This window comes from Camellia sinensis, chromosome 9 (assembly GCF_055761805.1).
Source record: "Camellia sinensis isolate YWXY chromosome 9, ASM5576180v1, whole genome shotgun sequence".
NCBI classification, from domain to species: Eukaryota; Viridiplantae; Streptophyta; class Magnoliopsida; order Ericales; family Theaceae; genus Camellia; species Camellia sinensis.
The window spans coordinates 8936092-9080270 of record NC_138969.1 but is presented as its reverse complement, the minus strand read 5'-3'; positions in this window follow the sequence as shown (position 1 = coordinate 9080270).

The following is a 144179-nucleotide window of genomic DNA, read 5'->3' as shown; positions in this document are numbered from 1 at the left end:
GCCGAAGGTCCATTCCGAGAGGAAGACACCTCTTTAACGATAGGAATGTTCACATTCCATCTTTAATCCTTGTTAATTACAATTGAATAAAATAGGTGTGTCACTGTCAACAATGATAAATATATAAAATATAATTATTTATAGCAAAATAATTGATAGTTCTAAATTATGTGCTCTAAAATTCAAAACTTTGAGCCCCACTATGATGGTGTTTGGGAAGTGAGTTTTTATGTAGATTTTAGTAGATGTAGGTTTTTATGAGATAAAAAATTTTTGGTGTTTGGGAAGATAGTTGGGTTTTTATGTGGTTGGATGTGATGTTTGTGAGAGAAAAAGTGAAATGATTATGGGGTTGGATGTGATATTTTGTTTGGATGTGTTTTTTTTGGTTTTGCAAAACTTCTGTCTTTTAGTGGAAAAAATGAGAAAAAAATTTGGGAACCAACTTCCCAAACACCACCTATGTGATGTGATGATTTGGCACTTTTTTTTTTTTTTTACATTGCCACATTAGTAGAGCTCTGATTACAGACCTACTATTAGAGCTCTCAATCACTATTCTTATTTCTATGTTTATGAAACCTTAAAAACTGTAAATTTAAATTCAACTGTAAAAAAATATAAAAATATTGGATGAATCTAGAAAATAATTAATATAGTATGCATGATTTAGATTGAATGGGGGTACGAGTGTTTATGGACCGATTTGGTTTGGTTTGGTTTGGTTATGTGGTAAATTAAGAACCAAACCAATTTTTACGGTTTTAAAAATTTAGAAATAAACAAAACTACGAAATTTTTAGAATTGAACTAGAACCAAATTGTAAAAAATATGGCTCAGGTCCAATTTCTTTTGAACAAGGTTAAGTTCCAATTTGGTTTCACGGTTCTAAACTAGAAAATTCATTATTATTTTTAAATTATTCAGTTTAATAAAAATTAATTTTACCTATACAAGCATTTCAAAAATTTCATTAACATACTTCAAAATTTTGAAGTATTGTCAAAACTATTTTTTATAAAATGAGTAAAGACAAAACAAATACTCTATGTTAATTACTATAAAAATGTAAATTTTCAATAATATAAGTATAAAAATGATATAAATAGTGAAAAAATATATACTTATATTTTTGTATATAGAGAGAGTATTTTATAAATAGGATGTATAAAAAGAACATCCACGTCATAATGAAATTGAGGCTTGAAGAAGTTAATGAGAAGAGGATTGAGTAGCTTGTAGAACACTCGATACTTATTAAAATTAACAAAAACATGTAGTAGCTTAGTTTGTTTTTTTTTTTTATTCTTTTGAGTTTTAATCTGCGAATTGAATTGTCCCTGAAAAAATTGGACCAAATCATACAATTTGAATTGGCTTGGATCAGTTTACAATTAAACTAGTTTTTTTGAACACTCCTAAATGAGGCTCTAAAAGGGATAGATTGAATATATACCTAACATTTGGCATAATTTACACAAAACATCTTCTTTCAGGCTTGAATCCACGACCTCAAGATGGACTGGCCCACTACTAAATGGTAAGATTATTCAACATCATATATGGATTAAGGTACTTTTTATTTTGATTAACATTCATGTTTAAAATCATTTAGATACTTTCTTGTATATTTGGAGTAGCTAATAGCTAACACAATTTGACTGTTTGGGATGCGGGTTGGCTTTTTGACTTTTTAACTTTTTGGTCATTTTAACCCGAGGTTAAAAAGCCTCATTTGGGATAGACTTTTTGGCTTTTTTGATTTTTGTAAAATTAAAAATAAAATGATTAGAGATTGAATGTGATATTTTGTCTTATTGGGCTAAAAAATCTATTTGTCTTATTATAGCTAAAATAGCCAAAAAGCCTACCATGCCAAACAGGCTCTAAATGTGGCTCTAAAGGCGATAGATTGAATACATACCTAACATTTGGCATAATTTATACAAAATACCTTCTTTTAGGTTTGAATCCACTACCTCAAGATGACTGTCCAACTACTAAATGGTAAGATTATTCAACATCATATATGGATTAAGGTACTCTTTATTTTGATCAACAGTCATGTTTAAGATCATTTAGATACTTTCTTCTATATTTGGAGTAACTAGCAATAGCTGACACAATTAGTTTTTGAGTTGCAAATTTTCTCTGAAAATGCTACAAATAATGAAAATGCATCTTGAATTTTATGTCGAAAACTGAGTGTATTAAAGTTAGTGGCCACACCTACAAAGAATGTAGTCCATTAATTTACTTTTTTGGGTAATTTTCTAGGCAATTTTTGTGAGTTTATGGTATTGTTGATTTTTCTACTTCTACAGCTTACAGGTGGTTAATTCCTTTTAATGTTTATGTGGCTGCCAAATCACATTGTCAGGCATAGTTGTTGCATCAATTCTTCAAGTTTTACTATCTTCCAACTTTGGAAATGGTTAGTTGTTTCATTCTGGATATCTTTAAAATTGTGTGCGACATATGTCATTGTTTTTATTATTTATTTATTTATTTGTTTGTTTGTTTTTGTGTGCAATATATACATTGTATACCCTCTCTTTCTGTCAACTATGCTTGTTTTTATTTATTTTTGGATGATAAATTACACTTTTCACTCTCTAATTTTTATTCGAATCTTAATTTAAATTCTCATCTTTTAATTGCAATAATTAAATCTTCTAACTTTTAACTCTAGTTTCAATATACTCCTCAGTGGTTAGGAAATGCTTACATAATGGCTATCTGAGAATTTTTTAAGAATATGAAAGGAACAAAATTATGAAATAAAATTATACTTTTTACATTCACTTTTTACTTAAATTCCCCTTTAATCCTTCATAATTCATCTTTCACTAAATTTAAAAAAAAAAAAAAAAGATTAACTTTTATAAGGGAACTACAAATAAAATAACTTGAATAAAGTCAACGACGTCCCTAATCTATCTATATATATATATATATATTATATAAGGAAAACGGTCTTTTTAGTGAGGAGTCTTGTGAGAGTTTCAATATCTCATATTAATTTTCTTGATTTTTTTAATTTTAAATAATTACTTTTATTTGATAATCCCACATCAGAAAAAGAAGTTTTAGGTTTTTGTTCTTGGCAATCTCGTTTGACAAAACTCCTTTCAATTATAATTTTATTTGATCTTTTATTTAAGTAAGGCTATGAGTATTTAGATATGAATCCAACCTGAATTGTACCTATGCAGAGGAGTCACTACTAGAAAAAGGGGCGTTGGACACGGAACAATTTGTGACGGTTTAAGTGCCATCGCAAAAAGAAAGCTTTTGCGACGGCAGTTAATGACGTCGCAAAATTATTATTTTTTCGACGGAAAAACTAAGCCCGTGGCAAAAAGTAAGGTTATATGCGACGGTACGTTAAACGTTGCAAAATTTTTCTGGCCTTATTTTTATTTTTTGCGACGCTCTTTTGGCAATCCGTCGCAAAAGTTTATTTTTTGCTCATTCATTTGCGACGGGCCTTAACGTCGTTGCAAATGGTAATTCCTAAATTCGCGCCAAACCCCCCTTCCACTCTCCCCCTTTCCCTAATCTCACTGCTCTCTCCCTCCCTCTCACCCAGTCGTCACTCTATCTCTCTTTGGCCACCATTGAAGCTTAAGCTTTGAGCTTCAACCGAGTAAGATCAGTTGGTTTTTGGCATTATCGACTTGAAATAGAGATAGATCAGTTGATTTTCCGCATCAACCGCTACATAGAAGACGAAGAGAAAGGAAGGGACGAGAGACTCAGCGAAGAATAACACTTCCTCCCTTAAATCAGGTTTGGAGATTGAAACTAGGGTTTTAATTCGGGGATCTCAGAGGAAAAAAAATCATTGGGGATTTCAATTGAAAAGGTAGGGTTTTGATTAAGAACTAACAAAATTAGTTTTTTATGTTGTGGAATTGGGGTTTTTTTTTTTTTTTGCTTCAATGTGAGTTGGTAAAAGTTGAAATCTTTGAATCTTGTGAAATTGGTTTTGTTTTTGTTCCTCATTTTTAATTTTTCTTCCTTGTTCTACTTTTGAAGGAAACATGGTTTTGGTTTTGTTCATTTTTGCTAGTTTTTTTCGTTTATTATTTGATTTTTTTATTGTTCTTTCTTTTGATTTTTCCCCTCATTTTTGGTTTTTTCTTGTTCAACTTTTGAAGGGAAAATGGTTTTGCTTTTGTTCATTTTTGTTACTAGTTTTTTTTTTTTTTCAATTATTATTTGATTTTTTGATGGTTTTCTTTTGAATTTTTCCCTTTTTTTGTTCGTTCTTGTTTTTTCGTTTTTGTTTCTAGTTTTTTTCCCCCCTCCCAAGAAGTAAATTAGCAAGTATTAAGTGGAAGTTTGGTTTGATTTTGTGTTCTCTTTTGATCCCTTCTTTCCTTTTGTCCTCCATCATATCTTCTCTCTAAAATCCTAAATTGCTTTCATTTTTTTTTTGCTGGTTTTTTTATTTTATTTATATAAACCCGAGATTTATGAAGAAGCTTATGAGGCATCTGATGTGTATCCTTTTGTAGTTTTAATTTGTTATTTTTTCCTAAGAGAAAGTGTAGAGTTGGGTTCAATACTATGTGTATCTCTGTTTCTTTTTTTTATTTTTTGTTATTTTCTTTCATGAAATGGATAGTTTTGGGGGGAATTAACAGTTTAGTGTATATTTGTAAAAACAATTTCAAATTATTGATAAACTTTACAAATTTTACTAATTGAAATGACTTTTCCATGAGTTAGTAATTTCTTCGGGGAAAAAACACTGATTTATTAGTTCCCCTATTTTTTTTATTTATTGTTATCCCTCAACTCCCCTCTCTAATACTTATGAAGGCGTCTTCAATCATGGAGATAGAGTATGTGTTGCAGTTTCCACAATACCATGGGGATCATTGCCCCTAAAAGAGCCTGCGTTTGGGAGGGGATGTATCACTTCAGATCCCTAAGATATCATATACGTTTTTTAAATTCAAATGTCTCCAGTGTTTTTAGAATTCTATGCTTGTGTTGTTTGATTTGCAGGTAGAACCTATAAAAATTAAAGTAAAAATAAAAAAGAGAGAATTTTTCTAGAAATCTTAGTTCTTGTCACGTCCTCAAAATAAACCCATATAACTCAATCATTCATGATATCCATAGTCATAGGAAAATAAAATATATTCATCCATCAGAGTATTCTTTACAAAAAGTATTACATGTTGACAACAAAAGTAAATGCCCTACGGGCTTACAAACTTTCCAAGTCAACACTTGGTTTTCACAAAAGAGAGTTCTAACTCTTAACATATTAAGCCCTTGGCTTGAATTACATGTAATACAAAAGATAACCACAAAAATAAGCCTTCAGCTTCTAAACCTCCCAATCTACATCCTTGGAGGCGGCATATCACCTGAACCTGAAAATGATGTCCCATATAGGGTGAGCCAAAGCCCAGTAGAGATACGCTAAACATAATATGAGAAATAACTAAAACATTAGCATTTGACAAATGTTTAACTCATAAAAATCAACTCACATCTCTTCCATAACCAATCTATAGTCACAACCACATTTCAATCCCTTTCCGTTTCATTATCCAAATCAGCTCATAGATATGGTTCATTGTTTATCCGAACAGTTCAAAATGAGATTACCACTCATACAATCAACACTTCAATCATAATCAATTTAAAATGAGACTACAACTCATTTTATTAATACTTTAAAAATTCAATTCATCTACGTTATGCAAACGTAATTAAGATTTCGGGACTTTCACCCTGGACACTCCGGCCAACTTAGTTATCAATGGAGTCCATTCCCTATCTCCTCCCAGACAGGTTTGGAAGTACATCCCCTATCTCCTCCCAAACAAGATACATATGCAATGTATTTAAACGCTTATCATATACAATGATCAATTTAAAACTCATATACAATGTGTTAATCCAACTGTTATATTCAATGACATATTTCAATTGATTAGTTTCAATTTGCCTAATCATCACGCAATTCTACAACAATCATGGCTACCCTCCACCGATAGCCCAAAATAGTTATTTCTAAACAGATAATTAAATTTATCAAACAGGTAAATTAATACATTTTCATAGGTGAGTGATTAATCAATCCAAATACACCATTCAACCTCATAATTTCCCAATTTCATGATTTCCAACTCAATTTCATATTTCCACAAACTATCAAATTAATTATACAAATTAATTATTTAAGTTCAATTAGGGCATTTTTCCCCTTTTCTCAACTTTAACCCTAAGGCTCGATTTCATCAATCTAACAACAATGACCCCATTTTCCAAGGTCTCACACACACATGGCACTCAGCAATGGAAAACCCCTCTTTATATATAACAAATCAAACCCTAACTTTCCAAGATTTCCGTAACTTCACCATTTATACAAAATAACTAAAATTTATGTTAAAACTCATAACAAGGAGTAGTTTATCCCTACCTCAAAGTGGAAGCTCAAGAAGATGAAGAGTAAAATTGAAAGATGCTCCAAACCCACAACTTTTCGGATCAAAATGGAGCCCACGCGAAGCTCTACCTTTCTTACAAAGAGACAAGAATAGAAGACCACTAGAACTGGGTGTATTTGTAGAGAGAGAGTGTGTATATATAGAGAGAGAGAGAGAGAGAGAGAGAGAGAGTCAGATCTAGGGTTTTGAGGGAAAAAGGGGATGAAAAGTTGAAGAAGAAACACGTTGCTACAACTGATATACTCGAGGCTTGCTCGATCGAAGAAGTGGTCGCTCGAGCGACCAGACACAACGAACACCTCTCTCGAGCGCAAGAAGCCTCGCTCGAGCACATAATTCAAAGTTTCAGGTCTGCAACTCAGACGCACGCTTGAGCGCAAGAGTTCTCGCTCGAGCAAAGGAACATGAAACATAGAGCTCGCTCGCTCGCTCGAGGGAAGGAAAGCTCGATTGAGCAAAGATTACCAACCTTCAGATCCAATTTGGACGCAGACACACGCTCGAACGCAAAAGTGCTCGCTCGAGCCAAGAGACACATCAAAGAAAGCTCGCTTGAGTGCAAGAACTTTCGCTCGAGCGAAAAAGCAAAACCCAAGGCTCGCTCGAGTGTAAAAAGCCTCGCTCGAGCGAAGATGCCAATTTTTGGGCAACAACCATTCGTTTCAACTCACAACTAACCTGTTCCAAACTTACCCAACACATCCCAAAACTCAAATGCAAGGAATTAAAGGATGGAAACAAGATATAGACAACAACCAACCACTACGGAACTTAAGTCCAGAACACAACATATAACGGGGAAATTCGGGATCGGGAAAATCGGGATCGCTATAACCTCCCCCCTTAAAGAATTTTGTCCCCGAAATTAGATATATAAGTTTCAAAATCTTGATTATTTCAATTCTCTACATGTTTACAATATAGCCTTTATCAACATGATCCACTACCAATCATTCCGTCTCTTCACAAGGGAACAAATCACAATATAATTCAACATGCACTATCAACATGCATTCTATTGAAATTCAACAACTTCAACACAAATAACTCATATTTTTCCAAAACACATTCAACGTTCTTTTCAAGTTTGTACTTTCTCCGACATTTAAGCAACATATACTATGCTCTTACTAATTTAAAACATACATAATGTTCATATTTAACTTGCATTTCCGAAATACATCCGACATTTACAATACCTTCATAACAAATAGTTCCCAACATATACAATGTTAAATTAAGTTCATTTCTTTGCAACATATGCAACATTTTCCATACTTCCAAAATTAGAAGCATATACAATGTTCTTAGAGTTCATTACAAAACAAAATTATCGATATGAGCTCAAACATCCACAAATAGGTCCGAATATTTCTCTCGGACCTCCAATTCACGTTCCCAAGTGGCTTCCTCAACCTCGTGATATTTCCATAAGACCTTGAACAAGGGAATCGTCTTGCTTCGCAAGACTTGATCCCATCTATCCAAGACCCTCACCGGTCTCTCCTCATATGAAGCATCCTCGTCTACCTCTAAGTCGGTCCAATCCAATACATGAGATGGATCCGACTCGTATTTTCTAAACATACTAACATGAAATACATCATGCACTCCGAACAACTGTGGCGGTAAGGCTAAACGGTATGCAACCTCCCCAATTTGCTCAAGGATCTCAAAAGGGCCAATGAACCGAGGGGACAACTTCCCACTCTTCCCAAACCTCATCAAACCCTGCCTAGGTGATATTTTCAGAAAGACATGATTACCCGCCTCAAATGACAAAGGTCTCATCCTACGGTCGGCATAACTCTTTTGTCAACTCTGGGCTATAACTAGTCTCTTACGAATAAGTTCAACTTTGTCCGTCGTTTCTCGCACCAACTCCGGGCCCAACAAAGGTGCATCACCCACCTCGGCCCAACATATTGGGGATTTACACGGTCGTCCATACAAGGCCTCAAACGGTGCCATGCCAATACTCGCTTGAAAACTATTATTGTAGGCAAACTCCACCAAGGGTAAGTGCCTCTCCCACGACCCCTTGAAGTCAAGGACACACCCTCGAAGCATATCCTCAAGGATCTGAATGGTACGCTCGGACTGCCCATCAGTTTGAGAATGGTAAGCGGTGCTAAAGGTCAATTTAGTGCCCAAGGCACTCTGCAAACTCTGCCACAACCTAGCAGTAAAACGTGGATCTCTATCTGAGACAATCGACACTGGGACCCCGAGCAACCTCACTAGGTCCCGAATATATAACTTAGCAAGATGATCTACTGAATCTCTTACGCGCATAGGAATAAAGTGCGCCGACTTAGTCAATCGGTCCACTACAACCCAAATGGCATCACTACCCCATTGAGTCCTCGGATGACCTACAACGAAGTCCATTATGACATGCTCCCATTTCCACTCGGCTATAGGCAAGGGTTGCAACAAACCCGCTGGCCTCTGATGCTCGACGTTCACTTGCTGACAAGTAAGGCACTTAGATACAAAAACTGCCACATCTTTCTTCATACCCCTCCACCAAAACTGGCGACTCAGATTGTGATACGTCTTTGTGCCTCCTGGATGCACCGCAAGGCGTGAATGATGAAACTCTCGGACTACTTCCTCTCGACAAGACTCCGGCACAAACAAGCGGTCTCGGTACCTCACACTTAGGTCAGGATACGCGGTCAAACCCTTCTCTACCTTCCCACTGGAGATCTTCTCCCGGAGTGATTCTACCTCAACGACACCTCTCTGCGCCTCTAACACTCGATTCACAAGCGTAGGTTGTGCAACTACAGAAAGCAAGGCTGTAGACTCAACAGACTCACCCAGAAGCAAATCGAACTCTCTAAGAGCACCCAACATCTCCCATTCCCGGATAGCGATACAAGCTACATCACTAATGGATTTCCTACTTAGGGCATCGGCCACCACATTGGCTTTTCCTGGATGGTAATGCAACTCGAAGTCATAATATTCTATAAACTCCATCCATCTCCTCTGCCTCAAATTCAAGTCCTTCTGTGTAAATAGATACTTCAGACTCTTATGATCCGAGAACACCTCGAATCTCTCACCATAAAGGTAGTGCCTCCAAATCTTCAAGGCAAATATGACAGCTGCTAACTCTAGGTCATGTGTAGGATAGTTCTTCTCATGTGTTTTCAATTGACGTGAACCATAGGCCATTACTTTCCCCTTTTGCATCAATTCACAACCCAAACCCTCTCGTGAGGCATCACAGTACATTGCATAACCCAAACCCCTCTCCGGAATAATCAAAACTGGAGCGGTGGTAAGCCTAACTTTAAGCTCTTGGAACGACTTCTCACAAGTCCCACTCCATACAAACTTGACACCTTTCCGCGTCAATCTAGTCAACGGCGAAGCTAGTCTGGAGAAATCCTTTACAAACCGACGATAATAACCGGCCAATCCCAGAAAATTACAGATCTCAAAGACGCTCTTAGGTTGTGCCTAATCCTGCGCTGCCTCTATCTTGGATGAATCTACAGTCACCCCTTCTCTAGATACCACGTGGCCTAAGAATTTAACCTCTCTTAGCCAGAACTCACACTTCCCAAACTTAGTATACAACTTATGGGCTCTAAGCAACTTAAGCACCACTCGCAAGTGTTCCTCGTGCTCCTCCTCAGAAGGTGAATAAATCAGAATGTTGTCCACGAAAACGACCACGAAGCGATCTAAGAACTCTCGGAAGATCCGGTTCATCAAGTCCATAAACACAGTCGATGCATTGGTGAGCCCAAAAGGCATCACCATAAACTCGTAGTGGCCATACTGCATAAGGAATGTTGTCTTTGGGATGTCTTCCTCCCTGACCCTCAACTGATGGTAACCCGATCTCAAGTCTATCTCAGAGAAACAACGAGATCCTTTCAACTGATCAAACAGATCATCTATACGAGGCATAGGGTACTTGTTCTTAACCGTAGCCCGGTTCAGTTTTTGGTAATCAATACAAAGTCTCAAAGCCCCATTTTTCTTTTTAGCAAAGAGAGCCGATGCTCCCCAAGGCAAAGTGCTAGGGCGAATAAAACCCTTATCTAGCAATTCTTGGAGTTGAATCTTCAACTCACTAAACTCGGTTGGGGCAAAACGATACGATGCCATAGAAATTGGTGCCGTGCCAGGCACTAAGTCAATAAAGAATTCAATCTCTCGACGGGGTGGTAAACTAACAAGATCCTCGGGAAAGATGTTCGAGTACTCACAAACCACTCTGGGCAACTCAGTCCCAGCCTTATCACACTCACTACTCATATAGCTAGCGAGGAGACAACTAAGCTCGCTCCGCCCTCGCGGATCATACACCGGTGGTAAGACTCTACCAACCCGATCTCCTAAGAAATGAAAACAATCCCCGCTCAAGGTACATACAGTAACCCTCTGGCGGTAACAGTCGATAATAGCCTGGTATGATGATAGCCAGTCCATACCCAAAATCACATAAAAACCCGACATATCCATCAATACAAAAGAAAAGAGAAGCTGATGATTAGCGACCTCTATATCACAACCCTGACACCCTTGTTTCAAAATCAACTCACCCCCAATAGGTGATACCACACAAATATGAGATGCTAACTGTGCCAACTCCAACCCCAAAACAGATGCAAATGCAGCAGATATAAAGGAATGGGATGCACTCGTATCAATCAACACATTAGCAACCGAGTTGCAAAAAAAAAGGTACCTCTCACAACAAACGGAGCCGGTACAAGATCCTGCGCTGTAACAGCATACACGCACCGAGAAGGCCTCTGATCTACCTACTCACCCCTCGGAGCATAAGACTGCTGCACAGACTGAGCCGAAGAGGCTCCCTGATTGGCTCTCGAGGCCTGAACTGGCTGAGCTGGCTGATGACTCTGTGTTTACCTCGAACCAGATGCACCAGATGTGCCACTTAACTGGAGGCAAAACCTTTTCAGGTGCCCCGCCTGACTGCACTAATAACAAGAGAGCGGCTGGCCTCTGCCCTGACTCTGGCTCTGAGGACAAGCCGAAGATGAAGTTGCTATCTACCCTCCTCCCCTCTGCGGGTAAGCTGGAGACTTATGGCCCAGCTGACCACATTTGTAACAAGTAACGTCTCCCTGACTGCCTCTTCCAGAACTTGAACTCGGTATTGGAAAGGTAGATCTAGAATATGCCCCTCCGGGACTGCTAAGGGTTAGGTCCCCTCTACCTCTTACCGTCCCCCTAACCTTCCTGACTCTTCTTAGAGCCCTTCATCCTCTCCTCCTCCGCCTGCATAATGGTCTCAAGATGGGCTGCAGCCTGCACAAGGCGCCCATACTCCCTAGTCATGGACCCGGCCACTCGAAACATGAGTCCAGTCCTCAATTTCTTCTCAAACTCCAAGCACCTACGCTCTTCGGTTGCCACAAACTCTAGTGCAAACCTCAATAAACTGGTAAAGGTGGCCTAAAACTTTGCCACTGGTGTATTCAGCTGCTTAAGATAACAGAACTGGTCTCTCAATTTCTCCCTAACAGTAGGAGGGAAGAACTTCTCCTGAAAGGCATCAACGAAAGCCTCCCACGTCCCTCCAATGCACCCTCGCACAAACTTCCACCACTGAGCCGCGTCTCCCTTCAACTGGAAGGACACCAAGGTCACTCGCAAACCTCCATCTTCGATGCCAAGCATCTCAAACGTTTTCGTCATCTGTTCAAGCCACTCATCAGCCTTCAGTAGCTCCTTTGGATCACCCAAAAATTCGTCCGAATTCGACCGGAAAAACTCCCTCTTTAGAAAAGACGGCCCTACCTCAGCTACGTGGGCCTGGACTTGATTCTCAGCCCTGAGAATGTCCATGGATTCCCTCAATGCTCCCACCATCTCGCGGGCTAAGGCGCCCATGGCCTGTAGACCCACTGGCTCGGCCACGCTAGCCTGATCAACTCCCTCCTCCTGTGCCAGAATGCCATCCGGTATAGGCATCTCCTGCCTCCTAGGCCTACCACGTTTACTACCACGTCCTCGTGCTAACATCCTAATAAAGGTAACAAAAGGATTAGCACATTCACAAATGTGCCGAAGCTATTTCACTCGCGTCCTAAAACGTTGGACAAATGTAATTCACTCCACATAAGCACTTAATCACATAAACACTTACGAATTTCATTTCCGGATAATGACCGTCCCGTGGCGCCGCTAGAGTTCCAGTTAGAAACGACAGTGATCAAATGCCTTTCTATAGACATCCCATTTTTGACCATCCTCAAGACTTGGACGTCATCGTTTGAACACTCGATGATCATCCATGCTCGTGTTCGTTTTGAGTTCCCGAAGGTCTCGGCTGCGCGCCTTGCCTTAGGATCTCTCAACTTGTTTGTTTTGTGCTTGGTTGTGAACCAAGGACTTGTGTTTTTGCTTCTGAGGGAAGAGGGTGGCTTGTTGGCCATCCCCTCAACCCATCGGCCAAGGCCTTGTGCCATCGGCCTTGTTTTCTTGCTATCGGTCATAAGTGTTGGCCGATTGGCACTCTTTTTGGTCGATCGGCCATATTTCTTGGCCGAGACCTTTTCATCTGCTTTTTGCAGATATTTTATGCCAACTGTGACAGCTGGTGGGCATAATTCTCAACCTCCATACACGTGTATGGAGGGATTGCGTCAAGACTCAAGCTTGTTCAACAAGCTTGAGAATTGAAATTCTATAAGAAGGGAGGCCCCTCTCCCTTTCCAGAGGTTCTGAAAATTAGAGATAGAAGTTCTATATCTCTCTCTCTATATATTTTACCTCTCCCTCTCCATTTGCCCTTGTTTGTGCTCAAAACTGTAAATTCTTTACACTATTGCACACAAACACGTACTAGAACACCATCCTTTTGTTGCTGAGGTACTGAGGAGTTGGTTTTAGTGTTTTTGGGTTGGTTTAAGCTTAGAAAAGCTGCTGGAGTTGTGTTCTTGAAGTGGTCTTCAAGGGTGAGAAACTACCTTTTAATTCCTTGTTTTGGCTTAAGCTTTTAGACCTACTTGCATGCTGATTTAAGCTTAACTTTCTACTGTAAAAAGTTCTAATTTTTCATAGTTGTGATGTTTGTTTAAGGTCACTTTTGTGTTGGGGGTAATCTACCCCCTCTTAGGCCTTGTTTGGCCTTGCTTTGAGCCATCCCTTTTGGTTCTTGTTCTATCATTTGCATGACCTTTCTACCACTAAAATCCAGAGGATTTTTAGTGGTGGAAAGGTAGTTTTGGAATCTTGAATAGGAGAGGGTCATCCCCTCTCCTTGTGTCTTGTATGCTAGTATAAATGGCTCATAATGGTAGCATGTTTGCTTAGCTTGTTTTGGCTCCATTCCAGCAAGTATATGGTGTTATTTTTCCACGCTATACCTCTGTCTAAGGTTGGTTTAATAGCCTCTTGCATGCACCATGTACTTGTATTGCAATCCTCTTTATTGCCTTAACATACATCTTGTGTTTGGATCATCATTCTTGCATGTTTTGGCTCAACTCAAAGAAGCTTTTAGCCTTGTTTACCACACTTAAGCTCTGATTTGTGTTGTCTTGGTCATGCATGCCATGCTTTGTATAGCCATAGTGCATTCTAGCTTGTTAGCTTTGAGTGTCCAAGTCATTAGCTTGCATTACTTGGACCATTCTCCTGATTTGGCATCATTTGTAATGATATTTCAGTGCATGCTTCATGGTCATACACTTGTGCTTATCACTCTTTTAATGCCTAGGAGAGTTGGTGTTTTATGCCTTAAGAGTGGATCATTGTGCATGCCTCTATGCTTAGGCCTTTAGGATGCCATCTCAGTGGGTTTTTGGGCTTATTTTGACATGCCATAACTCTAATTTTTATTGGTTAAGTCATGCCGTGTTTGGTTTTAATAGGTGTAGTGTAACACCCCCTTGTTAGCCTTGCATGCCTCATGCTTTTGGTCTTTTGTTCTAGCTTGTGTTGGCTAGGTTCAAGCATGCTTTTGGTCTTGTATTGACCTACCTTGGGACTGTTTTGGTTGCCCTTGGCCCTTTGGGGCTTGCTTTGTATGGCCATGGTTTAAGTCCCTTCACTAGTTTCAAGCTTTGAGCTTTCTTGCATGCTATGCTTGTGTTATTTGTGATTTGGCATCATTCCTAACATCATTTCAGAGCATGTAGTGTTGTCACACTTGCATGCTTTTCACTCTTTAAGTGCTCTTGAGAGTTGTCCTCTTTATGCCTTATTTCTTGGGCCAATTGGCATGCATGCTTGTCTTGCATTTCATGTCATCAATTCATCATTTTGGCCACTGATTTGGGCATGATTGAGGCCTGTCCATTTTGGTTAAGTCCATCTTTGCATGTTGTTGCATGCTTGTTCCATTTTGTTGTTATTGCATGCTTGGTACATTGCATGTTTGCATGTTTAGGTTGCATGGCATTTTGTATGCTTGTTGCATTGCATGATTTTGTATGCTTGTTGCATTACATTGTGTGTGCATGCCTTGCCTCTTGATCAAACATGATAGAGGTTAAGGTCCCTTATGTGTTTTTGTGAATTTCATTCACATTGAATTGTGCGACTCGGCCTCTTTGGCCATCATGCATCAAAATGCGTGATTGATGGTTCGAGAGTCGAGCAGTACACTCCTTTGAGCTTTGAACATGATAAGGGGTGTAGTTGCACAACATTTTCTTGCAAATGTATTGCCATGTCTCTGTGTGTACTTTGTTGCAGCAAAAGGAGCAGTTTGGAGGAAGAGATGGCTGATCGGCTATCTGGTGTGCCGATCTGCTAACAATATTTGGCCGATGGACTCAAAAGTGGTCGATGACCCATATACCTTGGCCGATGACCATACCATTTGGCTGATGGCCTCTCAGCATGTCCATGAGGTGGATCAGAAGTGTTTCAGAAGTTGACACAGTTTTCAGAAGTCTAAAATAGTACAAACAGAGGCAACATGAGGCATGGCAACGAATTTCTGAGCAAAGCCAACCAAGCATGCATCTCTTCCTCGCCTGCGAGGCCATTTCAGTATTCATGATTAGTTAGTGTAATTTAATCATTTAATTGGTTTTGTAATATTCATTTAGCTTAGTGTAGCTATTTGTTTCAATTTGGATTGTAATAATTAATTAGCTTGTTAGTTAATTAGTTTTGGTGTTGTAATAATTAGTCTAATTAGATTATTAGATTAGTTAGAATAGCTAGCTTGTATTATTCATTCGGACCCTCCGTCGAGAGGGAAAATTTTGTAATAAGTGTGCGTGAGTGTGTGAATGTCTTCCAACCCCATGTCTTTCTCCTTTTTACTTAACTGCTTACGATGGTTAGTTCTAGGTCATATTTCAATTAGCATTCCTATGCGTACATGTTTGCATCCATTCATCTGTCTTCCATGCACCGGGCTCGGCGCATCATACTAACTGCATTGCATTTTAAATACATTTACTTGAATACGTGTTCAACAGCATATTATCAAGTTGCATCCCACATGCCATCTTAGAATAGCCGAGCCTATTTTAGTTGCATTTTTGCATGTGTTGCATTAGACATCTTAACATAAACTAGGATCATGCATGATTTCTAACTAGTTATTGTTTTGGCTCGGAGTACACTGTAAGTGTTTATGCTTTAGCATCTTGCATGAGTGTGATTGCATATTGCCATGATAGCATGCTTGCCATGAGGCTAACTGCTTAACTGTTTAACTGCCTGAATGCCACTGGGTGAAGGTTGGATTACTTGAATTGGAACAATTCATCAAAATGTGTGTTTTAAGCCCACTTGAGAGTGGCAAATCACCATGTTTTCTAAGCCCACTTGAGGGTGGCAAATCCACGTCTTAGCCTACTTGCGAGTAGCACCTTCAAACCATTTGCAAACAAACATGAGATGTTTTATTCTAACTTAGGCGATCTAGTCTATACTTGTATGATGTGCGCATCACGTAGTAAGCTAGCTAATAAACTGGAATAAGAACATATGTGTTTTCAAAAACAAAATATCATGTTAGTAAAGGTCGATCTTTGATCGGGCGAGTGGCAGTGCTCATTGCATGACTTTCTCCTCTAGTACCCAAGTTCCCGAGCCGAGGCAACTTTGGTGATGACGGACACGTGGCCTTAGGCACGAGTCAGGATTTCATAAATTTCTCAAAACAAAAACATTTAGGTGGCGCCTCTGTATTTGGTAAAGCAGTCCATGTTTGACACTTCTTTATTAAAATCTGTTTTCCAAAACGATTTGCCGGATTTGGACTTTTTGGTGATTTATCGGTCTTGCATTGCACTTTGCGAGATTAGATTCAGAAACGTGACATTGAGTTCGAACTGTAGTATGCTAATGAACAAAACGGATTTTCGCGCCACTTTGCAGCGCAGAGCCGGGACGTTCGGGCACGTCTACAGTTTTTGGCAACTCTGCTGGGGATTTAGAGAACTTGACTTGAACTTATGATATCTTGTTTTGATTACACTTATGTGTCTCTTTGCATTGCATTTGCATTGGTACGCCTAGGACACTGTGTTTGCCGTATGCTATTCCTGAACGGTTTGCCGGAGGCCCGCTTTGAGAAGCTTGCCATAAGAATGACCGATTGTGGGCTCTGCCACGACGAGAACACAAACCCCGGTTTTTACCGGGACACCCTTTTTGACCATTCGACCTAGTGCATATAGGAATCCATAGTGACTATTCCAAGTTAGGACAGGTTGCTTACCCGATTATAGGTTGTTTGAAACCGCTGCGTGCGTAGTGAAACCCTAGCTCCTGATAATAGGGCAGGGAAACCCTACCCCTCCGTAGGGGTGTTTTGGCTCTCACTTGCTTGTTATGTGCTTTTAGAGTTGGCCTCTACAGGAATGCACGTATCAGTTTGCAAGTCTGGGTATCAGGCCTGCAGGCGTCAGTGTTTTGGGAATCAGTTTTACCTGCTGGTATCAGATTCAGATTCAGGGCAGTGGTTTGGAAACAGTGATCAGTGGTTGAGAACAATTCTTTCAGCTTGAGTTTGCCAAACTCTGTGTTGTCTTTATTTAAGCTGTTATGCTGTCCGTTTTTCTGTTCATTGTTTCCTTATTATGCTTTATTTATCTTTTTGCAATGTAGTTTAGCACCATTGCATCCGACCAAGCAGATATTCCCCGAGCACTCTGGGTTAGAGGTCGAAGACTTCTTCGATCTGAGGATCTGACAGACGGACAAGCAGTGTTCCTTTCTTTACCCCCGATTACCAGACGGAGGTCAAAAAGGCGTAGTGTATCGGTACAGCGGTCACCAGATGAGTGGTTTGTGGACGAGCCCCGAACGCCCCGGGAGGAATCCCGTCTCATTCATTTTGGGCTTACCACAGTTCGGACTCAAATGTCACGGTTCTGAATCTAATCTCACAATGTGCGATGTGAGACCGATAAATCACCAAAGAGTACAAATCCGACAAATCATTTTGGAAAACTGACTTTTATAAAGAAGTGTCAAACATGGACTGCTTTTCCAGATACAGAGTCGCCACCTAAATATTTTATTTTGAGAAAATTTAGGAAACCCTGACTCATGCCTAAGGCCACGTGTCCGTTATCACCAAAGTTGCCTCAGCTCGGGAACTTGGGTACGATTTGGGAAGGTCATTTAATGAGCACCCCCGCTCACCCGATCAAAGATGGGGCTGTACTAAACATGATATCTTGTTTTTGAAAACACATGTGTTCTTATTCCGATTAATTAGCTAGAATTACTCTGTGATGCGCACAACACACAAGTATAGACCAGATTGCCTAATTTGGAAGAAAGCATTGTATATCCGTTTGTTTGGAAAATGGTTTGAAGTTTGCTACTCGCAAGTAGGCTAAAATGCGGATTTTAATGAATTGTCCCAATTCAAGTAATCCAACCTTCACCCATAGGCATTCAGGCAGTTAATCACGTAAGCAAATAGCCTCATGGCATCATTAGCACACATGCAGTATGCTAAAACGTAAACACTCACAGTGTACTCTGAGCCAAAACAAAGAACTAGTTAGAAATCAATGCATGATCCTAGTTCATGTCAAAATAGCTAATGCAATACATGCAAAAATGCAATTAAGATAGGCTCGGCTATCCTAAGAATGTCATGTGAGATGCAACTTGGTACATGTATTCAAATTGGAATTGAAATAAAATACAGTTAGTATGATACGCCGAGCCTAGTGCATGCAAAACAGATGAATGGATGCACACATGCAAAGCATAAGGTATGCTAAATGAAATATGCCCTAAAACTAACCATCGTAAGCGGTTAAGTAAAAGGGAGAAAGAAATGGGGGTTTGGAAGACATGCATCAGACACACGCACGCTTATTACAACAATGTGCCCTCTCGAAGGAAGGACCGAATAAGAAGCTAACTAGCTAATCTAAGCTAATTAAACTAATTATTACACAACAAATTAATTAACTAATCGTAGTTAACTAATTATTACAAAACAAATTGAAATAGCTAAACTCATTAACTATTAAAGGTACAGACCAAAGAAAAACCTAGCTATCTAAGCATGGAAGCTAAGGAAATCAATAAAAGCAGGAGCCTCAGAGGTAGAGGAATGCATGCATGTCCGGTCGCCTCGTTCGGAAATCCAATGCGATGCCCCGATTTGCCTATGTTTTCATTTGTTCTCAGAAACTTGTACCAAGTTCCAGAAAGCTGAAAATCCACCTTGGGAACCCTGTGGGAGGGTGGCCGACCACTTTTGGTCCCTAGAAACACCTGCCGACCACTTTTGGTTGTTGAAAAACCAGAAAAGTGGTCGGCCAGCTATTTTTTCTGGCTGGCCGGCCAGTTGTTGCTGCTGAATCCCAGTTTGCTGCAACAGAGAGCAAGAAAGGGCATGGCAATGTATTTGCAAGATTTGTGTACATAACCATCCTCCCTATCATGTGATGAACTCAAGGGGGTGTGGTTCTCGACCCTCGGGCCACCAATCGCGCATTTCCATGCATGATGGCCGAGAGGCGAAGTTGCACAATTTAATATGAAAATGAATGCACAAGTAAACACATAAAGCCTAAAAGTCTATCATGTATGATCAAGAGCGTCGGCGATCGGGAATTAAGGCACGTTTCATCACTTTAAGTATGAAATGTACCTCGTTTCCCGTGTTTGGACTAACACCTATTCTAAACACAATGCAACGAAGCATGGCATACACAATGCGACTCAAACATGCAAGTATGCAATACGACTTAAGCATGCAAACATGCAATGCAATATGAACAACCTAACAAGGCTAATGGCATGCATAATGCGAAAGCGTGTAACAACTAGCATACACAACGCTAAATGATAATAACTAGATGGCATACTCAATGCAAGGCATTCGTAAGGTTCTAAGCATAATGTAATGCATGGATGCACAATGCAATGCAACAAGGGCAACTTATGTAATATACCAAGCATGGCATGCTCAATGTAATATACATGGTATACTCAATGGACTTAAACTAAAAGGGGTAGACCTCAGTCATGCCCAAATCAGTGGCCATTCATGATGAAATGAAGGCACATAAAGCAAGGCATGCGTGCACAATGCATTGGCCATCAAAGAGGCCAAAGAGCACAACTCTAAAGAGTGCTCGATAAGTGACAAAAGTGGAAGTGTAACAACACTAAGTGCACTGAAATGAAGCAAGAAATGATGCCAAATCATTCAGACAACATAAGTAAAGCATGCTAGGGTCCGAAGGCATGAAAGCTAGCAAAGAGCAACACAAAGGAAGCATGCAATACATGGCACAAATGCATGAACTAAGCATGGACAAAGCTCAAGTAGGTCACAACAAGGACCAAAACATACTGAGATGAGGGCTCGAAGACCTAGGCATGCAAGCATATGAGCTAAGGCCATAATAAGGCAACAATGCACAACACTTAAAGACATTCAAAGCATGAATGAAGTGGGAACAAAAGCATGCTATAAGCTCTGAAATGTCATGTTAGATGATGCCAAATCATGCACACGACACAAATGAAGCATGTAATGGTGCTCAAAGCTTGAAGCAAGCAAGGGCACTTGTACTACAACTATACAAAACATGAAACATGTGACCAAGGTGGCCCAAAACAGTCCTAGTACATGTTAGAATGAGTCTAAAACATGCATGGAAGGAAGCCAAAACATGCTAGTATGAAGGGCATGAAGCATGGTGAATGCAAGACAAATAAGGTGGATTACACTACACCTATTAAGACCAAGCATGGAATGACTTAAGCAATAAAAATTAGAGTTATATCATGGCAAAATAACCCCAAATAAACACTGAAATGGTGGCTCGCAAGCAAAGGCATGAAGGCATACGCAATGGTTCATGTTAAGACATAAAGGGGGAAACCCTCCAACGCATTGAATGAGTGATAAATGCAAGTGCATGGCCATAAAACATGGATTGAAATCACATAACAAGTGATGCCAAATCATTCAAATAAGCCAAGTCGAGCATGCTAGTGGACTTGGTGTACAAAGCTAACAAGCTAGATTGAACTATAGCTATACAAAGCAAGTCATGCATGGCCAATACAACCAAAATCAGAGCTAGCAAAAGCTTCATGAAGTTAAGCCAAAAGCATGCTAGCATGACATGTCACAACATGATGCATGTTAGGCTATTTTATGGAAATGAACTGCAAGTGCAAGGAGCATGCAAAGGCTAACCAAACCAAACCTAAACAGAGGTATGACATGGTGAAACAAGCCCAGGAACATTCTGAAATGGACACAACATAGGCTAGAAATACATGCTGCTTCATGAAGCATACAAAGCTCGTGTGTGTGATTTACGCTACAAGTGTATTAACTATGCATGGAGTGACCAAAGAAAGCAAAAACAGTGGTATGCCACAACAAAATAACCACAAATACATGCTAAGAACAAGCTAACACAAGCTTAGTAAAGGTGCTCAAACATGGGGCATATTAAGGCATATAAAGAAGACACAGGGAGAGGGGATGACCCTCTCCTTCTTAGCACCTTAAAACACCATCCCCACCACTAAAATCTAGAGGGATTTCAGTGGTGAGAAGGCCAATACAAGGTGGTCCCGAAGCTCACAAAAAAGGCTAAAAAACAAGGCCAAATAAGGCCTAAGAGGGGGTAAACAACCCCAAACACAAAAGTGACCTTAAACAAACTTTTTAATCATGCAAAAATAGAACTTTTATCAGTTATGAGCTAAGCTTAAAACAACATTTAAGATAGGCTAAAAGCTTAAGCAAGAAAGGGGGATTTAAAGGTCAAAAGCTCACCCTTGAAGACCCTCTTTATAACTGCAACTCCAGCAGGTTTTTCAAGCTCAAGGCAACCCAAGAACACCAAAATCAGCCCCTAAGCATCTCAGTAGCAAAATGATGGTGTTTGAGTGTGTGTTTGTGTGTTAAAGTAAGACAAATCTACACTTTTGAACACAAAAATGAAGAACAAGAGTCATATAGAGACAAAGCTATATGTAACTCTCTTAGGGAAAAATTCTGAACCTGGACGAGGGAGGAGGAGCCTCCCTCTTATAGAAGAGGAAAGCCAAAGCTTCTTTGAGAAGCTAAGCTTGAATGCCATCCCTCCATACACGTGTATGGAGGATGGCTCAAATGCTCTCCAACTGTGCCAGCTGTCCTAAAATATCTCCAAAAAGGTGCCAAAAAGCAACCGACCACTTGAAGTGGTCAGCCTGCTAGTAAAAGTGGTCGGCCAACCACTTTAGGTGGTCAACCAAAGCAAAAACTGGTCGGCCATAGGTGGGAGAGGTCAACACACTAAATGCAAGGTGGTGGTGTGGTGGTCGACCAGAAAAGATGGTCCAAAGACCAAGAAAACCAGTTATCTGACAAGAAAACTAGCTGAAAAAAGGAAAAGTGGTCGGCCAGGAGAAATACTGGTCTCCCACCCTTGTACCACCTTCCAAATAAGGAAAGCAAGGTTTGTACCAAAAACAAACCAAAGCGGATGCAAGACAAGAAATCGGGAGGCGAAACACGCGGCCAAAAGCCCCGAAAACTAGCTGACGAGCACCAAAAGTAGCATGCAATCACAAAAGTGGTCTCCCGGACCACAGTGTTCCTCTAGGCAGAGGCAACAAGGTGTGGTTCAAAAACCACGCCAAACGGAGAATGTTAAGCGGTCCCGAGACAAGGCATGCGGCCAAAGGCTCCAAAAATCGGAAGCTAGTCTTCAAAGGGGAAAAGTGGCCTACGACCACGAAAAGTAGTCTACGACCACAGAGGGATGGTCTACAAGACCACTCCCTCCCTCCGGGAAGGGAAAACAAGACTTGGTCCGCAAACCGAGCCAAAGTGCAAAGAGTTCCGAGGCCGGGAGGCAAGGCTCTCAGCCAAAACTCCGAAACCTTAGAACGAGCATAACATGCACCATCACCGAGCACTCCATCGATGACGTCTGAGTCTTAAGGTCGGTCAAAAATGGGATGTCTACATGGTCCACCCCACCAACGAACAGTCAGGCTGAGGTCTCAGTTTCTATTGCAGGGACAGATATACCGGTTGTTCAGATAGACCAACATATATGGCAGGTATAGAGGAGATGATGCTTCAGCTCCAGGAGAGTATGAAAGCCATTCAGCAGGATGCTGCCCGTCAAGAAAAATTTGCCTCACGCCAGGCCGAGGTTATGGCCCAACAAGCAGAGTTGATTGTTAGACTTCAGCAATAACAACCACCACAGCAAGCCGGAGCATCTGCTTCGCACCCAGCTCATCACCCACCAAGAATTACAATACTTGGGGAGACAGCACACGTCCAGGACAATACGGACGTTCCAACAGGGCTAGCTCCGCCCCCGATCTTACCCCAGCTATCCAAAGCACAGACTAACCTGGGAGATACACCATTTGAGTTCGAGGTGGATCCGACAGCCCTAAAAATGAGCAAGCTAGAAAAGCTGTTCAAGAAGTCTCAGGGTATGAAATCCATCCCAGATATTGAGGATGGGTACACCGACTCAGCCGTGACTCTGCCAGACCGGTTTAAAATGCCGCACATAGAGCATTTCGACGGGTCTGGGATCCTATGGTGCATTTGCGGCTATTCTCGGACGTACTAAGGTCGATGGGCCTCTCCAGATTGCAGAAGCTTTCTCTGTTTGGCCGGACCCTGTTAGGTGTAGCGGCTATTTTGGTATGCAAAACTGGAGGACTCTGTCAAGAGGAACTGGGAGGAAATGGCCGAGGCCTTTGTAGCTCAATACTCCTACAATACACAGATCGAGATCACAACTCGTGATCTCGAGACAACTAGGCAAGAGCCGAAGGAGAGCTTCTCCGATTTTGTGACCCGGTGGAGGGCTAAAGCCTCGATGATGACCATTAGGCCGGTTGACAAAGACCAAATATGGATGGTTGTGCGCAACCTCCAGCCCAAACTCATGCAGAAGATGATCGTCCTCCCCCTTCCCACCTTTGGAGATCTACATGAGATAGGGGTGCAGATCAAGGATGCCATGAAATAGGGCCTCATTGATCATGAGAGAGAGCAGCCCAAAAGGGTATTCAACCGCAGTACGAATGTAGGCACAAGCAGTGCTGCAGCTGCCAGAGCTTCAGATGTGAGTATGGTCACCACCACCACCACCACCCTAAGAACCCTTACAGCTACACGATTCACCGGTGCATCCGGAAGTAGCTCACAAACAACCAAGTTTTCACCCCGAGGCCAAAGAACCTTTACCCCACTATACATGTCTTTGTCCAAGGCTTTGGGGGTTTGATCAGGAAAGGGCACTTGAAAGCCCTAGAGCCGCGGCCATTGCCAGAAAAACTTCCCCCCTCCCATAACCCAGTGAAGTACTGTGCTTTTCACCAACAGCATGGTCATGGCACCGACCAGTCCTATAGATTTCGTCACGAGATTCAGGATCTCGTTGACAATAGGGTGATCGTGCCTCTAGAGAAACCGAATGTCACAACCAACCCTCTCCCACCACATAACCAAGCTCCACCTCCTAAACGTATCAATCTGATCCAAACTGGGGTTGTGTCGTACGACCCTAGCATATATATCACCCCTTCCCACCTACCTAAGTTGGAGGTGTTCATTCTAGACAGCATTGACTTGTGCATGTTGGACATTTCCCAAACCCAACCAAAAACGGTGGTGGTGGCTATCGAAGATAGAATTGGGTCGATTGTGGAGGCAGATGAGAATGATTATATAGTGCCTGAGGGGTCTGTGAGCTTCATGTACAACCCAAGCGGTTACATCACACCAGCAGGCCAGGCTAGGCCGAATGTGGAATTGCCAGTGGGGGCAGAGATTTGTGTAGTTTGGGAGAATGGACCTAATCAGGGGCTAGATGACCTAGCGAATCTGGAAGAGGATATTGCAAACCTTCAGTTCTTCAACGAACAGGATCTGGGGGACGTGACTGTCAACTGGTTTAATCTGGAAGGGTCAGCGGAAGCTACTTGGTGGCTCAGCGACGAGCCAAATGTTGTTGAACAACCTCAGCCAGAACAGAGTCCGTCAAGGACGAGGACATCAGCTGTGGCCGGAAGGGTTGGGAATCAGTTTGCACCGCCTGGGTGCACAAGTGTTAAGAATTTTGCTCGGGATTAGGGCAGTTTGGGTATAGAAGATACTGAGCAGTAGGTTGCACTGAAGCAGTTCGAGCGGGAAAGGAACGAAGAGTCTGAGAGGGCTAGAAAAGCCAAAGCCCCTGCGGGGACAGAACGTGCTGTGTGCACAAGAATGGAACGTGTTGTGAGCACAGGAATACAAGGTGGTGCGGGCACTAGAATAGTTGTAACAGAGCCGGATAGGTGTCTGCCGGTCGCCGATGGCATGTGGTGGGAAGATGGCGACCTATGTCTCGCCCACACCGATGAAGACTGGGGGCAAAGCCAGCCGGATGATACCTGGTATGTTGGTGAAGTTGACCACATGACTAGGAGTGGACGGTATTTCAAGCCCTTGCACTTAGATCAACCAGAGGCGTCCGGAAAGGACAAAGAGGCAGAGAAGCAGAAAGATAAGCTGCTCGAGGAGGAGACTGTGCTGAAACAGCTTAGAAAGATACAAGCAGACATCTTCATCTGGGGACTGCTTATGGCCTCAAGAGTACACAGACAAGCTGTCCTTTTTTCCATGGACAAGGCCAAACTTTCAATAGATACCACGCTTGAGCAGCTGGTAGGACTGGTCTTTCCGGGAGGAGCTTCCCCGACGTTGACCTTCACTGACAAGGAGCTGCCGCCTGAGGGCGCAAACCATAACAAGCCTCTCTACATCTCTGTCAAGTGTAAAGAAAAATTGATACCGGTAGTTCTTGTCAATACGGGATCCATCATTAACGTGTGCCCGTCGAGGACGACATATGCAATCGGGTTGAAGCCCGCGGACTTTGTGCCAACCGCCTAGGTGATAAGGGCATATGACAATACTAGCAGAGAGCTGATGGGGACTGTACAGATTCGGACTCAGGCTAGTCCAGGACAGTAGGATATTGACTTTCATGTCTTGGACGTTTCCGCAACCTTTAATCTACTCGTAGGGCGGCCGTGGCTGCACCAGGTGAAGGCGGTCTCTTCCACCTGGCATTAAACATTGAAATACCCCCACGGGAAGGGGGTGGCTATTGTTTTTGGGAATTCTTCAATCCATCCGCCGCCAGAAATGTCTACACCGGTTCTGGAAATCGAGCATGGCACGGAGGATGTGTTCCTGTAAGAATTTACCCTAGCCAAGGCCCGGGTCGTACAGAACATTTTGGCTGTTGATGAGGGGTTATAAGTCAGCGCACAGTCAGTGTACCTCATGAACAAGCTCCAGCATATCCCTGGGATGGGACTAGGAAAATGTAGCTGGAAGGGCATTACAGTATCGGCCGAAGTGCCACACAACCCGCATACCTTTGGTTTAGGTTATCTGCCTACCAAAGAGGACTGGGTAAGGAAAGGCAAAGAGATGGCCGGAAGAGCCAGAGCCAAACAGATCGGAAAGCATTATGAGTTGATGCATCGGCCTATCCAGGGCACCCTGAACGGACGCTTCGTCCGGGAGGGGGGCGACTTTCCATTCTGCGGTTTCCCAGAGCCATGGCTAAATGCAGAAAAGAGGCGCCTGTTGGGATTTGAGATATTCTTTGACTTGCAGTTGTTCGGGGATGATGTTGCTGAAGAGCAGATTGACCCATCAACTTAGGCTAAGCAATGTAAGGAAGAGAATTCCGAGAGCACCGAGATTGAAATGGGGGTAGCACTGGCTTGTCTACTTTCAGATCCTCTGATCGTACATGAGTGCTTAGGGGATAACTCAGTGTCCATGATTGGGAATGAAACGGCTGCGAGCCCATCTTCAAGCATTCTGGTTGCGTCCATCGCATATTCCTTCGTCTGGCAGCACGATGAGGGATTTTTATCGAGCAGCATTGGGTCAGGTAGTGAGCCAGAATCTGATTCCACCGAGTCTGTGCAGTTGGAATCAAGTTCCAGCTCATCTGAGTCTGAGTCTGGTATTCCTGGGGGTTACAACCCAGATGCCACAGTCCTGTCTAGGTCGTCTTTTTCTTTTTCCTTTGAGTCTATTGTAACAGATGAATCAGGAGAATTGGAAGTGATTAATGAGAATGAAATGGTTGTGGCCTTCGAGTATTTTTCCGTGCCCTTGATTTATTGCATTAATTCAGACTTTCAAAATTTCAATGAAGACGACGAGGAAGAAATTCCTCTAGTTTTGAAACATTTGCTTGATCATGAGCAGGAGACGTTTGTAAAACCACTGGTTGATGAAATCACCCAAATTAATGTTGGTACTGAGAAAGACCCGCGGTTGGTCCAGATCGGGTCCACGTTGTCTTCGGAGGAGCGCGAGCACTTAGTCGCTTTATTAAAAGATTTCAAAGATGTTTTCGCATGGTCCTACGAAGACATGCCTGTAATCGATCCTGAGATTGTACAGCACCGGATCCCTCTTGACCTAGAGGCCCGGCCTGTTAAGCAGAAGCTTAGAAGGATCCGCCCGGATTGGGCTCTTAAGATCAAAGAAGAGGTCACTAAGCAAATTGACGTAGGGTTCCTTCTAGTATCTGAATACCCAACTTGGTTGGCCAACATAGTTCCAGTGTCGAAGAAGGACGGCAGAATTCGGGTATGTGTGGACTTCAGGGATTTGAACAAAGCCAGTCTGAAGGACGGCTTTCCTCTTCCGCATATCGACGAATTAGTGGACTTTACTGCTGGGCATGTGTTGTTCTTATTCATGGATGGGTTTTTTGGGTACAATCAAATTCTGATGGCACCTGAAGACCGAGAGAAGACTGCTTTTACCACCTCGTGGGGGACCTATTGTTATATGGTGATGTCGTTTGGGTTGCAGAACGCTGGGGCTACGTATCAACAGGCTGCGACCATGATTTTGCATGACATGATCCATGAAGAGGTTGAGGTGTACGTGGACGACATGATTGTCAAGTCCAAGAAAAGAGAGGGCCACTACACCGCCTTACAGAAATTCTTTCAACGGATCCGGGAGTTTCGGTTGCGACTAAATCCTCAGAAGTGTACGTTTGGTGTTACAGCAGGGAAAATACTAGGGTTCTTGATCACAAAGAGAGGTATCGAGGTCGATCCTTCCAAAATCAAGGCCATCTTAGAAATGCCACCACCAAGGACTGAAAAGGAGGTACGAGACTTTCTAGGTAAAGTGCAATTCATAAGACGATTTATTTCAAAATTAACCTTGACTTGTGAACCACTCTTTAGTCTCCTGAAGAAAGGAAAGAAATTCCAATGGGATGGCTAATGCCAAGCTGCTTTTGAACAGATCAAGCAATATTTACAAAACCCAACTGTGTTGTCACCGCCTGAGCCGGGGAAACCGTTGATCTTGTATCTTTCAGTGACTGAAACTACAATGGGTTGCATGCTTGCATAGGAGTCTGAGGACAAAGTGGAGAGAGCTATCTACTACCTGAGCAAGAAAATGCTGGATTACGAGACCCGCTACACTCCATTGGAGAAGGCTTGACTGGCCTTGGTATGGGCTACCAGGAAGCTGCGGCACTACCTGTTAGCTCACTCTGTAATACTGGTTTTGAGATTAGATCCCATCAAATATCTCTTCGAGAAACCAGCACTATGGGTAGGCTAGACCATTGGTTGCTTCTGCTTTTCGAATTCGATCTGAAGTACATGATGCGCAAGTCAGTGAAAGGGAGAGCGGTAGTGGAGTTCCTAGCCGATCACCCAGTCGAAGGGGATGAAGCAGTTGAGTATCTGTTCCCAGACGAGGCCATTTTGCATGTCGAAGAAGAAACTTGGACGATGTACTTTGACGGAGCGTCAAACCAATACGGGTATGGGATAAGGGTGTTGCTGATAGCACCTGACAATTCCCTCATACCTTTAGCATTCAAACTCCGGTTCAAAGTATCGAACAATGAAGCAAAGTACAAGGCATGTATTGCCAGTTTAGAAGCTGCCCTAGAACTAGGGGCAAAACGGTTGGACGCCATTGGGGACTCGAACCTTGTTGTTTCTCAAGCTAAAGGAGATTGGAAAGTTAAAGAAGAAAAGATGAGAATCTATCACCAGACCTTGGACGTGCTGATTCCTCGATTTGAGAAGCTGAACTTCGCTCATTTGTTAAGAGAGAACAACAGGTTCGCAGATTCATTAGCAACTCTATCTTCTATGATAGACATCCCTTTTGGAGTCCGAATGCGTCCGATCATCATCGAACATAAATTTGTGCCAGCCTACGAGTTGATTGCTGCCATAGATGAGGTACAAGATGAGAATCCCTGGTATTATGATGTCTGGAATTTCTTGGAAAAAGAGGCGTATCCACCAGGGGCAAATGCCAAAGACAAAAGGGCAATTCGAAGAATGGCTGCTCAGTTCATCGTCTGCGGGGGTAAACTGTACAAGAGAGGTCATCTCGGGATGCATAAGTTGTGTGTTGATGCTGAAGAATCGAAACGCCTGATGGAGGCCATCCATGGAGGAGAGTGTGGTGCGCACATGAATGGGGTGATGTTAGCCCAGAAGATCCTAAGACAGGGTTATTACTGGTCCACCATGGATGAGGATTGCATTGGCTTTGTCCGGTGATGCCACAAATGTCAGATCCATGCAAACCGCATGAACATTCCGCCGTCGAAGTTATACAACATGACTTCACCATGGTCGTTTTTAGTATGGGGGATTGATGTGATCGGGGCTGTCACTCCGAAGGGGTCCAATAGGCATAAGTTCATTCTGGTCGCGATAGACTATTTTACGAAGTGGGTTGAGGCCCAATCTTATGTGGTGTTGAAGGCATCGCATGTTGCTAAGTTCATTAGGAACAACATCATCTGTCGCTATGGGGTCCCGAATGAGATTATTTCAGATAATGGTTCCCACTTCAAGAAGGAGGTGATCGACTTGTTAGACAAATACAACATGGCTTTTCATAAGTCGTCTACATATCGGCCGCAGACCAACGGAGCAGTTGAGGCCGCCAACAAGAACATCAAGCACATTCTACAGAAGATGGTGGAAACCTACCGGGACTGGCCAGATAAGCTGCCGTTTGCTCTGTGGGGCTACCGGACTTCAATTCGAACTTCTACTATGGCAACTTCGTATTCCTTGGTCTATGGAATGGAGGCTGTTCTACCTATCGAAGTTGAGATTCCGTCATTACGGGTATTGGCCGAGTGTCAGATAGCTGAGGCAGATTAGCAGCAAAGTAGGTTCGAAGAACTCATGCTCTTTGACGAGAGAAGGCTGAAAGCACTGTATCATGTTCAGGGTTATCAACGAAGAATCGCCAAGGCTTTCAACAAGAAGGTTAAGTCCAGGAATTTGAAAGAAGGAGATCTGGTGCTCAAAGACAACCGAGCTCCCATCCATGACCCTAGGGGCAAGTTCAGATCCAATTGGACTGGTCCTTACATCATTAAGTCTATCTGGTCGAGTTGAGCTGTTGATCTGATGGACCTAGATGGCCTAGAGTTCTCCCAACCGATCAACATGGACAAGTTGAAGAAATACTATCCCTGAGTGGCTCGCTAGGCGAAAAATCGAAAGGGCGACCTAGGCAAAAGTTAGAGCACAGAAAATTTGAAATTATAAAAACTGAGCTCGCAAGGTTGAAAACCCAAAAAGGGCGGCCTTAGCAAAAGTTAGAGTGCAAAAGGAGGGAGTTAATACACGAGTGAACACAAGCCAAACTACGTAGGGCTTGATTCCCATCTTTGGGTTACGTAGGCAACTTCATTCTGAAGTCCAGCCATAAACACTTCCCCGATCAACTTTGTCCATGTGATCTTGTCGGTCATCTTTGTCTATTTTGTATTCAAGAGCTCGGTTGTGATCTCCAAATGCAGTGCTATTCAGACTAGGGGCAACTTTCCAGTTGCTGGGATCCGAGTTTGTACATCTCAGTGATAAATCTCGGGCATGTCCAGTTCTGATCCATATCAAAAATCGTTTTGAAAAGTTTTAATAAAACTTGATTTTGCTCAAATTAATCTTTTTACAACTTAGACCATTTTTGGACCAAACGGAAAATTTTCAGTACCCACAACCTTCAATTACATTGATTTCAGTACAGAGTTCTCCTACTCTTGAATACAAATTGAAGTTACTTTTTATTACATTCATAAAAAAAACTTGAAAGTACTAATTAAAGCAAATAAATTCGGGGCATAGTCAGGTGTTCCTGCGTCCCCTCCCAGAGCTTATGGAAGCCTCTGATGCTAAAGTGTGCCTAATCTGCGCCTCCTCATCAAGCCAAGCCATACACTCATCAGAGAGGGTGCAACTAAAAATGGGAGCTGTAGACACCCCATTTTTGACCACCTTAAGACTAAGACATCACCGACTGAGCGCTTGGTGATTGCGCATGTTGTGCTTGGTTAGAGGTTTCGGTGTTTTGGCTGAGAGCCTTGCCTCCGGGTCTCTGAACTCTTTTGTGCTTCGGCTCGGTCTAAGGACCGCACTCTGTTTCTCTTCCTGGAGGGAGGGAGAGGTCTTGTATACCATCTCTCAGTGGTCGTAGGCCACTGTCCCCGTTTGGAGACTAGTTTCCGGTTTTCAGAGCCGTCAGCCGTGCGCCTCGGTTCGGGACCGCTTAACATTCTCCGTTTGGCACATTTTTTGTAACACACCTTGTTTCCTCTATCTAAAGGGACACTGTGGTCTGAGAGACCATTTTGTGGTCGTACGCCACTTTTTGTACTCAACAGCCAATTTTCGAGGCCCTCGGCCGCGGGCTTTGCCTCCCGAACTCTCGTTTTGCATCCGTGTTGGTTCATTTTTGGCATGAACCTTGTTTTCCTTGTTCGGGAGGTGGTACTAGGGTGGGAGACCACCTTTTCTCCTTGGAGACCACTTTTCCCCGCCAGCCGATTTTCTTGTCGGGAAATTGGTTTTCTTGATCTTTAGACCACATTTACTGGTCTCCCACCACACCTTGGGTTCAAAGTGTGTATTGTTCTTGACCTATTGCACCACACCTCATAGCCATACACCTCCACTATTGATTTGAGGTTCTTGGAGGGTATTTTCAGAGGTTGAAGATTTGGTTTTTGGTCCCAAAACTTGCTGGTTTTGCTGAGCTTCAAGGGTAACTCCTTTTCCATCTTTTTAAGCTCTGTCTTGATCATTCTCTTAGCCATACTTGCATGCATATTTAGGCTTTGTTGTCAACTAAAAAAAGCTTCATATTTAAGTGTTTTTCATGTTTGTTTAAGGCTCTTTTGGTGTTGAGGGTCATCTACCCTCTTGCATGCTCTATTTAGCCTTGTTTTGTGCCATGCCATGAGACCTTTGTGTTGATCTTTGCTTGGCCTTTTAGCCACTGAAATCCAGTGGATTTTCAAGGGTTGGCATGTGGTTTTGAGGGACTAAATCAGAGTGGGGAGACCCTCTCTCTTTTGGCCTTGTTTGTTTGCATTTTTGACCTTTCAAAGGAGCACATGCTTTCATACTTCCAAGGCTTGGTTCAGGCCCTTTTTGGTGACTTTTGGGACCTGCCTAGACTCTGTCTATGGCTGGTTTGGTCACCTTATGTTTGCCTCTTGTATGTGTAGAATAATCCCTTTCATGGCTTATCAAAGTAGCACCTCATTCTTGCATGTATTGGTCATGTCTCAGTGGGTTTTTGGCCATCATTTAGCATGCCATGATTCTGTTTTTGGCTGGTTTGCTAGCCTCTCATATGCTTCATATGCTTGTAGTGTAAATTATGTTTACTAGCTTGAAATGCATGATGTTTTGGCCCTCCATTCTAGCATATTTTGGCGTTGATCCAAACGGATTTTGTTCATATTTTGGGCTGCCTTAGCTCTGTTTTGAGGCCTCTTGGTCAAATGATGCTTGCCATGCATGCTTGTAGTGTAATAGCCTTGCCTAGCTTTGAGTTTTTGAGGTCCCTTGCATGCTCAACTTGAGGTATTTGCATGTTTTGGCATTATGAGGAATGTTATTTTAGAGATTATTTCTTGGCCATATTCTCATGTTTGTCACTCTTTCAATGTGCTTGAGAGTTGCATCATTATACCCCATTTGTGAGCCATTGCATGAGCTTCATTTTTGTGTCTTTCAAGCTATCATTGTAGTTCACTTTTGCCCCTATTCTGGCCTGCATAGGGTCTGTTTGGAGTTGGTTTGGCGATTTGAGCATTGCCTTGCATGCTTATAGTGTAATACACTTCACTAGTTTCGGTCCTTGAGCCATTCAACATGCATTGTGTGAGTTGTTTACATCATTTGGAGTCATTTTGTATGCCATTTCAGAGTTGGAACATGTGTCCTTGGACTCCATATTTCATCCTTTTCAATGCGTTTGGAAAGTTGTGTTTTATGCCTTAGGCTTGGGGCCATTGCATTGGGCATGTTTGCATGAGTTTTGGAGCCTTGTTTTCATCATCGTTGGCCACTGATTTGGGTGTGGCTGAGGCCCATCCATTTTAGTTTAAGTCCGTTTTGCATCGAGTATGCCATTGTAGTTCATAGCATTGAGTATGTCACGTTGTCGCATGATTGATCATTGCATTGTGCATGCCTTGTTCATCTCATTGTGTATATTAGTTCCATGTGCATTGTGTATGCTAGTGTCATGAGCATTGTGCATGCTGTAGACACCCCATTTTTGACCGCCTTTAAGACTTGGACGCGACTGATGGTTTTGGAAGTTGTGCAGAGGAAATGTTCAGTTTTTTCAGCATGGAGAGAGTCAAATCTCAACTTCATACCCCTTTTTGGACCAAAACACTCTTGATCAAAAGATTTTAGACCTTAAAACCCTCTCTTTCAAAATGCTTCTGAAATAAAGTTTTTACGATATTCCGAGGCTCGCATTTTGTCAAATGTTGCGCTTTTCGATAAACCGAGCAAGGACAAAGTGGAAATGAATGAAAGAGAGATGGAATCTTTAAAAAAACTTTCAAAGCACCTTGTCTAGGGGTTTGGAGTTGATGAAAAGAGGAGGAGAGAGAGGAAAACTAGTTTGGGAGAAGTTCGGCATGAATCCGGGTAGGACCGAAACTGCGCGACTCTACCGAAACGGGTATAACTCTTTCCACAGGGGGAATTTTGATGCAAGGTTGGTGCCATTCTGGGGCTTCAATTTGGCGACATGGCCGACCAGAAAATCTGATGGCAGATCTGAAAAATCAGGTGGTCAAAAGTGGTTCGGCATGAATCTGGGAGGACCAAAACTGCGCGGCTTCACCGAAACGGGAATAACTCTTTGCACAGGAGGAATTTAGATGTGAGGCCATTTCCATTGGAAAGGAAACTTCTGGGGCTTCATTTTTCATTCAAAAATATCCTAAAGACAAGTCCGGGTGGGGGAGATATGGTTGGTTGAAGTCCGGTTGGACCGAATCTGCGCGGCTTCACCAAAATAGGCATAACTTTTTGCACAGGAGGAATTTTAATGCAAGGTTTGCGGCATTGGAAAGATACTTCAAGGGATTCATGACTGACCAGCTTTAGGCCTTGAACCTTTTGAACCCTGGTCGGCCGACCAGGACAAGTGGCCGGCCGACCACTTGAACTGGTCGGCCTGCTACCCTCTGTTTTGTCTCTCTGAGTGTGTTCTAGCTGTGCCAGCTGTGAAGCAATTGACCCACTGTGTGAGATTTGAGGCCTTTGTTTCTCTTCTTAAGCAAGCTTTGGTCCCTTTGCTTAGCTTCTAAGAGAAGCTTGACCCTTTGGCCAAGCTTCTTGAGGAAGCTTGACCCTTTGGCCAAGCTTCTTGAGGAAGCTTGACCCTTTTGGTCTAGCTTCCTCAAGAAGCTTGACCCTTTTGGTTAGCTTCCTTTAGAAGCTTGCACCCTTTACTTGAGGCTTCCTAGAGAAGCCATGGCCCTTTGTCTTCTATAAGACAAGCTCTCAACTCCATTTTTCAAGGTTAGAAAGTGTTGGCTGGAGCATACAAACAACTCCCTCTATCTCTATACTTCAAGCCTCCAAACCCTAATATTCTTGGCCATTTTACACTACACCTCATAGCCTACAACCTAAACCATCCTTTCCAGCACCATGGAGGTCATTTACAGAGGTTGAGAGCTCACATTCTTGGTCCAAAAGTTGCTGCATTGCTGTGCTACAAGGGTAAGTCTTCATTTACCCCTTTTTTGCACTATTTTACTCTACACTTTAGCTCCATTTGCAAGCATTTTAGAGCTTTGGAATGAACTGAAAAGTGTCTTATTTTGAGCCCCTCTTGAACTTTGTTTAAGGACACTTTTCTGTTTGAGGCCATCTACCTCCTTGTTTGCTCCATCTCTCTTTTAAGGCTTATTTTGCTTCAAATCTTAGCCCTATTTGTGAGCATTTTTGGACTTTGACCTAAACTGAAAAACGTTTTGTTTTGACCTCCTCTTCAAGTTTTATCGAGGTCACTTTTCTGTTTGGAGTCATCTTCTTCCTTGCATGCTTCATTTCCTCAAGCATTTGAGCCATGCATTTGAGCATTTGCATTGGCCTTGTTTTGGCCTCTTAGCCACTGAAATTCAGTGGATTTTTAGTGGCTTTGATGTGTCTTTGAGCTCCAAAATCATAGAGGGGTGACCCTCTCACCCCTCATTCTCTTTACTAGCTTTGTTGGCCTTTCAAAGGAGCTCCATTTTGCATGTTGTCAAGTCACATTCCAAGACTTATTTTGTGAGTTTTATGGTCTGCATTAGCTGTGTCCAGAGCCCATTTTGCCATATTTTATGTCTATGATGCATGTGTAGAGCAATCCTATTCAGGGCTTTTCAAAGGGACCTTTCATTGTATGCTTCCTAGACCAATTCCAGGGCTATTTGGTGAGTTTTAAGGTTGTCATAACTCATTTCCAGAGGTGGTTTTGACCTCATATGTGTCCATCATATAGGTGTAGAGTAACCCCTTGCATGGCCTTGCAAAGGAGCTCATCATTTTTGCATGCATTGATTGAGTTTCAGTGGTTATTTAGGCATATTTTGGCATGGCATACACATGTTTTTGGCTGGTTTAATGAGCTTTCATATGCTTCATATAGTTGTAGAAAAACTCATGGTTCACCAGCTTTCTTTTCATGCTTTGTGGGCCCTTGATTTTAGTACTTTTTGGCCATATCATAAACTGATATTGTGCTTATTTTGGATTTCCCTAGCTCTGTTTTTGGGTCTCATGATTGAATGATGTTTGTTTTGCATGCTTGTAGTTCAATACCCATGCTTAACTTTGAGATTTGAGGTCCATTGCATGCATGTGCTGAGGCGTGTTCATGTTTTAAGGCCATTTTACATCACATTTCAGAGCCTATATGAATGCCATATGGCCATGTTTTCATCTCTTTAAGTGTGCTTGAGAGTCGGGCTTGAATGCCTTGTTTACCGACCATTGAATGAGCTTCAATTTCATGCTTGTCGAGCCATCATTTTAGGCCAATTTTCCACTGTTTCAGACCTGCCTAGGGTCTATTTGGGGTTGGTTTTGCCGTTGGTGCATTACTTTGGGTACCTCTAGTACAACGCACTTCACTAGTTTTGGTACCCGGGCCCCCTTGCTTGCATTATGTGCCATGTTTGCATGATTCGGGACCATTGAGCATTATATTTCAGAGCTGTAAATTGCATGCTTGTATGCCATCTTTCATCCCTTGCCATGCTTTGGTAGAGTGGTATTTCATGCCTGAGGTTCGGTCCTTGGCATTCGTGCATGTGTGCATGCATTTCGATTCTCTCATTTTTCTCACATGGCCACTGATGTGAGCGTGGCTGAGGTCCACTCATGTTGGTGTAAGTTCATCGTGCATTGTGTATGTCATTTCGGTCCATAGCATTGCGTATGCTAGGTCGCATGTTAGAGCATTGTGTATGCCATTTCATAGCATTGCGTATGCTAGGTTGTATGTTAGTCGCATTGTGTATGCCATCTCATTTGCATTGTGTTTGGGATAGGAGTTAGCCCAAGCACGGGAAACGAGGGATGTTTCGTACTCCAAGTGACGGAACGTGTCTCAATTCCCGGTTGCTGACACTCCGGATTACCCATGATGGAGTTTAGGTCTTGTTGCATTTTCATGTGCATTCATTTCACATCGAGTCGTGCAATTGGACTCCTCGACCATCAAGTATTGAGATGCGTGATTGGTGGCACGAGGATCGAAGACTACACTCCCTGAAGAGTAGTCATGCATACATATGTGAAAATACTTTGCCGTGCCCCTTTCTTGCTCTTTGTTGCAGCAAATCAGAAATCAACAGCCTTCCAGAGCCTTGCATAGCATTCCGGGATTAATCGCAAACAGAGGCGAATGGGGGCATCGCGATGGATTTCCGCACCAGGCAACTCAAGCATGCATCTTTCATCATTCAGAACAGAGCTGAGGCGGTCCATAAGCTTGTATGCAAGTTTATCCGCTTTCCTAGTTAATTTGTTAATTAATTAGGGTTTTGTAATATTTAATTATTTATTTGGACTGTATTATTCTTTCGGACCCTCCGAGTGAGGGCACAATTGTAATAAGTGTGCGTGTGTGTGATGTATGTCTTCCAACCCCACGTCTTTCTCCTTTTTATTTACCAGCTTATGATGGTTAGTTTAGGGCATGTTTTAATTAGCATACTTATGCTCGCATGTTTGCATCTATTCATCTGTCTTGCATGCACCGGGCTCGGCGCATCATACTAACTGCATTTGTATTTCAATTCCGAGTTGAATACTTGTTAGCGGTAGCATTTCACATGTCATTTTAGAATAGCCGAGCCTACTGTAGTTGCATTTTTACATGTGTTGCATTAGGCATTTCTGTATAGTTAGGATCATGCATGGATTTCTGACCTAGTTTCTGTTTTGGCTCGGAGTACTAGGTAAGCTTTTATGCTTTAGCGTCTTGCATGCGTGTGAATGTTGCCATGATAGCATGTTTACCATGAGGCTATATGCTTATATGATATAACTGCCTGAATGCTTGTGGGTGAAGGTTGGATTATCTGAATTGGAATAATGCATTGACTGTGAGTTTTAAGCCCACTAGATAGTGGCAAAACCATATTTTCTAAGCCCACCCGAGGGTGGCAAATCCACGTCTTAGCCTACTTATGAGTAACACCATCAAACCATTTTCAAATAAACAAACATGAGATATTTTGTTCCAATGCAGGCGATCCAGTCTATATTTGTATGCTGTGCGCATCACATAGTAAATCTAGGCTAATAACCGGAATAAGAATGCATAATGTTTTCAAAACTAGATATCATGGTTAGTAGAGGCCGATCTTTGATCGGGCGAGCGGGGGTGCTCATGAAGTGACCTTCCCCAATCGTACCCAAGTTCTCGAGCCGAGGCAACTTTGGTGATGACGGACACGTGACCTTAGGCAACGAGTCAGGATTTCCTAAATTACCCAAAATAAAATATTTAGGTGGCGACTCTGTATCTGGCAAAGCAGTCCATGTTTGGCACTTCTTTCAAAAAATCTGTTTTCAAAAACGATTTGCCGGATTTGGACTCTTTGATGATTCATCGGTCTTGCATTGCACTCTGTAAGATTAGATACAGGACCGTGACTTTGATTCCTAAACTGTAGTGAGCCCAATGAACAAAACGGGGGATTTCCTCCCGGGACGTTCGGGGACGTCTACAATTTCTGGCGACTCTGCTGGGGATTTAGAGAACTTGACTCAAACTCATGATATCTTGTTTCGACTACACTTATGTGTTTCTTTACATTACATTTGCATTGGTGGGCCTAGGACACCGTGTTTGCCGTATGCTATTCCTAAACGATTTACCGGAGGCTCGCTTTGAGAAGCGTGCCATAAGGCTGACCGGTTGCGGGCTCTGCCACGACGGGAACACAAACCCCGATTTTTATCGGGGCCCCCCCTTTTGACCATTCGGCCTAGTGCATATCGAAATCCGTAGTGACCATTCCAAACTAGGACAGGTTGCTTACCCGATTTTAGGTTGTTTGAAACCGCTGCGTGTGTAGTGAAACCCTAGCTACTGACAAAATAGGACAGGGAAACCCTACCCCAACATAGGGGTGTATTGGCTCTCACTTGCTTGTTATGTGCTGTTAGAGTGTGCCTCAATAGGAATGCATGTATCAGTTTGCAAGTCTAGGTATCAGGCCTGCGGGCATCAGTATGTGGAGAATCAATTTTACCTGAGGGTATCAGTTTACAAGTAGAATTTTGGACAGAATTTTGTAGGGAGCGCAGTCATTTAGCTTCACTCATGATGGTTCTGGTGAAATCAGGCTGAGATGCTGTCTATTTTCTCTTTTGCTAGGGTAGTCCTGGAACTATAGCTTCAGAAGGCTTCAATATCCCCCGGGTACCTTGGACTAGTGCTGATAGACTTTGTTAGGTCAAAAATTCAATTCAAGGGCAATCAGTGTTCCTTTGCCAGAGGCAGGGTAAAAGGGCCAGTCAGGCACAGATCACCAGTTCAGCAGTTACGAGATCAGTGGCCCTTATCCACCCCACCAGTGAACAGTCAGGCTGAGGCCTCAGTTTTTATCACAGAGATAGATATACCAGTCAGTCAGACGGAACAGCAGAACATGGCAGGGATGGAGGAAATGATGCGCCAACTTCAAGAAAGTATGAAACTCATGCAACAAGATGCTGTCCGCCAAGCGAAATTTGCCAAACAGCAGGCTGCGGTCATGGCCCAGCAGGCAGAGCTAATCACTAGGTTGCCATAGCAAAACGGAGCATCTGCTTCGCATCAAGCTCCCCCCACCAGTAGAACCAATACCCGGGGAGACGCCAAATGTCCAGGAAGGTACGGACATTCCGACAGGGCCGGCTCCACCGACAATCTTACCCCAGCTGTCTAAAGCACCAATCAACCTACCAGACTTTCCCTTTGAGTTCGAGATAAATCCTACAGCGTTGAAGTTGAGCAAGCTTGAAAAGATGTTCAAGAAATCTCAGAGAGTAAAGTCCATCCCGGACATCAAGGATGGGTATACCGACGCAGCTGTGACGCTGCCAGACAGATTTAAAATGCCACATATCGACCGCTTTGACAGCTCTGGAGACCCAAGGGTGCACCTCTACCTGTTTTCTGATATCTTGAGGCCAATGGGTTTGACCACAGCTCAGAAGTTGTCTCTCTTTGGCCGAACCATGTCTAGGATAGCCGCAATCTGGTATGAGAAATTGGAGGACTCCGTGAAACATAACTGGGAAGAGCTGGCTGAGGCCTTTATTGCTCAATACTCTTACAACACACAGATCGAGGTCACAGCTCGTGATCGCGAAGTCACCCGCCAAGAACCTAAGGAGAGTTTCTCAGAGTTCGTGACGAGGTGGAGAGCAAAAGCCTCAATGATGACTACAAGGCCTTCCGACAAAGATCAGATTAGGATGATTGTTTGGAATCTACATGGCATGTTGCTGCAGAAAATGATCGTTCTACCACTGTTTACCTTTCCAGACCTTCATGGAATGGGGGTTCAGATCGAGGATGCCATCCGACAAGGGATCTTTGCAGAAGATAATGAGCCATTGAATAGAAATGTTGTTCACAATTCCAATGCTACTACTAAAGGTAGCATAGCTGTGAAATGCTCAGAAGTAGACACTATCACCACTTCCCTCAATGGCCAAAAACCAACCACCTCAAATCGGCCCCAAGCCTGAAAGTTTAATCCTCTTTATATGAGTCTCTCCCAAGCTTTGAAGAAGCTGCAAGAAGAAGGGCACGTAGAACTCCTAGAACCCCAACCCCTTCCAAATCCTTTTCCACCAAGGTATAACCCAGCTAAATATTGTGCTTATCATCAACAACACGGTCATGATACGAACCGTTGCATTCGCCTCTGTCATAAGATTCAGGATCTTATTGACGAAGGGACCCTAGCTCCACCCAAAGGACCTCAGGTTAGTACTGACTCATCACCTCCCCACCTCAACCTCATCCATACACTACCATCCACCTTCGACCTAGCATATACATCACCCCAGCCCATCTACCCAAGCCTGAGGTGTTCGTTCCAGAAAGCATGGACTTATGCATGATGGATGCACCTGGACCCCAATCATCTCAAACCTGTGAGCCCACTACTTCTGAGCTGAAGAGAATGATCGAAGATCTTCAGGGAACTGTGACAGATCTGGCCTCCGGGACATTCGCTCGGTCATCGACCACACCACATACCGGGAATTTCATGACAAAAGGCTCCCCAATCTTGGGACTGGCTGCTGTTGAAGAAAGCCAAACCCTTGGCAAAGGGGAAGCAGGTGGTAAGAACAAGGTAGGGGCAAGCATTGGTCCCCATGAACACCTTCAACGGGTTGTTGAGGTTTTGAAGGTCGAAGGACTAAACAAACAGCAAGTGTTTGCAGTGGTTGCAAAAACTGTGGATGATACTTTTGCCACTCAAGTTGGGGGCAGTCTGAACCAAGGGGCAAACCAAGACAAGAGATGTTGTACCAGAAACACCCATTTCAGCTCCAATCCTACACTCGGAAGAGATCATCAAAAGTCAGCACCTACCGACCCTTTCGCCGGTACATCCAGCACAACCAGCTCACTACCTGCCAAATACCCACCTCGAGGCCAGAGGGTGTTCACCCCACTGGACATGTCTCTGTCAACGTCCTTGAGGGTCCTGATCAAAAAGGGACATCTGAAGCCCTTGGAGCCGCGGCCATTACCGAATAAGCTTCTTCTCTCCCACAACCCGGCGAAGTACTGTGTCTTTCATCAACAAGCTAGCCATTCGTCTTCACCATGAAATACAAGATCTGATTGATAAAAAGGTCATCTCCGCGTCAGGTCCTGCAAAGTCTATCGGCACTGGATCGGTGAACTTGGGGGATAATGTGACCATGTGATTGGGGGATGAACCGCCTGCGGATGGCGCTCAGTTTACTCCAAATATGGTGGATGGCATGCATTGTTTTGAGCACATTTGCGAATGTTGTTAATTTGTACTTTCTAACTTGGGAATTGGGTCAGTCTTGTTGTTTTGTACAGAGTCAGTCTTTTCTTACTAAGTCAGTTGGGTTTGTCTTGTTGTACCGAGGCAGTCCTATTTTGTTGGAGTCGGGTGATTTTGGCGGTGTTACCTCGGACATTACTTGCTAGTTTTGTGTTTGTCTTTTCGTTTTCTTTTGAGTCTGTTTCTGCCTTGGAGCCAATAATGCCAACAGATTTGAATGAACAACAGTGATTTTCACACTCTTGTGTTTGCTTCTGTCGTGCACTAGTTGTGCCGAGATTTAAATGAAACGACAGTGCATTCCATTTGCTCTCTTGTGCCGTGAAGTTATTGCATTGACCTAAGTTTTTCAAAACTTTTTGAACACTGCAGTGAAAACAAAGAGGGAAGAATTCCTCGGGTTTTGCAAAATTTGATCAACTGAGAGGAAGAGAGACATGCTAAGCCCTTAATGAATGAAATCATGTTTGTTAATGTGAGTACTAGGAAGGATCCTGGTTTGATCCAGATTGGTTCTACATTGTCTTCCGCACGAGCGATTAGTTGCGTTCTTAAAAGATTTCAAAAAAAAAATATATTTTGCGCCGTCTTGCGAAGACCTGTGTGGAATCGCTCTTGAGATTGTGCAGCTTAGGAACGATCTCAGCCTTGAGACTCGACCCCCCCTTTGCTTTCCGACCTTGAGCCTTAACTCAGAATGTTCAACGGTCAACTGCAATGTGAGGCCTGTGTGGCCAGATTCAAAGCATCCCTCGACCTTGAGGTAGATAAATGTCTGATTGTGCTCGAAGAGTCGAAGATGGATCATTCCGCAAATCAATGAAGATCGACATGAATGCCAAATCCCAGAAGGAAGGAAAGAAGAAAATACTATTGAAGGACAACTGAGTTCCTATCCACAACACTAGGGGCAAATTCAGCTCCCATTGGATGGACTCCTGCATCGTCAGGGAACGGCAACCATTCTCCTGGATTCAGATAATTTCAAGATCTCAAAACCATTTGACATGGACAAAGCTACACTTTTACCCTTGAGAGGCTCGCTGGGCTGAAAACCCGAAAGGGCGACCCAGGCAAAAGTTAGAGCAAGAAAAAGAAGAAAAAGAACAAAAAAAAAAGAGAAAAAAAAAGGAAAATGCAAAGAATGAAGAAAAAAAAAGAAGAAAAATGAAGAAAATAAAAAGAAGAAAAGAAATGAAAAGAAAAGAAGAACAGAGCTCGCAAGGTTGAAAACCCGGAAGGGCGGCCTTGGCAAAAGTTAGAGCGCAAAAGGAGAGGTTAAATACACGAGTGTACCTTAACCCCGAACTACGTAAGGCTTGATTCTCATCTTTGGGATACGTAGGCAACTTCACTCTGAAGTCTAGCCGTAAAACACTTCAAATCCGACTGTGTCCATGTGATGGTTCTGGTCATCTTTGTCTTCTCTACATCCGAGAATTCAGTTGTGATCATCACCCTGAGGATTGATTGCAATGCACTGCAGTGCCATTCAGACAAGGGGCAACTTTCCGTTGCCATACAACGCGCTGTGGCGTTATTCAAACAAGGGGAAACTTTCCGTTGCCATGTAACTTTCCTCGAGCGAGGGGTAATTTTCCTTCATATCTGAGGTTGTGCATCTCAAGAGTAGGTTCTGTGCTCGTTGAGCAATGACCATTTGCAAAAATAGTTTTTCAGAATTTTTGATGAGGTTGACCAATTCTCTCGAAAATTATTCCATTCTTTTAAAACTGGACCATTTCTTGGACCCAAAAAAGGAAAATTTTCAGTGCTCATAGCATGACTTGCATGATTTTAAATCAGAAAATTGAACAAGCATGTTAATCTAACTCTCATTTTGGTCAAAATTGTTTTAACAGAAAGCCAAAAGCAAAAAATGATCAAAATGATGAACTAGGGGCACAGTTGAGTCAGGTGTTCTGTCTTTTCCCCATTGTCAACACACTTGCTAGAAAGGGCACTCTATCTGCTAGAAAGGGCATTCTACCTGCCAGAAAGAGGGACCACTGAAGCTGACCACAAAAGGACAGAAAGCTCTCACATCCTCCAAGCAACGAGGTATCAAGCCAAGTGTGAAGCATGAGCTAGAATAAGGCAAGATATTACACTCCCTCATCTGGACAGACCTGATCACGTCCAAACTCCCTAGTAGAGCATCGTCAACCGATGTCAGCTGCAGATTTGCTACACACCCAGTTGTAGCGCAATTCCTCTGTGGGAGGAATTCACTAGCTGTGCGCAGAAGAAAGAGAATCTAGCAGAATGCTAGGGGCAAGAGCCTGCAACTTCTTGTTTATCCATCAACCACCCAGGGGAGGGATAAAAATTGAGAGATTAAAGAATAGAGAGATGTGCGCTGAGAGAAAAAGTGAAGAAAAGGGTTTTGTGAGAAAAGCCGAGCCTGAGGGCCGAGTGATGTGAGAATCACAAATAAGAAAGGGTGGGAAACAATACCCGGAGAAACTGGCTCCTTGTGCACCAAGAGGTATCTTGCCTTTGTAACACAGCTGAGTGTTGTGTCTGTGTGTTTTGTTTGTCTCGATTCTTGTTTTGAGTCGTTTGAGTGTCAATAAATGTGTTTAGGTTGTTTTACCTTGTTTTTCCTTTGTTGAGTTGTGTTTAGGTTGTTCTACCTTTGTTTTCCGTTGTTGAGTCGTTTTGGCTGTGGTCAGTTGTAGGCTCAATACCCGGTTAAGAATTCATTTCTCAATTTCAAAATGAATCATTTTGTGCTTAGGAGTGTCGTGTCATTCTCCACATTTGTGCAAAACAAGATTTTGTTCTTTTAAAAAAAAAAAAAAACCGCAGGGTTCAACCCAGGTCCTGTGAGAATAGTAAAGCCAGGACCTATCTGAAGCTATATGGGTTCCAGATTGCAAAGCAAAAGAAAAGAGGGAAAATTTGGAGCATCCGAGTATGTTTCAACTTCTACAGGTTCCATTTTTGCATCCCGTCTTTTCAGATCGGACTGTCTGTTCAGACTGAGCTGTGTACCGAGTAAACCGAATACTGTGTTATGAGCTGCATGTTCAGAATGAGCAGTGTGCTGATACAAGCTGTGTTTTCAAAGTGAACAGAATACTGTGTTGACTGTTTCACTGTTTCAAGCCAGAATGGTGATCTGAAGTACTCTCCTTGAATACCATTCCCCGTCAGAGTAAAGCGATTTACCTCCACTCACTCCATGAGGTGCTTTCTAAAGTGCCACTTTGTTTGTTTATTGCATTCCCTAAATGTCATGCTCTACATCGCTTGTAACATGTACTGTATCATCGCACTTATTACATTCATTTGCATCTTGTATTATCTCTTATTGTTTATCCTTTTACGCCGGGCAGCGTTTAGGATCGTGGTCCCCCGGGACTTAACTTAGGATGCGTGGAACACGCTCCTGAGTTACCTGACCTCTTCTCACGATTTCAGTGTGGTTAGAGTATTCCTTTCCTTACGCGATTCCAGCGTGTTTGGAATTTATCTCAGGTTGCGTTGTGTACGCACTTGGGCGGTTGTTTTCCTGACCTCTTCTCACGATTTCAGCGTGGTTAGAGTTTGTTCCTTCCTCACACGATTTCAGCGTGTTTGGAATTTATTTACCTCTTCTCACGATTTCAGCGTGGTTAGAGTGTCCCGTTCCTTACACGATTCCAGCGTGTTTGGAATTTATCTCAGGACGCGTGAAGCGCGAGCCCGAGCGGTTGTTTTCGCACCTCTTCTCACGATTTCAGCGTGGTTAGAGTGTTCTTTTCCTCACACGATTTCAGCGTGTTTGGAATTTATCCCAGGTTGCGTTGTAGACGCGCTGGGCGGGTTGTTTTTGAACCTCCTCTCACGATTTCAGCGTGATTGGAGCCTCCCCTTCCTCACACAATTTCAGCGTGTTTGGAATTTATCATAGGTTGCGTGGAACGCGCTCCTGATTGATTTTCTTTGTTCTTCCTCCACTCACGAGTCCAGCGTGGTTGGAGTGTGTTCACCCTTTGCCTCTATTGTACTCTCTATTGCATCGCATCTATTATCTATTGCATCACATCTATTACATCCATTGCATCGTATCTGTTTTATTGTCTGGTCTAGGAGACCTTAAATCCTCCGGTCTAAGGAGACCTTAAATCCTGCATCATTATTCGCGCTGTTTTGCACATCGTACTTGCATTTTACTTGCATTTCATCGCACTATCCTGTGCACTCTCCGGTCTAGGAGACCTAAATCCTCTAAAGGTGCAATTCCTTTGGTGTTTGTCATGCCCAAATGACTTCCGGTGGTCTGGTATAGCCACCTGCTTGTGTTTGCGGTGAGTTCCTAGGAGACCAACTAAGACGGTGGAAACTAGAGTTCGAATGGCTTATGCCTAGAACGCAAAGGTTCGGGATTTCCGAGATTAAAGTCTGGTTTAAATACCCAGAGGTATATCCTCGGCTTGAAATCTGTATAGCAGCCCCATAGATTGAGATACCATATGTATGCGCCTCAATTCTGGATACTGAACCAACCTAGTCCGTCACCCTGTTGGAGAATAGGGAAAGGTGCGACCATGGCCAGGGAGAAAAGTAGTACCTGTGGTTCAATTAAGAAGAAGAGAAAGATTCCCACATCAGTGTGAGGTAGGACATTGCCGAGGTAAGTCATTGCCAATTGCCCCTGTAAGGTACCTCCCTTTTCCTGGCTATCACATTGCATTTTAGTCATTACACTACATTGCATAAATCCTGAATTTTCAAACCGGCTTCGCGTAGCGTATAAGTCCAACTTTCAAACTGGCTTCGCCCGGCATATATGTCCAATTATCAAAATCTTCCCGCATATCATTTTGCATCCTGCCCTTGCACTATGCTGGTTTGATTCCTTGCAAAGGGATACGTAGGCAGCTTGCGGGCACAACCATTTATTTATTTATATTTTGTTTGTTTGTCCAAGTCTTCGGCCTTGTCAAAAATGGGTCGTCTCTGGGCTTTGACACTCACTCCCTTCACTTCTTGACTTCCGAGTTCTGTCAAAGAGGGGCAACTATAGACACCCCATTTTTGACCGCCTTTAAGACTTGGACGCGACTCATGTTTACTAGCTTGAAATGCATGATGTTTTGGCCTTTTATTCTAGCATATTTTGGCGTTGATCCAAACTGATTTTGTTTATATTTTGGGCTGCCTTAGCTCTGTTTTGAGGCCTCTTAGTCAAATGATGCTTGCCATGCATGCTTGTAGTGTAATAGCCTTGCCTAGCTTTGAGTTTTTGAGGTCCCTTGCATGCTCAACTTGAGGTATTTGCATGTTTTGGCATTATGAGGAATGTTATTTCAGAGATTATTTCTTGGCCATATTCTCATGTTTGTCACTCTTTCAATGTGCTTGAGAGTTGCATCATTATACCCCATTTGTGAGCCATTGCATGAGCTTCATTTTTGTGCCTTTCAAGCTATCATTGTAGTTCACTTTTGCCCCTATTCTGGCCTGCATAGGGTCTGTTTGGAGTTGGTTTGGCGATTTGAGCATTGCCTTGCATGCTTATAGTGTAATACACTTCACTAGTTTCGGTCCTTGAGCCATTCAACATGCATTGTGTGAGTTGTTTACATCATTTGGAGTCATTTTGTATGCCATTTCAGAGTTGGAACATGTGTCCTTGGACTCCATATTTCATCCTTTTCAATGCGTTTGGAAAGTTGTGTTTTATGCCTTAGGCTTGGGGCCATTGCATTGGGCATGCTTGCATGAGTTTTGGAGCCTTGTTTTCATCATCGTTGGCCACTGATTTGGGTGTGGCTGAGGCCCATCCATTTTAGTTTAAGTCCATTTTGCATCGAGTATGCCATTGTAGTTCATAGCATTGAGTATGTCACGTTGTCGCATGATTGATCATTGCATTGTGCATGCCTTGTTCATCTCATTGTGTATATTAGTTCCATGTGCATTGTGTATGCTAGTGTCATGAGCATTGTGCATGCTGTAGACACCCCATTTTTTACCGCCTTTAAGACTTGGACGCGACTGATGGTTTTGGAAGTTGTGCAGAGGAAAGGTTCAGTTTTTTCAGCATGGAGAGAGTCAAATCTCAACTTCATACCCCTTTTTGGACCAAAACACTCTTGATCCAAAGATTTTAGACCTTAAAACCCTCTCTTTCAAAACGTTTCTGAAATAAAGTTTTTACGATATTCCGAGGCTCGCATTTTGTCAAATGTTGCGCTTTTCGGTAAACTGAGCAAGGACAAAGTGGAAATGAATGAAAGAGAGATGAAATCTTTAAAAAAAACTTTCAAAACACCTTGTTTAGGGGTTTAGAGTTGAAGAAAAGAGGAGGAGAGAGAAGAAAACTAGTTTGGGAGAAGTTCGGCATGAATCCGGGTAGGACCGAAACTGCGCGACTCCACCGAAACGGGTATAACTCTTTGCACAGGGGGAATTTTGAAGCAAGATTGGTGCCATTGGAAAACTAACTTCAGGGGCTTCAATGTGGCCACATGGCCGACCAGAAATCTGATGGCTGATCAGAAAAATCAGGTGGTCAAAAGTGGTTCGGCATGAATCCGGGAGGACCAAAACTTCGCGGCTTCACCGAAACGAGCATAACTCTTTGCACAGGAGGAATTTAGATGTGAGGCCATTTCCATTGGAAAGGAAACTTCCGGGGCTTCATTTTTCACTTAAAAAATCTCCTAAAGACAAGTCCAGGTGGGGGAGATATGGTTGGTTGAAGTCCGGTTGGACCGAATCTGCGCGGCTTCACCAAAACAGGCATAACTTTTTGCACAGAGGAATTTGAATGCCAGGTTTGCGGCATTGGAAAGATAACTTCAAGGGCTTCATGGCCGACTAGCTTCAGGCCTTGAACCTTTAGAACCCTGGTCGGCCGACCAGGACAAGTGGCCGGCCGACCACTTGAACTGGTCGGCCAGCTACCCTCTGTTTTGTCTCTCTGAGTGTGCTCCAGCTGCGCCAGCTGTGAAGCAATTGACCCACTGTCCGAGATTTGAGCCCTTTGTTTCTCTTCTTAAGCAAGCTTTGGTCCCTTTGCTTAGCTTCTAAGAGAAGCTTGACCCTTTGGCCAAGCTTCTTGATGAAGCTTGTCCCTTTTGGTCTAGCTTCCTCAAGAAGCTTGACCCTTTTGGTTAGCTTCCTTTAGAAGCTTGCACCCTTTACTTGAGGCTTCCTAGAGAAGCCATGGCCCTTTGTCTTCTATAAGACAAGCTCTCAACTCCATTTTGCAAGGTTAGAAAGTGTTGGCTGGAGCATACATACAACTCTGTCTATCTCTATACTTCAAGCCTCCAAATCCTAATATTCTTGGCCATTTTACACTACACCTCATAGCCTACCACCTCCACCATCCATTCCAGCACCTTGGAGGTCATTTGCAGAGGTTGAGAGCTCACATTCTTGGTCCAGAAGTTGCTGGATTGCTGTGCTACAAGGATAAGTCTTCATTTACCCCTTTTTTGAATTATTTTGCTCTATACTTTAGCTCCATTTGCAAGCATTTTCGAGCTTTGGCATGAACTGAAAAGTGTCTTATTTTGAGCCCCTCTTGAACTTTGTTTAAGGACACTTTTCTGTTTGAGGCCATCTACCTCCTTGTTTGCTCCATCTCTCTTTTAAGGCTTATTTTGCTTCAAATCTTAGCCCTATTTGTGAGCATTTTTGGACTTCGACCTAAATTGAAGAAAGTCTTTTTTGGACCTCCTCTTTAAGTTTGATTGAGGTCACTTTTCTGTTTGGAGTCATCTTTTTCCTTGCATGCTTCATTTCCTCATGCTTTGAGCCATGCATTTGAGCATTTGCATTGGCCTTGTTTTGGCCTCCTAGCCACTAAAATCCAGTGGATTTTCAGTGGCTTTGATGTGTCTTTGAGCTCCAAAATCATAGAGGGGTGACCCTCTCACCCCTCATTCTTTTTACTAGCTTTGTTGGCCTTCCAAAGGAGCTCCATTTTGCATGTTGTGAAGTCACATTCCAAGACTTATTTTGTGAGTTTTATGGTCTGCATTAGCTCTGTCCGGAGCCCATTTTGCCATATTTTATGCCTATGATTCATGTGTAGAGCAATCCTATTCAAGGCCTTTCAAAGGGACCTTTCATTGCATGCTTCCTAGACCAATTCCAGGGCTATTTGGTGAGTTTTAAGGTTGTCATAACTCGTTTCCAGAGGTGGTTTTGACCTCTTATGCGTCCATCATATAGGTGTAGAGTAGCCCCTTGCATGGCCTTCCAAGGGAGCTCATCATTTTTGCATGCATTGACTGAGTTTCAGTGGTTATTTGGGCATATTTTGGCATGGCATACATCTATTTTTGGCTGGTTTAATGAGCTTTCATATGCTTCATATAGTTGTAGAACAACTCATGGTTCACTAGCTTTCTTTGCATGCATTGTGGGCCCTTGATTTTAGCACTTTTTGGCCATGTCATAAACTGATATTGTGCTTATTTTGGACTTCCCTAGCTCTGTTTTTGGGTCTCATGATTGAATGATGTTTGTTTTGCATGCTTGTAGTTCAATACCCATGCTTAACTTTGAGATTTGAGGTCCATTGCATGCATGTGCTGAGGCATGTTCATGTTTTGAGGCCATTTTACCTCACATTTCAGAGCCTATATGAATGCCATCTTGCCATGTTTTCATCTCTTCAAGTGTGCTTGAGAGTCGAGCTTGAATGCCTTGTTTACCGACCATTGAATGAGCTTCATTTTCATGCTTGTTCAGCCATCATTTTAGGCCAATTTTCCACTGTTTCAGACCTACCTAGGGTCTATTTGGGGTTGGTTTTGCTTTTGGTGCATTGCTTTGGGTACCTCTAGTGTAACGCAATTCACTAGTTTCGGTACCCGGGCCCCCTAGCTTGCATTGTGTGCCGTGTTTGCATGATTCGGGACCATTGAGCATCATATTTCAGAGCTGTAAATTGCATGTTTGTATGCCATCTTTTATCCCTTGCCATGCTTTGGTAGAGTGGTATTTCATGCCTCAGGTTCGGTCCTTGGCATTCGTGCATGTGTGCATGCATTTCGATTCTCTCATTTTCATCACATGGCCACTGATGTGAGTGTGGCTGAGGTCCACTCATGTTGGTGTAAGTCCATCGTGCATTGTGTATGTCATTTCGGTCCATAGCATTGCGTATGCTAGGTCGCATGTTAGAGCATTGTGTACGCCAATTCATAGCATTGCGTATGCTAGGTTGTATGTTAGTCGCATTGTGTATGCCATTTTATTTGCATTGTGTTTGGCATAGGAGTTAGCCCAAGCACGGGAAACGAGGGACGTTTCGTACTCCGAGTAATGGAACATGTCTCAATTCTCGGTCGTCGACACTCCGGATTATCCATGATGGAGTTTAGGTCTTGTTGCGTTTTCATGTACATTCATTTCACATCGAGTCGTGCAATTAGACTCCTCGGCCATCAAGCATCGAGATGCGTGATTGGTGGCACGAGAATCGAGGACTACACTCCCTGAAGAGTAGTCATGTATACATATGTGAAAATACTTTGCTGTGCCCCTTTCTTACTCTCTGTTGCAGCAAATCAGAAATCAACAGCCTTCCAGAGCCTTGCATAGCATTCCGGGATTAATCGCAAATAGAGGCGAATGGGGGCATCGCGATGGATTTCCGCGCCAGGCAACTCAAGCATGCATCTTTCATCATTCGGAACAGAGCTGAGGCGGTCCATAAGCTTGCATGCAAGTTTATCCGCTTTCCTAGTTAATTTGTTAATTAATTAGGGTTTTGTAATATTTAATTATTTATTCGGACTGTATTATTCTTTCGGACCCTCCGAGTGAGGGCACAATTGTAATAAGTGTCCGTGTGTGTGATGTATGTCTTCCAACCCCACGTCTTTCTCCTTTTTATTTACCATCTTATGATGGTTAGTTTAGGGCATGTTTTAATTAGCATACTTATGCTCGCATGTTTGCATCCATTCATCTGTCTTGCATGCACCGGGCTCGGCGCATCATACTAACTGCATTTGTATTTCAATTCCGAGTTGAATACTTGTTAGCTGTAGCATTTCACATGTCATTTTCGAATAGCTGAGCCTATTGTAGTTTCATTTTTGCATGTGTTGCATTAGGCATTTCTGTATAGTTAGGATCATGCATGGATTTCTAACCTATTTTTTGTTTTGGCTCGGAGTACTAGGTAAGCTTTTACGCTTTAGCATCTTTCATGCGTGTGAATGTTGCCATGATAGTATGTTTACCATGAGGCTATATCCTTATATGATATAACTGCCTGAATGCTTGTGGGTGAAGGTTGGATTATCTGAATTGGAATAATGCATTGACTGTGAGTTTTAAGCCCACTAGATAGTGGCAAAACCATGTTTTCTAAGCCCACCCGAGGGTGGCAAATCCACGTCTTAGCCTACTTACGAGTAGCACCATCAAACCATTTTCAAATAAACAAACATGAGATATTTTGTTCCAATTCAGGCGATCCGGTCTATATTTGTATGTTGTGCGTATCACTTAGTAAATCTAGGCTAATAACCGGAATAAGAATGCATAATGTTTTCAAAACTAGATATCATGGTTAGTAGAGGCCGATCTTTGATCGGGCAAGCGGGGGTGCTCACGAAGTGACCTTCCCCAATCGTACCCAAGTTCCCGAGCCGAGGCAACTTTGGTAATGACGGACACGTGGCCTTAGGCAATGAGTCAGGGTTTTCTAAATTTCCCAAAATAAAATATTTAGGTGGCGACTCTGTATCTGGCAAAGCAGTCCATGTTTGGCACTTCTTTCAAAAAATCTGTTTTCAAAAACGATTTGCCGGATTTGGACTCATTGATGATTCATCGGTCTTGCATTGCACTCTGTGAGATTAGATACAGGTCTGTGACTTTGATTCCTGAACTGCAGTGAGCCCAATGAACAAAATGGGGGATTTCCTCCCGGGACGTTCGGGGACGTCTACACATGCCATGTAGCGTATAGCATTGTGTATGCTAGTTGCATGTTTACATGTTATCCCTTCCATGTTTGCATCACTTAGTTGCATTGCATTAGGATTGCATGCTAGAGCTGCATTTGTGCATGCCATATTTGTTGCATTGTGTTTGGGATAGGAGTTATCCCGAACACGGGAAACGAGGGACGTCTCGTACTCAAAGTGACGAAACGTGCCTCGATTCCCAGTCGCCGACATTCTTGACTTCCTGTGATGGAGTTGTTGGCTTTAGGTGCTTGTATGTGCATTCATTTCAGATTGAGTCGTGCAATTCGGCTCCTCGGCCATCATGCATCGGAATGTGTGATTGGTGGCCCGAGGGTCAAGGACTACACTCCCTTGAGCTTTTGTAATGATGGGGAGAGTGGTCGTGCACACATGTGTTGCAAATACTTTGCCGTGCATCTCTCTTTCCCTTTGTTGCAGAAAACCAGAAGCCAGGAGAGGAAACTGGTCGGCCAACCAGATTTACTAGCAGGCCGACCATTTTTTTTGGTTTCCACCACAAAAGGTGGTCGGTAGTTGGTCTCCCATGCCTATAAGCTGGTCGACAGCCTTCCCACAGATTCCCAGGGTGGAGTTTCATCTCTTTGGAGCTTTGTGCAAGTTTCTGAGATCAATTGCAAACAAAGACGAGTTGGGGCGTCGCGAAGGATTTCTGAACAAGGCAATTCAAGCATGCATGCGTCCTTTGTCATTCAAAGCAGAGCTAAGGCAACCCACATTCATTTAGTTTGTATGCTCATTTAGATTGTTTACTTAGTTAATGTTGTGTAATAATTAGCTGTAGCTTATTATTCATTTCGTTGTGTAACAACTAGTTTAATTAGATTAGCTTAGGTTAGCTAGTTGGTTTTGTATTATTTATTCGGACCCTCCATCGAGAGGGTAAATTTTGTAATAAGTGTGCGTGTGTGTGCTGCATGTCTTCCAACCCCACGTCTTTCTTCCTTTTATTTACCAGCTTACGATGGTTAGTTTTAGAGCATGTTTCAATTCGCATCCTTATGCTTCGCATGTTTGCATTCATTCATCTGTCTTGCATGCACCGGGCTCGGCGCATCATACTAACTGCATTGTATTTCAATTCCGAGTTGAATACATGTTATCTGTAGCATCTCATATGCCATCTTAGAAAAGCCGAGCTTATCTTAGTTGCATTTTGCATGTGTTGCATTAGCCATCTTAACATGAACTAGGATCATGCATTGATTACTAACTAGTTTCTGTTTTGGCTTGGAGTACTCGGTGAGTGTTTATGCTTTAGCATCCTTGCATGTGTGTGAGTGACTGCTATGATAACATGCTTGCCATGAGGATAACTGCTTATGTGATATACCTGCCTGAATGCCTGTGGGTAAAGGTTGGATTATTTAAATTGGAACAATTCATCGATTGCGAGTTTTAAGCCCACTTGAGAGTGGCAAATCACCATGTTTTCTAAGCCCACTTGAGGGTGGCAAAATCCGCATTTTAGCCTACTTGCGAGTAGCAAACCGCTTTCAAAAACAAACTTGAGATATTTTGTTCCAACTTAGACGATCTAGTCTATACTTGTATGCTGTGCGCATCACGTAGCAATTCTAGGCTAATAAACCGGAATAAGAGCACATATGTTTTCAAAAACAAGATATCATGTTTAGTAGTGGCTGATCTTTGATCGGGCGAGCGAGGGTGCTCATTGCATGACTTTCCCCAATCGTACCCAAGTTCCCGAGCAGAGGCAACTTTGGTGATGATGGACACATGGCCTTAGGCACGGGTTAGGGTTTCCTAAATTCCCCCAAAATAAAATATTTAGGTGGCGACTCTGTATCTGGCAAAGCAGTCCATGTTTGGCACTTCTTTCTAAAAATTAGTTTTTCAAAACGATTTGCCGGATTTGGATTCTTTGGTGATTTATCAATCTCGTATTGCACTTTGCGAGATCAGATTAAGAACCGTGACATTGAGTCCGAACTGTAGTAAGCCCAATGGACAAAACGGGATTTTCCCGGGACGCTCGGGGCGCGTCTACAGTTTCTGGCGACTCTACTGGGAAATTTGGAGAACTTGACTCGAACTCATGATATCTTGTTTTGACTACGCTTATGTGTTTCTTTGCATTGCATTTGCATTGGTGTGCCTAGGACACCGTGTTTTCCATCTGCTATTCCTGAACGGTTTGCCGGAGGCTCGCTTTGAGAAGCGTGCCATAAGGCTGACCGGTTACGGGCTTTGCCACGGTGGGAACAAAAACCCCGATTTTTACCGGGGCACCCTTTTGACCATTCGACCTAGTGCATATTCAAAATCCATAGTGACTATTCCAAACTAGGACAGGTTGCTTACCCGATCGTAGGTTGTTTGAAACCGCTGTGTGCGTAGTGAAACTCTAGCTCCTGACAATAGGACAGGGAAACCTTACCCCTCCATAGGGGTGTTTTTGGCTCTTACTTGCTTGATTATGTGCTATTAGAGTGTGTCTTTACAGGAATGCGTGTATCAATTTGCAAGTCTAGGTATCAGGCCCGAGGGCATCAGTATTTGGGAGAATCAGTTTTACCTGAGGGTATCAGTTTACAGGGAAGAATTTTGGGCAGAATCCAGTAGAGAGTGCAGTCATTCAGCTATGCTCATATCTGTTCTGGTGAAATTAGGCTGAGATGCTACCTGTTTTCTCTTCTGCTAAGGGTAGTCTTGGAACCATAGCTTCAGAAGGCTCCAATATCCCCCGGTACGTTGGACTTGTGCTAATACACTTTGTCAGGTCAAAGATTCAGTTCAAGGGCAAATCAGTGTTCCTTCGCCAGAGGCAGGGTAAAAAGATAAGTCAGGTGCAGATCATCAGTTCAACAGTCTTCGGATCAGCTGTCACGCCCCAAACTCGCCCCTAGAAGTTTGGGTATGACCACTTCAAAAACGGACATAAAATTCGGAATACCTACATATGGGGCCTGAACGGAAGCATTAAATATTATAAAATAACATGAAATAAAAAGAAACTACATCCATTGAGTGACCACTATCAGGCCAGGATCACAAACAGTGTATCAGATGATACATATTTATATACACATATACAATTCCGCCCCTTGTTTGGACGAATAACAAAAACATTGGAAACTTCAACATGTTATAGACAATCGGAGTACAAGTCAAACTTAGTATAATTCATAAAAACGGGTAGGCTTCACCCAAATGCTAGGTCATACAGAGGCTGACAAAGGGAAACGAGCATCGAGGGTTATGGCTAACCTCCAGATTAATTACCTACAGAATCAGACAAAATACAGAGTGAGACAATCTCAGTGAGTAATAGTACTTCAATAACTCAATGTTCAACTAGAATTATAATACAAAGCAATGCGTATACAATGTAAAAGACAGGTGGTTAATCTGATTCTGTACTAATATTTAGAATAGCCTCGTCGGTTCACAACGTCACAGATTGGCCCTTGGCCTGGTGGGTTCACACATTCACAATTTGGCCCTCGGCCTCATAGATTCATAGCTTCACAAATTGGCCCTTATCAGAATGGCATATAGCCCTTATCAAAATGGCATACAGCCCTTTTCATGCATGTATGAACTCAAGAGGTGGCTCACACAGATTCTAGAGGTGACTCGCATAGCAGCACTTAGTTCTGTGTAACACTTTGTTTCATGCTAACAGATCATACAGTACGGCCATAGGCCCAGATGTCACAAATTGGCCATAGGCCTCACAGATGTTTCAGAACGGCTATAAGCCTCAAAATTTTCACAAAACAGCCATAGGCCTCATAACTTTCACAAAACGACTTTAAGCCCAGTTCACATATGTATGGACTCAAGAGGTGGCTCGTACGGATTCTAGAGGTGACTCGCATTGCAGCACTTAGTTCCGTACAGCACTTTGTTCCATACCAGAAAATATTAGGTCCTCAAGACCGAACAATTCATATCATGCCACAGTATGAATGAGACGAATAAACAGAACAGAATAACCTCATGGTTTATAGCAAGTTAACATAAGTGCCTTACGTATATCAAAACATTAACACAAGACACACATATCATTAGTCTCAGAGTTATACAGAGGCATACATCCTTACCATCATTTACTTACCTTCTTTGATTCATGCACTTAATTACATCATCAACATGCGATAACAGAATGCCAACGGACATCATTAGTTATAAGTAAAGCGTATGTTACAGATTAACATAGTGGTCGTATGTGTAACAGAGCATTAATAATCATTGTTTACAAAAATACATGCGTCATTACAGTACTATTCATGAGAATGGACCAACTCACACCATAACATGGGTCCTATAACGATGTTGTTGATATTCAATTCTTTGCGTATAAGGCGATCTGTGGTTCTATCCGATTATTCATTTCGATAATCCCTTCTGAGCAGATATCTATATCATAAAACATGCGTCGAACCAGCCAGATTATAGGAGTCCATAATAGGACATTCAAAATATCATGTTCGTGAGCGGGGTTTACATTCACAATCCCTTCTCGTCAATCAATTGCACAGTATTAATAATTCATATGTAAGTCGTATACAGAGTCATAAGTAACTTACAGATTATAGCTCATTAATGCGTAACCAGAATGCAAGGTAATGCTAGAGTCATGCCAATGTACACAGAGTCCCTTAACGTTCTCACCGATTTCTAAACAACATGAACATTAGCAGAATTACTTGCAAAGAGCAGAGCATTAGTTAGAATAAGTATTTACGGTAGTAAACATGCGATTACGGTACTACTACTCACAGTGTGCTGGTGAAGCATTTGTTCCTCCCGAAGCGTGTCCTACACACACACACGAAGTCACACATTAATTCTCTTTTCTTTATTACATTGTTTCCTGATTCTCTTAACTTCGACTAAATTTACAGACATTAAAACTGTGGGGGCCGAATAATGGAAAGATCAGATGGTATGTATCTTTGGAAGACTGATATTAATCGGCTATATCCTACGAGAGCGGGGAGCCGAATAGAATATATGTGTCGAATAAAGTATAAGTACTTAGGGCCGAATAAAGGAAAGGACAATGATTAAAAAGTAGGCCCTGGCCCCGCGGATCAAGAAGAACAGGTATAAATACAAGAACAACGGTTATAGAAAGGTATGTAAGAATCACTTCACAAAGACTTAGAAAGTAAGCTATCCTGAGTGTCTGAACTAATTTGTCCGTCAGAGAGCTAATTCCGGCACCACCGACTGAAGTGCTTGTATCTTTTCAGGTGACTAGCTGAGGATCGCTAGCGTCTCCCAAGATCCGAAGAGTATTTCCAAACCACCTCCTCACAATTGGCGCTGTCTGTGGGAATACTCAAATACATCCACGGCAGGCGTGACTGAAGATCCTCCGGTAGCCATTGACGAGACCGCACAGGGAGATAACCTCACTCCAGCAAATATGCTAGGAAAAGAAACCATCGCTGCAAGACGCGCCTTGAACTTCGACTCACCAATGACCTCAGTGCAAGAGACAATGCAAGTGATCATCGAACAAGCAAAGCCGAATGAATAAAGGCTGGAGAACATAATCGTTAAAAACGAAAGTCTCCGTCAAGATTTGGCCCTCGAAGTCGCAAAATCGAGAGAAGCCATGCGCCAAGATCCCGAACAACCTCCGAGGGCCGGTGGACAACAACCTTGAGCCCGACCAAAGGATACCGATAGCGACTCCAACTCATTAACCACGGAGCTCAACACGAAGGGACGATCCGAAACTTCCAGCTCCTTCGTAAAGAGTCTACATACAAGGAAGAAGCGTATGAGGAGCAGTTCGGACGAAGAGGACTAGCACAATCCTTTTGTCCGACGGATTGTAAGGGCGACTCTGCCTAAGAAGTTCAAAGATCCGTCATTCACTCTTTACGACGGAAAATCAGACCCGACTGATCATATCCATCACTACAAGCAGGCCATGACATTGCATGTAGACAACGAAGCCCTCATGTGCCGAATATTCCCTAACAGCCTGGGGCTGTTAGTTGTCAGGTGGTATTACAAGTTGGAGCCGGCCTCGATCAAAAGCTTCCATCAATTATAGAAATCCTTCAGGGCCAGGTTCATCACCAACGAGGTGCAGCCGAAACAGGCCGACTCTCTCTGGGCTATGCGGATTCTGTCAGGAGAAACGCTCAGAGCGTATTCAGTGCGCTATTGGGAGTGCTTCAACCTCGTCGACGACGCTTGCAACGACTCTATGGCCATCACCGCCTTCAAAATGAGACTACATCCTGACAGTCCCCTTCGCAGTTCCCTGACTAGAAGACCTCCCAAAACAGTCTGGGCGTTGATGAAGAAAGTTGAAGAGTATTCCAAGGTGGAAGACGATGCCTTGAGAATAAAAGCTGGCCAAATGTCCAACAAAACGGCCCCCCTTGAAATTGCTCAACCAATAAGTTCCACGCCACCTCCTAGCCCAGAGCCTCGGCAACGCGCTAAACGAGACAAAAGGTGGGATACTCGTCGATCAAGAGATCAATGCTCCCACCGGACGAATGAACAACTGCAAGTCGACAGCAGGCTTTCGAGACGTGCCGACAAGAAGTACACAGAGTTGTCAGAACCGATCGCTGCAATAATGACCAAAGTCCAACACCTTCCATTCTTCAAATGGCCGTCAAAGATGGTGGGGCCGCCCGACATGCGAAGAAGGGATAGGCGGTGCGAATATCACAAAGATCACGGCCACGAAACGGAGAGTTGTTATGCATTAAAAGATCACCTGAAAGAACTGGTGCAAGACGGCCGACTGCAACAATACGTGAGAAAGGGAAAGCCAACCACGGCACTGGCCTTGAGGCAGGACTCACCTCCACTTGGCGTGATCCATATGATCTACAGCCTGCCTGAACCCCCAGCCGTGCACGCAATTCAATCGCATCCAATCCCCCAAAAGCAACGTATTCTGACTGAATGGCCCAAAGAAGCTCCGACAATAACTTACAATGACTCCGATCTTAGCGGCACAACAGCTTCCCACATCGATCCGTTGGTCATTAAATTACGCTTAAATCGGTTCACCATCGAACGGATTCTCATAGACCCGGGGAGTACTTCAGAGGTCATGTACTACCAAACTTTCACCAAACTCGGCCTCAACAAGTCAGATCCGTCTCCGTCGCCTTACCCATTGTTCGGCTTTAATATGAATCCCGAATATCCGTTAGGGAAGATCATACTACCTGTTCGAGCGGGTTCCAAAACGGTCGAAGTAGAATTCCTGGTCGTAAAGCTCCCTTCGCCGTATAATGTCATCATGGGGCGAACCTGGATACATATGATGAAGGCTGTTCCAAGCACTTATCATCAGCTTGTGCTCTTCCCGACAACCCATGGCATTGAAGAAATCCATGGCTCCTTCCAATCGGCACAAGTCGAGACTTAATGAAAACCCTATCACTGACCCGATCTGTGGGCTTTTATACTTGTATATGTATCACTTTTGCAATGTAAACCATTTTTGTTCATGGCTCCATTTATCTCTCAAAGTCTTCGGATTCGGAGCCCCCTTTGGTGCATGACACCTTAGGGCCGACTAAGATTCCAGATTCGGAGCGCCCTTCGTGGATATCACGATTGGCCAAAGTCTCCGGATTCGGAGCCACCTTTGGTGCATGACACCTTAGGGCCGACTAAGACTCCGGATTTGAAGCGCCCTTCGTGGATATCAAGATTGGCCAAACAAAGTCTCCGGCTTTGGAGCCCCCTTTGGTGCATGACACCTTAGGGCCGACTAAGTCTCCGGATTCGGAGCCCCCTTTGGTGCATGACACCTTAGGCCAATTAAAGTCTCCGGATTTGGAGCCCCTTTTGGTGCATGACACCTTAGGGCCGACTAAGACTCCGGATTCGGAGCGCCCTTCGTGGATATCACGATTGGCCAAACAAACTCTCCGGATTCGGAGCCCCCTTTGGTGCATAACACCTTACGGCCAATTAAAGTCTCCAAATTCGGAGCCCCCTTTGGTGCATGACACCTTAGGGCCGACTAAGACTCCAGATTCGGAGCGCCCTTCGTGGATATCCTGATTGGCCAAACAAATTCTCTGGATTCGGAGCCCCCTTTGGTGCAAGACACCTTAGGGCCAATTAAAGTCTCCGCATTCGGAGCCCCCTTTGGTGCATGACACCATAGGGCCGGCTAAAGACTTCAGATTCGGAGCGCCCTTCGTGGATATCACGATTGGCCAAACTAAGTCTCCGGATACAGAGCCCCCTTTGGTGCATGACACCTTAGGGCCGACTAAGTCTCCAGATTCGGAGCCCCCTTTGTTACATTACACCTTAGGGCCGATTAAAGTCTCTGGATTTGGAGCACACTTTGGTGCATGGCACCTTAGGGCCGACTAAGACTCCGGATTCGGAGGGCCCTTCGTGGATATCACGATTGGCCAAACAAAGTCACCGGATTCGGAGCCCCCTTCGGTGCATGACACCTCAGGGCCGAATAAAGACTCCGGATTCAGAGCGCCCTTCGTGGATATCACGATTGGCCAAACTAAGTCTCCGGATTCGGAGCCCCCTTTGGTGCATGACACCTTAGGGCCAACTAAGTCTTCGGATTCGGAGCCCCCTTTGGTGCAGGACACCTTTGGGCCGACGAAGTCTCCGGATTCAGAGCCCCCTTTGGTGCATGACACCTTAGGGCCGACTAAGTCTCCAGATTCGGAGCCCTCTTTGGTGCATGACACCTTTGGGCCGATTAAAGTCTCCGGATTCGGAACCCCTTTTGGTGCATGACACCTTAGGGTCGACTAAGACTCCGGATTCGGAGCGCCCTTCGTGGATATCACGATTGGCCAAACAAAGTCTCCGGATTCGGAGCCCCCTTTCATGCATAACAACTTAGGGCCGATTAAAGTCTTCGGCTTCGGAGCCCCCTTTGGTGCATGACACCTTAGGGCCGGCTAAGACTCCGGATTCGGAGAGCACTTCGTGGATATCACGATTGGCCAAACAAAGTCTCTGGATTCGGAGCCCCCTTTGGTGCAACACACCTTAGGGCCAATTAAAGTCTCCGTATTCGGAGCCCCCTTTGGTGCATGACACCTTAGGGCCGGTTAAAGACTCCGGATTCGGAGCGCCCTTCGTGGATATCACGATTGGCCAAACTAAGTCTCCGGATTCGGAGCCCCTTTTGGTGCATGACACCTCAGGGCTGACTAAGTATCCAGATTCAGAGCCCTCATTGGTACATGACACCGTAGGGCCGATTAAAGTCTCCAGATTCGGACACCCCTTTGTTGCATGACACCATAGGGCCGACTAGGACTTCGGATTCGGAGCGCCCTTCGTGGATATCACGATTGGCCAAACAAAGTCTCCAGATTCGGAGCCCCCATTGGTGTATGACACCTCAGGGCCAATTAAAGACTCCGGATTTAGAGCGCCTTTCGTGGATATCACGATTGGCCAAACTAAGTCTCCGGATTCAGAGCCCCTGTTGATGCATGACACCATAGGGCCGACTAAGTCTTCGGCATTCGAAGCCCCCTTTGGCGCATGACACCTTTGGGCCGATTAAAGTCTCCGGATTCGGAGCTCCCTTGGGTGCATGACACCTCAGGGCCGATTAAAGACTTTAGATTCAGAGCGCCCTTCGTGAATATCACGATTGGCCAAACTAAGTCTCCGGATTCGGAGCCCCCTTTGGTGCATGACAACTTAGGGCCGATTAAAGTCTCCGGATTCGGAGCGCCCTTCGTGGATATCACGATTGGCCAAACTAAATCTCCGGATTCGGAGCCCTCTTTGGTGCATGACACCTCAGGGCCGGTTAAAGACTCTGGATTCGGAGCGCCCTTTGTGGATATCACGATTGGCCAAACTAAGTCCCCTGATTCGGAGCCCCTTTTGGTGCATGACACCTCAGGGCTGACTAAGTCTCTAGATTCGGAGCCTCCTTTGGTACATAACACCGTAGGGCCGATTAAAGTCTCCGGATTCGGAGCCCCCTTTGGTGCATGACACCTTAAGGCCGACTAAGACTTCGGATTCGAAGGGCCCTTCGTGGACATCACGATTGGCCAAACAAAGTCTCCAGATTCGGAGCCCCCTTTGGTGAATGACACCTCAGGGCCGATTAAAGACTCTGGATTTAGAGCGTCCTTCGTGGATATCACGATTCGCCAAACTAAGTCTCTGGATTCAGAGCCCGCTGTGATGCATGACACCATAGGGCCGACTAAGTCTTCGGATTCAGAGCCCCCTTTGGCGCATGACACCTTTGGGCCGATTGAAGTCTCCGGATTCGGAGCCCCCTTTGGTGCATGACACCTTAGGGCCGACTAAGACTTTGTATTCGGAGTGCCCTTCGTGGATATCACGATTGGCCAAACAAAGTCTCCAGATTCGGAGCCCCTATTGGTGCATGACACCTCAGGGCCGATTAAAGACTCCGGATTTAGAGCGCCCTTCGTGGATATCACGATTGGCCAAACTAAGTCTCCAGATTCAGAGCCCCCGTTGATGTATGACACCATAGGACCGACTAAGTCTTCGGATTCGGAGCCCCCTTTGGCGCATGACACCTTTGGGCCGATTAAAGTCTCCGGATTCGGAGCTCCCTTTGGTGCATGACACCTCAGGGCCGATTAAAGACTTCGGATTCGGAGCACCCTTCGTGAATATCACGATTGGCAAAACTAAGTCTCCGGATTCGGAGCCCCCTTTGGTGCATGACAACTTAGGGCCGATTAAAGTCTCCGGATTTGGAGCGCCCTTCGTGGATATCACGATTGGCCAAACTAAGTCTCCGGATTCGGAGCCCCCTTTGGTGCATGACACCTCAGGGCCAGTTAAAGACTCTTGATTCGGAGCGCCCTTTGTGGATATCACGATTGGCCAAACTAAGTCTCCGGATTCGGAGCCCCTTTTGGTGCATGACACCTCAGGGCTGACTAAGTCTACAGATTCGGAGCCCCCTTTGGTACATGACACCGTAGGGCCGACTAAAGTCTCCGGATTCGGAGCCCCCTTTGGTGCATTACACCTTAAGGCCGACTAAGACTTTGGATTCAAAGCGCCCTTCATGGATATCACGATTGGCCAAACAAAGTCTACAGATTCGGAGCCCCCTTTGGTGATTGTCACCTCAGGGCCGATTAAAGACTCCGGATTTAGAGCGCCCTTCGTGGATATCACGATTGGCCAAACTAAGTCTCCGGATTCAGAGCCCGCTTTGATGCATGACACCATAGGGCCGACTAAGTCTTCGGATTCGGAGCCCCCTTTGGCGTATGACACCTTTGGGCCGATTAAAGTCTCCGGATTCGTAGCCCCATTTGGTGGATGACACCTTAGGGCCGACTAAGTCTCCGGATTCGGAGCCCCCTTTGGTGCATGACACCTTTGGGCCGATTAAAGTCTCCGGATTCGGAGCCCCCTTTGGTGCATGACACCTCAGGGCCGATTAAAGACTCCGGATTTGGAGCGCCCTTCGTGGATATCACGATTGGCCAGACTAAGTCTCCAGATTTGGAGCCCCTTTTGGTGCATGACACCATAGGGCCGATTAAAGTCTCCGGATTCGGAGTGCCCTTCGTGGATATCACGATTGGGCAAATTAAGTTCCGGATTTGGAACCCCCTTTGGTGCATGACCCCTTAGGGCCGATTAAAGTCTACGGATTCGGAGCCCCGTTTTGTGCATGACACCTCAGGGCTGATTAAAGACTCAGGATTCGGAGCGCCCTTCGTGGATATCACGATTGGCCAAACTAAGTCTCCGGATTCGGAGCTCCCTTTGGTGCATGACACCGTAGGGCTGACTAAGTCTCCGGATTCGGAGCCCCCTTGGGTGCATGACACCTTAGGGCCGATTAAACTCTCCGGATTCGGAGCCCCCTTTTGGTGCATGACACCTTAGGGCCGACTAAGACTCCGGATTCGGAGCGCCCTTCGTGGATATCACGATTGGCCAAACAAAGTCTCCGGATTCGGAGCCCCCTTTGGTGCATGGCACCACAGGGCCGATTAAAGACTCTGGATTCGGAGCGCCCTTCGTGGATATCACGATTGGCCAAACCAAATCTCCGGATTCGGAGCCCCCTTTGGTGCATGACACTTTAGGGCCGACTAAGTGTCCGGATTCGGAGCCCCCTTTGGTGCATGACACCTTAGGGCCGATTAAAGTCTCCGGATTCGGTGCCCCCTTTGGTGCATGACAGCTTAGGGCCGATTATAGAGTTCGGATTCGGGGCGCCCTTCGTGGATATCACGATTGGCGAAACTAAGTCTCCGGATTCGGAGCCCCCTTTGGGGTATGCCACTTTAGGGCCGATTAGAGTCTCCGGATTCGGAGCCCCTTTGGTGCATGACACGTTGGGGCCGACTAAGACTCCGGATTCGGAGCGCCCTTCGTGGCTATCACGATTGGCAAAACAAAGTCTCCGGATTCGGAGCCCCCTTTGGTGCATGACACCTCAGGGCTGATTAAAGACTCCGGATTCGGAGCGCCCTTTGTGGATATCACGATTGGCCAAACTAAGTCTCCAGATTTGGAGCCCCCTTTGGTGCATGACACCTTAGGCCCGACTAAGTCTTCGGATTCGGAGCCCCCTTTGGGGCATGACACTTTTGGGCCAATTAAAGTCTCCGGATTCGCAGCCCTCGTTGGTGCATGACACCTCAGGGCCGATTAAAGACTCCGGATTTGGAGGGCCCTTCGTGGATATCACGATTGGCGAAACTAAGTCTCCGGATTCGGAGCCCCCTTTGGTGCATGACACCTTAGGGCCGACTAAGTCTCCGGATTCGGAGCCCCCTTTGGTGCATGACACCTTAGGGTCGATTAAAGTCTCCGGATTCGGAGCCCCCTTTGGTGCATGACACCTTAGGGCCGACTAAGTCTCCGGATTCGGAGCCCCTTTGGTGCATGACACCTCAGGGCCGATTAAAGACTCCGGATACGGAGTGCCCTTCGTGGATATCACGATTGGCCAAACTAAGTCTCCGGATTTGGAGCCCCATTTGGTGCATGACACCATAGGGCCGATTAAAGTCTTCGGATTCGTAGCGCCCTTCGTGGATATCACGATTGGCCAAACTAAGTCTCCGGATTCGGAGCCCCCTTTGGTGCATGACACCTTAGGGCCGAATAAGTCTCCGGATTCGGAGCCCACTTTGGTACATGACACCTAAGGGCCGATTAAAGTCTCTGGATTCGGAGCCCCCTTTGGTGCATGACACCTTAGGGCCGATTAAAGTCTCCGGATTCGGAGCCCCCGTTGGTGCATGACACCTTAGGGCCGACTAAGTCTCCGGATTCGGAGCCCCTTTGGTACATGACACCTCAGGGCCGCCGATTAAACACTTCGGATTCGGAGCGCCCTTCGCGGATATCCCGATTGGCCAAACTAAGTCTCCGGATTCGGAGCCCCCTTTGGTGCATGACACCTTAGGGCTAATTAAAGTCTCCGGATTCGGAGGGCCCTTCATGGATATCACGATTGGCCAAACTAGGTCTCCGGATTCGGAGTACCCTTTGGCACGAACAAAACAAAACTTGCCAACATCAGAAATAGGTTGCTTAACTGAGCATATAGGAAATTCATAATAAGACGCAAATAAGGTGCTTAACTAAGCATATAAGAAATTCAGAATAAGACGCAATTGTTCGAAATAAAGCTTTTTATTCGATCAAACAGTTGTTACATAAACGCAACCCGCATTTGTGCATTACAATTTTTATTTAGTCACACAGTTTTTACATAAATGCAACTTGCATTTGAGCATTACAATACCCATTTCCAAACTTAAAACCTAAAAAAGGGTGAAGACGAATTGGTAAAGTGGCAGCGCCGAATCAACTCCCGTCACCCGGAAGTCCTCCGCGGTTTGCAATACCTTGAGCCAACTGTGCCCAAGTCCTCCCTTGATACCATTGACAATGTCAAGGCAAAGATCCAGGACAAGGAAGGATAAAAACCCAATGGTCGTTGCCTTTCCTTTCGGGGTGATCTGCTTCAAAGACTTGAAGATTCATGCCAACTTTTGGACGCCCTACTTCCCATACGGATGGGTCCTCTGCCGCACTCCATGGCAACACCAAGATCGGCTGAACTCCAGTCTCTCTAACTAACATCCCCACTTATCCCACCACACATGAGTGATTGTTTATCTACGCGAAGCGCCCACTTATTTTATTTTCAATATTGGCAGCGATCTTGAGGCTCCAATCCCGAGGCGATTTCACTAACTCTAAACTCCATGAGAAAAACGTCGATTGACATTCGCCACGGCGTGGTTATCCAAATGAATTTTTGAAGCACGTGCACCATATGAAAATCTAGGCCCCGAGCCAAGTTGAATTTGCCGCAGCCACCTTACCCACTGGCTTTTGGCATTCTCAAGTTACAATAGCCTCATTCAGGGATAAACGGCTATCACGTATGGGTCGACCCTGCCCATCAACGTTTATACATTCATTCAAACATATACAGAAACGAAACGCATACATACCAAATATGAACTGCAACAAAATATTTATCATAGAACGCTTTTTATTCGATAAAACAGGCAATATATTACATAGTTTTCAACGCGATCTGCGTTTCAACCTTACAATAAGTACACTTATTCGACGTCACCCTCATCCTCACTCTTCTCGACTTCAAAAGAAGAAAACGGAAAATGTTTATTGTGGTAGAATGGCGATGCCGAATCAATGCCCGACGCTCGAAGAGCTTCTACGACTTGAGATGCCATGATCCAACCATGCATAAATCCACGATTTTCACATCGGCAAACTTCTTCGACAAGTTTTTCCTTTGTCTTTTCAATTCCAACTTTTCAGCCGTCATGAAAGCCTTTCTCATAGGCCCTCCCCTTCGCGTTCTCCAGTGCGAAGATACTCGCTGTCTCACGATCGGCAAGCGCAGAACTAATGAGCCGACTGGTAACCCTTTCTTCCACGATTGGGTTTCCGTGCCCGGCGGTTTGTGCCTGGGCCGCCTTGGTCTTCCTTAACTCGCGCTCAGCCGCCTCCGCGCGAGCCTCCAAACTTCGAATACGTTCCTCTTTCTTCTCCATCTCTCGGCGGGCAGCGCGCAACCGCATGCCGATTTCATAGGCAGTGTAAAGCCCCTTCACTGCCCCGTGAATGCCTTCGTGAAATACTTCGTAGTCTTGACGACCTACCATCGATTGCTGAACCTCGGGAGCAAAAATTTGTCGAGCAAACTCGATCGCTACATTTGGGTCCCGTATGATCGAATCCGCCTCTGTCATGGGTCTATTCCCCACAAACACCGCAAAGCATAATGGGCACGGATTCGAGTCAGATCCCTTCTCAACTCGAGGTTGAGAAGACCTGCCCTACGACTGCTTGTCCCGCCTGGGCGACCTACTTCGACGTCGAGGAGACTGACGCCTCTCTCGATCCCTGGAACTCCTACCCCCGACGCGCGAAGGGTCACCACCTTGATGCATGTCTCCACCCAACTCAGCTAGCATCTTCGCTTCCCCTCTGCTGTTAAAGAAAAGTCTGTTCGACATTCACACGATTCCCTCAAAAGCTGGAGTCAGTTGTTTACTGTATTCATAAAAGTTGTACCCATAATCATTTATCCTTCACAGAGGCAGCACCCTCGAGGCAATTTCATTAATTGTGAAAACCTCAATCGCCCAGTGCCAACTGGATAGACCCGTCGGCGCCCGAATGATCATGCCCAGCCTGGGGCAAGGAAGCTATTCGGCTTAGGTGCCCCAGCCGGCTCACGAATCGATTTCAGAATGATCATGCCCCGCCTGGGGCAAGGAATCTATTCGGCTTAGGTACCCCAGCCGGCTCGTGAATCGACTTCAAAATTATCATGCCCTGCCTGGGGCAAGGAAGCTATTCGGCTTAGGTGCCCCAACCGGCTCACGAATCGATTTCAGAATGATCATGCCCCGCCTGGGGCAAGAAATCTATTCGGCGTAGGTACCCCAGCCGGCTCCTGAATCGATTTCAGAATGATCATGCCCACCTGGGGCAAGGGTGGGATAGATTAATGAATCCATTCGGCTTAGGTGCCCCAGTCGGCTCACTAATCAGCTTCAAAATGATCATGCCCCGCCTGGGGCAAGGAAGCTATTTGGCATAGGTGCCCTAGCCGGCTCACGAATCGATTTCAGAATGATCATGCCCCGCCTGGGGCAAGGAATCTATTCGGCTTATGTACCCCAGCCGGCTCGTGAATCAATTTCAGAATGATCATGCCCGCCTAGGGCAAGGACGGGATAGATTAATGAATCCATTCGGCTTAGGTGCCCCAGCCGGCTCGTGAATCGATTTTAGAATGATCATGCCTCGCCTGGGGCAACGGCGTGATAGATTAATCAATCTATTCGGCTTATGTGCCCCAGCCGGCTCACGAATCGACTTCAGAATGATCATGTCCCGCCTGGGGCAAGGACGTGATAGATTTATCAATACATTCGACTTAAGTGCCCCAGTTGGCCCATGAATCGACAACAAAACTAAGTTTGCCTCCTCAGGCGCCCGAATGATCATGCACCGCCTGGGGTGAGGGCAGATTAATCATGATATTCAATCATAGAAAGGTCAACAGAGTAGTCATTCTAACTAAAGTAGTGAAAGGCAAACATTCTACACCAACATAACATCACAAACTGTGCATTAGTAGTGACACAAGAAGATAATTTTCATTAATAAATTGAGCGCAGACAATAGCCAATTTATACATGAAAACTACTCGGAACCAACAAAAGTCTTAAAAACAAAAACATACATTAAAAGGGAAAGTATTTCATAAAATTCGACTGACTCCCAGATCAATCCTCAGGGTCAGACTCAAGTGGCTCAACGTCCACCTGCTTATAAGGAATTGGCAAGGCCAATGTAACCCCAGCGGCACCAAGGGCCTTGAGCCACCCGTGTTTGAACCCCCGATTCTCAAACCTGGGGACTTCATCTACGTATTCTTTGAAGGCAACGCCTTTTCCTGCTTCGAATGCGGCAGAAGCCTCAGATTCTGCCTTTTCCTTGGCCGCCTTCAACTCTGCTAACTCAATCTCCATCCTGGTAAGTGCCTCCTCGGCTAGCCTAAGCGATTCTTTGCTCACGTTTGCCCTATCTTCGGCTTCAGAACAGTGTTGATCGGCAGCCCGAGCCCTTTCCACTTTGGCTTTGGCTCGCGCAGTCTCCATAGCGGCCCTCATCATCTCAAACTCGGCCCTGCTCTTTTGATCGACCACTTCTGACTGCAAACGGTCAATCCTCTCAAGGGCGTCGTGTAGGCGGCGGCCCAAGTCGGCGATCCTGCCAACCGTCTGCAAAAACGAGTTGCGATCGTTAGATGCCATAGGCAACCAAAATCAAAACAAGTCAAAGTTCACCTACCAAAAGGGCCGACTGCGCAGATAGAGCTATGGCCACCAAATCCGACACGGCATGAAAGGACGCCTTATCAGCTGGTAGGGAGACTGATGCCGCCAGGCTCAAGGCTACCGCCGAGTCGGTAATGATGGATGCATCATAATGAATCGGCGTGTCTCTAATCTTTGGCTGAACAATAAAAGGAACAACCACGTCCGATTCTTCTAAGCGAGGCCTTTTGTTGGCAAGACTATCTTCTGAACCGGCCTCTCCCTCGGCGCTACGCTTCTTGCCCCGCTCTTCCGGAATCAACCGTTCACGAATGACCAGTTGTTCGACCTTTTTCGGTATTTCAGCCTCAACAATCTTAGCCGGCTCTTCAATAACGGGTTCGGAAGACTCAACCAAGGCCGGTCCAGAACGGGCGGCCTTAACCTTTTTTCGGGTGGCCACACGCTCGGCATTTTCCTTTCGAGCCATCTGCGTGAGGCTTTGCCCAGCCATACCTTCAAAAAAATCGCTGGGTAAATCTCCCAAACCTCCAAAAATATCTCCAAAAGAAAACTCGGCCCGACCCGAAGTGGACGGCGAGGTAGGCTGACTACGTCTGGCTGCCTCAAACGCCGAGTTTGGCGCCTCGTCAACCTCTTCGGCCTCCTCAGCGAACTCTCTGTCTTGTTCGGCGACTACCTCTACCACCAACTCAACGTCTTGCCCCGAGTTAGAGGCATCGAGACCAACTTGTCTGAGACTCTTGAAGCTAGGGAAAATAAGAGCCGCAAGCTGTCAATCGCCGGATGGAATTGGAATATTGTCAGTGGCCGAAAAAGTAGTGTAAGTAGGCTCGTATCGAAGGAGTATATGGGCCGCTCTCCATTGCTTCTGTAAGTTCGGACGGCCGAAGTATTCGAGTGCAGTCGCAACCTGCGAAAGAACCGCGTCGTCGGCAGAAACTAGAATCTTCTTCAAATTATTGCCTGCAAAGGCAAGGGGTTAGACACAGGGGGAAAGCCGCGTAAAAGAAAAGTTCAGTAAAACACAAGGAGGCACCCGGCAACCTGGTTCACCCCTCCGTCTGGGAATAGGGTCTAGGCGATCCTCACCTTCACCAAATTCCCAGTTCCCTCGGATATTGACCATTACGTCATCTACACGCTTGCCAGAACTGGCGAGCATGGTTACCAAAAGATGGTCAGTATCCTTGGCCCTAAGAAAGTACTGCCCAAACCGACCAGAGGATTTGGCTAAAGCATAGCAGTGCCGAATGGCCGGAACCCCAAGGTCGATCCTGAGGCGCCGGTTCAACTCTACGATCCCCATTATGATCTGAAAAAAGTTCACGTTGGGCTGAGAAGGAATCAGACCCCAATAGCGGAGGACGTCCCTAAGGAATGGATGTAGGGGAAAGTGGACCCCGCCCTCTGCAATGGATAGGAAAGGAAAGACGATTGAATTTTGATCCTCACTCTCCATATCCAGACTGTTGTCCGTCACTAGAGATAGATGAACATCGTCGGGGATGGAAAAGTGTCGCCAGAATCCGGAGACACGACCCTCAGAAAGGAGGTCTTTCAAGTGTTTGGCCATTTTCACGGGGAATAAAGGGTTCACCAAAATGAAAGTGATAAACAAAAAGTAAGATTGCAAAGAAAAGAGAAGAAGACTTATGAGGAACAAGGGAGACGAGGGTAGACGGAGAAGAGTTGTAGAGAATGCGAGTCAGAGAAGGGATATCTGCTGGCGGTCCAAGAGTCTCGAGTACTCGACGAGCTGTGCATTTGAAAGGACTGAAATTTCAAATCACAATAAATGAGAGACGCAAGGTTGAGGCGGGAAAGCGTAATGACGAACGAAAAGGTGTGCGCATCCTGACATCTATATTGGGGTATGCGAAGCCGCCTGACCTATTTTAACCTTTCCAATTCAAGACCAAACACGCCGATTAACTTCCGTCAATGGGGAGTTTGGGGGGCAATTGTGGGGGCCGAATAATGGAAAGATCAGATGGTATGTATCTTTGGAAGACTGATATTAGTCGGCTATATCCTACGAGAGCGGGGAGCCGAATAGAATATATGTGCCGAATAAAGTATAAGTACTTAGGGCCGAATAAAGGAAAGGACAATGATTAAAAAGTAGGCCCTGGCCCCGAGGATCAAGAAGAACATGTATAAATACAGGAACAACGGTTATAGAAAGGTATGTAAGAATCACTTCACAAAGACTTAAAAACTAAGCTATCCTGAGTGTCTGAACTAACTTGTCCGTCGGAGTGCTAATTCCGGCACCATCGACTGGAGTGCTTGTATCTTTTCAGGTGACTAGCCGAGGATCGCTAGCGTCTCCCAGGATCCGAAGAGTATTTCCAAACCACCTCCCCACAATTGGCGCCGCCTGTGGGAATACTCAAATACATCCATGGCAGGCGTGACTGAAGATCCTCCGGTAGCCATTGACGAGACCGCACTGGGAGATAACCTCACTCCAGCAAATATGCTCGGAAAATAAACCATCGCTGCAAGACGCGCCTTGAACTTCGACTCACCAACGACCTCAGCGCAAGAGACAATGCAAGTGATCATCGAACAAGCAAAGCAGAATGAACAAAGGCTGGAGAACATGATCATTGAAAATGAACGTCTCCGTCAAGATTTGGCCCTCGAAGTCGCAAAATCGAGAGAAGCCATGTGCCAAGATCCCGAACGACCTCCGAGGGCCGGTGGACAGCAACCTCGAGCTCGACCAAAGGATACCGATAGCGACTCCAACTCATTAACCACAGAGCTCAACAAGAAGGGACGATCTGAAACTTCCAACCCCTCCGTAAAGAGTCTGCATGCAAGGAACAAGCGTAGGAGGAGCAGTTCAGACGAAGAGGACCAGCACGATCCTTTTGTCCAACGGATTGCAAGGGTGACTCTGCCTAAGAAGTTCAAAGATCCGTCATTCACTCTTTACGACGGAAAATCAGACCCCACTGATCATATCCGTCATTACAAGTAGGCCATGACATTGCATGCAGACAATGAAGCCCTCATGTGCCGAATATTGCCTAACAGCCTGGGGCCATTAGTTGTCAGGTGGTATTACAAGTTGGAGTCGGCCTTGATCAAAAGCTTCCATCAATTATAGAAATCCTTCAGGTCCAGGTTCATCACCAATGAGGTGCAGCCGAAATAGGCCGACTCTCTCTGGGCTATGCAGATTCAGTCAGGAGAAACGCTCAGAGCGTATTCAGCGCGCTATTGGGAGTGCTTCAACCTCATCAACGACGCTTGCAACGACTCTATGGCTATCACCACCTTCAAAATGGAACTACATCCTGGCAGTCCCCTGACCAGAAGACCCCCCAAAACAGTCTGGGCGTTGATGAAGAAAGTTGAAGAGTATTGCAAGGTGGAAGACGATGCCTTGAGAATAAAAGCTGGCCAAATGTCCAACAAAACGGCCCCCCTTGAAATTGCTCAACCAATAAGTTCCGCGCCACCTCCTAGCCCAGAGCCTTGGTAACGCGCTAAACGAGACAAAAGGCGGGATACTCGTCGATCAAGCGATCAATGCTCCCACCGGACGAATGAACAACTGCAAGTCGACAGCAGGCGTTCGAGACGTGCCGACAAGAACTACACAGAGTTGTCAGAACCGATCGCTGCAATAATGACCAAAGTCCAACACCTTCCATTCTTCAAATGGCCGTCAAAGATGGTGGGGCCGCCCGACATGCGAAGAAGGGATAGGCGGTGCGAATATCACAAAGATCACGGCCACGAAACGGAGAGTTGTTACGTATTAAAAGATCACCTGGAAGAACTGGTGCAAGACGGCCGACTGCAACAGTACGTGAGAAAGGAAAAGCCAACAACGGCACTGGCCTTGAGGTAGGACTCACCTCCACGTGGCGTGATCCTTATGATCTACAGCCTGCCTGAACCCCCAGCTGTGCACACAATTCAATCGCACCCAATCCCCCAAAAACAACGTATTCCGACTGAATGGACGAAAGAAGCTCCGACAATTACTTACAATGACTCCGATCTTAGCGGCACAACAGCTTCCCACATCGATCCGTTGGTCATTAAATTACGCATAAATCGGTTCACCATTGAACGCATTCTCATAGACCCGGGGAGTACTTCAGAGGTTATGTACTACTAAACTTTCACCAAACTCGGCCTCAACAAGTCAAATCTGTCTCTGTCGCCTTACCCATTGTCCGGCTTTAATATGAATCCCGAATATCCGTTAGGGAAGATCATACTACCTGTTCGAACGGGTTCCAGAACGGTCAAAGTAGAATTCCTAGTCGTAAAGCTCCCTTCGCCGTACAATGTCATCATGGGGTGAACCTGGATACATATGATGAAGGCTGTTCCAAGCACTTATCATCAGCTTGTGTGCTTCCCGACAGCCCACGGCATTGAAGAAATTCGTGGCTCCCCCCAATCAGCACAAGCGGAGACTTAATGAAAACCCTATCACTGACCCGATTTGTGGGCTTTGATACTTGTATATGTATCACTTCTGCAATGTAAACCATTTTTCTTCGTGGCTCCATTCATCTCTCAAAGTCTCCGGATTCGGAGCCCCCTTTGGTGCATGACAAATTAGAGCGGACTAAGACTCTAGATTCGGAGCGCCCTTCGTGGATATCACGATTGGCGAAAATCTCCGAATTCGGAGCCTCCTTTGGTGCATGACACCTTAGGGCTGACTAAAACTCTGGATTCGAAGCGCCCTTCGCGGATATCATGATTGGCCAAACAAAGTCTCCGGATTTGGAGCCACCTTTGGTGCATGACACCTTAGGCCCGACTAAGTCTCCGGATTCGGAGCCCCTTTTGGTGCATGACACCTTAGGGCCGGTTAAAGTCTCTAGATTCGGAGCCCCTTTTGGTGCATGACACCTTAGGGCCAACTAAGACTCTGGATTCGGAGCGCCCTTCGTGGATATCACGATAGGCCAAACAAAGTCTCCGGATTCGGAGCCCCCTTTGGTGCATAACACCATAGGGCCGATTAAAGTCTCCGAATTCGGAGCCCCCTTTGGTGCATGACACCTTAGGGCCGACTAAGACTCCGGATTCGGAGCACCCTTTGTGGATATCACGATTGACCAAACAAAGTCTCTAGATTCGGAGCCCCCTTTGGTGCAAGACACCCTAGGGCCAATTAAAGTCTCTGGATTCGGAGCCCCCTTTGGTGCATGACACCTCAGGGCTGGTTAAAGACTCTGGATTCGGAGCGCCCTTCGTGGATATCATGATTGGCAAAACTAAGTCTCTGGATTCGGAGCCCCTTCTGGTGCATCACACCTTAGGGCTGATTAAGTCTCCAGATTCGGAGCCCCCTTTGGTACATGACACCGTAGGGCCGATTAAAGTCTCCGGATTCAGAGCCCCCTTTGGTGAATGACACCTTAGGGCCGACAAAGACTTCGGATTCAGAGCGCCCTTCGTGGATATCACGATTGGCCAAACAAAGTCTCCGGATTCGGAGCCTTCTTTGGTGCATGACACCTCAGGGCCAATTAAAGACTTCGGATTTAGAGCGCCCTTCGTGGATATCACGATTGGCCAAACTAAGTCTCCGGATTCAGAGCCCCCTTTGGTGCATGACACCATAGGGCCGACTAAGTCTTCGCATTCGGGGTCCCCTTTGGCGTATGACACCTTTGGGCCGGTTAAAGTCTCCGGATTAGGAGCCCCCTTTGGTTAGGGCCGACTAAGTCTCCGGATTCGGAGCCCCCTTTGGTGCATGACACCTTAGGGCCGATTAAAGTCTCTGGATTCGTAGCGCCCTTTCGTGCATGACACCATAGGGCCGACTAAGACTCCGGATTCGGAGTGCCATTCGTGGATATCACGATTGGCCAAACAAAGTCTCCGGATTCGGAGCTCCCTTTCGTGCATGACACCTCAGGGCCGATTAATGACTCCGGATTCGGAGCGTCCTTCGTGGATATCATGATTGGCCAAACCAAGTCTCCGAATTCGGAGCTCCCTTTGGTGCATGACACCTTAGGGCCGACTAAGTCTCCGGATTCGGAGCCCCCTTTGGTGCATGGCACCTCAGGGCCGATTAAATATTTCGGATTCGAAGCGCCGTTCGTGGATATCACGATTGGCCAAACTAAGTCTCCGGATTCGGAGCCCCCTTTGGGGCATGACACCTTAGGGCCGATTAAGGTCTCCGGATTCGGAGCCCCTTTGGTGCATGACACCTTAGGGCCGACTAAGACTTCGGATTCGGAGCGCCCATCGTGGATATCACGATTGGCCAAACAAAGTCTCCGGATTCGGAGCCCACTTTGGTGCATGACACCTCAGGGTCGAATAAAGACTCCGGATTCAGAGCGCCCTTCTTGGATATCACGATTGGCCAAACCAAGTCTCCGTATTCGGAGCCCCCTTTGGTGCATGACACCTTAGGGCCGACTAAGTCTCCGGATTCGGAGCCTCTTTTGGTGCATGACACCTTAGGGCCGATTAAAGTCTCCGGATTCGGAGCCCCCTTGGGTGCATGACACCTTAGGGCCGATTAAAGACTCCGGATTCGGAGCGCCCTTCTTCGATATCACGATTGGCCAAACTAAGTCTCCGTATTCTGAGCCCCCTTTGGTGCATGACACTTTAGGGCCGACTAAGTCACCGGATTCAGAGCCCCCATTGGTGCATGACACCTTAGGGCCGGTTAAAGTCTCCGGATTCGGAGCCCCCTTTGGTGCATGACACCTCAGGGCCGATTAAAGACTCCAGATTCAAAGCGCCCTTCGTGGATATCACGATTGCAAAACTAAATCTCCGGATTCGGAGCCCCCTTTGGTGTATGACACCTTAAGGCTGATTAAAGTCTCCAGATTCGGAGCGCCCTTCGTGGATATCACGATTGGCCAAACTAAGTCTCCGGATTCGGAGCCCCCTTTCGTGCATGACAGCTTAGGGCCGATTAAAGTCTCCGGATTCGGAGCCCCCTTTGGTGCATGACACCTCAGGGCCGATTAAAGACTCCGGATTCGGAGCGCCCTTCGTGGATATCACGATTGGCAAAACTAAATCTCCGGATTCGGAGCCTCCTTTGGTGCATGGCACCTTAGGGCCGACTAAGTCTCCGGATTCGGAGCCCCCTTTGGTGCGTGACACCTTAGGGCCGATTAAAGTCTCCGGATTCGGAGCCCCCTTTGGTGCCTGACACCTTAGGGCTGTAGACACCCCATTTTTGACCGCCCCCAAGACTTGGACGTCACCGTTTGAACACTCGGTGATTATCCGTGTTTGTGTTCGTTTGGAGTTCTCGGAGGTCTCGGCTCGCGCGCCTTGCCTCAGGATCTCCGAACTTGACTATTTAGTGTCTGGTTTTACACCAAACACTTGTGTTTTTCCTTGGAGAGGCAGGGTAGGGCTTGTGGACCATCCCCACCCACCACCGGCAGTGGCTAGAGGCCACCGACAGGTTTTTGCTGCCACCGACAATGTATATTGCCAGTCGGCACTTTTGTTTCCGGTCAGCACTATTTAGTGCCGGTCGGCACTCTTTTTGGCCAAGATGGCATTTTTGGCCGGCCAACTACTGTGCATCTGCTTTTGCAGATATTTTAAGACAGCTGTCTTGCTTTTTGCTCCCCTCCATACACGTGTATGGAGGGATCTCCCTCTTATGAAGCTTGTCTTGTAAGCTTTACAAGACAAGAAGTTCCATAAAGGGAGGGGTTGGTCTCTTGGCTTGAAGGGTTAGAGACTTGAGATATTTTGAGAGCTTAGACAGCCATTGTTAGGGTTTGAGTTCTAGGGTTAGGGTTAGATACACATCCTATCTCTCTTTCCCTCTCTTTAGTGCTCTAGGTGTTTTGTGTCTTACTATTGCACATAAACACCTAGTGTTTCACCTTTGTCTAGCTATTGAGGTTCTAAGGGACTGATTTTAGTACTTTGGTGTTGGATTCAAGCCAAGGAAGGCCATTGGAGCATCATTGTTGAAGAAGGCTTCAAGGGTAAGAATCTCACCCCTTTATTCCCCATTTTTGCACCTTATTTCTACCTGTCTTAAATTCGTTTTTGAGCTTGGTGTATAATACAAAAAAGTTCTGTTTTTAGACCCTTTTGATTGTTTATTAAGGGTGTTTGTGATTTGAGGGTGTTTGACCCCTCTTAGGCCTTGAAAGGCCTCATTTTTTGCTATTTTGTGCTAGTTTCGGGACTTTGGTGTTTGGGCCTCTTCACCACTGAAATCTTGAGGGATTTCAGTGGTGGAGATGGTGCCTTGAAGTCTCTAAAAGGGGAGGGCCATCCCCTCTCCTTGTTATCCTTGAAAAGGGCATGTTTTGGCCTCTTGAGAGAGCATCATGTTTGAGTGTGTGTTGAGCATGTATAGACTGTTTTTCATGCTTATTTTTCCATAATATAACACGATTTTAAGTTGGTTTTGGTACTCCATGCATGCTTAGCATAGTTGCCATGTAATGCCATGTTTATACCTTAATGTGCCTTAGGTTGTTAGCCTTTGTTCAAGCATGTTTTAGGCTTAGTCTTGTGAAGGTTTTGTGCATATTTTGCCATGTTTTAGGTCTGTCCATAGTTGTTTGGGTCGGATTTGGCATGCTTAGTATAGCTCCTTTGCATTCGAGCTTTTATGCTTCGAGTATGTGAATGTGTAGTATGTGTTGCTCGCATCATTTCGGTGGTTTGGAACCACCCTACATGTTATTTCAGTCCTTTTAGCATGCCTAAATGTTTGCATTTTGTGGCCCTTTTGTTGCTTCAAGAGTTGATGCTCCATGCTTCATATTTGTGCCATGATGTATACCTCTAGGATTAGGTTACTTGGATGTCATCTAAGTGATTCTTGAGGCTTGTTTTTGCATGATTTGGGACTGTTTTGGTTCAATTTGGTCATTTGCATCATGAGTCATGTGATCATGCTTTAAGTCCTTGAGCCTCGTTGCATGTATAGCTTGCATGAGTAGGTTAATTTGGCATCATTTCCTACATGTTTTCAAGGTTTATAATGCATGCTAATTAGTCCATGATTCCCCCTTTCAAACGCGTTTGAGAGTTGTTCAATTTGTGCCTAAGTGTTGGCCCTTAATCATATGTATGTGTGCATGTGTATTTAATCCCTTGTTTTGGTCATTTTGGCCCTTGTTTTAGGCCTTATTAGAGTTGCCTAAACCATGCTTAAGTCCATCTTGGTATCCATTAGCATTGCCTCATGTTTGCTTGTATGCTTGCATAAGTGCCTTGCCATGCCATGTTGCATCCTTAGCTTGCATGCCTAGGTTGCATTGCATCTTGCATGCATGCCTTGTTCCTTGACTTGATGATAGGAATTGGGCCTTAGTTTGTTTGATTGGTTTGCATTTCATTTGACATGAAAGTTGCATACTTGATTCCTTGGGCCATCATGCATGGAAATGCGTGATTGGTGGTCCGAGAATCGAGGCACATGCCCCTTTGAGTCATTACCATGATAAGGGACATGGTTGGTGCATATATGCCTTGAATTGTGCTGCTGTAGACACCCCATTTTTGACCGACCTTAAGACTCAGACGTCACTGATTGAGCGTTTGGTGATGTTGCATAATGTGCTCGTTCAGAAGTTTCAGAGTTGCGGCCGTGAGCCCTGCCTCCGGACTTCCGAACCCTCTTTTGTGCTTTGCCTCGGTTTGCGAACCAGGCTCGGTTTTCTTTGTTTCTTTTCCCGAGGGGAGGGAGAGGTCCCGTAGACCATCTCTCAATGTCCGTGGGCTACATTTGGTGGCCGTAGGCCATTTTTCCCATTTCGGAGTCCGGTTTTCGGTTTTTCGGGATCGTTGGCCGTGTGCCTCGGTTCGGGACCACTTAACCATCTCCTATTGCTCCGGTTTTTGGCATACTTCCTATTTTCTCCCTTTTGAGGGACACTGGCATCTGAGAAACCCACTTCGTGGTCGAATGCCACTTTCGGTGCTTAACAGCCCATTTTCGGGACCTCGAACTGCGCGTTTTGGCCCCCGAACATTCGTTTTGCATCGGTTTTCGTTCATTTTTGGCAGGTACCTCTGTTTTATTACCGGGGAGGTCACTGAAGGGTGAGAGGCCAGTAATTATTGCAGCAACCAGTTATACATCCTCCGACGTCCTCCGGCGCCCGTTTTTCACACTTCCGGGCTAATGTTGAACACCTTGGGCCCATTTTCTCGAACTTTGAACCACATATTTGTGATGTACACACATGGGAGGACCCTAAAAGTTGGTGGCCGGCCATTAATGTTACTTGACCCTTTTGACCCCCTCATTCCGGGCTAATGTTGAACACCTTGGGCCCATTTTCTTGAACTTTGAACCACATATTTGTGATGTACACACATGAGAGGACCCTAAAAGTTGGTGGCCGGCCATTAATGTTACTTGACCCTTTTGACCCCCTCCTTCCGGGCTAATGTTGAACCCCTTGGACCCACTTTCTTGGACTTTTAACCACAGGGTTGTGTTGTACACAGATAGGAGGAAACCATCAGTTGGTGGCCGGCCACCAAATCACATTGACCCTTTTGACCCCTAGCCGGCCGGCTAGGGGGTGTGGCCGGCCGGCCGGCCACCTGCAGCAAAGATACCTGGCCGGCCGAGATCCTCACACTGTGCACTTTACAGCTGTAGGGCTTTATCCCCCAGAAAATATCTTTATCCGGGGGATATTTTGTGGGGGAAAGTTTGTCTCATTTTCCCCCACCTTTACACCCCCTTTTTGGCCCTTATAACCAGCATTCCATATCATCTTTTGGGGTTAGAAAAATTTGTCTTCAAGCTTCCATACACAAATCCCTCTCTATACTTCTCATTTCCTTGAAAACTTCTAAGTCCCTAATCACCATTTCTTCTACACCACCAAGCTCTACCATCACCACTTCATTTCCAGCAACAAGGAGGGCTTCTCAAAGGCTAAAGGAGCTGCAAATTGATCCAAGAAGCAACAAAAGCTTTAGTCTTCAAGGGTGAGTGATATTTCTCCTCTTTGACCCTTTTTCTTGATCCATTTGTAAGCCCCACATGCTTTTTGTTTCAAGCTCTGGCCCTAACTGAAAGTGGCCTTCTTTTGAGCTCATTTTCATTCTTCATTAAGGGCTCAACCCTGTTTGAGCCCTCCATGATGCACTTGCTTCATTGATCCTCTTATATGTCATAATCTTGCATGCTATTTTTGGCCCATGAGTAATCTGTTTTTGAGCATGTTGTAAACTGACATTAGGTTTACTTTGAGTCCCTCTTCAACATTGAAGAAGGGCTCAACACCATTTGGGACTTCCATGTTGAACTTACCTTTATACTCCCCTTTTGGTCCCATTTTTGCATGCAATGGCAGCCTACCATGCTTTTGTTTTTGGCCATTTTACAGTTCTGAAAAAGTGCTTATTTTAGTTCATTCTTCATGTTTCATTTAGGTCCTTTCATGGTTTGGGGCCTCCATATGCCACTTCATGTTATATCTCTCTTTTATTCCCCATTCTTGCATGTTTAGTTAGCCTATCATGCTTTTGTTTTTGGCCATTTTACAGTTCGGAAAAAGTGCTTATTTTGGCCCATTCTACATGTTTTATTAAGGGTCTTTGGCTGTTTGGTGAATATTTTGCATACCTCATGTTATAGCCACTTTTGAGCCTCATTTTGCATCGCATTTCTATCATGTTTGTATACTTATTTGAGGTTTTCCATATACTGTAAATATTCATATTTTTGGTCCCTCTTCAATGTTGTAGAAGGAAATTTTTCATTTTGGATTTTTCTTATATCACTTGCTTCATTACCCCTCTTTTGGCCCCTATTCTTGCATGCCATTTTTCCCCTACCTATGCTTGCTGTTTGGCCATGTTTATAACTGTGAAAGTGCCTTTTTTGGGACTTCCTAGCTTCTGTCTTTGCATTACATTTCCATATTGTGCATGTTTGGCATAGCTATAGGCCATTTCGGGTGCCTAAATTCGCATTTCGGGGCAATTCCATGCATTTAGTGTCATTTCGCCTCATTTCGGGACTGTTTTCCCCCATATTTTAGTGCTGAAGTTCTATTAGAATGATTGCTTTCCATTTCTATGTCATTTGCATCGCATTCTATCATTGCCTCGGTTTGCGTGCCCGTGTGCACGCATTTCGAGGCACTTCATTTTTATCCGCCGGCATCCTATGTGAGTGTGGCTGAGGCTCACTCATGTTGGTATAAGCCCATATCACATTTTCATGTCATTCGCATTGTGTATGCCATCGCCTCGGTTTGCGTGCCCGTGTGCACGCATTTCGAGGCACTTCATTTTTATCCGCCGGCATCCTATGTGAGTGTGGCTGAGGCTCACTCATGTTGGTATAAGCCCATGTTACATTTTCCATGTCATTTGCATTGCGTATGCCATTTCCTCGGTTTGCGTGCCTGTGTGCACGCATTTCGAGGCATCTCATTTTCATAGCATAGTGCATACTAGGTTGTATCTTAGATTGCATTCTGTCATTTTCTCGATTTGCGTGCCCGTGTGCACGTATTTCGAGGCATGTCATTTTCACAGCATAGTGCATACTAGGTTGTATCTTAGATTGCATTTTGTCATTTTCTCGGTTTACGTGCCTGTGTGCACGCATTTCGAGGCATGTCATTCCATAGCATTGTGTATGTTAGGATTGTATCTTAGTTGCATTTCATGCATATCATGCATATTGCATCGTGTCCGGAATAGGAGTTAGCCCGGGCACGGGAAACGAGGTGCATTTCGTACTCCGAGTGACGGAATGTGTCTCAATTCCCCAGTCACCGACACTCCGGATTATCCATGATGGTGTTAGGTTTTAGCTGTAGTTTCATGTGCATTCATCCTATATTGAGTTGTGCATTTCGACTCCTCGGCCATCATGCCTCGGTATGCGTGATTGGTGGCACGAGGATCGAGACATGCATATATCTATGCAAATACATTGCTATGCCCCTTTCCTGCTCTCTGTTGCAGCAAAACGAAGAATCAGCAACTTTTTGGGGCTTGGCACGCTTTTCAAGTACAGGTGTAAACAGAGGCTAATCGGGGCATTCCGGTGGATTTCCGCGCAAGACAACCCGGACATGCATCATCCATCAGAAGCAAGGCAGTCCCTGGCTTGCATGCCAGTTTTACCGCTTTCTTAGTTAATTTCTTAATTAATTAGAAATTTGTATATTATTTGGACTGTATTATTCGGGACTGTAATATTCTTTTATTCAGGACTGTACTATTTATTCGGACCCTCTGCGTGAGGGCACAACTGTAATAAGTGTGCGTGTGTGTGTTGTATGTCTTCCAACCCCACGTCTTTCTCCCTTTTATTTATCCGCTTATGATGGTTAGATTAGGGCATATTTCAATTAGCATACAGTATGATAGCATGTTTGCATTCATTCATCTGTATTGCATGCACCGGACTCGGCGCATCATACTAACTGCATTGTACTTTCAATTCCAAATTGAATACATGTTAGTTGTCGCATTCTATATGCCATGTTTAGAATAGCCGAGCCTGCCATAGTTTCATTTTGCATGTGTTGCATTAGACATTTCTGTATACTTAGGATTCATGCATGATTTCTAATGAGTTTCTATTTTGGCTTGGAGTACTCGGTAAGCTTTATGCTTTAGCATCCTTGCATGCGTGTGAGTGCTGCCATGAATAGCATGCTTACCATGAGGCTATGTGCTTATGTGATATAACTGCCTGAATGCCTGTGGGTGAAGGTTGGGTTATCCGAATTGGAATAAATCATCAAATGTTTCAAGCCTACCTGCGGGTAGCAAAACCTCTTTAAAAAAAAACAAACATGAAATGTTTTGTTCCAATTCAGGCGATCTAGTCTATACTTATATGCTGTGAGCATCACATAGTAACCTAGGCTAATAACCGGAATAAGAACTCACAATGTTTTCAAAAATTGATATCATGGTTAGTAGAGGCCGGTCTATGACCGGGCGAGCGGGGGTGCTCACGAAGTGACCTTCCCCAATCGTACCCAAGTTCCCGAGCCGAGGCAACTTTGGTGATGACGGACACGTGGCCTTTTGGCACCGAGTCAGGGTTTCCTAAATTTCCCAAAAATAAAATATTTAGGTGGCGACTCTGTATCTGGCAAAGCAGTCCATGTTTGGCACTTCTTTCAAAAAATCTGTTTTCTCAAAAAACGATTTGCCGGATTTGGACTCTTTGGTTCAGACTTAGAACCGTGACTGACAAAAAGTCGAGTCCGAGCTGTAGCGAGGTCCCCCGCGGGCTTGTTACAGTTTCTGGCGACTCTGCTGGGGACTTAGAGAACTTGACTCGAACTCATGATATCTGTTTTTGACTACACTTGTGTGATTCTTTGCATTGCATTTGCATTGGTGCGCCTAGGACACCGTGTTTGCCATCTGCTATTCCTGAACGGTTTGCCGGAGGCTTGTCTTGTCAAGGCATGACCATAAGGCTGACCGGTTGTGGGCTCTGCCAGTATGGGAACACAAACCCCGGTTTTACCGGGGCACCCTCTTTGACCATTCGACCTAGTGCATATTTGGATGCTTAGTGACCATTCCAAATTAGGACAAGTTGCTTACCCGTTTATAGGTTGTTTGAAACCGCTGTGTGCGTAGTGAAACCCTAGCTCCTGACAAAATAGGACAGGGAAACCCTACCCCAACATAGGGGTGTTTTGGCTCTCACTTATCTGTTATGTGCTTTAGAGTGCGTCTCTACAGGAATGCATGTATCAGTATATGAGTTTGGGCATCAGGCCTGCGGGCATCAGTTCAGTATTGTCAGCATCAGGCCTGCGGGCATCAGTTCAGTATTGTCAGCATCAGGCCTGCGGGCATCAGTTCAGTATTGTCAGTATCAGGCCTGCGGGCATCAGTTCAGTATTATGGGCATCAGGCCTGCGGGCATCAGCCAGTATTTGAGAATCAGCTATCTGCGGATATCAGATTCTGTTTTAGGGGACAGTGATACAGGGATAATAATCAGTGTTTGAGGACAGTGTGTTATTCAGCTTATTGACTGTATGTTGATTATGCCCGGCTGTGTGTCATGCATTTTATTTTAAGCTGTTATGCTGTCCGTTTATCTGTTTATTTATTTCCTTTTCGCTTTATTTATCTTTTGCTAGGTCAGTTTTTAGCACAATTGCTTCCAACCCAGCAGGCATTTCCCAAGCACTTTGGACATGAGGTCGTCGACTCCATCGATCTGAGGATCTAATCGACGGACAGCCAGTGTTCCATTCTCTACCCCCTATTACCAGAAGGAAGCAGAAAAAGCGCAGTGTATCTGAACAGAGATCACCAGAATAGTGGTTTCCCCCATCAGTGGACAGTCGGATTGAGATCCCCATTGAGACAGATCTGCCAGTAGTTCAGACAAATCAAAACAGTATGACGGCACCAACAGGAGTTGAGGAAATGATGCGCCAAATGCAGGAAACCATGCGGGCCATGCAGCAGGATGCCGTTCGCCGGGATGAACTCGCTAAGCAACATGCCGAAATTATGACCCAGCAGGCTGAGCTGATTACCAGACTGCAACAACAGAATACAGCATCTGCTTCACACCAAATTCCTCCTCCGGCAGGGGCCCCATTACCTGAGCAGACACCTGCTGTTCAGAACGCTCCTCCAAACACCCAGAATACTGTGCCGACTATCCAAAACTTACAAGAGGACACGAATCTTCCAACGGGGCCAGCTCCGCCCCCGCTTCCACCACAACTGTCCAAGGTCCATACATCCAATCACCCGGACTCTCCCTTCGAGGTCGAGGTTGATCATACAGCTCTGAAATTGAGCAAACTTGAGAAACTCTTTAAGAAATCCCAAGGGGTCAAGGCTATGCCGGATATCGAAGATGGATATACCGAGGAGGCCGTAACGCTCCCCGATAGGTTCAAAATGCCACAAATCGACCGCTTTGACGGGACCGGCGACCCCATGGTCCATCTCCGACTGTTTGCAGACATCTTGCGGCCAATGGGCCTAACACGACCACAGAAGCTTTCACTATTCGGTCGAACCCTGTCGGGTGTGGCCGCCCACTGGTACGCAAAGTTACAAGATGAAGTGAAGAAGAATTGGGATGAAATGGCTGAGGCCTTTGTCGCGCAATATTCATACAACACTCAGATCGAGATCACAACTCGTGATCTCGAAACGACAAGGCAAGAGCCCAAGGAAACTTTCTCGGACTTTGTGATCCGATGGAGGGCAAAGGCGTCAATGATGACTTTAAGGCCCACTGACAAAGATCAAATCCGGATGATTGTGCGCAATCTCCACCCAAAGTTGATGCAGAGAATGATTGTAGTCCCCTTCCCTACTTTCGCAGATTTACACGAGATGGGGGTGCAAATCGAAGATGCAATGAAACAAGGTCTGTTTGACCACGACAGGGAACAACCGAGGAGGACCTTCAACCGTAACAACAATGCGGGCCCGAGTGGCGCTGCAAATACGAGAGCCTCGGAAGTTAGTATGGTCACCACCACTCCCCCTCCCCCTCCAAGGCCCATGACTGCCACACCCTTCTCCGGCGCGTCCGGAAGCAACACACAAACCAACAGATTCCAACCGCGAGGCCAAAGAACCTTTACGCCACTATATATGCCCCTGACCAAAGTTCTGGGAATATTGATTAGAAAAAATCATTTGAAACCCCTGGAGCCAAAGCCATTACCGAGTCCACTCCCTCCCTCTTATGACCCAGCAAAATACTGTGCGTATCACCAACAACACGGTCACGACACCGACCGTTGTTACAGATTGCGTCATGAGATCCAGGATCTTATTGACAAACAGGTGATCGCGCCTCCTGATAAACCCAATGTCACAACCAACCCTCTCCCACCACATAACCAACCTCCCCCTCCCAAAAGAATCAATTTTATCCAGACTGGGGTCGCATCTTACGATCCTAGTATCTATATTACGCCCACCCACCTACCCAAGCCGGAGGTGCTCCTCCCCGACTGCACTGATTTCTTGTGCATGGTGGACATCTCCAAAACCCAACCAGAACCGATGGTGGTGACCGTCGAAGACAGGGCAGGGCAGATTTTGGGAGAGAATGAGATTGTTGAATCTGAGACTGGACAGAGTTTTGCTGGGGGAGCCTATGATCCAAGCAAGTACATCCTATCAACGAGCCGAATTGGGCTAGGTATAGAATTTCCAGAGACAGGAGAGCTATGCATGATCCGGGGGGATGGATCTGGGCTATGGGCAGATGATCTGACAGCCGTAGAGGAGGACTTCGCCAACTTGCAATTTTTCGATGACCAGGAACTGGGGAATGCGTCAATCAACTGGTACGATTATGAGAGATCAGCGGAAGCCACTGGATGGCTCGAGGATCAACCAGATGCAGTGGGGGAAGTCCAACCAGAACAGAGCCCGGCAGGGGCAGAAGTATCAGTTGTGGCCGGAATGGCCGAAAGTCAAGTTGTATCGCCGGAGAGTGCCGGTGCTAAGAATTCCGCTCAGGATATGGGCATTATGGATACAGGAATTGTTGAACAAACAGCTGTACTGATGCAGCTGGAACGAGAAAAGTTTGAAGAGACTGAGAGAATTAGGAAAGCTAAAGGCCTTGAGGGGACTGAAAGTGCTGCGTGCACGAAGATAGAGAATGCTGCGAGCATGTGGACAGGGAGTACTGCGAGTGCAACTAAACTGGAGCTAGACAGGTGTCTGTTGCCTGCCGACGGAATGTGGTGGGAAGACGATGACTTATGTCTTGCCCACACGGATGAAGACTGGGGAAATAATCAACCGAATGACACTTGGTACCTCGATGAGGTTGACCATATGACGAGAAGTGGGCGGTACTTCAAACCCCCACACCTGGACCAACCCGAGGCATCCGGGAAGGATAGAGAAGCGGAGAAACAGAAGGAGAAGCAGATTGAAGAGGAAGCTGTGCTGAAACAATTAAAGAAGATACAAGCAGACATCTCCATCTGGGGACTGCTAATGGCATCACGAGTACATAGAGAAGCTGTCCTATCTGCTATGGACAAGTCCAAACTCTCCATAGACACCACGCCTGAACAGCTGGTTGGGCTGGTTTTTCCGGGAGGAGGTTCCCCGGCATTAACCTTTTCGGACAAGGAGCTACCGCCTGAGGGCACAAATCATAACAAACCTCTCTATATTTCTGTGGAATGTAGAGATAAGTGGATACCGGTGGTACTTGTTGATACCGGGTCTGCGATTAATGTCTGCCCGACCAGAATGGCATATGCAATCGGGTTAAAGCCCGTGGACTTCGTCCCAACTACCCAAGTGATCAGAGCGTACGACAATACCAGCAGAGAAGTGATGGGGACTGTTAAAATTCAAACCAAGGTTGGTCCAGGACAACACAGCATCGAATTTCATATCTTGGACGTTTCCGCAACCTTTAACCTACTTTTGGGACGACCGTGGTTGTACCAGGTCAAAGCAGTCTCTTCCACTCTACATCAGATGCTAAAATACCCTCACGGGAAAGGGGTAGCGATCGTTTTTGGGAATTCATCAATCCATCCGCCGCCGGAAGTGTCCACACCTGTCTTGGAGATCGAGCACGGCACGGAGGATGTGTTTTTGTCGGGGTTCACTTTGGCCGAGGCTCAAGTGGTGTAGAATGTCATGGCTGTGAATGAGGGTATGTACGTTAGTGCTCAATCTATCTACCTCATGAACAAGCTAAAACATACTCCCGGGATGGGATTAGGGAGAAGCGGCCGGAAGGGCGTCTCAGTGTTGGCCGAAGTGCCACACAACCCTCACGCCTTTGGACTGGGTTATCTGCCCACCAAAGAGGACTGGGTGAGGAAAGGGAAAGAAATGGCCGGAAGGGCCAGAGCAAAGAAGGCCGGGAAGCCATTTGAGTTAATGCATAGGCCCATCTGGGGTACCCTAAACGGACGCTTCGTCCGGGAGGGGGAAGATTTTCCATTCTGCGGCTTCCCGGAGCCATGGCTAAACGCGGAGGGGAAGCGCGTGCCTGGTTTTGAAATCTTCTTCGACATACAATTATCTGGGGATGACGTTGCCGAAGCGCAGACAGACCCACCAACTGAGGTTGAGCAATGTGAAGCAGTGGATCCTGAGAGCACAGAGCTTGAAATGGGGGTAGCACTGGCGAGTCTACTATTAGATCCTCCGATCGACCAAGAGTGCTTGGGGGATAACTCTTCGGTTTCTATGATTGGAGATGAAATAGCTGCAGGCTTTCCAGCGCCGATCTTGGATGCATCTATCGCACCTTCTCTCATCTGGCAATATGAAGAAGGCTTTTTATCTAGCAGCTCCGGGTCAGGTAGTGAGCCGGAATCTGATTCCATCGAATCTTGTGTGTCGGAATCAGATTCCAGCTCGACTGAGTCTGAGTCCGGTATTCCTGGGGGTGATAACCCGGATGCCACAGTCCTGTCTAGGTCGTCTTTTTCATTTTCTTTTGAGTCTGTTGTAACAGAGGAATCTGACGGCTTGGAAATATTTAATGAGAATGATGTGGATGTGGTTTCTGAGTATTTTTCTGTGCCTTTGATTTATTGCTTAAATCAGGATTTTCAAAATTTTGATGAAAACAACGAGGAAGAAATTCCCCCAGTTTTGCAACGGTTAATTGATCAAGAGCAGGAAAGATTTGTTAAACCTTTAATGGATGAAATCACTACTGTGAATGTTGGTACTGAGAAGGACCCGCGGCTAGTCCAGATCGGGTCCACGTTGTCTTCGGAGGAGCGCGAGCGCTTAGTCGCTTTATTAAAAGATTTCAAGGATGTTTTCGCGTGGTCCTACGAAGACATGCCTGGAATCGATCCTGAGATTGTACAGCACCGGATCCCTCTTGATCCCGAGGCCCGCCCTGTCAAACAGAAACTCAGAAGGATTCGCCCGGACTGGGCTCTCAAAATTAAGGAAGAGGTCACCAAGCAAATTGACGCAGGGTTCCTGCTGGTATCTGAATACCCAACTTGGTTGGCCAACATTGTTCCGGTGCCAAAGAAGGACGGCAGAATTCGGGTCTGTGTAGACTTCAGAGATTTGAACAGGGCCAGTCCGAAGGACGACTTTCCCTTGCCACACATTGATGAACTGGTGGATTTCACGGCAGGACACGCCTTGCTTTCGTTTATGGATGGTTTCTCAGGCTATAATCAGATAGTAATAGCACCCGAAGATCGGGAGAAGACTGCGTTCACTACCCCGTGGGGTACATATTGTTATAGAGTGATGCCATTCGGGTTGAAAAATGCTGGAGCTACGTATCAACGGGCAGCAACTACAATATTGCATGATATGATCCATAAAGAGGTCGAGGTGTACGTGGACGACATGATTGTCAAGTCCAAAGATAGAGAGGGCCACTACACCACCTTACAAAAATTCTTTCAAAGGATCAAAGAGTTTCGGCTGCGACTGAATCCCCAGAAATGCACGTTTGGTGTTACAGCAGGGAAGATGCTAGGGTTTCTGATTACACAAAGGGGCATCGAGGTCGACCCTTCCAAAATCAAGGCCATCTTAGAAATGCCACCACCAAGGACTGAAAAGGAGGTGCGAGGCTTTCTGGGTAAAGTGCAATTCATAAGACGGTTTATTTCTAAATTAACCTTGACTTGTGAACCACTTTTTGGTCTCCTGAAGAAAGGAAAGAAATTCCAATGGGACGGCCGATGTCAAGCAGCTTTTGAGCAGATCAAAGAGTATCTACAGAACCCACCCGTGTTGTCATCACCAGAGCCGGGGAGACCGTTGATATTGTACCTTTCGGTAATTGAGACTACTATGGGCTGCATGCTCGCGCAGGAGTCTGAAGACAAAGTGGAAAGAGCCATCTACTATCTGAGCAAAAAGATGCTGGATTACGAGACCCGCTATACACCGCTGGAGAAGGCTTGTTTGGCCTTGGTATGGGCAACCAGGAAGCTGCGGCACTACCTGTTAGCTCACTCTGTAATGTTGGTTTCGCGTTTGGATCCCATCAAATATCTTTTTGAGAAACCAGCACTTACGGGTAGCCTAGCTCGTTGGCTGCTGTTGCTCTCCGAATTTGATTTAAAGTATGTAACGCGCAAGTCAGTAAAAGGAAGAGCGGTAGCGGAGTTCCTTGCCGACCACCCGGTTGAGGGGGATGAAGCGGTTGAGTATCTATTCCCAGATGAAGCCATTCTGCACGTCGAAGATGAAACTTGGACGATGTACTTTGACGGAGCGTCAAACCAGTATGGGTATGGGATAGGGGTGTTACTGATAGCACCTGACGATTCTCGTATCCCTTTAGCATTCAAGCTCCAGTTCAAAGTCTCGAACAATGAGGCAGAGTATGAGGCATGTATTGCTGGCCTGGAAGCAGCCCTAGAACTAGGGGCAAGACGGTTGGACGTCATTGGGGACTCAAACCTTATTGTGTCTCAAGCAAAAGGAGATTGGAAAGTCAAGGAGGACAGGATGATAATTTACCACCAAACCTTGGATTTGCTAATTCCTCGGTTTGAGAAGCTAAATTTCACCCACCTCGTAAGAGAGAACAACAGGTTTGCCGATTCACTGGCAACTCTATCTTCTATGATAGACATCCCGTCCGGAGTCCGGATGCGTCCAGTCATTATTGATCAAAAGTTTACGCCAGCATACGAGTCGATTTCCGCCATAGATGAGGCTCAAGACGGCAACCCCTGGTATTACGACATCTAGAACTTCTTGGAAAAAGAGACATATCCACCAGGGGCAAATGCCAAGGATAAGAGGGCCATCAGAAGAATGGCTGCTCAGTTCATTATCTGCGGGGGTAAGCTGTACAAAAGGGGTCATCTGGGAATGCATAAGCTCTGTGTAGAAGCTGAAGAGTCGAAACGCCTGATGGAAGCCATCCATGGGGGGGAGTGCGGTGCACACATGAATGGAGTAATGCTGGCCAGAAAGATCCTCAGACAGGGCTACTACTGGTCAACCATGGAGGAGGATTGTATTAGCTTTGTTCGGCGATGCCACAAGTGTCAAATCCATGCAAATCGCATGAACATCCCGCCGTCAAAACTGTACAACATGACTTCGCCATGGCCTTTTTCAGTCTGGGGAATTGATGTGATCGGAGCTGTTACCCCGAAGGGGTCAAACGGGCATGAGTTTATCCTAGTAGCAATAGATTATTTTACAAAGTGGGTCGAGGCCCAATCATACGCGGTGTTGAAGGCGTCGCACGTCGCAAAGTTCATCAGAAACAACATCATCTGTCGCTACGGGGTGCCAAACGAGATAATTTCAGATAATGGTTCCCATTTCAAGAAAGAAGTGATAGACTTGTTGGAGAAATACAATGTAGCTTTCCATAAGTCATCTACATACCGGCCGCAGACCAACGGAGCGGTTGAGGCCGCCAACAAGAATATCAAGCATATACTACAGAAGATGGTGGGAACCTATCGGGATTGGCCAGACAAGCTGCCATTTGCTCTGTGGGGCTACAGGACTTCAATCAGGACTTCTACTGGAGCAACTCCATATTCATTGGTCTATGGAATGGAGGCTGTTCTACCCATTGAGATTGAGGTTCCGTCGTTACAAGTATTGGCTGAATGCCAGATAGCCGAAGCAGATTGGCAGCAAAGCAGATTCGAAGAACTCATGCTCTTTGATGAAAGAAGACTGAAAGCACTGTACCACATCCAAGGCTATCAACGCAGAATTGCCCGGGCTTTCAACAAGAAGGTTAAGTCCAGGAATCTGAAAGAAGGAGATTTGGTGCTCAAAGACAACCGAGCTCCCATCCACGACCCAAGGGGCAAGTTCAAACCCAATTGGACTGGTCCTTACGTCATCAAAGCTATCTGGTCAGGTGGAGCTGTGGTTCTGATGGATCTAGATGGCTTGGAGTTCTCACAACCGATCAATATGGACAAGTTGAAGAAATACTATCCTTGAGAGGCTCGCTAGGCCGAAAACCCGAAAGGGCGACCTAGGCAAAAGTCAGAGCACAAAAAAATTAGAAAATATAAAAACTGAGCTCGCAAGGTTGAAAACCCGCGAAGGGCGGCCTTGGCAAAAGTTAGAGCGCAAAAGGAGAGTGAAAATACTCGACTGAACCTTGGCCTGAACTACGTAAGGCTTGATTCCCATCTTTGGGATACGTAGGAAACTTCACCTTGAAGTTCAGCCATAAACTCTTCCCCGATCAACTCTGTCCATTTCGATCATCTCAGTCATCTTTGTCCATCAGCATTTATCGCGATCTCCGGTACAGTGTTGTTCAGACTAAGGGCAACTTTCCGTTGCCGCGACGGTGCAAAGTTACTCAGACTAGGGGCAACTTTCCGTTGCTATGAAGTGCCGCATTGTTCTTCAGACTAGGGGCAACTTTCCAGTTGCAGGGATCTGGGGTTGTGCATTTCAGTGACAGATCTTCGACGTGTCCAGTTTTGATCCGCATCGAAAATAGTTTTGAAAAGTTTTAATAAAAGTTGACTTTGTTCAAATCAATCTTTTACGACTAAGACCATTTTTGGACCAAAAGCGGAAAATTTTCAGTACCACAACTTTCAATTTCATTGATTTCAAAACTGAGTTCTCCTGCTCTTGCATTACAATCGAAATTTCTTTTTAGTACATTCATAAAGAAAACTTGAAAATGCTAAATAAGCAATAAATTTGGGGCATAGTTGAATCAAGTATCTCTGCGTCCCCTCCCAGAGCTGGACGAAACATCTGATGCCAAGCTAGGCCCAACCTGTGCCTCCTCATTGAGCCAATCCAAGCACTCATCGGACAAAGTGCAACTGAAAGTGGAAGCAGGGGCCAAAAGCTCTCTAGTCCTCCATGCTGTGGCATATCGGGCAAGGTGTGCACCCCGGATCGGGAAAGCAGCTGGGTACTCAGTCCCCTCCAGTGGGCAGGTCTGATCATGACCAAACTGATGCAGGAGCCGGAACGGAAAATAGAATACGCAGTGGGTTAGACCAATCAATTGGATCCCAATCAGCCGAGACATACTATAGCTCATTGCTGGGAGGTTGAGCCAAGGACAACACCAAGCAATGCCGTCTGCGGATAAATTGCACATCCAATCGAACCACCACCTTTCGTCAAGAGCATTGACTAGGCGCTGCCGAAAGAAGTAGCCTCGAGCTGAATAGGCCAGGCAAGAGTCCACAACCTGCAACTTATCCATTAACCATACCTAGGGGAGGGATGGAAAATGAGAGAATAAAGAACAGAGAGATGTATGATGAGAGAAAAGTAAGACAAGGGTTTTGTGAGAAAAACCGAGCCTGAGGGTCGAGTGATGTGAGCAAATATATATGTGAGGTCGGGTGGGAAACATTACCTGTAGCAGCAGTGGACTCCGGCGAACCTAGTCGCCTCCCGGCGATAGACAGAATCTAAGCCCATCAGTGTCTCGGCTAAGGTCATGGCAATACAGCTCTTCCCTTCTCTCAAGCCTTGGGCAACTTCAATCAGGCGAATGCTAGTCCCGCCGAAGCCCGAGGAAAGCAGAAAGTGAGACAACAAACATAAGCAGAGGGCGTGTTGCCGGAAACCCTGCCAATAATAGTTGCTGCGGTCACCAGCGTCGGAAAAACGGTGGATCAAGCCGAGGATGTCCAGTTCCCCACTACAGATCAGAGATCGAGTGTCATGCGCCGTAAGCCCACACATTCGCCCTAAAGCCTGAGCATGGCCAAAACGGAGCTGGGGCAAGATCACTTCAGAGCATTCAGACTCCATCAAAACCTGAAAATCTTCGAAAGTGGGACACATCTCTTTGCCGCCAAAGCTAAAAACGTGCGTCACTGGATTCCAGAACCTTGCCGCGGCATGGAGAAAAGGGAGCTGTAGCGGAGTACGACTCAGCGTGAATAGTGCATTCAAGCCGAAACCCCGGAAGTTCAGCTTTTCCAAGCCATCCAAAGAAGAGATCCAAGATATGAGATTTTCTACGAGAAACGCCTCCATCTTTGTCTAAAACTAAGATGAAATGAATGTTCCCGAAGTTGAGGCTTTTATAGAGGGAAAAACACTATTCACGGGGACACGTGTCAAAAATCAGGTGGCTGCAGGACTAAGTGGCCGGCCGGCCACCTTTTCTGGCTGGCCAGCCATTTACTTTTTACAAAACTGGCCGGCCAGCTGTCTCTCTCCACAAATTTGGCCGGCCGACTCCCAAAGGTGGCCGGCAATGCTGCAGTGTATCTCCTTGGCCCTGTTTTACTCTTCGAGGGAAAGTTTCAAGCATTTTCGTGCAACGGGAGAGTCAAAGACCTTCATTTCCCTCTGTTTCGGATGCGTTCCGGTGCCCAGATCGTCAGAAGTACGCTCTGTTGTTGCTGAGTTTTGTTTATCGAGTTGTTGTTTTGCTTATCGAGTTGTTTGTCGAGCGGACGTGTTTCGTGTTTTTGAGTCATTGCGCTCTGTTTAAGCAATCTTTGTTTAAGTCTTGTTTATTTGCGTTGTCAACGTTGTTGCATTTTGCTTATCGAGTTGTAAACTTGCTAAAGGTTCTGCTATATCTTAGTAAGTTGAGTTACTTAGTTTGTTGCGTCGGTTCACTACCTGACTTGGTGATTACACAATGCGCATTCCCATTCAAATTCTTTTTTTTTTTGTGTGTGCGAAATAAAATGATGCGATACGATGCTAAAAGTTTAAAATACAAACACCTTTTCAAAAGCTATTTCATTCCATCATGCTTTACAACAAACAAAGGTACAAGTTTTACAAAAAATAAAACTGCCTAACAATGTGCAAAGTGCTACAAACTACTAGCAAAAAAGAAAAATAAAGCAGGAAACAGCGGCATCAATGTCCTCAGGAACGGAAATGAGAAGCACTCCTCATCCTCTTCTGCGGGACAACCTCTGCGCCATCATCATCATCTGAGTCGGAGCTGTCATCCTCAGGATCCCCCTCAGCCTCGCCTCTATTCCCCGAACCAAAACCGGAGCCCCCCTCCTCAGCAAATGTTTCTGATTGACGGTCGGTAGCCTCCTCCTCCTCCTCAGCATCCTCCTCCTCCTCATCAGGCTCCACCTCTACAACGTGAGTCCTGCATCTGCGGACAGACCCTCCCCGAGCTCCTCGAAAAGGTCTAGATGGCCCGGCTCCTCGGGAAGGCCGGGATGGCCCCGCCCCCTGAAAAGGCCCGGGTGACCCAACTCCCTGAAAAGGCCCAGATGGCCCAGCTCCCCAAGGAGGCCCGGGTGGCCTGGCCTGCGGCTGACCGGACCATGAAGGCATCTGAAAACAAAGAGCTCAATTCAAATACATCAGTCCAAATATATACATCAGATGCAGATACAAGCAAAGGCTACGTGAAGTGGGTGCATGTAAATGCAGTGTCCAAGTGGGGTGTGTGTCAGATGTGCTCTACACAAGTAGTCTATCGATGCAGTAGAAATCAGCATGTCATCAGAAGTATGATAAATGCCAGAAAACTGAAGGGTACCTGAATGCCCGCGACAGACAACTGTGCCTCCCTACGCAGGACCATGCCCTCGAGTGTGGCCACCAGTCCGACCACCTCCTCCATGTACCCTCGCGGTGGCTGCAAATATGAGCTCATAGTCATCAGTGAACAAAAATGTCTAAACATCTGAATGATGAATGAAAAACAGTGGAGCATACCAGCGGTGAGTCAGGATCAATGGCGTATCGATCACTGGGCATCGGAGGCTCTAGTGGGATCGGGGTCGGAGAGATAGCCCCATACTGCCACGCAATTAACTCAGTCGGCATATCTGGCAATCCAGGATGAGGATAAGTCGACGGAATCGGAGGAACCGGTCTACTCCCACCTCTAGATGTACCAGCCCTGCTAGTAGAAGGGGCGTCTGCAGCCCGAGCCCGAGCCCGAGCCTGGCCCGAGGATGACATACCGGCAGGCCTCATCATCGGGATACGAGCTCCCGTCAATGGAGGCATCAAATATATGTGACGGTAAGTGGCGTAGTCCCCCTCCTCAATATATAGTAAAGCATCACTACCCAGCATGGCGCCGACTACCTCCGAGTAAGAGAGCCTGTCAGCAGTCCGCATACTGACTGGGGGTACTGTGGGAGGATCCTGAGAAAGATACCCCCATACCTGGCGCAGAAAGCGTTCCCCCAGGAACCATGCCCTGCCAACCGGCCCTTCGAACAGGACCCTATACTGGGAGATATCCGACCCTCCGGTATACTGAAGTCGGAGACCATCACCCAGGGACACCCAGGGCTGCCATGTGATCTGCGGATGATAAATGCATAAACCAACCAGAAATCGAGAATATACAGAGCAAATCAAAGATGAGAATGAAAGGAACTGAAAGTTCTGAGGTACCTCTGAATGTCGCACAATGTCAAAGTACTGTCGCAGGTAAAGGAGGGTCTCTCGAGGTCTCGGCCGGTGCGGACCCTCGAACACCAGTGAATATGGGGTCATGGGGAGCCCTACCACCTCCAACTCTAGGGCTAATGCTGGGAAATATACATAGACCCATAGTTGAGAAAAGCAGTGCAGAATGTAAGTACGAAATGCTGAGAGCAAAATACAGACTGTAAAAGTGCGCTGTGTGTGCAATGTACAAGTAATGAAGAGCAGAAATGTAAATCAAGAGGACAGAAAAGTACCTCCCAGGCTCTCCAGTAGCCGCCAAGTAAATCGCCCCGCCCGCGGGAGGTCGCGCTCATATAAAAGTAAAGGGTAGCCAGGCCGGCCCCCCCCAGTCAAATCTACTGACCTGTGATAGGTCGACCAGAGCGCTCAGCAGATATAACCCAACTGTGTTCCCTCTATCGGCGAACAGGGTAGTCCCGAAGAGGAACATAAGGAAACCACGGGTGTACTGCTCCGTCTCCTCGGGAGTCTCAGGCACCATCTCCGCCCGCCGGAAGTGGGAAGAGAACCAAGTGTATCGGACTCTCCCAGAAACCCTGTCAACAGGCGGGCGAGCCCCCAATAGATACATCCAAGCGGCCTCCCACTTGCCCATATCCTCATCATAGGGGATGGGCCAACCTCTTATGTCTAAGCCAGTCAACACAGCGAAGTCTAGAGGCGTCATGGTCATGTCTCCAGTGGCAGAGAAATGAAAGGAGTTGGTGGTGTCCCACCATCTCTCTACCAAGGCCGTCATCAATGTCCTCCTGGCAAGACAACGTGACAACCCGACGCAGAAGGGCCCGAACCCTGCCAAGTCTACTAAGTCTCGGACACCCTCCAGGAGCTCAGCGTACCAGTCCCGCGCGATGGTGGAACCATACCCCCGCACACTGCGGGAACCAACCTGCATTCAGAATGGATACATGTGTCAATAATGAAATGAATGGGCTGTGTGCCAATGAGATGAAATGGGCTGTGTGCCAATGAAATGAATGGGCTGTGTGGCAATAAGATGAAATGGGCTGTGTGCCGATGAAATGAACTGGGCTGTGTGCCAATGAGATGAACTGGGCTGTGTGCCAATGAGATGAACTGGGCTGCGTGCCAATGGAATGAAATGGGCTGTATGCCGATGAAGTGAAATAAGCTACATGCAAATTTAATCTGGGCTGCGTGTTCAGAAAATTTAAAGTTTGGGCTGCGTGTTCAACTTTCAATCAGTGTGGGCAGCGTGTTCACTATTTAATCTGGGCTGCGTGTTCAGAAAATTTAAAGTTTGGGCTGCGTGTTCAACTTTCTATTAGTGTGGGCTGTGTGTTCACTATTTTAATCTGGGCTGCGTGTTCAGAAAATTTGAAGTGTGGGCTGCGTGTTCACTATTTAACCTGGGCTGCATGTTCAGAAAATCTAAAGTTTGGGCTGCGTGTTCAACTTTCAATCAGTGTGGGCTGCGTGTTCACTATTTAATCTGGGCTGCGTGTTCAGAAAATTTAAAGTTTGGGCTGCGTGTTCAACTTTCAATCAGTGTGGGCTGCGTGTTCACTATATAATCTGGGTTGCGTGTTCAGAAAATTTAAAGTTTGGGCTGCGTGTTCACTATTTAATCTGGGCTGCGTGTTCAGAAAATTTAAAGTGTGGGCTGCGTGTTCACTATTCTAATCTGGGCTGCGTGTTCAGAAAATTTGAAGTGTGGGCTGCGTGTTCACTATTTAATCTGGGCTGCGTGTTCAGAAAATTTAAAGTTTGGGCTGCGTGTTCAACTTTCAATCAGTGTGGGCTGCGTGTTCACTATTTAATCTGGGCTGCGTGTTCAGAAAATTTAAAGTTTGGGCTGCGTGTTCAAATTTCAACTAGTGTGGGCTGCGTGTTCACTATTCTAAATCTGGGCTGCGTGTTCAGAAATTTTAAAGTTTGGGCTGCGTGTTCAACTTTCAATCAGTGTGGGATGCGTGTTCACTATTTAATCTGGGCTGCGTGTTCAGAAAATTTAAAGTTTGGGCTGCGTGTTCAACTTTCAATCAGTTTGGGCTGCGTCTTCAACTTCCAATCAGTGTGGGCTGCGTGTTCACTATTTAATCTGGGCTGCGTGTTCAGAAAATTTAAAGTTTGGGCTGCGTGTTCAACTTTCAATCAGTGTGGGCTGCGTGTTCAGAAAATTTAAAGTGTGGGCTGCGTGTTCACTATTCTAATCTGGGCTGCGTGTTCAGAAAATTTGAAGTGTGGGCTGCATGTTCACTATTTAATCTGGGCTGCGTATTCAGAAAATTTAAAGTTTGGGCTGCGTGTTCAAATTTCAACTAGTGTGGGCTGCGTGTTCACTATTCTAAATCTGGGCTGCGTGTTCAGAAAATTTAAAGTTTGGGCTGCGTGTTCAACTTTCAATCAGTGTGGGCTGCGTGTTCACTATTTAATCTGGGCTGCGTGTTCAGAAAATTTAAAGTTTGGGCTGCGTGTTCAAATTTCAACTAGTGTGGGCTGCGTGTTCACTATTCTAAATCTGGGTTGCGTGTTCAGAAAATTTAAAGTGTGGGCTGTGTGTTCACTTTCGAATTCGGGCTGTGTGTTCGACAAATCAGTGTTTGAGCCGTGTGTTCACCTCTAAACTAATGTGTACTGTGCGTTCGCAATTAATGAGCCGAGTGTTCAGAAATTCGAGTGTTTAAACTACATGTTCAGGATGCAAGCAAAGTACTATGTCATAAGCTAAACTGCGTGTTCAAGCATGGCAAAGGTGCGAAATGTACGAAAAATGCAGAAAATGAAGTAAATACCTCTCGGGCCTCATGAGAGAGGTGATGCTCCGGCTCTCGAAGAAGCAGATCCCCGGGTGCTCGCTCGTCAAAGCCAGTGAAGTGACGAAAGACGGCACGCGGAAGGACATGTGCTGGCGGGTTGTACCTCCCGGGAATAAAAGGTCGGGTCCTCGGGGGTAGGGTCATGGGATCAAAATCATCTCCGGCACCTGGAAAACCTCCGCCGTGGGGAGAATTACCCGCCATTTTCAGAAGATCTGCAAAGGGAGCAAAAATGAGCAAAATGAGCCGAAATTGAAAAAAGTCAACAAAAGTCAACTCTCGGGAAATAAAAAGTCAACAAAAGTCAACTCCCGAGAAAATCTTCCAAATGTTGAGACAAACTTACCTCAAGTGGCGAAAATGCGAAAAGAAGCTCCGAAACCGAAATTTAATCGCTTCAAAGTGCTTGAAACCGAATATTTTTGCGAAAACAATTTGCACGGGGCGTTGGAAAACGCGTATGAAACTCAGATCTGGAGAAGAAAGTGTTGTAGGAGGCAAGAAAGGAAGGGATCTCGGCTACCTTATATAGGCTCAAGGTCTTGGTTGAAGAAGCATAAAGAAAAGGAGGTGAAAAGACCAAAGTGCCCCCGGATTTGGGCATATGGCCGGCCGGCCCTCTTTTCTAGCCGGCCAGCCATTTCCTTTTTGGAAAACTGGCCGGCCAGCTATTTACTTTTTGGAAAACCGGTTGGCCACCTCCCCTTGGGAAGATAAATGGCCGGCCATGTCCCTCACATGCCCACCTAGCTCCCTGAAAATTTTGAGGAAGATTGGAGTTCCCGGGACCTGAAAAAGTTCAAGAAAAGTACACTTCCGGTCGCGAATTTGCTCCGTCGGAACTTCGGCTTCAAGATCTGACATGTGTCTCATCATCACTCATCAACATCAAAGTGTATCCTTTTTGAATGAGTTGTAACCTTTCAGGGAAGCGGATCGGAGGCCGTGATCGAGTCGCCTTCGCCGAAACGCACATTTCCATACTCGTTACTTCATGACAAACGGGCACCCTGATTCATGCTCGTTTCGCACTATCATGCACATAACTTGCATTCTTATGAGCATACCTGCATTAACGTGCACATTTCTTGATATTGGCATACCTCTATACTTGGGCATGTGTTGTCACGCATGTTCTACTCTTGCATTGCGATGCATTCACTTGCTGGCACTGTGTGTGTCAAACTTCCAGAATCACATTGGATATATAGCATATTGTACTTGTTGCAATTTCTCTCTTTTACAGGCACGATATTGTATGTACGGTTCAATTGAGGCTGGTGCGACCAGACGAATCGCGCAGGTATCGTATCTTCTCCGAGTGAGACGTGGCGGGGATTGAATTATCCTCCGCATTCTTAACTGTATGAAATGTAGTTGTTGCTTTGCATTCTTGCTTAAAACTGTTGCATCTATTTGCGAATACTTGCTTCATTACAGCTTGCTGCATTTGCATGATCATTGAGTTATGTTCGGCTTCTTGCATATCATTTGCATTTTGCCCCTGCCTGCGGGCATGCCTGCAGGCACATCTCTGTTTATCTTGTACGTTTGTCTAAGTCTTCGGCCTTGTCAAAAATGGGTCGTCTCTGGGCTTTGACATTCACTCCCGTCACTTGTGACTTCCGAGTTCTGTCAAAGAGGGGCAACTGTAGACACCCCATTTTTGACCGACCTTAAGACTCAGACGTCACTGATTGAGCGCTTGGTGATGTTGCATAATGTGTTCGTTCAGAAGTTTCAGAGTTGCGGCCGTGAGCCCTGCCTCCGGACTTCCGAACCCTCTTTTGTGCTTTGCCTCGGTTTGCGAACCAGGCTCAGTTTTCTTTGTTTCTTTTCCTGAGGGGAGGGAGAGGTCCCGTAGACCATCTCTCAATGTCCGTGGGCTACATTTGGTGGCCGTAGGCCATTTTTCCCATTTCGGAGTCCGGTTTTCGGTTTTTCAGGATCGTTGGCCGTGTGCCTCGGTTCGGGACCACTTAACCATCTCCTATTGCTCCGGTTTTTGGCATACTTCCTATTTTCTCCCTTTTGAGGGACACTGGGGTCTGAGAAACCCACTTCGTGGTCGAATGCCACTTTCGGTGCTTAACAGCCCATTTTCGGGACCTCGAACTGCGCGTTTTGGCCCCCGAACATTCGTTTTGCATCGGTTTTCGTTCATTTTTGGCAGGTACCTCTGTTTTATTACCGGGGAGGTCACTGAAGGGTGAGAGGCCAGTAATTATTGCAGCAACCAGTTATACATCCTCCGACGTCCTCCGGCGCCCGTTTTTCACACTTCCGGGCTAATGTTGAACACCTTGGGCCCATTTTCTCGAACTTTGAACCACATATTTGTGATGTACACACATGGGAGGACCCTAAAAGTTGGTGGCCGGCCATTAATGTTACTTGACCCTTTTGACCCCCTCCTTCCGGGCTAATGTTGAACACCTTGGGCCCATTTTCTTGAACTTTGAACCACATATTTGTGATGTACACACATGAGAGGACCCTAAAAGTTGGTGGCCGGCCATTAATGTTACTTGACCCTTTTGACCCCCTCCTTCCGGGCTAATGTTGAACCCCTTGGACCCACTTTCTTGGACTTTTAACCACAGGGTTGTGTTGTACACAGATAGGAAGACACCATCAGTTGGTGGCCGGCCACTAAATCAGATTGACCCTTTTGACCCCTAGCCGGCCGGCTAGGGGGTGTGGCCGGCCGGCCACCTGCAGCAAAGATACCTGGCCAGCCGAGATCCTCACACTGTGCACTTTACAGCTGTAGGGCTTTATCCCCCAGAAAATATCTTTATCCGGGGGATATTTTGTGGGGGAAAGTTTGTCTCCTTTTCCCCCACCTTTACACCCCCTTTTTGGCCCTTATAACCAGCATTCCATATCATCTTTTGGTGTTAGAAAAATTTGTCTTCAAGCTTCCATACACAAATCCCTCTCTATACTTCTCATTTCCTTGAAAACTTCTAAGTCCCTAATCACCATTTCTTCTACACCACCAAGCTCTACCATCACCACTTCATTTCCAGCAACAAGGAGGGCTTCTCAAAGGCTAAAGGAGCTGCAAATTGATCCAAGAAGCAACAAAAGCTTTAGTCTTCAAGGGTGAGTGATATTTCTCCTCTTTGACCCTTTTTCTTGATCCATTTGTAAGCCCCACATGCTTTTTGTTTCAAGCTCCGGCCCTAACTGAAAGTGGCCTTCTTTTGAGCTCATTTTCATTCTTCATTAAGGGCTCAACCCTGTTTGAGCCCTCCATGATGCACTTGCTTCATTGATCCTCTTATATGTCATAATCTTGCATGCTATTTTTGGCCCATGAGTAATCTGTTTTTGAGCATGTTGTAAACTGACATTAGGTTTATTTTGAGTCCCTCTTCAACATTGAAGAAGGGCTCAACACCATTTGGGACTTCCATGTTGAACTTACCTTTATACTCCCCTTTTGGTCCCATTTTTGCATGCAATGGCAGCCTACCATGCTTTTGTTTTTGGCCATTTTACAGTTCTGAAAAAGTGCTTATTTTAGTTCATTCTTCATGTTTCATTTAGGTCCTTTCATGGTTTGGGGCCTCCATATGCCACTTCATGTTATATCTCTCTTTTATTCCCCATTCTTGCATGTTTAGTTAGCCTATCATGCTTTTGTTTTTGGCCATTTTACAGTTCTGAAAAAGTGCTTATTTTGGCCCATTCTACATGTTTTATTAAGGGTCTTTGGCTGTTTGGTGAATATTTTGCATACCTCATGTTATAGCCACTTTTGAGCCTCATTTTGCATCGCATTTCTATCATGTTTGTATACTTATTTGAGGTTTTCCATATACAATAAATATTCATATTTTTGGTCCCTCTTCAATGTTGTAGAAGGAAATTTTTCAGTTTGGATTTTTCTTATATCACTTGCTTCATTACCCCTCTTTTGGCCCCTATTCTTGCATGCCATTTTTCCCCTACCTATGCTTGCTGTTTGGTCATGTTTATAACTGTGAAAGTGCCTTTTTTGGGACTTCCTAGCTTCTGTCTTTGCATTACATGTCCATATTGTGCATGTTTGGCATAGCTATAGGCCATTTCGGGGCAATTCCATGCATTTAGTGTCATTTCGCCTCATTTCGGGACTGTTTCCCCCCATATTTTAGTGCTGAAGTTCTATTAGAATGATTGCTTTCCATTTCTATGTCATTTGCATCGCATTCTATCATTGCCTCGGTTTGCGTGCCCGTGTGCACGCATTTCGAGGCACTTCATTTTTATCCGCCGGCATCCTATGTGAGTGTGGCTGAGGCTCACTCATGTTGGTATAAGCCCATATCACATTTTCATGTCATTCGCATTGTGTATGCCATCGCCTCGGTTTGCGTGCCCGTGTGCACGCATTTCGAGGCACTTCATTTTTATCCGCCGGCATCCTATGTGAGTGTGGCTGAGGCTCACTCATGTTGGTGTAAGCCCATGTTACATTTTCCATGTCATTTGCATTGCGTATGCCATTTCCTCGGTTTGCGTGCCTGTGTGCACGCATTTCGAGGCATCTCATTTTCATAGCATAGTGCATACTAGGTTGTATCTTAGATTGCATTCTGTCATTTTCTCGATTTACGTGCCCATGTGCACGCATTTCGAGGCATCTCATTTTCACAACATAGTGCATACTAGGCTGTATCTTAAATTGCATTCTGTCATTTTTTCGGTTTGCGTGCCCGTGTGCACGCATTTCGAGGCATGTCATTCCATAGCATTGTGTATTTTAGGATTGTATCTTAGTTGCATTTCATGCATATCATGCATATTGCATCGTGTCCGGAATAGGAGTTAGCCCGGGCACGGGAAACGAGGTGCATTTCGTACTCCGAGTGACGGAATGTGTCTCAATTCCCCAGTCACCGACACTCCGGATTATCCATGATGGAGTTAGGTTTTAGCTGTAGTTTCATGTGCATTCATCCTATATTGAGTTGAGCATTTCGACTCCTCGGCCATCATGCCTCGGTATGCGTGATTGGTGGCACGAGGATCGAGACATGCATATATCTGTGCAAATACATTGCTATGCCCCTTTCCTGCTCTCTGTTGCAGCAAAACGAAGAATCAACAACTTTTTGGGGCTTGGCACGCTTTTCAAGTACAGGTGTAAACAGAGGCTAATCGGGGCATTCCGGTAGATTTCCGCGCAAGACAACCCGGACATGCATCATCCATCAGAAGCAAGGTAGTCCCTGGCTTGCATGCCAGTTTTACCGCTTTCTTAGTTAATTTCTTAATTAATTAGAAATTTGTATATTATTTGGACTGTATTATTCGGGACTGTAATATTCTTTTATTCGGGACTGTACTATTTATTCGGACCCTCTGCGTGAGGGCACAACTGTAATAAGTGTGCGTGTGTGTTGTATGTCTTCCAACCCCACGTCTTTCTCCCTTTTATTTATCCGCTTATGATGGTTAGATTAGGGCATATTTCAATTAGCATACAGTATGATAGCATGTTTGCATTCTTTCATCTGTATTGCATGCACTGGACTCGGCGCATCATACTAACTGCATTGTACTTTCAATTCCAAATTGAATACATGTTAGTTGTCGCATTCCATATGCCATGTTTAGAATAGCCGAGCCTGCCATAGTTGCATTTTGCATGTGTTGCATTAGACATTTCTGTATACTTAGGATTCATGCATGATTTCTAATGAGTTTCTATTTTGGCTTGGAGTACTCGGTAAACTTTATGCTTTAGCATCCTTGCATGCGTGTGAGTGCTGCCATGAATAGCATGCTTACCATGAGGCTATGTGCTTATGTGATATAACTGCCTAAATGCCTGTGGGTGAAGGTTGGGTTATCCGAATTGGAATAAATCATCAAATGTTTCAAGCCTACCTGCGGGTAGCAAAACCTCTTTCAAAAAAAACAAACATGAAATGTTTTGTTCCAATTCAGGCGATCCAGTCTATACTTATATGCTGTGAGCATCACATAGTAACCTAGGCTAATAACCGGAATAAGAACTCACAATGTTTTCAAAAATTGATATCATGGTTAGTAGAGGCCGGTCTATGACCGGGTGAGCGGGGGTGCTCACGAAGTGACCTTCCCCAATCGTACCCAAGTTCCCGAGCCGAGGCAACTTTGGTGATGACGGACACGTGGCCTTTTGGCACCGAGTCAGGGTTTCCTAAATTTCCCAAAAATAAAATATTTAGGTGGCGACTCTGTATCTGGCAAAGCAGTCCATGTTTGGCACTTCTTTCAAAAAATCTATTTTCTCAAAAAACGATTTGCCGGATTTGGACTCTTTGGTTCAGACTTAGAACCGTGACTGACAAAAAGTCGAGTCCGAGCTGTAGCGAGGTCCCCCGTGGGCTTGTTACAGCTGCCATGCTTTGTCTTGCCCTCTGTTGCTGTGAGTTGCAGGTTCTGCAGGAACACTCTACCACCCGGCAGTGTAAAGTGCCGACCGGCAATCATTTCTCTGCCGACAACTTCATTTTGTGCCGGTGGCCACATACCACTGCCGGTGGCAATTCCATGCAGCCGGTGATGTCTCCCAGCATCCAAGGAAGCAGTCCAGAGATTTTGGCAACCTCTAGAGGGGTGAAGGAAGGAAAACAGAGGCAGTTCACGCATGGCGGCGCATTTCCCGAGGCGATTTACTGTTTTCTTAGTTTAATTAAATTTGCTTAGTTGATTAGGCAATTTGTAATATTAATTAGCTTGTGTAGTTAATTAATCTGTAATATTTATTTGGTTCCCTCTGAGTGAGGGCAATTATGTAATAAGTGTGCGTGAGTGTGTGTATGTCTTCCAACCTCACGTCTTTCTTCCCTTTTATTTACCTGCTTATGATGGTAGATTAGGGCACGTTTAATTTAGCATACCTTATGCTATGCATGCGTGCATTCATGCATTTGTACTGCATGCATTAGGCTCGGTATATCACGCTAACCGCATTTGTACTTCAATTTACAAATCGAATATGTGATAATTGATCGCATTACATATGCCATGCTTAGGTTAACCGAGCCTATCTAAATTGCATCCTGTATGTGTTGCATTAGGCAATTTAACATGAACTAGGACACGCACATTTTGCTAACTAGTTTACTGTTTTGGCACGGAGTACGATGTAAGTATTTATGCTTTAGCATCTCGCATGTGTGTGAATGTTAACATGACAGTATGCTTGCCATGCGGCTAGTTGCTTACGTGATATTACTGCTTGAATGCTTGTGGATGGAGGTCGAATTGCTTAAATTGGGATAACACATTAAAACTGGAATTTTAAAACCCACTAGATAGTGGCAAAACCATCTTTTCTAAAAGCCCACTTGAGGGTGGCAAAACCTGCATTTTACCCTACTTGCGAGTAGCAAACCATTTTCAAAACAAACATGAAATGTTTTGTTCCAATTTAGCCGATTTGGTCTATACTTGTTTGCTACGCGCATAACATAGTAATTCTAGGCTAATAAATGGAATAAGAACACGTAATGTTTTCAAAATCGGATATCATGGTTAGTAGAGGCCGGTCTTCGGACCGGGCGAAAGGGGGTGCTCATAGCTAACCTTCCCCGATCGTACCCAAGCTCCCGAGCCGAGACAACTCCGGTGATGACGGACATGTGGCCTTCGGCACCGAGTCAGGGTTTCCTAAATTTCCTCATTTTAAAAATATTTAGGTGGCGACTCTGTATCTGGCAAAGCAGTCCATGTTTGGCACTACTTTTCTCAAAAAATCTGTTTCTCAAAACGATTTGCCAGATTTGGACTCTTTGGTTCAGATTAAGAACCGCGACAACAAAATCGCGAGTCCGGACTGTAGTAGCATAAGGCCCCCCTCCGCGGGCGCGTCTACAGTTTCTGGCGACTCTGCTGGGGATTTTAGAGAGCTTGACTCGAACTCATGATATCCTGTTTTGATTTCGCTTATGTGTTTCTTTGCATTGCATGTGCATTGGTGCGCCTAGGAACACAGTGTTTGCCATCTGCCATTCCTGAACGGTTTGCCGGAGGCTTGTCTTGTCAAGGCATGACCATAAGGCTGACCGGCTATGGGCTCTGACAGTATGGGAACACAAACCCCGATTTTTACCGAGGCACCCTTTTCGACCATTCGGCCTAGTGCATATTCGGATCCATAGTGACAATTCCAAGTTAGGACAGGTTGCTTACCCGATGTTAGGTTGTTTGAGAACCACTGTGTGCGTAGTGAAACCCTAGCTCCTGACAAAATAGGACAGGGAAACCCTACCCCAACATAGGGGTGTTTTGGTTCTCTTTACTTGCTATGTGCTTTTAGAATGTATTTCTACAGGAAAAGTACATGTCAGTTTGCAAGTTTGAGTATCAGACCTGAGGACACCAGTATCAGTATCAGTTATGAGAATCCGTTATCCGCGGGTATCAAGGTTCAGTTTTCGGGAACAGTGATTTCTGGGAACAGTGATCAGCAATAGGGTACAGTTGTTTGGCTACACCCGTGTTTGATCAGTTTGGGCTGAAATACTGTCTATTTTTCCTTTCAAGGTTCAGAGAGTCGCAGAGTTGATACAGAATAGCCAGTGTCTCCCCTTGCCGAGGCAGGATTTATGGCGGCACAAAATTCAGAAGAAATTGTGGTTATGACGGCTGCATTGGAGCAGGGGACCGCTCCGCAGAGTGAGGCCAGCATCAATATGTCACATCCACCCAGGTCGCCCATTGTGCACCCGGTCTGGGCTCCCCAGTTATACCAGGCTCGTGAGCCCACCACCTTTGAATTGATGGGGATGATAGGTGACCTCCAGAGGACCGTGGCCGATTTGGCCTATGGAATGTCGACTTCACCGCCAGCGGCGCCATATGCCGGGAATTTCATACCACAGGAGCCTCCGCTGCTGGGGCGGATTGTGATAGAGCTCAGCCAGCCAGAGGTGGCTTCCGGCTACAGCTGTGACATGTCAGCAACAACTGGGCTTCGCTCTGAAGTAGCAACCCAAACCCTTGACCAGGCTGAGGCCGGAGGAAAAGACAAAATGAAGGCAGATGCCGATCCTATCGAACAACTGCTGTGGGCAGTCGAGGCTCTGAAAGTCAGAGGGATGAACAAGCAACAAACATCTGCGGTCGTGACCAAAGCTGTGGATGATGCTTTCCCCACTCCAATCAAAGGTAGTTCAAGCCAGGCAGAAAATCGGGATGGGCCCCGTCATGCCCAGACAATTCCTGTCGTTCCCAACCCTGCACCGGGAAAGGGTCAAAAAGCCAAGGCAGTGCCAGCCGACCCTTTCGCTAGCGCATCTGGCAAGAATCCTCAAACTTCAAAGTACCTGCCCCGAGGGCGCAGGGTCTTTCACGACCTCTACATGCCTTTGTCTAGGGCATTACTAATATTGGCGAAGAATGGGCATCTTAAACCTTTGGAGCCTCGGCCACTCCCGAAGAATCTCCCTACCACGCATGATGCTACCTTGTACTGCGCTTACCACCAACAGTCCGGCCACAGTACCGATGGTTGTTTCCGCCTTCGTCATGAAGTGCAAGATTTGATCGACAACAAGGTTATCCTCCCACCCACCTCAGCCAAGTCCGTTACCACCCAGTTGTTGGATTTCGAGGGCTCAGATACTGCGAGTATGTAAAGTGAACCGCCTGCGGGCGACATTTGGTATATTTTGGATGTAGCGTCTGGGACGCATTTTTGAGCATCGGTGAAACCGAGTTTTGTAAATCCTGGCTTGGGTGTCGAGTCAGTCTTTTGTTTTGAGTCTGTCTCTTTGTCTTGAGTCAGTCTTTTTGCTTAAGGGTCTGTCTTGTTGTATCGAGTCAGTCCCCTTTGTATATAATACCAGGTGATTCTGGGGTTGTTGCCTCGAACACTGTTTTGTCTTGTAATTATCTGTTTTTGTTTTGAGTCTGTTTCTGCCAAGGGGCCAGTTACACCAACAAATCTGAATGGAACAGCTGTTGTTATCTCAGCTTCATGCTTGCTTTCAGCATAAGTGCCAGAGAGTTTGATTGGGCTGACAGTACATCTCGCCTGCTCTCCTGCGCGCCAAACTCATTGCATTAACCTAAGTTTTTCAAAAAACAAACCTTTTGAACACTGCGGTGACAAAACGAAGAGGAAGGAATTCCTCGGGTTTTGCAAGATTTTGATCATTTTGAGAGAAAGAGAGGCGTGCTAAGCCTTTTTATGAATGAAACCATGCTTGTCGGCGTGAGTACCGAGAAGGATCCTGGCCTGATCCAGATTGGTTCCACACTATCTTCGGCGCGAGTGATTTGTCGCTTTCTTAAAAACTTTCAAAAACAAATGTTTTACGCGGCCCTGCGAAGACCTGTGTGGGATCGCTCTTGAGATTGCGCAGCCTAGGATCGCTCTCAGCCTCAAGATTCAACCCGCCCGCTTCGAACCTTGAACCCGTTCAGAACATTCAAACGGCCGACTGTCAGAGAAGGCCCATGTGGCCAGTTTTGAAGTAGCCTTCAACCAAGAGGCGCCGAAGCCGAATCAGAAGGAGTAGATCTCGCCGGAAGAAGCTCGTGGAGTAACCGGGATGGATTCTTCCGCAAATCATTGCAACAGCCGTTCTCCTAGACACAGAGGGGCTTCAATTTCAGGAACCATTTGGCATGGACTTGCTACCCTTTTACCCTTTGAGAGGCTCGCTGGGCCGAAAACCCGGAAGGGCGACCCAGGCAAAAGTTAGAGCAAGAGAAAAATACAAAAAAGCAAAAAATACAAAAAAGAAGAGAAGAAAAGAAAAAGACAAAAAATGCAAAAAAGAAAAGAAAAAGAAAAATGCAAAAAAAGAAATGAACAAAAGAAAATGAAAAAGAAGCTCGCAAGGTCGAAAACCCGCATCGGGCGCCTTGGCAAAAATTAGAGCCTAAAAAAAGTGAAGGTTAAAATACCCGAGTGTACCTTAACCGGAACTACGTGAGGCTTGATTCCCATGTTTGGGATACGTAGGCAACTTCATCATGAAGTCCAGCCCTCAACACTTTCATAGCGTCTCAGTCCATGCAATGGTTTCGATTTCATCCCAAAGTCTAGTCGCCAACGCTTCCAAGGCGACTGTGTCCATATATTTGTTGTGACCGTCTTCGTCATCGCTGTGTCCAAGAGCTCGACCACCGCCAATGAAGACTGTTTGCAGACTGCTGCGGCACCATCCAAACAAGGGGCAACTTTCCGTTGCCATGAGACGCCATTCAAACCAGGGGCAACTTTCCGTTGCCTCCCACCCCCTTCAAACCAGGGGCAATTTTCCATTGCCTCCGATCCGAGGTTGCGCATCTCAAAGAGTAAGTTCCATGCCCGTTGAGCATTGACTGTTTGAAAAATAGTTTTTGAAAATTTTCACTGAGGTTGACTATTTTCTCGAAAACTATTCCACTTTCCAAAACTGGACCATTGTCTTGGACCCAAAAGGAAAATCTTCAGTGCTTACAGCCTGACTCGCATGGTTTTCAAATCAAAAATCGAACAAGTACGTTAATCCGACTCCCATTTTAATCAAAACTGTTTTAATAGAAAGCAAAAACAAAAAATGGTTAAAATGATGAATTAGGGGCACAGTTGAGTCAGGCGCTCTGTTTCCCCCGTCATCAACGTACTTGCAAGAAGAGCGCTTTACCCGTCAGAAGAAATAGCTGTGAGCTAACGGTGTTGAGCATGAACCCACACCTTTCTCTTTATCCATCAATTACCCCGGGGAGGGATGAAAAATGAGAGAATGAAGAATAGAGAGGTGTAAGTTGAGAGAAAAGTGAGGAAAAGGGTTTTGAGAGAAAATCCGAGCTTGAGTGCCAGAGTGATGTGAGAATCATAAATGAGAAGAGGGCGGGAAACAATACCCAGATTGAACTGGCTCCTCGTGGTCCGTGGTCCCCCATCTTCGCTAACGCGTCTGTATGTCGTGTCTTTTGTTTTGTATATCTCAACCTTTGTTTTAGGTCTTTTTTGAGCGTGTCTCGTTGTGTTTAGGTCGTGTACCTATATTTGAGTCCTCCCCGCTGTGTTCAGTTGTAGGCTCGATATCCCGGTTTGAAAAACCCTCATTCGATTTCAAAAATCATTTACACTCAGAATGCTGTGCCATTCTCTACATTTGAACGTATTTCAACTCCGGCTGGTTTCACCGCTGCAGTCCGTCTTGTCAGATTGGGCCGTTTGTTCAGAATTTGCTGTATGCAGGATGAACCGAATGCTGTGCTAAGGGCTGTATACAGATTAATCCCTAGTAGAGCAAGGGCTGTGTATCCGGAATCAGGCAGTGGGTTGCTTGGGTTATTTTGCTGTTGGCTGTTTAGTTATCTGATTATTACAAGTGCAAGTGTTCAATTTTCAGACAACCAATCAATTTCATCTACATTGAGGTGTAGCATGGTGGAATGCGATGCAATGCATGAGATACGTAAATGTAACACTTTTTAAGCAAAAATATGTTCGTTTCATAATCTTTTTTAGGTACAAAGTTTCGAAGAAAACAAAATCTGCCTGCGGCAGTACAAGGTAATCTAACTACCAAGGAAAAGAGGAAAAGTACAAGAAAGAAGAAAAATAACAAAAATCTATGTCAAGCAACTTCGAAGGGCCGTCAGTCTGTCCTGATCCTCTTCCTGGACGAGGGTCCAAGAGCATCATCAGCATCGTCGTCAGAGCCCGAGCTAGAACCGCCTCCGGACTCCTCCTCCGATGACTCGGACTCCGCCTCTGCCTCTGCCTCTGACTCCTCGTCATCATCATCATCCGGGACTGGAGCTCGTGAGCTACTCCCGACATGAGTGCGCCCCGCCTTGGAGCGGGGGAATACTCGGCCCTCCTCATCTCTCCCCCGGGCAGGGACGGAAGGTCCAGCTGAAGCACCTCCTGCCATGGGAACCTGGAAAGGAGGCTGGAAAAGTACATAAAAGGAAAATGCATCAGTATACTGTAGACAGTTTATCAGTGCAGAATGTAATGCAGAGTACACTGTATGAATGCCGTGAGCAGTCTATCAGTGCAAAATGCAGTGTATGAGTACAGTGTATGAATGCCGTGGGCAGTTTAACAGTGCAGAATGCAGTGTATGCAGTGTATCAGATACTGTGAGATCAGTGTATCAGGTGTTGTGCCGTGCATCAGATTATGTGAAGCAATGTATGAATGGTTGAGGCCAGTGTCAGAAGAACATACCGGTATGCTGTAGAGGGCTAGGAGGTCAAATGTCCGCTGAAGCATCCCCATCATCGAGGCATTCATCGCCAACGACTGACGGGTGTACTCAGAAGAAGCCTGCAAAAGTATCAGATGCATCAATATTCTGTGGAATATCAAATAAACTAAAAATGAATGACTATACAAAAGTGCAGTAATACATACTGGAGGTAAGTCGGGGACATCGACGAACTCGTGATCAGCTGGCGAAGGGGCGAAGGGGGTATGATAGGTCGCCCCACCCTGCCCCTGGAAAGTCAGTACAGCAGGCAGGGCGGGCCAGCCAGCTCCCCGTCCTCCCTGAACTCCGCCCCTGCCATGGACTCGGGCCCTCCTCGCAGCCCCTGCTCCAGCTCCCGCTCTCGCCCCAGCCGCTGGCGCCACAGGCCTGGATCCCTCTGCTCGACGGCCGCCGCTCAGAGGTCGCATCAGGTACGTCTGCACGTACTCTCGATAGTCGCCGATGCCTCTGAAGCCGGCCTCCTCCCAGCCAACGATGTAATCGTCCATCTGCTCGTTGGTGAGCCTCCCGGTCTCCCTCATATCCGCAGGAGGGTGAACCGGGACTATCTGCTCAGGTAACCCCAGGGTCTGGCGTAGGAAACGCTCACCCAGGTACCAAGCCCGACAGACCAGGCCCTCTAGCAAGATCCGGAAATGTGAGGTCTCATCGGCACTGGCAAACCGATCTCGAGTCATAGCTAGCAACGGAGCCCACGGCCGCCAAGTGATCTGAAAGTGACAGACAGTTTGTTATCTACTGTTATTGAAATATACAGTGGGAAAGCGAAGCTTAAATGAACTGCAAGTAAAACATACCTCGGTCGGGGTAATGGTGTCGAAGTATCGGCGGAAAAAGCCGAAAGTCTCTCACGGTCACCGGGTGCACCTCCCGTCAAAGCGCCGTGAGAAGGGGACGACCAGGGGAGTCTCTGTGACTGGTACGGGGGCAAGCCTAGGAAAGTAGGCGTAAACCCACAAGTGCAAGGTAAATACCAGTGCATTTATCAGAAAAAGCAGAATATACAGAATAAAGCAGAAATGGCAGAGCCGTGTGTTGTGCAGTGTATTGTGTGCAGTGTACAGTGTGAAGCAGAATGTATGTGTGTGCCGTGTGTACAGTATACAACAAGTATAGAGTAGACTACCGTGTGTGCAGTGTACAGAGTACATAAAATATAGGGCAGAAATGAAAAGCGGAGAAGAAATGTACCTCCCAAGCCCGCCAATAGCCTCCGAGCAACTGGCCACTGCCGCGCGAAGCCGAGCTCATGTACCCGTAGAGAGTGGCCAGAGCGGCGCCACCCCAGTCATAATGCAAAATGTCCCGGACGTCCACCAGTGCGCTGAGAAGACAGAGAGGCACGGTGTTCGCCCGGTCAGCGAAGATGGTAGTCCCAAACAAGAACATCAGGAAGCCGCGGGCGTACCTCTCCACGTCCTCCTGAGTCATCTGCGCCTCCTCCTCCAACACGGGCTGGACCCTAAACTGTACCTCGAACCAGGAGTACCGCACGAAGCCTGGACGAGCAAGAGGTGGGGCCTCCCCCAGTAGATGGACCTGAGCGGCGGTCCACTCATCCATGTCGATATCGAATGGGATCGGATCACCCCCTACCCCGATGCCAGTAAGCATCGAGAAATCGTAAGGGGTCATCGTCATGTCCCCTGCAGCGGAAAAGTGAAACGAATCGGTGGTGTCCCACCATCTCTCCGCCAGAGCGGCAAGGAGAGGTCTACAGGTGGAAAGCCTGGAGAGTCCTCGGCAGAAGGCGCCAAAGCCCGCCCGGTCCACTATGCGTCGGACCGCGTCAGGGATCTCATCGTACCACTCCCGAGCGCCAGTGTTCCCATACCCGCGGATGGTATGGGAACCCTCCTGTAAACAGAAAATAACAATTGCAAGACAACATTCAAAATGTAGTTTTGAAAAAGCAGATAAAGCATGTGTGCAAGTTTGACAGATTCAGACAAATACCAGGTGCCGGTGTGCTTACAGTGAACTACAACGTGTGATGTGTCAGCGTGTTTGGGTGGTTCCGAGCAGATAAAGCATGTGTGCAAGTTTGACAGATTCAGACAAATACCAGGTGCCGATGTGCTTGCAGTGAAATACGTGTGATGTGTCAGCGTGTTTGGGTGTTTCAGAACAGATATAGCATGTGTGCAAATTTAACAGATTCAGACAAATACTGGGTGCCAGTGTGTATGCAGTGAAATACAGTGAGTGCAGTGTGTTTGAGTGATTCAGGGCTAGTGCAGTGTGTGTGCATGTGTCAGTCTCAAGCAGATATTAGTTGTATGTATGTTTACAGTCAACTACAGTCTACGGTATATCAAATTCAAGCAGTTAAAGAGTACAGCTAACTATGACAGTTTTGTATCCTACATTGCGGAAAGTAAAGCAGAAGAAAGAAAGTTACCTCGGAAACGCTGAAGGAAAGGTGGGAGGTAGGCTCGCACAGTAGTAGCTCAGGCGCCACGTGCCTCTCGAAGCTCCGGAACTGACGCAGGCCGTCGGGGGGCAGAACATGGATCGTCGGTCGGTAGGTCGCCGGGTCGAACGGGCGCTCGCTCAACGGTAGGAGCTCGACCCCGGGATCCATCTCATGGTCCGGGGGAGTCCCGCCACGTGGAATGTCGTCCGTCATGTCAGGAATGATGTGAAAATGGCCGGAGGAAGGAAAACCGGGCCGGAATACGAAGAGTCAACCGGAAAGTCAACTCCCGAGAAGGTCGAAAATGCCGGGAGGGCCGGAATGTGAAAAGGCACGGGAATGAAAAGGAAAACGAGGGGAACAAACCCCGAAAAGGCGGGAACGCCAAACGAGGCACCGAAACAAAAATGTGATCGGTTGAAAATGTCCGAAACGCGAAGAAAATCCCGAATCCGACGACGAAACGGGCATAGAATGCGAAGAAACGGAGAAACGGGGAGAGATAAACGCTCTAGAGAGAGAGAGTGAGGGATTTCGGCGGTGGGGAAGTGAGGAAATAGGGTTTGAAGCCCTATTTTAAAACACCCGAAGTGAAAAGTCGAAACTGCCCCGAATCAGCAACCTTTTGCCGGTCGGCAATATTTTGTGCCGGCCGGCAGTATTTTGTGCCGATGGATTTATTTTTCAGTCGGTGGACAGCCGGTGGCCTTCCCTTCCGGCCGGTGGTGTTCCCACAACCTTGTTTAGGCCATTTGAGAAGTTTTTGGTCTTCATAGCTCAAGAAAGTGCAAGAAAGAGCATCTTCGATGCTTAACCAGCCTCCGTTTTGACCTCGGACTGCGGCTTCCGTGCGTGGCACTCCAATTCATACAAGGTGTATCCTTTTCGTATCCTTTTGACTTTTACAAGATCCAAAAGTTGCCCCATGTGTATCGCATATCAGGCGCACTGTTTTGTGCATTTCAATTCGTCGCACTGTTTTGTGCATTTCAAGTCGTCGCACTGTTTTGTGCATTTCAAACCGTCGCACTGTTTTGTGCATTTCAAACCGTCGCACTGTTTTGTGCATTTCAAACCGTCGCAGTGTTTTGTGCATTTCAAACCGGCGCACTGTTTTGTGCATTTCAAACCGTCGCACTATTTTGTGCATTTCAAATCGTCGCACTGTTTTGTGCATTTCAAACCGTCGCACTGTTTTGTGCATTTCAAACTGTCGCACTATTTTGTGCATTTCAAACCGTCGCACTGTTTTGTGCATTTCAAACCGTCGCACTGTTTTGTGCATTTCAAACCGTCGCACTGTTTTGTGCATTGCATTCCGTTGCGCGGTTTTGCGCATCTCATTACATTACCTGCGTAGACCACATGTTTGTAATCATTTCTTTACTTGCGTAGACCGCATGTTAATTACATTACCTGCGTAGACCACATGTTTGTAATCATTTCTTTACTTGCGTAGACCCCATGTTAATTACATTACCTGCGTAGACCGCATGTTTGTAATCATTTCTTTACTTACGTAGACTGCATGTTAATTACATTACCTGCGTAGGCCGCATGTTTGTAATCATTTCTTTACTTGCGTAGACCGCATGTTAATTACATTACCTGCGTAGACCGCATGTTTGTAATCATGTCTTTACTTGCGTAGACCGCATGTTAATTACATTACCTGCGTAGACCGCATGTTTGTAATCATTTCTTTACTTGCGTAGACCGCATGTAAATTACATTACCTGTGTAGACCGCATGTTTGTAATCATTTCTTTACTTGCGTAGACCGCATGTTAATTACATTACTTGCGTAGACCGCATGTTTGTAATCATTTCTTCACTTGCGTAGACCGCATGTTAATTACACTACCTGCGTAGACCGCATGTTTGTTCAAATTCTTTACTTGCGTAGACCGCATATTTATTGTTCAATTTCTTTACCTGCGTAGACCGCATGTATTGCTTGCGTAAACCGCATAATTGTTCAATTTCTTTCCTTGCGTAGACCGCATATTTATTGTTCAATTTCTTTACCTGCGTAGACCGCATGTATTGCTTGCGTAGACCGCATAATTGATCAATTTCTTTACCTGCGTGGACCGCATATTTATCGTTCAATTTCTTTACCTGCGTAGACCGCATGTATTGCTTGCGTAGACCGCATAATTGTTCAATTTCATTACCTGCGTAGACCGCATGTTTTGATTGCGTAGACCGCATTACTATTTTCATTACCTGCGTAGACCGCATTTTTTGATTGCGTAGACCGCATTATATCATTACCTGCGTAGACCGCATGTTTCGTTTGGGTAGACCCTAGACTAATTTCATTACTTGCGTAGACCGCATGTTTTGATTGCGTAGACCGTATTATTATTTCCATTACCTGCGTAGACCGCATGTTTTGATTGCGTAGATCGCATTATATCATTACCTGCGTAGACCGCATGTTTCGTTTGGGTAGACCCCATATTAATTTCATTGCTTGCGTAGACCGCATGTACTGCTTGCGTAGACCGCATAATTTGTTGATTTCATTACCTGCGTAGACCGCATGCTTATGATCAATTTCGTTGCCCGGCGTAGACCGCATGCTCCACTTACATGTTTGTATTTCCACAGCATTGTTATGCTCCCCACTTGCTTTGCGCTGTCACGCATTTTGAGTATACTACTATGCATGTTGCTAACGATATTGTACCTGTTAAGTTTGTTTTCTTTTCAGGCACGATATTGTATGTACGGTTCATTTGAGGCTGGTGTAACCAGACGAGCCGCACAGGTATTGTATCTCCCGAGTGAGAAGTATTGAGAGTTGCATAATTCTCTTACATCCTTTCCGCATTGTAGTGTAGTTTGGTGTATGCCAGCTTAAAACTGTCGCATGTGTGCTTCGTTACAGCTTTCTTTGCATGATCATAAGTTATGCTCGGCTTCGTGCATTGTCTTGCATTTTGTCCCTGCCTTCGGGCGTATATCTTGATTGTCTTGCATGTTTGTCTAAAGTCTTCGGCCTTGTCAAAAATGGGTCGTCTCTGGGCTTTGACATTCACTCCCGTCATTGTTATGACTTTCGAGTTCTGTCAAAGAGGGGCAACTGTAGACACCCCATTTTTGACCGCCCTCAAGACTTGGACATCACCGTTTGAACACTCGGTGATTATCCGTGTTTGTGTTCGTTTGGAGTTCTCGGAGGTCTCGGCTCGCGCGCCTTGCCTCAGGATCTCCGAACTTGACTGTTTAGTGTCTGGTTTTACACCAAACACTTGTGTTTTGCCTTGGAGAGGCAAGGTAGGGCTTGTGGACCATCCCCACTCACCACCGGCAGTGGCTAGAGGCCACCAGCTGGTTTTTGCTGCCACCGGCAATGTATATTGCCGGCCGGCACTTTTTGTTGCCGGTCAGCACTATTTAGTGCCGGTCGGCACTCTTTTTGGCCAAGATGGCATTTTTGGCCGGCCGACTACTGTGCATCTGCTTTTGCAGATATTTTAAGACAGCTGTCTTGCTTTTTGCTCCCCTCCATACACGTGTATGGAGGGATCTCCCTCTTATGAAGCTTGTCTTGTAAGCTTTACAAGACAAGAAGTTCCATAAAGGGAGGGGTTGGTCTCTTGGCTTGAAGGGTTAGAGACTTGAGATATTTTGAGAGCTTAGACAGCCATTGTTAGGGTTTGAGTTCTAGGGTTAGGGTTAGATACACATCCTATCTCTCTTTTCCTCTCTTTAGTGCTCTAGGTGTTTTGTGTCTTACTATTGCACATAAACACCTAGTGTTTCACCTTTGTCTAGCTATTGAGGTTCTAAGGGACTGATTTTAGTACTTTGGTGTTGGATTCAAGCCAAGGAAGGCCATTGGAGCATCATTGTTGAAGAAGGCTTCAAGGGTAAGAATCTCACCCCTTTATTCCCCATTTTTGCACCTTATTTCTACCTGTCTTAAATTCGTTTTTGAGCTTGGTGTATAATATAAAAAAGTTCTTTTTTTAGACCCTCTTGATTGTTTATTAAGGGTGTTTTGTGATTTGAGGGTGTTTGACCCCTCTTAGGCCTTGAAAGGCCTCATTTTGTGCTATTTTGTGCTAGTTTCGGGACTTTGGTGTTTGGGCCTCTTCACCACTGAAATCTTGAGGGATTTCAGTGGTGGAGATGGGCCTTGAAGTCTCTAAAAGGGGAGGGCCATCCCCTCTCCTTGTTGTCCTTGAAAAGGGCATGTTTTGGCCTCTTGAGAGAGCATCATGTTTGAGTGTGTGTTGAGCATGTATAGACTGTTTTTCATGCTTATTTTTCCATAATATAACATGATTTTAAGTTGGTTTTGGTACTCCATGCATGCTTAGCATGGTTGCCATGTAATGCCATGTTTATACCTTAATGTGCCTTAGGTTGTTAGCCTTTGTTCAAGCATGTTTTAGGCTTAGTCTTGTGAAGGTTTTGTGCATATTTTGCCATGTTTTAGGTCTGTCCATAGTTGTTTGGGTCGGATTTGGCATGCTTAGTATAGCTCCTTTGCATTCGAGCTTGTATGCTTCGAGTATGTGAATGCGTAGTATGTGTTGCTCGCATCATTTCGGTGGTTTGGAACCACCCTACATGTTATTTCAGTCCTTTTAGCATGCCTAAATGTTTGCATTTTGTGGCCCTTTTGTTGCTTCAAGAGTTGATGCTCCATGCTTCATATTTGTGCCATGATGTATACCTCTAGGATTAGGTTACTTGGATGTCATCTAAGTGATTCTTGAGGATTGTTTTTGCATGATTTGGGACTATTTTGGTTCAATTTGGTCATTTGCTTCATGAGTCATGTGATCATGCTTTAGGTCCTTGAGCCTCGTTGCATGTATAGCTTGCATGAGTAGGTTAATTTGGCATCATTTCCTACATGTTTTCAAGGTTTATAATGCATGCTAATTAGTCCATGATTCCCCTTTTCAAATGCGTTTGAGAGTTGTTCAATTTGTGCCTAAGTGTTGGCCCTTAATCATATGTATGTGTGCATGTGTATTTAATCCCTTGTTTTGGTCATTTTGGCCCTTGTTTTAGGCCTTATTAGAGTTGCCTAAACGATGCTTAAGTCCATCTTGGTATCCATTAGCATTGCCTCATGTTTGCTTGTATGCTTGCATAAGTGCCTTGCCATGCCATGTTGCATCCTTAGCTTGCATGCCTATGTTGCATTGCATCTTGCATGCATGCCTTGTTCCTTGACTTGATGATAGGAATTGGGCCTTAGTTTGTTTGATTGGTTTGCATTTCATTTGACATGAAAGTTGCATACTTGATTCCTTGGGCCATCATGCATGGAAATGCGTGATTGGTGGTCCGAGAATTGAGGCACATGCCCCTTTGAGTCATTACCATGATAAGGGACATGGTTGGTGCATATATGCCTTGAATTGTGCTGCCATGCTTTGTCTTGCCCTCTGTTGCTGTGAGTTGCAGGTTCTGCAGGAACACTCTGCCGACCGGCAGTGTAAAGTGCCGACCGGCAATCATTTCTCTGCCGACAACTTCATTTTGTGCCGGTGGCCACATACCACTGCCGGTGGCAATTCCATGCAGCCGGTGATGTCTCCCAGCATCCAAGGAAGCACTCCTGAGATTTTGGCAACCTCCAGAGGGGTGAAGGAAGGAAAACAGAGGCAGTTCACGCATGGCGGCGCATTTCCCGAGGCGATTTACTGTTTTCTTAGTTTAATGAAATTTGCTTAGTTGATTAGGCAATTTGTAATATTAATTAGCTTGTGTAGTTAATTAATCTGTAATATTTATTCGGTTCCCTCTAAGTGAGGGCAATTATGTAATAAGTGTGCGTGAGTGTGTGTATGTCTTCCAACCACACGTCTTTCTTCTCTTTTATTTACCTGCTTATGATGGTAGATTAGGGCACATTTAATTTAGCATACCTTATGCTATGCATGCGTGCATTCATGCATTTGTACTGCATGCATTAGGCTCGGTACATCACGCTAACCGCATTTGTACTTCAATTTACAAATCGAATATGTGATAATTGATCGCATTACATATGCCATGCTTAGGTTAACCGAGCCTATCTAAATTGCATCTTGTATGTGTTGCATTAGGCAATTTAACATGAACTAGGACACGCACGTTTTGCTAACTAGTTTACTGTTTTGGCACGGAGTACGATGTAAGTATTTATGCTTTAGCATCTCGCATGTGTGTGAATGTTAACATGACAGTATGCTTGCCATGCGGCTAGTTGCTTACTTGATATTACTGCTTGAATGCCTGTGGATGGAGGTCGAATTGCTTAAATTAGGATAACACATTAAAACTGTGAATTTTAAAACCCACTAGATAGTGGCAAAACCATCTTTTCTAAAAGCCCACTTGAGGGTGGCAAAACCTGCATTTTACCCTACTTGCGAGTAGCAAACCATTTTCAAAACAAACATGAAATGTTTTGTTCTAATTTAGGCGATTTGGTCTATACTTGTTTGCTGCGCGCATAACATAGTAATTCTAGGCTAATAAATGGAATAAGAACACGTAATGTTTTCAAAATCGGATATCATGGTTAGTAGAGGCCGGTCTTCGGACCGGGCGAAAGGGGGTGCTCATAGCTGACCTTCCCCGATCGTACCCAAGCTCCCGAGCCGAGACAACTCCGGCGATGACGGACATGTGGCCTTCGGCACCGAGTCAGGGTTTCCTAAGTTTCCCCACTTTAAAAATATTTAGGTGGCGACTCTGTATCTGGCAAAGCAGTCCATGTTTGGCACTACTTTTCTCAAAAAATCTGTTTCTCAAAACGATTTGCCAGATTTGGACTCTTTGGTTCAGATTAAGAACCGCGACAACAAAATCGCGAGTCCGGACTGTAGTAGCATAAGGCCCCCCTCCCCGGGTGCGTCTACAAGGGCCGACTAATTCTCTAGATTCAGAGCCCACTTTGGTGCATGACACCTTAATGTCGATTAAAGTCTCCGGATTCGGAGCCCCCTTTGGTGCATGACACATCAAGGCCGATTAAATACTCCGGATTCGGAGCGCCCTTCGTGAATATCACGATTGGCCAAACCAGGTCTTCGGATTCGGAGCCCCCTTTGGTGCATGACACCTTAGGGTCGACTAAGTCTTCGGATTCAGAACCTCTTTGGTGCAGGACACTTTAGGGCCGATTAAAGTCTCCAGATTCGGAGCCCCCTTTGGTGCATGACACCTCAGGGCCGATTAAAGAATTCGGATTCGGAGCGACCTTCGTGGATATCACGATTGGCCAAACTAAGTCTCCGGATTCGGAGCCCCCTTTGGTACATAACACCTGAGGTCCGATTAAAGTCTCCGAATTCGGATCCTGCTTTGGTGCATGACACCTTAGGGCCGACTAAGACTCCGGATTCGGCGCGCCCCTCGTGGATATCAAGATTGGCCAAACAACGTCTCCAGATTCGGAGCCCCTTTGGTGTATGACACCTCAAGGCCGATTAAAGACTCCGGATTCAGAGCGTCGTTCTTGGATATCACGATTGGCCAAACTAAGTCTCCGGATTCGGAGTCCCGTTTGGTGCATGGCACCATAGGGCCGACTAAGTCTTCTGATTTGGAGCCCCCTTTGGTGCATGACACCTTTTGGCCGAATAAGGTCTCCAGATTCGGAGCCCCCTTTGGTGCATGACACCTCAGGGCCGATTAAAGACTCTGGATTCGGAGCGCCCTTCGTGGATATCACGATTGGCCAAACTAAGTCTCCGGATTTGGAGCCTCCTTTGGTGCATGACACCTTACGGCCGACTAAGTCTCCGGATTCGGAGCCCCTTTTGGTGCATGACACCTTAGGGACGATTAAATACTTCGAATTCGAAGAACCCTTCGTGGATATCACGATTGGCCAAACTAAGTCTCCATATTCGGAGCCCGCTTTCGTACATGACACCTTAGAGCCGATTAACGTTTTCGGATTCAGAGCCCCTTTGGTGCATGACACCTTAGAGCCAACTAAGACTCCAGATTCGAAGCGCCCTTCGTGGATATCACGATTGGCCAAACAAAGTCTCCAAATTCGGAGCCCGCTTTGGTGCATGACACCTCAGGGCCGATTAAAGACACCGAATTCAGAGCGCCCCTCGTGGATAACACGATTCGCCAAACTAAGTCTCCAGATTCCGAGCCCCCTTCGGTGCATGACACCTTAGGGATGACGAAGTCTCCAGATTCGGAGCCCCCTTTGGTGCATGACACCTTAGGGTCGATTAAAGTCTCCATATTCGGAACCCCCTTTGGTGCATGACACCTCAGGGCCGATTAAAGACTCCGGATTCAGAACGCCCTTCTTGGATATCACGATTGGCCAAACTAAGTCTATGGATTCGGAGCCCCCTTTTGGTGCATGACACCTTAGGGCCGACTAGGTCTCCGGATTCGGAGCCCCCATTGGTGAATGACACCTTAGGGCCGGTTAAAGTCTCCGGATTCGGAGCCCCCTTTGGTGCATGACACCTCAAGGCCGATTAACGACTCCAGATTCGGAGCGCCCTTCGTGGATATCACGATTGGCAAAATTAAGTCTCCGGATTCGGAGCCCCTTTTGGTGCATGACACCATAGGGCCAACTAGGTCTCCGGATTCGGAGCCCCCATTGGTGCATGACACCTTAGAGCCGGTTAAAGTCTCCGGATTCGGAGCCCCCTTTGGTGCATGACACCTCAGGGCCGGTTAAAGACTCCGGATTTGGAGCAGCCTTCGTGGATATCACGATTGGCCAAACTAAGTATCCAGATTCGGAGCCCCCTTTGGTGCATGACACCTTGGGGCCGACTAAGTCTCCGGATTCGGAGCCCCCTTTCGTGCATGACACCTTAGGGCCGATTAAAGTCTTCGGATTCGGAGCCCCCTTTGGTGCATGACACCTTAGGGCCGACTAAGTCTCTGGACTCGGAAGCCCCTTTGGTGCATGACACCTTAGGGCCGCTTAAAGTCACCGGATTCGGAGCCCCCTTTGGTGCATGAAACCTCAAGGCCGATTAAGTACTCCAGATTCGGAGCGCCTTTCGTGGATGTCACGATTGGCCAAACCAAGTCTCCGGATTCTGAGCCCCCCATGGTGCATGACACCTTAGGGCCGACTAAGTCTCCAGATTCTGAGCACCTTTGGTGTAGGACACCTTAGGGCCGATTAAAGTCTCCGGATTCGGAGCCCCCTTTGGTGCATGACACCTCAGGCCCGATTAAAGACTTCGGATTCGGAGCACCGTTCGTGGATATCACGATTGGCGAAACTAAGTCTCCGGATTCGGAGCCCCCTTTGGTGCATGACACCTCAGGGCCGGTTAAAGACTCTGGATTCGGAGCAGCCTTCGTGGATATCACGATTGGCCAAACTAAGTCTCCGGATTCGGAGCCCCCTTTGGTGCATGACACCTTGGGGCCGACTAAGTCTCCGGATTCGGAGCCCCCTTTCGTGCATGACACCTTAGGGCCGATTAAAGTCTTCGGATTCAGAGCCCCCTTTGGTGCATGACACCTTAGGGCCGACTAAGTCTCTGAACTCGGAAGCCCCTTTGGTGCATGACACCTTAGGGCCGCTTAAAGTCACCGGATTCGGAGCCCCCTTTGGTGCATGACACCTCAAGGCCGATTAAGTACTCCAGATTCGGAGCGCCTTTCGTGGATGTCACGATTGGCCAAACCAAGTCTCCAGATTCCGAGCCCCCCATGGTGCATGACACCTTAGGGCTGACTAAGTCTCCAGATTCTGAGCACCTTTGGTGCAGGACACCTTAGGGCCGATTAAAGTCTCCGGATTCGGAGCCCCCTTTGGTGCATGACACCTCAGGCCCGATTAAAGACTTCGGATTCGGAGCGCCGTTCGTGGATATCACGATTGGCGAAACTAAGTCTCCGGATTCGGAGCCCCCTTTGGTGCATGACACCTTAGGGCCGATTAAAGTCTCCGGATTCGAAGCCCCCTTTGATGCATGACACCTTAGGGCCGACTAAGACTCCAGATTCGGAGCGCCCTTCGTGGATATCACGATTGGCCGAACAAAGTCTCCAGATTCGGAGCCCCCTTTGGTGCATGACACCTCAGGGCCGATTAAAGACTCCGGATTCGGAGCGCCCTCCGTGGATATCACGATTGGCCAAACTAAGTCTCCGGATTCGGAGCCCCCTTTGGTGCATGACACCTTTTGGCCGATTAAAGTATCCAGATTCGGAGCCCCCTTTGGTGCATGACACCTTAGGGCCGATTAAAGACTCCGGATTCGGAGTACCCTTCGTAGATATAACGATTGGCCAAACTAAGTCTCCGGATTCGGAGCCTCCTTTGGTGCAAGACACCTTAGGGCCAACTAAGTCTTCGGATTCGGAGCCCCCTTTGGTGCATGACACCAAAGGGCCGACTAAGTCTCCAGATTCGGAGCCCCTTTGGTACATGACACCTTAGGGCCAATTAAAGACTCCGGACTCGGAGCGCCTTTGGTGCAAGACACCTTAGGGCCAACTAAGACTCTGGATTCGTAGCGACCATCGTGGATATCACGATTGGCCAAACAAAGTCTCCGGATTCGGAGCCCGCTTTGGTGCATGACACCACAGGGCCGATTAAAGACTCCGGATTCAGAGCGGCCTTCGTGGATAACACGATTGGCCAAACTAAGTCTCCAGATTCCGAGCCCCCTTCGGTGCATAACACCTTAGGGACGACGAAGTCTCCGGATTCGGAGCCCCCTTTGGTGCATGACACCTTAGGGCCGATTAAAGTCTCCATATTCGGAACCCCCTTTGGTGGATGACACCTCAGGGCCGATTAAAGACTCCGGATTGGGAGCGCCCCTCTTGGATATCACGATTGGCCAAACTAAGTCTCCGGATTCGGAGCACCTTTTGGTGCATGACACCTTGGGGCCGACTAGGTCTCCGGATTCGGAGCCCCCATTGGTGCATGACACCTTAGGGCCGGTTAAAGTCTCCGGATTCAGAGCCCGCTTTGGTACATGACACCTTAGGGCCGATTAAAGACTCCAGATTCGGAGCGCCCTTCGTGGATATCACGATTGGCCAAACTAAGTCTCCGGATTCGGAGCCCCTTTTGGTGCATGACACCTTCGGGCCGACTAGGTCTCCGGATTCGGAGCCCCCATTGGTGCATGACACCTTAGGGCCGGTTAAAGTGCCCGGATTCGAAGCGCCCTTTGCTGCATGATACCTCAGGGCCGATTAAAGACTCCGGATTCGGAGCGCCCTTCGTGGATATCACGATTGGCCAAACTAAGTCTCCGGATTCGAAGCCCCCTTTGGTGCATGACACCTTGTGGCCGACTAAGTCTCCGAATTCGGAGCCCCCTTTCGTGCATGACACCTTAGGGCCGATTAAAGTCTCCCGATTCGGAGCCGCCTTTGGTGCATGACACCTTAGGGCCGGCTAAGTCTCTGGACTCGGAGGCCCCTTTGGTGCATGACACCTTAGGGCCGCTTAAAGTCACCGGATTCGGAGCCCCATTTGGTGCATGACACCTCAAGGTTGATTAAATACTTCGGATTCGGAGCGCCTTTCGTGGATATCACGATTGGCCAAACCAAGTCTCCGGATTCGGAGCCCCTCATGGTGCATGACACCTTAGGGCCGACTAAGTCTCCGGATTTTGAGCCCTTTTGGTGCAGGACACCTTAGGGCCGATTAAAGTCTCCGGATTCGGAGCCCCCTTTGGTGCATGACACCTCAGGCCCGATTAAAGACTTCGGATTCGGAGCGTCGTTCGTGGATATCACGATTGGCCAAACTAAGTCTTCGGATTCGGAGCCCCCTTGGTGCATGACACCTTAGGACCGATTAAAGTCTCCGGATTCGGAGCCCCCTTTGACGCATGACACCTTAGGGCCGACTAAGACTCCAGATTCGGAGCGCCCTTCATGGATATCACGATTGGCCAAACAAAGTCTCCAGATTCCGAGCCCCCTTTGGTGCATGGCACCTCAGGGCCGATTAAAGACTCCGGATTCGGAGCGCCCTTCGTGGATATCACGATTGGCCAAACTAAGTCTCCGGATTCGGAGCCCCCTTTGGTGCATGACACCTTAGGGCCGACTAAGTCTTCAGATTCGGAGCCCCTTTGGTGCATGACACCTTTTGGCCGATTAAAGTCTCCAGATTCGGAGCCCCCTTTGGTGCATGACACCTCTGGGCCAATTAAAGACTCCGGATTCTGAACGACCTTCATGGATATCACGATTGGCCAAACTAAGTCTCCGGATTCGGAGCCCCCTTGGTGCATGACCCCTTAGGGCCGACTAACTCTCCAGATTCGGAGCCCCCTTTGGTGCATGAGACCATAGGGCCGATTAAAGTCTCTGGATTCGGAGCCCCCTTTGGTGCATGACTCCTCAGGGCCGATTAAAGACCCCGAATTCGGAGCACCCTTCGTGGATATTACGATTGGCCAAACTAATTCTCCGGATTCGGAGCCCCCTTTGGTGCATGACACCTTAGGGCCGACTAAGACTCCAGATCGAGAGCGCCCTTCGTGGATATCACGATTGGCGAAACAAAGTCTTCGGATTCGGAGCCCCCTTTGGTGCATGACACCTTAGGGCCGATTAAAGACTCCGGATTCGGAGCGCCCTTCGTGGATATCACGATTGGGCAAGCTATGTCTCCGGATTCGGAGCCCCCTTTGGTGCATGACACCTTAGGGCCGACTAAGTCTTCGGATTCGGAGCCCCCTTTGGTGCATGACACCTTTGGGCCGATTAAAGTCTCCGAATTCGGAGCCCCCTTTGGTGCATGACACCTCAGGGCCGATTAAAGACACTGGATTCGGAGCGCCCTTCGTGGATATCACAATTGGCCAAACAAAGTCTCCGGATTCAGAGCCCCCTTTGGTGCATGACACCTTAGGGCCAACTAAGTCTCCGGATTCGGAGCCCCCTTTGGTGCATGACACCTTAGGGCCGATTAAAGTCTCCTGATTCAGAGCACCCTTTGGTGCATGACACCTCAGGGCCGATTAAAGACTCCGAATTTGGAGCGCGCTTCGTGGATATCACGATTGGCCAAACTAAGTCTCCGGATTCGGAGTCCCCTTTGGTGCATGACACCTTAGGGCCGATTAAAGTCTACGGATTCAGAGCGCCCTTCGTGGATATCACGATTGGCCGAACTAAGTCTCCGGCTTCGGAGCCCCCTTTGGTGCATGACACCTTAGGGCCTATTAAAGTCTCCGGATTCGGAGCCCCCTTTGGTGCATGACACCTCAGGGCCGACTAAAGACTTCGGATTCGGAGCGCCCTTCGTGGATATCACAATTGGCCAGACTAAGTCTCCGGATTCGGAGCCCCCTTTGGTGCATGACACCTTAGGGCCGACTAAGTCTCCGGATTCGGAGCCCCCTTTTGGTGCATGACACCTTAGGGCCGATTAAAGTCTCCGGATTCGGAGCCCCGTTTGGTGCATGACACCTTAGGGCCGACTAAGACTCCGGATTCGGAGCGCCCTTCGTGGATATCACGATTGGCCAAACAAAGTCTCTGTATTCGGAGCCCCCTTTCGTGCAAGACACCTCAGAGCCAATTAAAGACTCTGGATTCGGAGTGCCCTTCGTGGATATCACGATTGGCCAAACCAAGTCTCCGGATTCGGAGCCCTCTTTGGTGAATGACACCTTAGGGCCGACTAAGTTTCCGGATTCGGAGCCCCCTTTGGTGCTTGACACCTTAGGGCCGATTAAAGTCTCCGGATTCGGAGCCCCCTTTGGTGCATGACACCTCAAGGTCGATTAAAGACTTCGGATTTGGAGCACCCTTCGTGGATATCACGATTGGCCAAACTAAGTCTTCAGATTCGGATCCCCCTTTGGTGCATGACACCTTAGGGCCGATTAAAGTCTCCGGATTCGGAGGGCCCTTCATGGATATCACGATTGGCCAAACTAAGTCTCCGGATTCGGAGTACCCTTTGGCATAGACGAAACAAAACTCGCCAACATCAAAAAATAGGGTGCTTAACTGAGCATATTGAAAATTCATAATAAGACGCAAATAAGGTGCTTAACTAAGTGTATAATAAATTCAGAATAAGACGCAAATGTTCGAAATAAAGCTTTTTATTCGATCAAACGGTTGTTACATAAACGCAACCTGCATTTGAGCATTACAATTTTTATTTAATCACACAGTTGTTACATAAACGCAGCTTGCATTTGAGCATTACAGTACCCATTTCCAAACTCAAAAGCTAAAAAAGGGTGAAGACGCATTGGTAAAGCGACAGCGCCGAATCTACTCCCGTTACCCGGAAGTCCTCCGCGGTTTGCAATACCTTAAGCCAACTCTGCCCAAGTCCTCCCCTGATACCATTGACAATGTCAAGGCAAAGATCCAGGACAAGGAAGGATAAAAACCCAACGGTCGTTGCCTTTCCTTTCGAGGTGATCTGCTTCAACGACTTGAAGATTCATGCCAACTTTTGGATGCCCTTCTTCCCATACGGATGGGTCCTCTGCCGCGCTCCATGGCAACACCAAGATCGGCTGAACTCCAGTCTCTCTAACTAAATCCCTACTTATCCCACCACACATGAGTGATTGTTTATCTGCGCGAAGCGCCCACTCCTTTTATTTTCAATATTGGCAGCAATCTTGAGGCCCCAATCCCGAGGTGATTTCACTAACTCTAAACTCCATGAGAAAAACGTCGATTGACATTCGCCACGGTGTAGTTATCCAAATGACTTTTTGAAGCACGTGCACCGTCCGAAAATCTAGGCCCCGAGTCGAGTTGAATTTGCCGCAGCCACCTTACCCACTGGCTTTTGGCTTTCTCAAGTTACAATAGCCTCATTCAGGGATTAACGGCTATCACGCATGGGTCGACCCTGCCGATCAACGTTTATACATTCATTCAAACATATATAGAAACGAAACGCATACATACCAAATACGAACTGTAACAAAATATTTATCATAGAATGCTTTTTATTCGATAAAACAGGCAATATATTACATAGTTTTCAACACGATCTGCGTTTCAACCTTACAACAAGTACACTTATTCGGCGTCACCCTCATCCTCACTCGTCTCGACTTCAAAAGAAGAAAACGAAAAATGTTTACAGTGGTAGAATGGCGATGCCGAATCAATGCCCGACGCTCGAAGAGCTTCTGCGGCTTGAGATGCCATGATCCAACCGTGCCTAAATCCACGATTTTCAAGTCGGCAAACTTCTTCGGCAAGTTTTTCCTTTGTCTTTTCGATTCCAACCTTTCAGCCGTCATGAAAGCCTTTCTCATAAGCCCTCCCCTTCGCGTTCTCCAGTGCGAACATACTCGCTGTCTCACGATCGGCAAGCGCGGAACTGATGAGCCGACTGGTAACCCTTTCTTCCACGATTGGGTTTCCGTGCCCGGCGGTCTGTGCCTAGGCCGCCTTGGTCTTCCTTAACTCGTGTTCAGCCGCCTCCGCGCGAGCCTCCAAACTTCGAATATGTTTCTCTTTCTTCTCCATCTCTCGGTGGGCAGCGCATAACCGCATGCCGATTTCATAGGCAGTGTAAAGCCCCTTCACTGCCCCGTGAATGCCTTCGTGAAATACTTCATAGTCTTGACGACCTACCATCGATTGCTGAACCTCGACAGGAAAAATTTGTCGACCAAACTCGACCGCTAAATTTGGGTCCCGCATGATCGAATCCGCCTCTGTCATGGGTCTATTCTCCACAAACACCGCAAAGCTTAATGGGCACGGATTCGAGTCAGATCCCTTCTCAACTCGAGGTTGAGAAGACCTGCCCTGCGACTGCTTGTCCTGCCTGGGTGACCTACTTCGACGTTGAGGAGACTGACGCCTCTCTCGATCCCTGGAACTCCTACCCCTGGCGCGCGAAGGGTCACCACCTCGATGCATGTCTCCACCCAGCTCAGCTAGCGTCTTCGCTTTCCCTCTGCTGTTAAAGAAAAGTCTGTTCGACATTCACACGATTCCTTCAAAAACTAGAATCAGTTGTTTACTGTATTCATAAAAGTTGTACCCATAATCATTTATCCTTCACAGAGGCAGCACCCTCGAGGCAATTTCATTAATTGTGAAAACCTCTATCGCCCAGCACCGACTGGATAGACCCGCCGGTGCCTGAATGATCATGCCCAACCTGGGGCAAGGAAGCTATTCGGCTTAGGTGCCCCAATCGGCTCGCGAACCAATTTCAGAATGATCATGCCCCGCCTGGGGCAAGGAATCTATTCGGCTTAGGTACCCCAGCCGGCTCGTGAATCGACTTCAAAATGATCATGCCCTGCCTGGGGCAAGGAAGCTATTCAGCTTAGGTGCCCCAGCCGGCTCACGAATCGATTTCAGAATGATCATGCCCCGCCTGGGGCCAAGAATCTATTTGGCTTAGGTACCCTAGCCGGCTCGTGATAAATTAATGAATCCATTCGGCTTAGGTGCCCTAGCCAGCTCATGAATCGATTTCAGAATGATCATGCCCGCCTGAGGCAAGGGCGAGATAGATTAATGAATCCATTCGGCTTAGGTGCCCGAGTCGGCTCACGAATCGACTTCAAAATGATCATGCCCCGCCTGGGGCAAGGAAGCTATTCGGCATAGGTGCCCTAGCCGAGTCACGAATCGATTTCAGAATGATCATGCCCCGCCTAGGGCATGGAATCTATTCGGCTTATGTACCCTAGCCAGCTCGTGAATCGATTTCAGAATGATCATGCCCGCCTAGGGCAAGGGCGGGATAGATTAATGAATCCATTCGGCTTAGGTGCCCCAGCTGGCTCGTGAATCGATTTCAGAATGATCATGCCCCGCCTGGGGCAAGGGCGTGATAGATTAATCAATCTATTCGGCTTATGTGCCCCAGCCGGCTCACGAATCGACTTCAGAATGATCATGTCCCGCCTGGGGCATGGGCGTGATAGATTTATCAATACATTCGGCTTAAGTGCCCCAGCCGGCCCATGATTCGATAACAAAACTAAGTTTGCCTCCTCAGGAGCCCGAATGATCATGCACCGCCTGGGGCAAGGGCAGATTAATCATGATATTCAATCATAGAAAGGTCAACCGAGTAGTCATTCTAACTAAAGTAGTGAAAGGCAAACATTCTACACCAACAGAACATCACAAACTGCGCATTAGTAGTGACACAAGAAGATAATTTTCATTAATAAATTAAGCGCAGACAATAGCCAATTTATACATGAAAACTACTCGGAACCAACAAAAGTCCTAAAACAAAAACATACATTAAAAGGGAAAGTATTTCATAAAATTCGACTGACTCCCAGATCAATCCTCGGGGTCAGACTCAAGTGGCTCAACGTCCACCTGCTTATAAGGAATTGGCAAGGCCAATGTAACCCCAGCGGCACCAAGGGCCTTGAGCCACCCATGTTTGAACCCCTGATTCTCAAACCTGGGGACTTTATCTACGTATTCTTTGAAGGCGGCGCCTTTTCCGGCTTCGAATGCGGCAGAAACCTCAGATTCTGCCTTTTCCTTAGCCGCCTTCAACTCTGCTAACTCAATCTCTATCCTGGTAAGCGCCTCCTCGGCTAGCCTAAGTGATTCTTTGCTCACATTCGCCCTATCTTCGGCTTCAGAATCTGATCGGCAGCCCGAGCCCTTTCCACTTTGGCTTTGGCTCACGCAGTCTACATAGCGGCCCTCATCATCTCAAACTCGGCCCTGCTCTTTTGATCGACCACTTCCGACTGCAAACGGTCAATCCTCTCAAGGGCGTCGTGTAGGCGGCGGCCCAAGTCGGCGATCCTGACGACCATCTGCAAAAACGAGTTGCGATCGTTAGATGCCATAGGCAACCAAAATCAAAACAAGTCAAAGTTCACCTACCAAAAGGGCCGACTGCGCAGATAGAGCTATGGCCACCCAATCCGGCATGGCATGAAAGGACGCCTTATCAGCTGGTAGGGAGACTGACGCCGCCAGGCACAAGGCTACCGCCGAGTCGGTAATGATGGATGCATCAGAAGGCATCGGCGTGTCTTTAATCTTTGGCTAAACAATAAAAGGAACAACCATGTCCGATTCTTCTAAGCGAGGCCTTTTGTTGGCAAGACTATCTTCTGAACCGGCCTCTCCCTCAACGCTACGTTTTTTGCCCCGCTCTTCCGGAATCCACCGTTCATCAGTGACCGGTTGTTCGACCTCTTTCTCCTTTTCGGCCTCAACAATCTTAGCCGACTCTTCAATAACGGGTTCGGAAGACTCAACCATGGCAGGTCCAGAACGGACGGCCTCAGCCTTTTTCCAGGCGGCCATACGCTCGGCATTTTTCTTTCGAGCCATCTGCGTGAGGCTTTCCCCAGCCATACCTTCAAAAAAATCGCCGGGGAAATCTGCCAAACCTCCAAAAATATCTCCAAAAGAAAACTCGAACTGACCCGAAGTGGACGGCGAGGTAGGCTGACTACGTCTGGCTGCCTCAAACGCCGAGTTTAGGGCCTCGCCAACCTCTTCGGCCTTCTCAGCGAACTCTCTGTCTGGTTCGGAAACTACCTCTACCACCGGCTCGACGTCTTGCCCTGAGTTAGAGGCTTCGAGACCAACTTGTCTGAGACTCTTGAAGCTAGGGAAAATAAGAGCCGCAAGCTGTCGATCGCCAGATGGAATTGGAATATTGTCAGCGGCCGAAAAAGTAGTGTAAGTAGGCTCGTATCGAAGGAGTATGCGGGCCGCTCTCCCTTGCTTCTGTAAGTTCAGACGGTCGAAGTATCCGAGTACAGCCGCAACCTGCGAAAGAACCGTGTCATCGGCAGAAACCAGAATCTTCTTCAAATTACTGCCTGCAAAGGCAAGGGGTTAGACACAGGGGGAAAGCCGAGTAAAAGAAAAGTTCAGTAAAACACAAGGAGGCACACGGCAACCCGGTTCACCCCTTCGTCTGGGAATAGGGTCTACGCAATCCTCGCCTTCACCAAATTCCCAGTTCCCTCGGATATTGACCATTGCGTCATCCACACGCTTGCCAGAACTGGCGAGCATGGTTACCAAATGATGGTCAGTATCCTTGGCCCTAAGAAAGTACCGCCCAAGCCGACCGGAGGATTTGGCTAAAGCATAGCAGTGCCGAATGGCCGGAACCCCAAGGTCGACCCTGAGGCGCCGGTTCAACTCTACGATCCCCATTACGATCCGAAAAAAGTTCACGTTGGGCTGAGAAGGAATCAGACCCCAATAACGGAGGATGGCCCTAAGGAATGGATGTAGGGGGAAGCGGACCCCGCCCTCTGCAATGGATAGGAGAGGAAAGACGATTGAATTTTGATCCTCTCTCTCCATATCCAGACTGTTGTCCGTCACTAGAGATAGATGAACATCGTCGGGGATGGAAAAGTGTCGCCGGAATCCGTAGACACGACCCTTAGAAATGAGGTCTTTCAAGTGTTTGGCCATTTTCACGAGGAATAAAGGGTTCACCAAAATGAAAGTGATAAACAAAAAGTAAGATTGCAAAGAAAAGAGAAGAAGACTTACGAGGAACAAGGGAGACGAGGGTAGACGAAGAAGAGTTGCAGAGAATGCGAGTCAGAGAAGGGATATCTGCTGGCAGTCCAAGAGTCTCGAATACTCGATGAACTGTGCATTCGAAAGGACTGAAATTTCAAATCACAATAAATGCGAGACGCAAGGTTGAGGCGGGAAAGCGTAATGATGAACGAAAAGGTGTGCGCATCCTGACATCTATATTGGGGTACGCGAAGCTGCCTGACCTATATTAACCTTTCCAATTCAAGACCAAACACGCCGATTAACTTCCGTCAATGGGGAGTTCGGGGGGCAATTGTGGGGGCCGAATAATGGAAAGATCAGATGGTATGTATCTTTGGAAGACTGATATTAATCGGCTATATCCTACGAGAGCATGGAGCTGAATAGAATATATGTGCCGAATAAAGTATAAGTACTTTGGGCCGAATAAAGGAAAGGACAATGATTAAAAAGTAGGCCCTGGCCCCGAGGATCAAGAAGAATAGGTATAAATACAGGAACAACGGTTATAAAAAGGTATGTAAGAATCACTTCACAAAGACTTAAAAACTAAGCTATCCTGAGTGTCTGAACTAACTTGTCCATCGGAGTGCTAATTTCGGCACCACTGACCGGAGTGCTTGTATCTTTTCAGGTAACTAGCTGAGGATCGCTAGTGTCTCCCAGGATCCGAAGAGCATTTCCAAACCACCTCCCCACAATTGGCGCCGTCTGTGGGAATACTCAAATACATCCATGGCAGGCGTGACTGAAGATCCTCCGGTAGCCATTGATGAGACCGCATAGGGAGATAACCTCACTCCAGCAAATATTCTCGAAAAAGATGGTTGAATGAACAAAGGCTGGAGAACATGCAAGCGATCATCAAACAAGCAAAGCAGAATGAACAAAGGCTGGAGAACATGATCGTTGAAAAGGAACGTCTCCGTCAAGATTTGGCCCTCGAAGTCCCAAAATCGAGAGAAGCCATGCGCCAAGATCCTGAACGACCTCCGAGGGCCGGTAGACAACAACCTCGAGCCCGACCAAAGGATACCGATAGCGACTCCAACTCATTAACCACGGAGCTCAACAAGAAGGGACGATCCGAAACTTCCAGCTCCTTCGTAAAGAGTCTGCATACAAGGAACAAGCGTAGGAGGAGCAGTTCAGACGAAGAGGACCAGCACGATCCTTTTGTCCGACGGATTGCAAGGGCGACTCTGCCTAAGAAGTTCAAAGCTCCGTCATTCACTCTTTACGACAGAAAATCAAACCCCACTGATCATGTCCGTCACTACAAGCAGGCCATGACATTGCATGCACACAACGAAGCCCTTATGTGCCGAATATTCCCTAACAGCCTGGGGCTGTTAACTGTCAGGTGGTATTACAAGTTGGAGCCGGCCTCGATCAAAAGCTTCCATCAATTATAGAAATCCTTCAGGGCCAGGTTCATCACCAACGAGGAGCAGCCGAAACAGGCCGACTCTCTCTGGGCTATGCAGATTCAGTCAGGAGAAACGCTCAGAGCGTATTCAAAGCGCTATTGGGAGTGCTTCAACCTCGTCGACGATGCTTGCAACGACTCTATGGCCATCACCGCCTTCAAAATGGGAACATGTATAAATACAGGAACAACGGTTATAGAAAGGTATGTAAGAATCAGTTCACAAAGACTTAGAAAGTATGCTATCCTGAGTGTCTGAACTAACTCGTCCGTCGGAGTGCTAATTCCAGCACCACCGACCGGAATGCTTGTATCTTTTCAGGTGACTAGCTGAGGATCGCTAGCGTCTCTCAAGATCCGAAGAGTATTTCCAAACCACCTCCCCACAAAAATAATATCAACTACAGATTTTGACAATATTAGAGGATCCAGCACGTAAAACGGAGCAACTCATGTTTTCCAACTTGGGCCGCACGTGCGGCTGTAAGCCCCGCACGTGCGGCAAACTCCCCCTCACGTGCGGCAAAATTCCCCCGCACGTGCCTTTTAAGTAGAACCCAAACCCCGAAATTTGTCATCCTCCCGCACGTGCGGCCACAGCCCCTGCACGTGCGGCGATTGGCCCTGCACGTGCGGCCATGACTCCCGCACGTGCGGCGATTCTGCATTTTTCAGTCCGAATTTCTTCAATGGTTCAACTCTTAGTGCATATTAAAGAGGTCCAACATGGAGCTTTTCATTGCTAATTCATAATTTAAAATTCATGTAATTAAAAGGGATAACCACACACAACCTAGCTTGAGCTAGATCTTAAACCCATGAACACATTCACATGATGTAATCCATAAACCTAACCACCTCACACTTAGTTGTATGCAAGCATGTAAAATCAACTATAAAGGCAATCTCCTTTACATTCAAATTACATAATTATTCTCGCATATACACATGAAGCCATATACTTACACAATTGTGTTCAAACATGATAATTCAAAGAGCAAGATATAATTCCTCCCTAGAGGGCTCATTCAACTTCTACACTCAAGATCATACAACATCAAGAATTTAAACTTACCTTAAGCTTCAATCTCTCTTAATCTTCTACCTTGTAGAATTCCTTCCTTGATCCTAGTCTCTTCTCACTTCTCTCTCTCTCATTCATGAGTCAAATGGTTCAAGAACCCATATACATATCTATAAGACATGAATAAGACAAAATTCAATCGTTTAATCATCTGAAATTGAAATTTCACAGAAATGCTCATTATTACCTAAAAATTATGCTGATCTCAAATGTAAAATCAATTTCAGATTATCAAGCCTCTAAGGCCTTCAATTTCTGATCCAAACACTTAAATTGAGACAGATACTTTTTTTTTTCAACAGATACAGATCTCAAATCATAAGATCCATTGGCTCCAACTTAATTTCGCATAAAATTTCATATTGAGCATTTAAATGCACAGAATTAGGAACCGAAAGTATGCCAGAAATAGATATAAGGTTCGGGTTATTACACTCCCTCCCTTAAATAAGTTTGATCCCTCAAACTTGCTCTACCATGTAACAGATTAGAAATCCCAGTCTTACATTATTGTCCAATTCTATTGTAGATGCTCACATAATTTTTCAGTTCGAACAATTCACAGATTAATCTAATATTTATCATATTTATACAAAAGGTCTTAACATAACAAATATTGCATAGGCGTATCCACCTAGTCGTTCCAATGTAGAAATAAACATAACCACTCCATACATTTCTTTCATAGGTTCATGCGTTAAGTAAGATAAGACTACAAGAGTTTATTGTAGGATATTTAAGGCACAAAATCCCCAGTAGGCAAGGTCTATAATCACAATATTCCCCTATCAATAAGTTCTATAGTGTCAATTTCCAAATATAGAACATACAACATATAGTAGATTTCATTTCTCTAGGCACAGAATTCATACATTCCATAACATACGTTAATTTCGATCACAATATGTTCTTTACCATATTCATACCCAAATTGACCCGGCATTAAAGGTCATATACAAATCTCACTATTTGGTAAATCGCATATTACAAGTCACTTAGAGATAAGTAGGTAACCAAAGCTGTATATCATCGTCACAGAAATCAATTATGTAGTTAAATTCAAATCGTATAATGCATAATGAAATTGAATATCAAAATTCACCAACAAGGTCTTGCCTAATTAACAAGGTGTACATCATTCCAACAGGCATAAACAAGTCGCGTATGCATGTAGTCACTAGCTTCATAATTGTTCTTAGTATTCTACATTTCCGAAACATATCAAGATCATATCATTATATTAAATCAAGATCATATCGTTATATTGACAAATACGAATTCTTGACAAAGCCCAAACAATAATGGGAAGAAGAATCCCAATCAATATACTTAATTCTTCACAGTTTCAATTCGAAATATAGTAACACAAGGAGAACCACATTCCAAATCAAATAATTACGGTAATACCCAAACAAATAACATACAACTTTGTAAATTCATGCAGACATACCATCGTAGACACTTGGTCATGTCATTACAAGTCCAAGTCTAACCAATAAATACAACTATAACAACCACTATTTTGAGCAAAGGGAACCACTCAAAACCAAAGCCAAAAATCGAATTCAAAATCATACTTAAATAATCAATCATAACCATAAGGTGTAACATCCTTCTTTAATAAACATTTCTTCTTGTTATAGCACGAATTATTTGGCCTCCTACTATCGGAGCTAAATTCTTGACCAGATCAGTTCAATCAGATAGCAAATCAATTATATCCTTCAAATACGGAATGGGGATTAACTTAACAATTTGCAATATCTAACATACACAGAAATATTTCACAGAAATGGTTTCTCAATCTTAAGTCATTAGGATACAGGAACAGTTTATCCATCATTTAGTTTGATCTCGAAGTAGTCCATAACTGTTTATCTTTTTACAAGTCTCATGTAAGCAGACGCGTAATATGGGTAAGGTCCTTCATGTCATTCAACCATTCTTTATAAGGAATCCTGATTACAAATTACAATTTACACATAACAAAACAGATTACAGATGACAGAGTTAGAGTTCAGATGTCAAATTTCAAATTTCAGATCACAGGTTTCCATAAACAAATTACATAGGTCATTATATGCATAACTTCTTCTTACAGCCAATCATATTCAACACAATTTCAATTAGTACACAAACATAGCATTTCCTTTGATCTTAAAAATATCCCATGCTTAGAGTTGAATCAATTCACTTAAAGAGATGCTAAAAACCCTAATTATGTCATCATCATTTCTCACAGATGACTAGCAACCGGGAACACATTCCATTTAATCATTTATATATAAATTATCTTACCGACCAGTTCGAACCCTCACCACGCTTCCGCTGCGCAACTTTATTGATTTAATCCCATCTGCAGGTCTTTCTATGTTCTGCATAGCAATTAATCACAATATATACGAGAAATGTACAACAGACATAATTAGTAACCATTGCGGTTAGCGTTATTACATACACCATTATCGTTACTATCAATTCCTTTCATATGCACTAAAGATGTCATGCGTGATGCCTAAGTCTTTTCTAGACATCCTAAAGCTCAATGGATCCGTGTGTGAGATAGCAACTCGTGCTCTGATACCACTTGTCACGCCCCAAACTCGCCCCTAGAAGTTTGGGTATGACCACTTCAAAAACGGACATAAAATTCGGAATGCCTATATATAGGGCCTGAACGGAAGCATTAAATATTATAAAATAACATGAAATAAAAAGAAACTGCATCCATTGAGCGACTATTATCATGCCAGGATCACAAACAGTGTATCAGATGATACATATTTATATACACATATACAATTCCGCCCCTTGTTTGGGCGAATAACAAAAACATTGGAAACTTCAACATGTTATAGACAATCAGAGTACAAGTCAAAATTAGTATAATTCATAAAAACGGGTAGGCTTCACCTAAATGGTTGGTCATACAGAGGCTGACAAAGGGAAACGAGCATCGAGGGTTATGGCTAACCTCCAGATTAATTACCTATAGAATCAGACAAAATACAGAGTGAGACAATCTCAGTGAGTAATAGTACTTCAATAACTCAATGTTCAACTAGAATTATAATACAAAGCAATGCGTATACAATGTAAAAGACAGGTGGTTAATCTGATTCTATACTAATATTTAGAACGGCCTCGTCGGTTCACAACGCCACAGATTGGCCCTTGGCCTGGTGGGTTCACACATTCACAATTTGGCCCTTGGCCTCATAGATTCGTAGCTTCACAAATTGGCCCTTATCAGAATGGCATACAGCCCTTTTCATGCATGTATGAACTCAAGAGGTGGCTCGCACGGATTCTAGAGGTGACTCGCATAGCAGCACTTAGTTCCATGTAGAACTTTGTTTCATACTAACAGATCATATAGAATGACCATACGCCCAGATGTCACAAATTGACCGTAGGCCTCACAGATGTTTCAGAACGGCTATAAGCCTCACAATTTTCACAGAACGGCCATAGGCCTCATAACTTTCACAAAACGGCTTTAAGCCCAGTTCACATATGTATGGACTCAAGAGGTGGCTCGTACAGATTCTAGAAGTGACTCGCATTGCAGCACTTAGTTCCGTACAACACTTTGTTCCATACCAGAAAATATTAGGTCCTCAAGACTAAACAATTCATATCATACCACAGTATGAATGAGACGAATAAACAGAACGGAATAACCTCATGGTTTATAGCAAGTTAACATAAATGTCTTACGTATATCAAAACATTAACACAAGACACACATATCATTAGTCTCAGAGTTATACAGAGGCACACATCCTTACCATCATTTACTTACCTTCTTTGAGTCATGCACTTAATTACATCATCAACATGCGATAACAGAATGCCAATGGACATCATTAGTTATAAGTAAAGCGTATGTTACAAATTAACACAGTGGTCGTACGTGTAACAGAGCATTAATAATCATTGTTTACAAAAATACATGCGTCATTACAGTACTATTCATGAGAATGGAGCAACTCACACCATAACATGGGTCCTATAACGATGTTGTTGATATTCAATTTTTTGACGTATAAGGCGATCCGTGGTTCTATCCAATTATTCATTTCGATAATCCCTTCTGAGCAGATATCTATATCATAAAACATGCGTCGAACCAGCCAGATTATAGGAGTCCATAATAGGACATTCAAAATATCATGTTCGTGAGCGGGGTTTACATTCACAATCCCTTCTCGTCAATTAATTGCACAGTATTAATAATTCATATGTAAGTCGTATACAGAGTCATAAGTAACTTACAGATTATAGCTCATTAATGCGTAACCAGAATGCAAGGTAATCCCAGAGTCATGCCAATGTACACAGAGTCCTTTAACGTTCTCACCGATTTCCAAACAACATGAACATTAACGGAATTACTCGCAAAGAGCAGAGCATTAGTAAGAATAAGTATTTACGACAGTAAACATGCGATTACGGTGCTACTACTCACAGTGTGCTGGTGAAGCATTTGTTCCTCCCGAAGCGTGTCCTACACACACACGAAGTCACACATTAATTCTCTTTTCTTTATTACATTGTTTCCTGATTCTCTTAACTTCGACTAAATTTACAGACATTAAAACAATATCAAATACAGATTTTGACAATATTAAAGGATCCAGCACGTAAAACGGAGTAACTCATGTTTTCCAGCTTGGGCCGCACGTGCGGCTGTAAGCCCCGCACGTGCGGCTGTAAGCCCCGCACGTGCGGCAAAATTCCCCCGCACGTGCCTTTTAAGCAGAACCCAAACCCCGAAATTTGTCATCCTCCCGCACGTGCGGCCACAGCCCCCACACGTGCGGCGATTGGCCCCGCACGTACGGCGATTCTGCATTTTTCAGTCCGAATTTCTTCAATGGTTCAACTCTTAGTGCATATTCAAGAGGTCCAACATGGAGCTTTTCATTGCTAATTCATAGTTTAAAATTCATGTAATTAAAAGGGACAGCCACACACAACCTAGCTTGAGCTAGATCTTAAACCCATGAACACATTCACATGATGTAAATCCATAAACCTAACCACCTCACACTAAGTTGTACGCAAGCATGTAAAATCAACTATAAAGGCAATCTCCTTTACATTCAAATTACATAATCATTCTCACATATACACATGAAGCCATATACTTACACAATTGTGTTCAAACATGATAATTCAAAGAGCAAGATATAATTCCTCCCTAGAGGGCTCATTCAACTTTTACACTCAAGATCATACAACATCAAGAATTTAAACTTACCTTAAGCTTCAATCTCTCTTAATCTTCTACCTTGTAGAGCTCCTTCCTTGATCCTCGTCTCTTCTCACTTCTCTCTCTCTCATTCATGAGTCAAATGGTTCAAGAACCCATATACATATCTATACATATCTATAAGACATGAATAAGACAAAACTCAATCGTTTAATCATCCGAAATTGAAATTTCGCAGAAATTCTCATTATTACCTAAAAATTATGCTGATCTCAAATGTAAAATCAATTTCCGATTATCAAGCCTCTAAGGCCTTCAATTTCTGATCCAAACACTTAAATTGAGACAGATACGTTTCTTTTCAACAGATATAGATCTCAAATCATAAGATCCATTGGCTCCAACTTAATTTCACATAAAATTTCACATTGAGCATTTAAATGCACAGAATTAGGAACCGAAAGTATGCCAGAAACAGATATGAGGGTCAGGTTATTACATCAACAGTCATTATCCGTCTCACCTGTGTGTAGTTGGGTTGAGATATCTGCTTTTACCATAGAGATAGATATACCGATAGATCAGTTAGATCAGGGCAGTATGGTGGGAATGGAAGAGATGATGCGTCAGTTCCAGGAGAGTATGAAAACCATGCAGCAGGATGTTGCTCGTTAAGCAGAATTTGCCAAACAGCAGGCTGAGGTCATGGCCCAACAGGCAGAGGTAATTATCAAGCTACAACAACAGACCGGAGCATCTGCTTCACACCAGGCTCCTCCCCCACCAAGAGTTCCTATACTCGGGGAGACAGTTAACGTCCAGGATGATACGGACATTCCAATAGGGCCGGCTCCGCCCCCGATCCTACCCTAGCTATCCAAAGCGCAGACCAACCCACTGGATTCTCCCTTTGAGTTCGAGGTGGACCCCACAGCATTGAAAGTGAGCAAGCTTGAAAAGCTGTTCAAGAAGTCTCAGGGTGCGAAGTCCATTCCGGATATTGAGAATGGGTACACCAACTCAGCCGTGACGCTGCCGGACCGATTTAAGATGCCACACATAGACCGCTTTGACGGGTCT